Source organism: Notechis scutatus, chromosome 2, assembly GCF_049901735.1.
Source record: "Notechis scutatus isolate UNSWTSFEM ecotype Mainland chromosome 2, rNotScu1.2, whole genome shotgun sequence".
Taxonomy (NCBI): domain Eukaryota; kingdom Metazoa; phylum Chordata; class Lepidosauria; order Squamata; family Elapidae; genus Notechis; species Notechis scutatus.
This window is the reverse complement of record NC_142010.1, coordinates 44,524,837-44,653,733: the sequence shown is the minus strand read 5'-3', so window position 1 is coordinate 44,653,733 and position 128,897 is coordinate 44,524,837. Positions and strand designations below refer to the sequence as shown.

Below are 128,897 nucleotides of genomic sequence, written 5' to 3'. Positions count from 1 at the left end.
AAAATTAGAAATTGAAATCCTAGGTGTTTGTCTGAGCTAATCTATAGTTTCTGTCTTGCTCAGTCTTTCTGAATGGATTACCAAATCTATATTTCTGGGATGGCAGAAACGGGCTGGTTTCTGCCTCCCTTAAGGTCCCCCTCCCATTTCTCCTTTAGGGGAAATATTATATCCTGTCTTTTTGATATTCCCCAAAATATTTCATTCTTCTTGGGGGGAGGGGTTTCCCAAAATTCCAAGCTGCATTCTAGGGGATGAATTCCAGTGGTAAATGAATCTGAATCTAGCATGCACCTACTCAACCTGCAGGTTTGCTTCCAGTGCATCTGTTAGACTTAAGCACTGCTTCTGTTTTGAAGTTGCTTTGGATGCTGCAGTTAGGCTTAAAAAAACTCACACCACTTGAGTTCTCTTGTGAGAGGAGTGCCCCTGCCTGAGAAACCTAAAATATGCTACTCTTTCAGTGGAATTTTCCATTGTGGGTCCTTGGTAATCTCTGAGCTTGGTTCTTTTCTTGCAGATGTTTCATTATCCAACTAGATAATACTAGCACCAATGATAGTTGCATAATGAAACATCTGCAAGCAAACAGCTAAGCTCAGAGAGCACCAAGGATCACACGTTTCAATCCTGAGTTACACACAGTATATTCAGAAAGTATTTAGATCCCCTTCACTCTTTATCAATTTTGTTATGCTGCAGTTACTGAAATTCAGTTTTTCTTAAGTACCCCATAATGACAAGGTGAAAACAGAATTTTAGAAATGTCTGTAAATTTATTAAAAAGAAAAAAAAACTGAAATACCACATTGGCATAAGTATTCAGACCCTTCACTCAGTATAGTACTTTGGTAGCAATTACAGCCTTGAATCTTTCTGGGTATGACACAACAAGCTTTGCACATCTGGATTGGAGGATTTTCTGCCATTCTTCCTTGCAAATCCTCTCAAGCTCAGTCAGGTTGGATGACAACTATCAATAGACAGCCATTTTCAGATCCCTCCAAAGATGTTCAATAGGCCTCAAAATCAGGGTTCTCACTGGGCCACGCTCTACGACATCCACAGAATTGTCTTTAAGCCATTCCTGTGTTGTCTTGGCTATGTGCTTAGAATGTTGGAAAGTGAATCTTTGGCCCAGTCTGTGGTCCTCAGCACAGTGGAGCAGGTTTTCATTGAGAATATCCCTGTACTTTGTTCCATTCAGCTTTCCCTCAACCCTGACCAGTCTCCCAGCCCCTGTTGCTGAAAAATACCCCCTGCATGATGCTGCCACCACTGTGCTTCACTGTTGGGATGATATTGGCAGGTGATAAGCAATGCCTGGTTTCCTCCAGACATAATGTTTAGAATTGAGGCCAAAGAGTTCCATCTTGGTTTCATCAGACCAGAGAATCTTGTTTCTCACAGTCTGAGAGTTTTTCAGGTGCTTTTTTGCAAACTCCAAGTGGGCTTTCCTGGATTTTGCCCTCAGGAGAGACTTCTGTCTAACCACTCTGCCATAAAGCCCAGATTGGTGGAGAACTGCAGTGATGGTTGTCCTTCTAGAACTCTGTCTCATCTCCACACAGGATCTCTGGAATTCAGTCAGGTTCTTGGTCACCTTTCTTACTAAGGCCCTTCTCCCCTGATTGCTTAGTTTGACCAGGCGACCAGCTCTTGGAAGAGTCTTGGTTGTGCCAATCTTCTTCCATTTGGGAATTATGGAGGCCACTCTGCTCTTAGGAACCTTCAGTGCAGCAGAAATTTTATTGTAGCCTTCCCCAGATCTATGCCTTGCAATAATCCTGTCTCTGAGCTCTGCAGGCAATTCCTTTGACTTCATGGCTTTTGCTCTGCTACAGTAGGCATTGTCAGCTGTGAAGCCTTCTATAGAGAGGTGTGACCCTTTCCAAATCATGTCCAACAATTTAATTTACCACAGATGGATTCCAATCAAGGTGTAGAAACATGTCAGCAACGATAAAGAGAAACGGGAGGCTCCGGAGATAAAATGTTGTTGCAAAGAGTCTGAATAGTTATGCCAATGTGATATTTCAATTTTTTCTTTTTAATACATTTACAGACATTTCTAAAATTCTGTTTTCATGTCGTCATTATGGGGTACTGAGTGTAGATTAATGGAAAAAATGAATTTCAACAACTACAGAGTCAGGCTACAGCAGACCAAAATTAACAAAAGTGAAGGGGGGAACTGGATACTTTCTGAGTGCACTGTATATTCTCTATTAATTTTCCATTGATTATACTTGTAGAGAAACTTCTTTGAAAATACTGATACGGTCACGACTCCAATGAAAAACGGACTGGAGCCGAGACAGTTGAGATGTGATACGACCCTAGTCTTTTACTTACCTTACATTAATTGTGTTACAATGTTGGCGTTATGATAAAAATTCCTCAAATGACTGACATCGACTTCCTGACAAGAAGTGGTGCAATAATGATGATTCATGGCTGGATGTCAAGGGGGTGGTGTTGTAATAATGGTGCGGGGAAAATGGGGGATGGGGTGAATTGTCATGGGGGTGCATGGACTCATCTAACGGGAAAGGTGCAGTTACCGCGTTTCTTTAATTTAAGATGTCAGATGTTAGGCAGCGAAGGCGGCCGGAAGGTGGTTATCGTAATTATGTTATTATCCAAGGAATAACATGTATAAATACAGCTCTGGGTTGCAACGAAAACCAGAGCTGACTTTAAACATAATTTGATCGCTGTTACCTGTTGTTGTGGTGTGGGAGATGAATAAAAACTTCACTGAAGCTACATGAGTGAGTTGGTATCTTATTGTTCACCCCCTCAATATCGGACGAACAGCTGACAGATACAGTTAGGATGAAATGGTAAGAGGCGCAATTTGTTGGTGAAGTGCAATCGTGATTTTTCTTGAAGCAGAAAAATAAAAATAGTAGAGTCATAGATAACTGGCTTAAAATGGCAATACACCTGCCTACACCTTCCTAGATTATTTCTCAAAAGCTAGAATTATTGCATCAAAACCAGCATTTGTCATTTTCCTTCTTTAGAAGCTCCTGCATTATTAAAACTTCAACAGCCAGTTGTCTTTCCACGACCTTGCTTTATTATCGTTGGTGGCATTGCAAACTATGTGTCCTACTTTATAAATAGGTATATTTTAATTTATTTTAAGATTACTTATTTTAATTGTGTTGCACCAAAGCTTTATTCTCATTCTGAAATCCTATGGGACCACAACACAGTTTCTTCCGGAAGCAAGGAAACAATCTGTTCTTGGCAAAAGAAAGAAAATTGTCAAGATGCAGTATCTTTAATATAACAGTTGGATAGGGCCATTCTTACAAGATTATCTAGCAGTGATCAGGTCCTTCAATTTTGTCTCCTTTGAGGTTAATTATTAGGCTTTTAAAATGTTCTAGTTATAAATAGATCAGATCTTTCAGATGGTTTCTTTTTGATATAATTGCCTTGGTTCTGTAAGTTCCGTGTGAAATGCAGCCCATTAGAAAAGACTGCAGAGGTATTCAAGGACATGGGAGCAACTTGTGGGGTCCATTTTGGATTTACAAAGAAAATTGACAATCTCTTCCTCCTTATCTATGCTTTAAAATTAGGCTGATGAAGTGGTACCTATGTACCTTCCTTCTGTTCAATCATGTCCAATTCTCAGAGATTAGAAAAGTTCGTGCAATTTTCTTGGTAACATTTTTTCAGAATTAGCTTGCTATTGCCTGCTTCCTAGGGCTAAAAGAATCACTGGCTCAAGTCATCTAGCTGAATTTGTATCTAAGGCGGGACTAGAACTCATAATCTCCCAGTTTCTAGCTTGATGCCTTAACTGCTATGTTAAACTGGTTCTCAATCTTATGATTAGGAATATATATAACTTCCAAGAATGGCCTGAAACAAAAACAAAAAGTGCTTTGGAAATGACACTTGGAGGGAAAGATGAGTCTGTTATTTTAACATTATGGCTGGATCTATGGAAGATAAGGTTCAATCACATCTATACCTAATAGCAATAGTGCTTAGACTTATATACCACTTCACAGTGCTTTATAGCCCTCTCTAAGTGGTTTACAGAGTCAGCGTATTGCCCTCAACAATCTGGGTGCTCATTTTACCCACCTCAGAAGGATGGAAGGCTGAGTCAACCTTGTTCCTGGTGAGATTCGAACTGCCAAATTGCAGGCAGCTGGCAGGCAGCAGAAGTAGCCTGCAGTACTGCACTCTAACCACTGCACCACTGTGGCTCATTGGTGGCAGTGGGCTGGGGACTTAGATATTGAAGTTATCAAAAGTTGATATAGAAGTTTTATTCTACCAGGCCTCAGCTCCCAGATTGTCATTGCCAGTCATTGTTGTACCCTTGCATGTTCCCAGCAGAAAATATTGCAGTCTCATCATGCTCACTTTTCCAAAACTTTTCAGCCTTATGACTTTTCCATCTTGGCAGTCAACAAGAAGGCATGCTGAGTTTGTTCAACTGAAAGTATTGTAGAAATAATATGTCGGTGTTTGTGGCAAGTCTTATTTCCTATCTTGGAAGTCCCTTATTTACAAAAATCATGAAATGATAAAACAATAATTTGCATTAGACAGTTTTAAACACAAATTGCTAAGAACATGTGCAGTCCTGTGTCTTTGGGCTAATTATGTCGATGAAATGAGGAATTCCCTGATCTGTGACCTCAGTCAGATTATAGTCAGCACATTCCTGCTGGGGCCAAAGGAACAATTTTCTGAGTAAACGAGTTTGGATATGGCTGCAGTGCCAAATTTCTCACTACAATATGGGGATACAGTAATGAGTTCAGTTCAGTTTCTTATTAGAGTCACTGATCAGCAGGACAGACACTGCAATATAACAAATAACAAACACCTTAGTCAAACAGCAGGCATGATGATGAGCTAGATCCTTCACTGAAGGTCTTCAAGCAAAAGATGGGCAACCAATGGTTTGTTCTGAATCTCTGCACCAAAAGGGGTGAAACTCGATGCCTAAATAATTCATTTCACTTTTACAGCTCTGGAATCCCGTGAAATCTTAACAGGTAATCTTTGACTTACAATAGTTCATTTAGTGACCTTTCAAAGTTAGAACATCACTGAAAAAGGATCACTGAATTTTTTTTCATCACTTACAACCATTGCAGCATCCTCATGGCCATGAGGTCAAAATTCAGACCATTGGCAACCAACTCATATTTATGATGATTGCAGTGTCCTGGGGTCATGTGATCCCCTTTTGCGACCTTCTGACAAGCAAAATGAGTGCGGAAGCCAGACTGATTTAACAACCAAGTTACTAATTTAACAACTGCAGTGATTCACTTTAACAACTGTGGCAAGAAAGGTCATAAAATGGGGCAAAACTCACTCAACAAATGTCTCATTTAGCAACATAATTTTGGGCTCAATTGTGGTCATAAGTCAAGGACTACCTGTATATGCTTTACAGTCCAGGTAAGCATCTTCCTTGTTGGTTGCTTAAGTGGCTTTGTTCTCCTATAGACATTTGTGAAATCAAACTAGTGTCTTCAGGAAAAAAAGAAACTTCACATACAGTATATGAATGGACAGGCACTGGATTCTGCCCAAACCAGGGTTCACTTCAAAAGATTTATCTTCATTTGAAAGAAGATCTTGGTTTATTAGGAACAATGGAAAGCAGCACTATGAATAAATGACTGAAATTAGACTGGAATTGCTATAAACTGGAATTAATTTAGTATGAAATCACTTATTAATCTTTGATTTATTCAATATTATTTAGATAATTAAAAGCCTGTTTAAGAATACCTTAACTGCTAGATTTCGGTATTATATAGAAATAAAGTAAAATGCTCCTCTGGAATGCTGTGGCATTTGCTGTAACCCAACTAAGTTTACTTGTGCATATTTTTTTTATTCTTTGCATATTTACTTAAACAAATCTCATAGGACAAACTTGGTGACTAGAAAAAAGGCTGTTTCACTGTAAGCAAATAAACTGGCTGAGAATAGTAAACCAGGAAACGTATCATACTGCAAGGCTGACTACATCTATAGAGCTCTGTGAGATTTTACTTAAGCACATAACATTACCATTGTTCATGCCACCTAGGAATTTTAGTGAATTGAAGTTCAATGCATCTGGGAAACACCAGGCTGGAGAAGAATGGTATCTCACCATTCATCACTAAGTATGAATAAATTCCATTAACCATGAAGATGACTGAGTTCTAAACAGCTATGATCAGTATGATATGATTGATATGTGAACCTCATTAAGTAGGTCCTTGCTTAGACGCATATCTAAGTTTGTGTTTGGGTTGTAGCTTGGCTTGACATACATTGAGGTGTTTTGATGAAAAGAGCAGTAAGCAGTTATCACAACAAAGCATTTAGACAGGCAGACTACAGAACATCTTTTTATCAATATCCAAACTCCACCATTATGAAAGCTTTGGCTGAAAATTCTTTAGGATTCCATCAGCCACACATCACCCTAACATTCCAGGTTTCAGAGTCACTTTGTAGCCACATCTAGATGGCCACATCTAAATGCATTGGATGAACTATGGATTTAACAACAATCTCCCATGGACTCCCTTGTTATCAGTCCCTTTGTATTTGTTCCTCTCTTACATAGCAACAAGAAACAATCTTGATTTAATTTGAATGGTAAATTCCAAATTTAAAGAAAGTGATAGTAAGTTTACTAGATTTGATGGATATCTTTATTGCAAAATGTGTCTTCTTTTAAGGCAAAGCTAGCCGGGAGGAGAAAAACAGGACAAGTTTCTTAATTGTTCAACAAGGAGGCAAATTATGCTGAACCAATGTAGCAAATATCTATTGGTTAAAATTGAAATTTTCAAAAAAAGGTTTAAGAAGAAAGATCTGTTTGCCTTTTGGGGATGCCTGGCTTAACATGTCAATGGACTGAAAAGTGTTCATTGATTTATCCTTGTAGGCTAGCATGTTTTGCTGCCTCTCATCATTAGATTTTTGGGATAACCATGGCATGGCTAGTTAGTCGATTGAGTCCTTCTTGAGAAAGGTCCTCATTACTGGCTTGGGTGGATTGCCAAGCTGGACATGAAATATGGAAAACATGTCAACTCTTTTAGGCAGGAATTGGAATGATCCCTGATAGTCCTTATATCCAATGCAGTTCTAGATATTCTGGAGAATTGTCAGGACTGGTGCAGGTGATTGCAAACTTGGATTCTCCTGGAAATGACTTCTTTATCATCAGTACCTGGATTGAATTGTTCCAGTATTATAGCTTGCTGACAATATTTTATTGTAGTTGCAGGGACAGTTAGAAGCAGGGTGGTGCTATGAGACACAATGGGGGAAAATTAGGCAGCTCACAAAAAAGGCTGTGGCAGAGACAAAATAGCATTCATAACAGCATAATCTTAGAACCTCTCCAAGATTGATGCCTGTAAGTCATGGCCTGACAATCCTTCATTTTTGTTGAGATATGTCAGTCTGCAGCTCCAATCATTCAGAAAGTCAGAGTAAGGTTAACCCCAAAATATGTGCTGAGTTGAGCTTCCAAAGGGATTGGCAGGGCCCAGACAGTTTACTTCTCAACTTGTAGCAAGTGAGAAAGAAGGAAATTCAGTTTTTTATTGCTTCTTCTTTTAGTATGACAGATTCCTTTTGGGATGGTATTGTAATTTCTCATTATAATATGACTGATAATTTAAAACTTTCTGCTTTTCTATTCCATGGTACAGAAGACAAGGCAAGGCCTTAGAATTGTATTTGCTAAGAATTGGAAAAATGAAAAAATACCCATGCAGGAGGAAATTATTAAGAAAATCATGGACTGTGCTGAAAAGACATTGTAAATTGACATTTGAAATTAGAGAACAAGAGGATAAACAATTTTATATGATATGGGATTTATTTTATCAATGGTTAGATAAAAAAGACATGGTAAAGAAATAGATTAGTAAGCCTTACAATAAAAGTTAATAGATTGATATAGAATACAATATAAAATATATAACCATTGGATGAATGTATAAGATTAAATCATAATGAAAATTAGAATATCTCGTATGAAATGATGGAAAAATAGTTTAGTCAAATGAATGTTTAATAATTGATATTATATAAGCACAAGCTAGATTGAATGAATTTATATAACTTATGAGTAATGGTAAAAAAAGGATATCACAAAAGATTGTAACCAACTGACACACTGTATGTATATAACTGAAAGAGGGTTTTATGTTTTTATGTTTTGTTTGTATGTTTATTGTAAAAAATAAAAACTTTGTTTTTTTTTTAAAAAAAGAGAAGACAAGGCAAGGCCAGAGGCAAGTACAATATATAATTAATATAATATAATTTTGAGCCCAATCAATAAAATATGTGTTCAGTTCATTTTATCACTCATAAAATGAGTATCATTTTATATTACTGACTATTTCTTATATATCAGTCTATTCCTTTTTTCTTTGCTATTATACTGCTTAACTGCCCAACGACCACAGTTAGTGTGAAAGTGTTAACAGCAATAAGGTAATAAAAAAATAAGCAATGAGACTCATGCCTGGAAAAAAAAAGAATTTGTTATTATGTATAGGAAAGACCATAATTCAGGTTTCCAGGCCAGCCTCTTAGAGGAGAATATTTCACAAATATAGCAATTACATTGTGAAAAGCTTTGACTTTTTATTGCAAGTCATCTGAGGCAGCATCTGGAAAAATGGACCTGGATAGAAACCAGTGGTGGGATTCAAAATTTTTTACTACCAGTTCTGTGGGCATGGCTTATTTGGTGGGCATGGCTTGGTGGTCATGTGACTGGGTGGGCATGGCTTGGTGGTCATGTGACTGGGTGGGCATGGCCAACTCACATCAAAGGGTGCTTCGCCTGGCCCCTCCCCTCCCAGCCATTCCTTGTCACACCCAACCTCAAAGTATCTATAGTTCTGTAAAAATGTTGTTCACCTTTTTTGACTTTATTATTTATGTACTATAGATGTATTTTCATGGACCACTGAAAGGAGGAAATGGCTCACATACTTCTTTATTTATTATTACTATTCCCTTCAATACAAAACATCACATACCAGGAAGAGTATATTAAGCTGGACTTATGCAACCTGATGTACAAAATAAACACACACATATTTATGGTCTGGACTAGACATTGAATGCATGTAAATCCATGAAAAATATGTGGTAGCCCTGGGCAAAAAAAGGCAGTAAAATCACTCTAGGTGTAGGGACAGTGTAAAATATTAATACATGATAGATAATGGAACAATTAAAAATAATAGCACAGAGTTTTTCTCTCTTTCTCTACCTTCCTATTTCTTTTTCTTTTTGTTTCTTTCTCTCTCTCTCTCTCCCCCCCTCTCCCCCCCTCTCACACACACACACCCCTCTGTTCATCCAGGCCCAAGAAGCGGGTGAATAAGTGGGGGGAGGGACTTCTAGGTTTCTAGGAAGAGGCACCCCTGGAATCTGCTCTACTCTCCAACACAGATTGCTGATCAATTGTTCATCAGTGTTTAGGTGTCAAGAGTGGCTCCTAATTGCAAATAGGATCTCTTTGCAAATTCTATTTTAAGGCGATAAGAAAAGATCTGATGGATCAGATGAAGGTCAGTCTAAAATTCACAGGGAGCACACAAATCCCTCTGGTTCTCCCTGATCGGTCAGGCGAGGCCAAACAGGCGATTCCCTCTCCCCCCCTGCACAAAGGATGGAGGGGAAGCAGCTCCTCGGAGGACGGGGCTTTCATCATGAGGGGGAGGACGGGGCTTATTGAACTGTTATCTGGATCTCTTCTGCCACGTGACCTATGGAGACAACCTTTTGCCTTATTGCAAGGATAAGAGTTTCTACAAATGCTTCAAGAGCTTCCAACCCCAATCAGCTTGCACGTTAAGTGGCAGAGAGGTCTGAGGGCACCATCTTCCCTAAAGAATTGCTCCACTGAAATGGAATGAAGCTGCACAAAAGAAGCCTGCAGAAAGCTTGGATAATTCTGCTCTTTCAAACATTTTTCCCTTGGAGCAATTCCAAACAGGCTGTCCTTCAAAAGCAACTATAAACAAACCAGTCTGGGACGAACTGAATGAACCCGCTCCAGTCAGCAGCGGGGCGGCAGGATAAGGAAGAATTCAGGTGGCACCCCACCATCCTCTCTCTCTCTCTCTCTCTCTCTCTCTCTCTGTCTCTGTCTCTGTCTCTGTCTCTGTCTCTGTCTCTCTCTCACACACACTCTTCCTATTTTTCTTTCTTTTCTTTCTCTCTTTCTTTCTGATCTTTCTTTTTCTTTCTCTCCCTTCCTCTCTTCCTCTCCCTCTCTCCCTCCCTCCCTCTCTCTCATACATCTGGTCTGGGAAGAACTGAATAAACTCACGAGCAGCTCCAGCCAGCAGCGAGGCAGCAGGATAAAGAAGAAATCACACTCTCCCAAAGACCTCTGCCGCTCCACTCCAGCACCCCCCCTCTCACACACACCACTCTCTTCCTATTTTTCTTCATTTCTTTCTCTCTTTCTTTTTCTTTCTCTCCCTTCCTCCCCCCCTCTCTCTCACACACACACCTGGTCTGACTGGGATGGCACGAGAAGGCAGAAAGCGAGCGGTGGGGCAACAGCTGGACTCGCTTTGTTTATTTCGTTTCCCAGCAGTTACGGTGGCAGCGGTGCTGGCGATATTCCGAGAAGGGGTGGGCTGATGTACCGGGGCTGCTGCTGCTGCATGTGTGCACCTCTGCTGCCCCCTCAGCCTCAGCGCAGTAGAGATGCCCCTCAAGGGCTGCACGTCCACCTGCTGGCCAGGCTGGGATGTAAGCAGCACAACCCCTGGGAGGAGGCAGAAAGTGGCCAGCGCATGCAGCCACCATGGCCGGTCACTTTGTTCATTTTGTGCCCTGGGAGAAGGCAAAAAGAGCGGCTACAGGTGCAGCGGCACTGCTACAGGAGACAGCCCCGGGAGTCCCCCCTCCCTCCCTTTTGGAGCACCTCTTACCATGGACAGATATTGGGACAGATATTCTTCCCACGTGGAGTCAGCCCCGCCTCCCCAGAAGAGCAGCAAAAAGCCTGCTTGGGTGGGGAGGAAGGAAAACCCCGGTCTGCCTGTTCTGGCTGGTAGCTCTGCTCTCCTTGCTATTCCAGGTTCCGGCACACTGGCCAGCTCAGACACCGGGCATTTGATGCCCCACCAACAAACGCTGCCCTGCCAGCTCCTGCCACCACTGAGAGCAGTTCTTGCCTGTCTCTCGCTGCTGTTCTTTTGGGGAGGTACAGATGCACATGTGAACTACCACTGCCCTCTTACCTGCAGTGGTGGCAGGCTGGCCGGTGCACCTGAACAGAAGTGCCGGCACACAGGTCCACCTCATTGAGCCTGCTGCACTGGAGGGACTTTCCCATGTGCCTTCTCCTTGCAGAAAGTCCCGGCCTCACGTGTGCATGTGAGGTCCCCGGACTTCCTGCTAGGAGACGGTGCATGGCCTACCAGCTCAGTTCTGGCTAGCAAAGAGGCATCAACTGGGAGATTTCTTGCACCAAAAAAGTAAGAGGCAGCAGCTGCTGGTGGGGAATCCAGCGGCTCTCAGCCCTGGCTTGCCTTCCCTGGCAGCCAGCCGCTGGAGGAAGGTAAGGTCGCGGCCACAGACGATGAAAGAGGCAGTCATAGGGGACGAAGCAAGGAGATTAAGGGCCAGGCCAGGGCCTCTGAAGGAGGGGAATATAGGTGATGCATCGTGCCTAAAGGAGAGCAGGTGGCAAGTGGGCGGCAGCTCCGGGGCAAGGCTGGAGCTGGGGAATCATGCATTCCCTGACCCAGCTGAGGCAGCTGGCAGTTCCAGGGCCTCAGGGAATAGCATGCATCCCTGGGGCCCCAGTCCCCAACCCAAGGCAAAGGCTCAGTGGGGGGCATGCATTGCTTACCTTTGGTGAGCTAAGTCGACCGGGCATCAACAAGGCAACTGGTGAGGCGATTAGCTGGGCCACGTGGCGGGGATGGATGGGGTGAGCATCAAACAGCCAGAAAAGATGATCGAGCATCCGGAAGAGGTGAGAGACCATCAGCCGACCGTACCGGTTCAGGGGCATGGCCAGCCAGAAGTCGCTACTGGCTCCGCGACCCACGCCAAATTCTTGCTACCAGATTGCCAGAGCCAGTGCGAACCGACTGAATGCCACCTCTGATGGAAACTTTGAGCAGATAGATAAGGAAAAAAAATATAGTCCATCTTCTATTTGTTCTCAAAGCAGAGAAATACAAATGTTAGATTATCTCATAAATCCACTAAGGAGCAAAAAAGAACAGATTAATCAGCAGATGTGGACACAAATACGAGCAGCTGTAGTGACAATGTGAAAAACCATTTTGAGGAGTTTGGTGGCATATTACTCTTTCATATTAAGAAAGGTCTAAATGTTTTTAATCCATTCTGAACCAACCTTCTCTTGTGTAATGAACATTTTTGAGCTTTAAATCCTTTTAATTCAATGGCATATTTGTTATCTCTGGATTCAAAAGAGCCAATTGTCTAGCACCTATCCCTGCTCTGACACTTGGAAAAACAGCAACTAAGGCAAAGTGGGAGTACCTATCTTGAATGACTTGAGATATTTCTCTTTTTCTTGCCAGGCATTTCTATTTGCAGTACATTTTTATGTTCTTGGGGTGACCTGCTTTCTTCCATGGCTTCTTTTACATTCCAAAAAAGAAAATGGTTTTGTTAGGAATCTGTCCACCAATTAATTGGGTTGGCAATATATAAACCAACAATGTATGTTTTGTAGCTTTAAGACAAAATCACTGTATTGATTTGTACTGTGTTCCAATTGGTTGATTGTATTGCAGATTGCCATAAGAGGGAGCTAGAGATCATGGACATGCTGTCTTTCTGACATTCTCTCTGACATTCTGTCTCTCTGACATTCTGTCTATCTGACATTATGTTGCTATCTAAGGTTATCTATTGTATTTGTGCTGTGCTTATACTTTGATAATTTTGTTTACTGAAAATGATAAAGGAAACCGGTAAGAAGACTTTGTAATTGGATATTCTTTGGACTGTAAAACGTATATGACCTGGATCGTTTATTGGATTGTGCTATTTCTTAAAGTTAACTTTAACTCAATTCAGTGTATCTGTGTGTGGCTGAATAATTATTCATAACTACTCTCATAAACATTTCCATGTGCATATCCTTGTTACTCAAGGGTTATTCTGTACATATCATAACAGGTTTCACAGAATAAGTCATACTTTGTTCTGATTAAATGCAGTGAATCTAGCTTTTTGGCAGGACAAGAACTAGTTTCTATTGGAATCAAAGCAGTTAGAGAAGGGAAGCTTCAAAGAGAGCTGAGAACACTTAGTTTTAATGCTGTAAGTGGTTCTGATATCAGTTTGATATTTATTTTGTTGTGTTAACAAAGTTGTTTTAATAGTGAAAATACTGAGTTTGCAATAGTGTTAGGTGCTATCCTCAGTTGGAGGAACAAAGTAGATTAGACAATTGAATGTGAATACACTGTTCAACAGAATGGGACTTCAAATAATTTACTTTTCTCTTACCTCTCCTATTTGCTTAATGCCATTGCCATTTCAGTCAAATAAGCTTTTATTCAATAAATGGCAAACAACTGCTGATATATAGAGAGAAATGATGATTTATGAACTAAATTCATCCAGGGCTTGTCAATAAATAGAAGAGTAAGTAGAATCATGACTGCACATTAGATGACAAATCAATTTGTTCAATATTTCATTCAATTGTATGGAAAACAGGCACTAGGTTCAGAAAAGACAGCACAGAATTTTGACAACACACATACCATAAAATATTGAGACCCTCTTCTGTTGTGTCATTTGGTTTTGAAACATCATTTCCCTAGAGATTAGATTAAGAGAATAACAGAATAACAGAGTTGGAAGTGACCAGTTGGAAGCCTTTTAATCCAGCCTCCTGTTCAAGCAAGAGACCCTATACTATTCTAGACAAATAGGTGGCCAATATCTTCTTGAACAGATTAATTGTTCTCATTGTCAGAAAATTGCTCCTTATTTCTACATTGGATCTTTCTTTGATAACCTTCCTTCTTCTTGCCTTGCCTTGCCCTCAGGTGCTTAGATGAGTAGGTCAACCCTCTTCTCCGTGACAGCCCCTCAAATAATGGAAGACTTCTATCACCCCTAGTCCTTCTGCTACACCTAATCTTTCTTTTCGTTAGACTAGACATGCTTAGTTCCCACAATCATTCATTGTACAATTTAGCCTCCAATCACCTAATCATCTTTGTTGCTCTTCTCTGCACTTTTTTGTATCATGGTGACTTGACTTGACTTTTTGTAAGGCCTTGGAGATTTGCTTATGTCACTAGACATGGGGTTTCAAAAGTACAGCAGAACCCATGGGATTACTTGTTGATGGTTGTTTGTAATTGTATCTCAGTTGGGCTCTGGCTGTGAAATTAGTGGTGCTAATTGCTATAAAAACTGTGCCTGATGAGAAAGACAGGTGCTGAAAAGACAGGACCTATGTCTCTCTCTGTTTGTACATATGTGCAACCTTTGTGTGCATATAAAACATGCACATTTATACATATAAATGCAGATATAAATGTGTGCTTTTATATTTATATTCTTTGTCCTGTCAGTTTCCTCCTCCTGATGATGTTCATTCCAGTTTTTAGAACAATAGTTGTTCATAGCAAAATGTTAATAAGTACAAGGGCTTTGTAGAATTTCCTGCAGGTTTATTTAAAAAGTTACTGAATGGACTTTTCAAAGGCTTTCTAACTGATTGATTTGTGTGCCATTTTATGGCTCGATGAAAGTAGTGTTACTTTCTTATGAAACAGTGGGGCTGTGCCACACTTTAGGTTTGATCTCCAAAAGATGATCCTGAGAAAAAGCACAGCTGTTGCCAGAGACATCTGCAGACTCTGACTTGTTCTCCCCTCCATTAGCTTTTATTTTGGGGTCAGTCAAGATCCCCAAAACCAGCTTCAATGCCCACCTCTTAGATTTTCACAATAGCTTCTATTCTATATCCTTATCAGTAAACCACACACAAAAACCCCTTCTTGATTAGAGTAGCACATATTCTAGAGATCAGTTTTTATATTTGTGTACTGTACATTTGGTAAGAATATTTATCTATTGTTTTTATTCTGTAAGAAATATATTTTTGGGTTTTTTCCCATTATAGTTCCATAGCTTTGCAATTCAAGCCACCTGGAATGCCTTTTGAAACAACCTGAAGGTAAATTTCCATCTACAACACAAACACTGAGGCAGGTGAATGCAGAGAAAAGTAGCAAAACAAAACACTCAAAATAAAATCAGTAATCTACAGTGCAACATGTTTTTGGGAATTTCTATTCCTTTCTATTTGAAAAGATTCTGCTTCAATGTGCCTATAGTGTTTTCCATTCTATGCATGCAGCTTTTCAGCAAATATAGATAATACATTTTCTGCACATGTTCTTTTTAAATAAAAACCTTAAAATTATTTTTGCCTGAAAAATTCAGATGGTAAGATCTTACACAAACAAGATTAGCTTAAAATAAAATCCCTAGAGGACACAGGGACAGAAACTAGTTGGAACCATTTTAAAATTTCATTATTATAAAACAAATTTATCATACATATAACCAGATTAGCTACATCTTACTTTGAAGATTTCTAAGGGATTACCCCCCCCCCAAATATGCATATTTAAGTTAAAGATTCCATGCATAGCCCTACTGCATTGTTTTATCTATATCTCTTTTCTATTCAAACTTTGCATTCAAGGCAGCTTTCAAACATTTTAAAATACAAAAGATAAAACAAACAAGTGCAAATAATAGTTTACTTTTTGTCATCTTCTCATCATTCTCACCTTCTCATCTTTCCTACTACCTACTCCTATTGTTATCTTATGATTTTATCGCTTGCTGTTTGTTTCTTATGAGTATGATTATATCTTATGATTTATGATCCATGAGTTATCACTTTGTTGTTTGTATGTACACTGAAAGCTTCTGCACCGGAAACAAATTCCTTGTGTGTCCAATAACACTTGGCCATTAAAGAATTATATTCTATTTTATTTGGAAACTGTCCATTAGAGGGGACTAAGGACAAAGAACAAGTCCGATGCTAGTTAATATTGGCATTAGTGTCTGATATCAACAGTCAGGTGAATAGCTGAGCTTTTTTTGTTTGTTTTCTTATGTTCTTTTCTTATTGCTATTAACCATTTGGAATTCTTAAGATGGATGGCAATGTAAGCCTTTGAAATAGATAAATGAATAAGTTAATGACTGATTATTTCTGCCTTCAGTTTGCTTATAGGCTTCCTGCCTGCCTGCCTGGCTCTGTCTATCTGTGTATCTGCCCCCCACTCACCCACACACTCAGCTTGCAAAAATATAGCTTGATGTTTATTTATGAAACATCAGCAAACTACATGAAATTTAATTGACAAAAATAGAGCTGAAGGCATGCAAAAGCCAGGAAAGATTAAGAGAAAAAGAACAGGCAAAAATGCATATGATATCTATCTATCTATCTATCTATCTATCTATCTATCTATCTATCTATCTATCTATCTATCTATCTATCATCTATCTTTATTACCATAGACAGTCCCATAGGAATGGACTGTGGTTGTTTTATTTTCAACTCATGTATGTGCAACATTTTTAAAAAATGGTGCAATTTGGTGATTATATGCAATGTATCCAACTCTCCACTGATTCAGCTCTTGACTTCTGAATAATATCGCCTTCAAATGGAAATATACATATATAAAAAGTTAACTTGGTTTGGAAACATTTCTATGGCTTCTGTGGGTTTTGTTTCCTATTTTCTGGTTTCACATTGCCACCCAGTGGTCCAAATATCATGAGCAGAAGGTAATTTTAGTCATCCCTTCAGAAAACATTTTACCTTCCATAAGGAACATGTTCTAGAAGAAGGCGCTCCTTCTGCCCCCTTCTTAACTCTGACCAGCCTTCCTGAATTAATCTAGATTCTTGAAGGTCTAAAGGGCAACTGTGCATGTTTTTTTTTTTTTTTGTAAAAGGCATATTGCAGAGGTCCCCAGTTTTTTTTAAGTGGCAAATTTTGAGAGCATGTTAAGCACATACTCCCTTAAATTGCTTGCCACTGAGGCATCACACACACGCACACACACACAAACACACACACACGCTTCATTCCATCCATTAAAACATAATCTGCTGGCATTCTCCATGTTCTCCTTTAGGGTATTTCTTTTATCAGCCTTTACCTTCTACCTGTGCAAGTGGACTTTGCAATAAATTCCCAGCCTATAGCCACTCATATTTTACTTTCTAGGAATATTTCTGTAATCTAACAGGAGCTCAGAGGAAGTGTTAGAAGTGCAAATGGTGCTTTGATTTGTTGCTTTGATTTACAGCATGTAAGCTTCCCATTTATTTTGAAAAAAATTGCAGATTGGTAACTTCATATTTTTACAAAAAAAGGTAAAAGAAAGTCCTTAAATCAAGCTTGTTTTCAGGATGTTTTTCAATTTTCCAGTGTGTTGAAGTCCCTGGTGGATCAATACTGTGTGGCTTCTGCAAAATAAATTCAGGTGTGATGGTGAATCTGCAAGGTGTGAAGGAAAATCCTCATAAGTGTTATATTAAGACTCAGACTTTGTTGTGTCAATTAGATTTAAGCCAGCTATTTTCAAATAAATCTCATTGATTTCAATGAGCTGATGAAAGTGACTTTTTTCTTCACCATCAAACAAAACATGCATATTGGATGTCACATGAGACCACAAACATCATAACATAAAATATAAAATCATACATTGCAATGTCCTACCTGTCAATGCTTCAACCATAACAATACAAGAGAAAATAATAGATACAAACTCAAGGTTAATCGCACCAAATTTGATTGCAGGAAATACGACTTCAGCAACAGAGTGGTCAATGTCTGGAATACTCTACCTGACTCTGTGGTTTCTTCTCCAAACCCCAAAAACTTTAACCTTAGACTGTCTACTATTGACCTCACCCCTTTCCTAAGAGGTCTGTAGGGGGCATACATAAGCGCACCAACGTGCCTACCGTGCCTGTCCTATTGTTTCTTTTCTTTTTTTTCTTATATGTATCCATGTATTTATAACTATGTTTTTACTTATACCTATTATCTTGTAAGCAATTGACAAACCAAATAAATAAATAAATTAAAACATTGGGCCACATACAGTATGAGAAAATTGGAAACACAAGATTGGGTGACATAGGAAAAATTCTGCAAGATTTGAGCAGTTTAGACAAGAATGAAAGACTCTTTGGTAGAGCAAAATGTTCTTAATCCTTGGTAGTATTTTACAACTCTATAATGTTTCTGTTTTTGTTACTGTAAAGAACTTTATTATACTAACAAGTGAATGTGAGGTGAAGACAAATGACTAGGAGTCCAGGATTTCTTGCAGACTGCTCCAGTTTCAGGAGTCATTAAAAGTCTAAATTTAAGTTTAATAAATTATTACATTTTGCATGCAAAATAGAGAGTTGAATTCAAAAAGTCTTTTGTCAGGTACCTTTTTTTTCAAATTTTCTCCTGCCTCATTCATTCCTATTCTAATGCAGTTCATGTCTCTGATCTCAAAATGTTAATCCGAGATATACCTATCTAGTCTCTGGAGGAAAGGCCACCAAGAAATGTTAAGACTGTATAAAACAGGAAGTGGAAAAGACAAGCCATCCCAGAAAAAGGCAATGGCAAATCACTTCTGTATTGTCATGGAGAAGGCTACCAAAATGTGTTTGTAAAGCCACAATGTTTCAAAATTGTTGGGTGGAATGGATATTTGCATCTATCTATTTAATAAAAAAGAGTGTGCAATGCAACAATCACCTTAACAGTTCTTGAAATAATATTATCTTCTTTACTTCCTGTCTTTTGTGGCGCAAAGTACCCCTGTTCTTTGTGTGAGAAAAACCCCCGAAAACACCCCCAATTCCAAACAGAAAATATATTATTAAATTGAGGATGGGTGAACTTTGCTCCAGAATGTATAGAGTTGCTGCCGGTTAAGAAAAACTTTGTGCAATACAGAATTACACAATCATGACGTGCTGTTGAAAAACTACAGGAGGAAAGACCATTTCAAGCAGTGTGTAGCAATAAAGTAGAAAGCTGAGTCCTTCCCGATTTCCTTTGGATAAATCTACTTCCTTAGTCTTGGAGAGAGGCTTTTTAGAAGCAAGGATGTTTTTTTCCTCTCCTTTGACCTAGCCCATCCCTAGTAAACAGCGATGGAGAAAGACCTGCTTATCGGGTAAGCTGTTTTTAAAGTAGTTTTGTTTAAGTCAGGTATATCAGCATGATTTCTATCAACCTCTGTCTTTATCTTTGTTTCTATCTTTGTAGCATTTATGTAGTAGTATAAATAAGTAGTAGATATAGAATAAGATGGAAACAGAGACTTGAAATAATATAGATTAGGAATTCTTCTTCTTCTTTTTCTTCAGCGTTTGTCTCGCGCTCTGGCGAGGTCCGCTAATGTCCTTGAGTATTGCTTCCACGCCTCTCTGTCTGCCACGTATGTCGGGTCTGCCTTCGCGATCTCTAGGTCGGCCTTGATCGTGTCCATCCAGCGTTGCTTAGGTCTACCACGCGGTCTCGCTCCTCCGACAGTCACCTTCATCGCAGATTTGATGATGGATTCTTCCTTGGCGCGACTCACATGGCCGAACCATTGTAGCCGGGACTGCCTCATGACCGTGGGGATGGGCAAATATAGATTAGGAATAATAGAAAGTTTTAGAAAGTTTTAAATTGAAATTACATAGTACATTTTATATCCCCGCCCCCATATCAGGAATTAATGCCAGTCATCAGCTGGGTGTGCTTTTGTTCTTATTAGAACAATGCAGCTATGTTTACTATTTCAGTGTCCTTTTTTACCATATGAACCTCAAAAGTATTTTCATAAAATAATTCCCGTAGAACATATCATTCCTACAGAAGTAAATAATTTTGCTGATCTAATTTTCAAGCTTTAATTTCATGTCTGTAATTAAATTCAGACTTTGAAAAGGAGACTGGACTATATCCCAGAAAAAGAAGATAGATTTTTATTTTCATGTGTAGCTGCCCTTCTGCAATAGCTGCATAGTCTCACCAACATGTTTCCTTTTTATGCCTGATTGGCCTAAACACAGTCTCAACAACTGCTTTTTAAAAAAGCCTCTTCACTAGAGGCCATGAGTGCATTCCTCCAAAAGCATACAATAACTTGCAGGATATGGACCATATATTTTTGCAGTGTATATGCACAGGCTGATATAAAGAGATTGCCTTCAGTGTATGAAGACTGAATTGACTCTACTTGAGAACTTTCAGTGATTTGAATAAACAATAGTACGCAGTTCTGTGCTTTAAACAATTGTTGGCTTCTTTTACTATGGAAAAACTTTTACTATGGAAAAACCCATGTTTCCTTATTTGTTTACCAGAGGAATCCATTGTCAAAGTAAAGGGACCTCCCAAATATATAATCAGTCTAGCCATCTCTTCGCTTTAGAAAAGATCAAGTTGCTACTTTTGATCATGATTTTTTTTTTAACTTCTTGTTTTTCAAGACAAATAGCCCATGGCATTCTTTCTTTTTCTTCTTCCAGAGACAAAAGCTGTGTGAGCTATGGAAGTGATAGTCTTCTCTCCCCAAAGTCTGCACAAGGTATGGCAACACAATAGCAGCTAGTTTTAAACTGGGGATTCAAATAATAAAATATTAAATTCCTTGATATTATATTAATATTATTATTAAATTCAAGTCAAGGAAGCCGGAAGACCAGAATCGATGTGATTCAATTTTTTTTACTACCAGTTCTGTCGGCATGGCTTGGTGGATGTGGCAGGGGAAGGATACTGTAAAATCTTCAGTCAGAGGTGGTATTTGCCGGTTCTCCAAACTACTCAAAATTTCCGCTACCGGTTCTCCGGAACTGGTCAGAACCTGCTGAATACCTCCTCTGACCAGAATCAGTGGTGGGAGTTCATTTTTTTTTTACTACTGGTTCTGTGGGCATGGCTTTGTGTGCGTGGCTTTGTGGCCATGGCAGAGAAAGATACTGCAAAATCTCAATTCCTTCCCCACTCCGGGGGAAGGATACTGTAAAATTTCCATTCCCTCCCCACGCCACTAACCTGCTTTCCAGCTCCGTTCTCCTGTTCAGGGCAACAAAAGACCCAGCCAATCAGCTGGGTCTTGGGAGACAGAGACTAGATGGGGGCAGGGCCAGTCAGAGGTAGTATTTTCCGGTTCTCTGAACTACTCAAAGAACTGGTCAGAACCTGCTGAATATCACCTCTGACCAGAATACTTAGATTGCTGGCTGCTTGTTTGGTTCTGTCCAGTTCAGACAGAGGAGGAAGTAGTGATGGTTAAGTATGAAGACGGTGACTTCAGTAAGAAAGATCCATTATTGCAGATACCTTGCAGATACACCAAAGATGGTAGGAACATACAGGAAGTGAAATTCTTTTAGATACAATTTGGTCTCTAATTGTTAAGAGTTATTTTGTTAAAACTGGCATCCTGGACTGGATTCAGAATCCGAAAAGATAAGCTAGTGTAGTTTAATGCAGTGGTCCCCAACCTTTTTTGTACCAGGGACCAGTTTCAAGCAGAAACACTTTTTCAAGGACCGGCGGGGGGAGATTCTATTTTCCATTCCCAAAACTTTATGTTTGCCCTACAACTAGCATTAAAGACACCTGACTGCAGTCTCTCTAGTTCTAGGTCTTGCCCAGCTGTGTAGCTACAAAATTTCATGCAGATGTTTCTCTTATCTCTGTTTGGTGAAAACAGGAATTGAATGAGGAGCATTTAGTCAGTGTGTTTTCCCTAGGAAGCTCCTGTAGTCCTTGTTTAGGGATCATTCAGAGCTACAATGGACCTCTAACATCCAGCCCAGGAAGAAATTGCTTCAAAGAAGCCGGGGTGGTGGTGGCTTTTCCTGTCACCGCACCTCCTCCGAGCGCCCGTTCACCCCACCCGCCCGCCCGCGTGCGGTTCAATCCAGTGCTCCGTTCTGCCTGCCTGCCTGCCTGCCTGCGTTTCTGGTTGTTTGGGAGCAGCTTGGCTGATAAAAGAGGCAAATAGTTATTATTCTCAGCCAAAGCTGCTCGAATCAACCAGAAAGCGAAGGCAGGCAGGCAGGCAGAATGGAGCAGTGGATTGAACATGGCGCGGCGTGGCAGGGGTGGGGTGAATGGGCGCTTCGAGGAGCTGCGGTGACAGGAAAAAGCCACCCACCCGGCTTCTTTGAAGCAGTTTCTTCCTGGGCTGGTGGAGCGAGAGAGCGACTGAGAGAGGAACGAGGCGGGAGAAACCGAAGCCGCTGAGCCAGAGGCAGGACAGGCTTTGGTCGCTTCCTCCCTCCCCTTCTTTCATTTGTGTCCTTGATCCCTGATCCCAGCAGCATTCACCGAAGGCGAAGAAAGCCGCCATTTTTAAAAATTTTATTTTCTTTGCGGCCCGGTACAGAGTGCTCCACAGACTGGTACCGGTCCACGGCCCAGTGGTTGGGGACCCCTGGTTTAATGATATCACCCAGTTTCTGCCAGTCCTCTTGCTACAGCAGTTTGTACTGATCGAAGATTCTGAATTATCTCCAGGGACACCCACATGTAATGTATTTCAATCATTTATACAAGAAGTTACCAGGGCATGGATGCTGCCAGGCCCTATCAATGTAAGGGTGTACCTGGTGTACTAAATTAAGCTAGTAAAAAGGTATTTCAGAAGACTCTTGTGTCTCCAGTGTCGAAATTGGATCTAGAACATCTTGATCTTACAAGAGAGCACAGTCCCATCCAGAACAGATTAAATACTGCTCAGTTGACAGGTAAACTATTCATAACAACACTTCTGTCTTTTCTGGACTGTCTCAGTCTTGTCTGGACTAAGCTTCAATTTGGCCTTCCACTTCCATAGCCAGGTCCTGATTCAGCAATGCATGACCTGGGTTTGATGAAAAGCAAAGGTAGTGCTGGTGTCATCAGCAACTTGCTAAGATGTTGCTCTAGCATTATGAATTTTCAGTAGTTTCATAGAGAACACAGAACATAGAATAATAGAGTTGGAAGGGACCTTGGAGGTCTTTTAGTCCAACCCCCTGCTCGAGCAAGAGACCTTATACCATTTCAGATAAATGGTTGTCCGGTCTCTTTTTGAAAGCCTCCAGTGAACACCCACAATTTCCAAAGGCAAGCTATTCTGTTGGTTGATTGCTTTCACTACTAGGAAATTTCTCCTTAGGTCTAGATTGTTTGTCTCCTTGGTTAATTTCTATCCACTGTTTCTTGCTTGTCTTTTGGTGCTTTGGAAAATAGTTTGATTCCTTCATCTTTGTAGGGGCTCCTCAAATATTGGAAGACTGCTATCCTGTCTCCCCTAGTCCTTCTTTTCATTAGACTAGACATACCCAATTCCTGTAACAGTTCTGATGTTTTAGCCTCCAGCTCCCTAATCATTCTTATGGCTCTTCTCAGCATTCTTTCTAGAGTCTCAGAGAAGCCTCTTCTCTGAGATATTGAACAATAGCGATAATAAAGGGAAAACGTGCAATTCCATACAGAATAACAATCAAGTGAGAATATCCCAGCATCACTTTCTGAAGATTGCCACCTAGCTGAGAGAAGTATCACAAACTAATTGTTTTGTTTGCACCTAATTTGGATAACTTCTCCAGAAGCTACTATTATTGATAGTTTTGAAAACTGCTAAGACATTCAGAAGAGTGAATAAGTTTATAGTCCCCTATTTCTCTCCTGGCAATGTCATCCAACAAAGTGACCAAGACAATGTCAGTGCAAATACCAGTCCTAGAACCTAAATGAAATGCATCCAGGAAATCTGTTTCCATCTGATTAGCCATTGCACACTTGCCCAGGAGAGGAATGTTAACTTTTGATGTAAAATTAATTAGATCTTCTAGATCCGATGATTTTTTTCCTCAGAAAAGGACTCATTAGAGCATGGTATCAAACTCGCGGCGTCACATTGTTATCACTTGAAGTTTCATGGTGTTTTTCCCTTTCGTGGAGCTGAGTGGGTGTGGTCTGTGCATGATGCATCCAGCCCATGGGCCGCCAGTTTGACACCCCTCTTAGAACATCCTTTAATAAATATAGAACTATTAATGTAGAGGCAAATGCATAGTTTCCTGGATCCAACTGAACACCCTTTTTGGCTAGATGTAATAAGCAGTGGTGGAAATAACTGAACATCTTATTCAATCAACAGGCTTAAACCTAAGTATTAAGTTACCACCTTTTTTGATATCTTTGTACCCAATCCAATATCCAATAGGCCCTATGTCACTGTAAAACTAGACTCCAGAGCCTCCTGACATAATGCTACTTAATGTCAGTGGCCAAAAAAATTGAAGCATTTTCTCCATTCTCTTTAGAAACAGAAATAAAAGAGGGAAAACTGTGAGGGTCTTTTTTAGATCAACAGCCATAAAGAACAACAAGAAGAAGTCATATGTTAACCCATGACTAGGGCCAGCACATACTTTCATGGCAGATTTATCGTGAGATTTATCAGCCAAAATAATAATAAAGTCAGCTTCCCTTGCACTCATTTTATAATTGTTATCTATCCCATACAGTGAAGGCTATAGTAAAATTAAGAAATGTGGGAAACAGAAGTCTTGATATTGTATTAAACAAATACTATGAAATAATCCAGTACAGAAATTAATGGAAAATTCCGTGTTTACCTGTAACTTTTAAAACTAATTACAGATATTCTTTGCATCTTTCTAAATATCTTAATAGTTCATATTTAAGTAAATATATAGTAGCCTTTTTGAAAGTCAAATTAAATGTATTGCTATCAAATATGCTCTATGGTAGATTTTTTTTTAAAAAAATCCCCATTTCTGAAAGATTTTGTCCCTGTAATGGTATTGATCTAGAAACAATAGGATATATTTTATTATATTGTATATTATAATGTATTATATTATAAATCTTCATCAAGATGTTATTGGGCCTACAGTATTTTAAAATCAAATCCAGGAGAGATACTTCAGAATACATTCAGATTTGATCTACAGATGATAATCCTGAAATTTCAGATGCAACAGCCCTATTTTTAACAATGGCTATAAAAGCAAGATTTTTTTTTTGTAGCACATCAATAATTTGAGGTTTTGAATGTTTCATGTAACATTTATAAAATATGTTATTTCTAAACTGTTTTATTTAATGCCAAATTTTAGATTATATTTTTAGTTAGATATTTGGGCCTTTTTTGATTATAAATAAATAATCCTTGAATTATACCATCTGAAGAAGATCCTTATATCAACAGGTACATTCTGGCAACTGATTAGTTAAACAGTCCTAAATCATAGGAATTGCATTTTGAGAAGATTGATACTTAATTGATCCTTAATTGTTTAAGAAAAAGTATCAATGGAACTAATGTGTGTGAATAATTTTGCTACTCATCTAGTCCTAATTGATAAGCCACCTCAGTAATAATTTATTTCTAACTGTTTGCTCTAACCCTAAGGATAATATCATGACATTAGTTTTATTCTTGGAGATCAATGGAGAGAGATATTTTATGTCCCTCTGTGTCTTTGATTTACCTCCAAAGATGCTATTTGGGGAGATAATTTCCATCCACAATTGTGAGTGCTTGAAATATTGTCCTGCTGTTATTATCCTAATATAGCAGGCTCCAGAATTCAGACTTACCTTATTTTCAAGCAAGAGATAACCTTACTTTTTAAAATTTGGCTTATTTGAAATTGCTTAGACTTGTGTAGCAATTTAGAAAATTCCTTCTTTTTTCTCCAACATGGATGATCAAACTAATTTAATTGCTAGGCATCTTTTTCTTTATATAACTATAAAAAGTGAAATAAACTCCAATTTCCTGAAGTATTGATGTACAACTGTTAGTTCAAAACTAAAGGTGAGAGATTTCAAACATCTCTCCTGTTGTAAATTGAGTACATTATATTCTTATAACAGAAAAATCTTGTAATATCTTTTGTCTGCTTCAGCTGAACTAGAATAAATTGCATGTGTGAAACTCCCACAGAATCTAAAAACTGTTTATGGGGAAGCAATAATATTTTTCTTACATTTTTACAATATGAAAAGATTATAAAGTCAAATCAACCTTTAATGTCAGAGTACAAGATATGTACAATGAGATTGGCTGAGTCTCCAAATGAAGACAGTAATGGTGGTTCTTGCCAATATAAACAAATGAATATACCACATAGCAAAACCCACATAAAGGAAGACTTGTATCTTATGTACAGAAAAACATGTATATAGGAAAGACAAAATGTCCATTGTTTTAGCTCTACATGAAGAGGCATCTGTTTCAGAATAAATAAGGAAGTTTCCTGTAACTCTAAGATAAGGAAACTTCTATTTTAGCAGACTATGAAAAGAAGGAAGGATTGCATAGGAGGAAGAATTTATGATGATAGAGCATTTGCAACTTTTGATTGAATAAACATATTTCTTTTAACTCTCCACTGATCATATGGTGATTTTAATTAAATTCTCAGCTTGGAAATGAATAGAGAAAAAAAATAAAGGTTTGATCCTTCTGACAATGAGATAAAATCTTTTAACGATATCTCTGTACAAGAGCCTCGGTATTATATCTCACAGAACAACATTCTTACTTTGTTGCACAATACACTATAAACAGTTGCAGGTTTGTTCCTCTTGGTCAGACTTATCCTCTACTACAACTACAATGTGTAACTTCACATATATAATTGAAGAAACTTTCAGAAAGTTTCTCTACTACAGTCCTCTTATGCAAATGTTGCAACTTCCAATGTTGAGAAAAGGTGGTGGCATTAGGTTTACATATTTGCTGTTCCCCTGACCTTTCAAAACACTTTGATTGTAGCAACAGCAAATTTACTCATGTTATTTGAGCTTCAGACTCCTTTACATGCAGAGTATATGTGGAATATTCCATACACCATAGAGGGTACTTAAAATGCTTAGAATACAGCAGGCATGCTAGGTATGTGAGAAGAGAGTTTCGATTCAAACTTCTTTTGCTTATGAATTGCTTAGAGCTAAGTTCAGGAGTGGCATTTAGTGGTCAGAATGCTGCTAGGTTAGTCATACAAAAAGGAAAGTCAGACAAAATAAAAATGGAAAGTTCCTCTGGGAATTAAAACTAAGAAAGTAGAAGAACTACTACTATTATTTACACCGTGATTCTCCTTATAGCAATGACCCACCATAACATCCAAAACAGGGTGTTGCATATTTGATGTGATGGAATATGTCGTTCATGAGATGCCCTAAAATGAGATGAAATGAGTTGTTTTCCATAGCCTAATTGGAAGATTAGTTATGTGAGTATCATAGTTTGCAGAATGGCATGGCTATTTTTTTTCTGCACTTCTGGAAGTTTGGAAGGATTTGAATGAAATAAAGATGGTATCTATCGGCTTATTCTTTTCATGTGTTATTCAGAAATTTTTGATGTCTTGAATTGGTGCTGGAGCTGGTAAAACTCGGAATACTAGATTATGCTTTAATTCAGTTAAGATGGAGGATATTCCTGTTGGAAAGAGAAAGGATTCTGAATTTGGGACTGAACATGTTTTAGGTAAGGACCAGGCTTCAGTCCTGCATAGGGGTAGCTAAGTCCAGGTTCTATTGGTATATTTGCTATGTCCATTCTTGAAAGAAATAGCCTTGACTAGGGCAATACCTGTTATATACCTGCTGAATAATCACAATTCTCTCTATTTGGGGCTACCTTAAAAGTACTTTTGGAAATTTCAACTGTTCAGAATGTTGTAACAGAATTTTAGTATATGCTTGGTTATGGGATCATGCTACATCTATCTGAAATATTTCACTGATTGTTCGTTTATTTCCTAGAACATTCCATGTATCAGTAATAACTTTCAGACCTCTAAATTGCTTGTGTTCAGGATATATAATCCGTTGTCTTATTCCATAGTTGCTCATCAAGAACAAGTGGGAAGGCTTTTACTTGTGTTTCTTTCTATAACATCTTTCTCTGTTGTAGAGACATCTAGTCTTTCATCTCTTTTTGAAGGAGCTTCTGCACCTCCTTATGAACTGATGAATAATGGATCTATACATAAAAAACAAGGTTCAGGAAAGAATGGTAAGTAAATTTTTTACACACTTGACTCACCCCTTAAATCAACTCTACTAATTATCCTTTCTTTTTATTCTTTTCTTCTTCCTTTTTTAACAACAACAACAGCAACAATTGTTCTATTTCTATTTGTAGGTCTTTGTATTTTGAAAGAATAGGAGAAGATAACAAAATATGATATTGTGGCCTCCTCCTCCTCCTCGTAGCTATGAATTAGGGAGGTTTGTGCCTGTGCAACCAGTATCTTCTGGACTTAAAATATGTTTCAGCCCCATTTTGCCTGAATAATGATTCCTGCATATTTCTATTATGGTTAGCTTCCTGGCTGCCTATAATTCTAGGATTGTCAATCATCATACCATTGCTATTAGCTACAATTGCTTCAGTATATCTGGAGGACAAACACACATTACCTATTTTTGCAAGATTCAATTCCTGCAGTGGCTTAAACCACTTATATTATCTTGGAATGGATGTAAAAGAAAAGAAGAAAATTTCCTGTGTTACTTATTATTATTTTACTTCTTCTTGCATTGCAGGAAACAACTCTGTGTCTGGTTTACTTGATCAACAGCCACCTCAACATCTAAGTGATTCGAAGTATGATATTATTAGACTAACTTTGTTCTGCTGTTTTACTCAGGATGACTAACCATAGTAGTATTGATAAAAACACTGAAAAATATCTTGAACTTATTCCTACACATATCTCCTCTTCACATGCATGGTTCCAAGAAACAAGATACAATGTTTATTCCAATCCCTCTGATCTCATTATTTCAAAATGCATCATATGCCAATGCAATTCTTTCCTTCACTGTTTTTTTAGTTCATTGTTTACCTGCAGTAAAGTGTGTATGTGTGTGTGTGTCTACGACACAAAGTAGTTACATGACTCCTCAGCCTTGTTTTGCTGTTATCTATCCTTGTTCAGTGTTTATATACTTTTCTTTTAAGGCCTAAAATTAATCAAATCAATTAAAACCCCATTTCCTTCATTTCTCATAGTAGTGCTAGAAGAGATGCTTCATAATAGTACTCAACCACTTCAACCACTTCTTGGCCTAGAACTCATCTATACAGCTTGGTTTTCCACTCCATGTTGTCATCAGGGGTGGGATTCTCCCGGTGTAAAAACCGGTTCTGTAATTGTGCGCTTTGTGTACTTTGTGCGCTGTGTGCGCGTGCACAGCTATTGCAATTACTTACCTTCAATGTTACTTCAGGGAAGTAAGTAACACAACTGAGGCACGGCAATCTGCTCTGCTGTGTGAATCAGCTGAGTAGATATAGGTGAGTACACCGCAGGAGCAGGTGGGTTGGCCCACATGATCGTTGGATTGAACCGGTTCGGATCACTGTAGCTAGGTGTTCACCCGAACTGGTCCGAACCAGGAGAATCCCACCCCTGGTTGTCATGCCATCAGCATGGAGACAATCTCTTTACTTCAACTGTGCTACCAAGACTATGCACTGATTTTTTCATGATAGAATGAATGTAACAGAATCACCTGAACTGCCTTGAAAGAAAAATAATGATCCATTGAACCATTTTCAATACGGCCAGAAAAAATCCTCTTTGCATTTGGAATCCAGTGTTGTCCAATCTGGGATAGGTGTTCTGCATGGAATATAACATACATATCAAACCACTGCCCCTAAATCCCCAACCTAGAAGGTCTGGGGTATGTGTCACTCTGTTCACAACACCAGAGATTCTCTTTTTTTTGTAATTATATGTCAGAACAAATAAGTGCCTAGAAAATGGTAACCGCTCTAGATTTTCTATATTGATCCCTTTTCTTTATTTGCTACTATTTGCTATATCTAGTTTTGATACCAATTAAGCTTAAAAAAAAATAGAAACTTTATATTTGGTTTTCCCTAGCTAACAGAATCTTCATCTTAAACCCCTGTAGTTAATTCCAGTGCTCCTTTTAATTTTATTTAAAAACACACACACTTCAGGACTTGATTTTAATTCTGAAGTTAATGTTATTAACTAGTTGGGGCTCTGTCCCTTACAGTCTCTTTTTGTAAGTCCCCTACAAATGAGGATACTTTTATACATGTTAGGCAAAGCTTATATAGAAAGGATTATCCTTTGAGTAATAGAATATGTGAAATCTATTGGACAAATGTAGTCCTAGTTCTGGGCAATTCAGAAGCATCTCAACACTGATCTCACCAAACACGATGCCCACATATGTACACACACACACACACACACCATTTCTAAACTGCCTATCTCCCTCAAAGAGGGACCCTTGTATGGTATACAATAAAATATTATAAAATAAAGTAAAATAAAATTTACCTAAGTTGTAAGTATACCAGATATCCTAGGCATTTATGCAGGATGCATAGGGTATAAATGTTTATATTGCATTCCTTTAAATTTTGTTTTCATTAAAGCACCTGTAATTTTGTTGCTTTGAAAGAAAAGTAAGTAATGTAAGCCTCCACAACTGAGGCACCTATACCAAAAGACTGGGTGACGAGGATTTGTTAAGAGAAATATTATTCTTTTTATTATTCTAAAGAAACAATGGTACTCTTTCCTGAATAAGAGGGCAAGCATTTTATTTCTGAAACTAAGATGCCCGATCTCTTAGTTTTCAACTAAGAGTTGAAAAGAGTCTGGTCTCAATAAAGGAGAATATTTGTAGCTCAGGTTGAAATGCAGAGTCCTTGGTGTTCTCTGAGTTTGGTTGTTTTCTTGCAGATATTTCCTTACCCAAACTAGGTAACATCATCAGTGGTAGGCTGATAACATTACCTCATTTGGGTAATGAAAACATCTGCAAGAAAGCAACCAAGTTCAGAGAATTCCAAGGACCCTTCACAGTCTAGTCTAGTCTGCTTAGTTTAGAAGATGGAAGCACTGTAAGCAGGCATCCTAAAATTATTTTAGTGAACAGTAGATTAGTGTGGATTACAGGAATTACTTCTTCAGATACTATGATCCTGGCTGCTGACTACACATACCATAGAGTAAACCCAATTGTTCTTTCAATACAATTCCATCCAGTTCACAGGAAATATATTGAGGAAAATAGGAATGTTTGGAGAATAGTAGCTATGGCTTCATTATATGAAATAACACATCAAGATATAAAGTTTTATAATAATTATTTCAAACCCAAATGAAGTAATGTATTGTCTATTTTTTTTTCCTCAGTGGCCTCCTCACTTCTGAACAAGAGATTAAAGATGCATTTCTCCAGTACGCAGCAACGAAGTTTTGCTATAGGACTGCCCCTGCAAAGCATTTAAAAGTCCAGAAGCTAACTCCTCTCAACACATTCAGAGTATGTACCATAGTTGTACCTAGAGAACCGGACATTACTTGAGAACTGAACTGAACTGTGGAAAGTCTGGCCTGAGCTTTAGCAAAGCGGCTCTTAGGCTGTCTCCAGTAAAGGTGCTAAATATCTAGATTCCCCAACATCACTTCTTGTTATAATTATTAGCACTTATGAAATATTATTCAAAAATATAAGTACACCTTCAGCTGAGAACCAACAATGAACTTTAGAGAGAAGGGTCAGCATCAAAAATCTATTTATCCTTTAGGATGTTTTCATCTTAGCAATGAACATTTGGGGTAACTGTGTGTAAGATTTTACCACGCACATGTATACAAGTTTGCTAGTGTTATTAATTTCCAATTAAGTAAATGTTTTAAGAAGATTTATATATAAAAAAGAGCGACCAGGACTGACAAGCCTAAACATCTATTCTGGAATTTTCCCATCTTAATACTAAACAAGTGTGCATATAAATATAGATAATATAGGTGTAAATATAGATATTGCAATGATATACCAAAGAGGAAAAAATGAGAGACATGTTCAAGTACAAAACAACATGTGCAAATAAAAAAGAATAAACATAATGATAAAAAATAAAATATGATTTGAAATGGATATATAATAGCAACTCAGTTGTCCATAATGAAAATGTATATCGAGAATCAATTTATAGGCAGAGAATGGATAAAGATATGTCATCAATTTTGTTGTATTCCATGATCAATACATTTCAAGGTTTTGATAAAACAATAAATTCCATGTTTTCAAAATTGTATGAACATCTTTAAATGCTATATAATGCCTCTTCCCCAAATCACATTGAAAACATTTTGAGGCAACTATAGAACAGACCCAAATTATATGTCCTCATTTACTTGGAAGCATTTACTTGGAAGCAGCCTGGCAGGACCACCTGAATTCAAATGCATATTTTCATACATTTGTTTGGCTACAGTGCAAATCCAGAGACAGATGCAGCTTCTTTAAGGAGGCTCTAAGAAGTGTGGTACCATTGGGCTTTGGATTCAATATGTACATATTCCTGTAATCAACTTGTCATGGTATCCTCTAGATTAGGGGTGTCCCACCTTGGCAACTTTAAGACTTGTGGAGTTCAACTTCCAGAATTCCCCAGGCAGCCATTGGATTCTGGGAGTTGTGGTTCACAGTTTTAAAGTTGCCAAGGTTGAACATCCCTGCTTTACATTATGTATTCCTTGAATGGTCTCATCCAAGGGCATCTATTGATTTAAGAATCCAAAATCAATATCTGTAAACAAGTTGACCTCACACTTCTAACAATTTAATTGTGCAGGAAAAGTTATTTCATGGTGAATGGAAGTAGTTTACACTTACTGGAATAATTAAAAACAAAGCAGCAATAGCTTCATTTCAAATCATTGGGGATGGGTTTTAGAAGTTGGCTGAGATTTCCACACCAGAAGCCAATTTGCTTTCCAAGGATGGCCATTTCTCTTCAAAGAATTAAGACTTCTGTTTCAAGTTAATGGATTATTTGCTGTTTTCTGTTCTCAGTATCGGTTAGAGACTTTCACTGAAAGTAGAGACACACACTTGGCTAGTGAATGCTATTATGGTGAGTAATGGGGGAATGAGGGGAAATTTCCAGAATGATCCCTTTGCAAGAGATCACCACTTTGAACTTTTCAAGATACTAATCCAAATAGTCATACTATTGGTTACACTCTAATATTTACATTTAATGGAACCAGGGCAAAGCACAGGTAGTCCTCAACTTACAATCATTTGTTTAGTGACCCTTCAAAGTTACAATGGTTTTGAAAAAAAGTCACTTATGATTGTTTTTTACATGACCATTGCAGCATCTCTGTGGTCACATGATCAAATTTTGGATGCTTGCCAACTGGCATGTATTTATGATGGTTACAGTGTTCTGGGGTAATTTGATAACTTTTTGCAAACTTCTAACAAGAAAAGTCAATGGGGAAGCCAAATTCACTTAACAACTGTATTACTAAGTTAACAACAACAGAGATTCATTTAACAATTGTGGCAAGAAAGGTTGTAAAATGCGGCAAAGTTCACTTAACAATTGACTCACTTAGCAACAGATTGTTGCTCAGTTTTTGGGCTCAGTTTTGGTTATAAATCAAGGACTACCTTTAGTAGATGAGCCCAAAACATTCTCTCTGTCTCTCTGTCTCTCTCTGTCTCTCTTTCTCTCTCTCTCTCTCTCTCCCTCTCTCTCTGTCTCTCTCTGCATGTAAAAAATTAGTAGGATTATTCATTGTGCATTAATATTTTCTCCCATCATATTAAAATTTATTTTTTAGAAGGGGCTTCTGACATCAAGCTAAGGCTTTAAGGCACTCCAGTTGGTACAGGCTGAGTTAAAAAGTTGGACTGGAATTAGAGCAAGCCTGTTTCAGCTATCAAGATCACAGGCCGACTTTCTTTTCATACCCAACTTAATTGAAGAATTGACTTATTTATCGTGAAGAGGTCTTGAGAGTGAAAAATAGAAAAAGAAAAATGCAGTTTAGGAAAACTGCCACAGTTTTTAGGCATTTTCCAACTGACAAACAATATACAATTTTACTTTCATTTCTATCAGCAGAGTTGTTAGTTTCTGAGTAATTACAGACATGTACATACTTTAAAGGAGAATATTAGCAGCTCAGGGTTCAAAAGGAAGGGTCCTTAGTGGCCTCTGAGCTTGGTTATTTTCAGTGCTAGTCCTTATAATCAGGGGTGGGATCTGACAGGTGTAACTACCGGTTCGGTAATTTTACATCATACTCCAAATATCCTGAAGTTCTTGAAGGGATCCTGGGAACATTTACTTTATTTATGTTTATATATCAAATTTAGAGACTGCTCATCTCCCTCATAGAGTGACTTTGGACCAGTGGTTCCCAAAGTGGGTGGTACCGCCCCCTGGCAGGGTGGGATACCTTAGGGGGGCAGTAAGAGGCAAGGGGGCCGGCAGGGGGCACTAAGAGGTGACAGGGGCGCTGGAGGTGGGCCCCTCGCAGGGCACAATTCAGGGGTGAGATTTTACCAGTTTGCAAGAACTGTTGTTTCTGTTTCAGTAGGTTGAAGAACCGGCAAAAAGGGCCCCTGGCTGGCCCTGCCCACTCCTCCATTTTCTGCTGTCAGTCCTTATTGCGCATGCATGACATTGCGCACATGCGCAACAATCGCTGACAGCCACGCCCGCCCGGTCACATGACCAGCAGGACACGCCCACCCAGTCACATGACCAGCAGGCCATGCCCTCAAATTAGGCCATGTCCACAGAAATTTGAATCCCGTCCCTGGGTGGGGGGCACTGAGGATGAGTTTGTAGCACCAAGGGGGCGGTGGACTGAAAAAGTTTGGAAACCACTGCTCTGGACAGTGTTTTTTTTAAATGTGTTTTTAAAAATTGCTACATTACTCATACATGGTATATTGTTCAATGTTTCTTTTAAAAATATCTGTACTGCTTAATGGAACACTATTAAAACAGTATATATCACCAGTTGTAGCTATGTGTTTGTCTACTTTGAGGCCAAGATACATAAAGGAATGCAATTCACAATCATGCTGTATTGTCATTTAGTTTCTGATTGACTGAGGAGAGTTGTGTGTGTGTCTTCCAGGTGGATTTGTGGACTCAGCTGATGTTGCATCCCCGCCCACCCCCTGGGAAATCTCCGTGGATCCACCTCCCTTGTTTACAGACTGTGAAATGCATATCCCAATGCCCCACTCATACTCCCTGGGGGTAAAACGAATATTTTTTTACTCTTCTTAGAGTTACAGGTTTATGCTGCTTTTCTAAAGAGTTACAGGTTTATGCTGCTTTTCTAAAGAAAAGGCAACCATGTCAGATTTGTGAATACATCGTCCATCAGAACAATGTTTTTTTTTTCAAACATGGCAACTTAAATCTAACTAATAGTAAATCCTAGTAAATTCCGAGTAAAGTAAGCAGCTACAGGTTCTAAATGTTGACTTTTGAACTCTTGTACAAATTGTAAAATGAATCATATGAACCATATAACATTTCATTGCTATTAATAGCCTTGAGGGATTCAATTAGTATGTAATGCCTGGGATTTTAAGTAGAAATTGTGATTTTTCTGTAGGAAAATTAATACTCAGTTCAAGGGACAATTGCTTTCTGCAATCAATTTGGGAGATTTTTTTACATTTGTAGAGATATCCACAAGACTCCCATAGAGCATTTGATACTTGGAAATACATAGTTTGGAGGAAGCCTAAGGCATGATAAAATGGATTAACCATATGGATGTCAAAGAAAAAAAATATGGAAAGGAATCTGTTGTCTTCTTGCTGAGGTCTATTGTTATTTTAAGAAAAATTATAAAAATTGATTCTTGGGCATATTAATTCTCAAGTCAAGTAGGATTATCCTGTCAACAGAGTCTTTGTAATGATTTCCTTACATGTCTTTTGCTTTGCTTTCAGAATTGTCAGAACTGCAGAGGGCATGGTGCAACTACATGCCAATCATGTAAAGGAAAAGGCACAGTAAGTCAGCACAAGAAACATTACAATATTCCTGTCAGGTATCAGTGCTTCCTTTTGTGTAGAAATTGTGAGTAGAAGGAATACATGTGTCAGGTTTCCAAGTGATGCAAGGTACTCCATGCAATCTATATATACAGTATATATATCTGATTAACAAACATTTTGGATAATTTCCTTGCTGATAGTAGGCCTGGATATGCAACAAAATGAGCTTGTTTGGAAAATAAATCCACAACTGTCCAAATGACTGTATTCCCCCACTCTCAGATAAATCTACTCTAAAATCCATTCCTATCTTTTCCCATAGTCGGGATTATGTTGTGAGATCCGGAATAATATCAGGTTTCTAAGTGATAAAATCCATTTAAAAAGAAATGAGTAAAGTCCATCTTCCAAAACAAATTCTTGTATTTAGGTAAGCATCAAATTGGCAAAGTCTGTTGTATTCCGGATCTGACATAAACCAGAATTACACTACATAATATTGGAAAGTAGAAACAGCCTCCAAAGGTCACATTCCCCAATAGTAGTAAATTAACGTTGCCTGGTGTCATCAATCTCCACCTCCAGGTCTCGGCAGGGACCCCTTCTGTTCCCATGGGAAGGAAAAGTCACTTAGCCAAACAATCCTCACTATCTAACCACTCCTCCTACCTTAGGAATGTGGTGAGCCCGAAACCCTCCCCCCTGTAACCAACAAAGAGAAAGAAAAGGAATATATGATTAAGATATAGGGCTAAATAAAATTTGGGGCTTGACAACATGACCATCCTAAACCCAGGAAAATAGGTGATACAAATACAGATGGTCCTCGACTTATGACCAGAATTATTCCCCAAATTTCCATTGTTAAGTCATTAAGTTGTTAAGTGAGTTTTGCCCCATTTTATGACCTTTCTTGCCACAGTTTTTAAGTGAAGCACTGCAATTATTAAGAGGGTTGTTGAGTGAATCTGGCCTCCCCATTGACTTTACTTGTCAGAAGATCTCAAATGACACATGTGGGATACTGTAACCATCAAAAATACATGCCAGTCGCCAGGTTGCTAAGCATCTGAATTTTGTTCACGTGAACGCTGCAGTAGTCATAAGTGTGAAAAATAGTTGTGTTACTTTTTCAGTGCTGTTGTAACTTTGAATGGTCACTAAATACATGGTTTGTATGTCAAGGACTACCTGTAACCAGGCAATTTGACTCTGTTTGGATGGTTGTGTTTCAGCTTCAAGAGACCTGGTCTTTCATTCATGGAGGGGAGGGGCAAACTGCAGTATGTATTCCATATCTGTAGGAAATAAAAAAAACTTTTTGCAAATTTGGCTGTTAACTTTAGATCAAATGCAAATCATGAAGGATTTTAAAGGTGATAGCCAGCACCTTGTAATGAGTTACAGTGATCAGACAGTATTTTCTTGAAAAAATAGAAGACAACCTGAAATACAGATAAATCTGAAAGAGGTGGATAATGATTTAATTGTTTGTGGCTATAATATTGGTTTACAAAGGAAAATTTGAGAGCAAAATCAAGAAAATTTAGGAAAACATATATTCTAATGAAAATATCTAAAATCAAAATGAGTAAATTTATTGTAAAAAGACAATGCAATTTTCATATATTTCACATATATTTGAAAGACTGTCCTAATGGCACTATTTATATGGTAAATAACCCAAAGTAAAGGACTAAAGAGAGTTTCTGAAAAATAAATGTAAAGGATAGGTTTCTGATTAAAAGACTGTCCTTTATAATAAAAGATGCATGTGCACTGAATTGTAAAACCAGCTTATCTCTCAAAGCAGAGCATTGTTCCCTGTTGAGCTGAGAGGTTGGCTTCTTGGCTACCTTTCTGAGAAGCCCTAAAATACTCATTTCAAAACAGCTTTTCTTTTTGGTATTCTTGATACTGATTTGAATGTCACTGGTCTTATCTCAGGGTTGATAACTTTTATTGTAGACCACCAAAAATAATGTAGAACTTAGCCGCTTGTGGTTGATGATGTCATTGTTCTCATAAAAATAAATTTAAATTATACTGTGTTTCTTCAAATATAGAAAAAGTGTTCAGCTTGTAATCAGACTGGGTTCAATTCATCTGACTACAGTTCCTGCTCATGGTGTTCAGGCACAGGAAACAAGCGGTAAGCTTTCTTCAATCCAAACTTCATTTCTATTCTTATAATAGTTTTTACTGTAAGTTTTTATTGGGTTGTCATACCTCATCTAGGTCCTTCAGAAAAGATAAGGGTGTATAGATATAGATAGATATGGGTATAGGGTATGAATATAGGTATAAGGGACAAGGTGGCTCAATGGCTAAGACGCTGAGCTTTTCGATCAGAAAGGTTGGCAGTTTGATGGTTCAAATTCCTAGCACTGCATCACAGAGTGGGCTCCCTTTACTCGTCCCAGCTTCTGCCAGCCTAGCAGTTCTAAAACATGTAAAAATGCAAGTAGAATAATAGGGACCACAGCATTCTGTGCACCTTCAGCATTTAGACATGGTCACGGAGATGTCTTCGGACAGTGCTGGCTCTTCGGCTTTGTAATGGAGATGAGCACCACATATGTGCAAGTGGAACCGTTATCTATAGATATAGATAGAGAGATAGAGAGAGAACAAATGAAAATATGCAACATCATCAAGAGAGTAAAAGAATTGAAACTGAAATGGAAATGAGCTGGTCATAGAGCAAGAACTGATAGTAGGTGGACCCAGGCAGTCATAAAATGGATCCCACTTGATGAAAAGCATCCACAAAAGAGACCTACTATAACAAGATGTGGTGATGACATCAGCAAGTATTGTGGACACAATTAGCAAAAGAAAGCTCAGGACCGTATTGCTTGGAAATATGTGGGAGAGGCCCTTATCCTGCAGTTGATAGACGATGACTAAAAGGATGAGAATGAGATATAGATATATAAATATATATGATCTACATTGTCTAACATTCAGGATTTCTCCTCATTCACTGTCCCCATGAAAATAGATCACTTGCAGTAATATTCCTTCAATGAAATGTGAATCTAATCAGTGGACTAGGAAGAATAGTATCTTTCTTTTCCTCCTTCTGTTCAATGATGTTTGATTCTTAGAGATTGCCAGGGCAAATCCCTTCATGATTTTCGGCATGGTTTTTGAGAAGTGTCTTGCCATTGCCTCTTTCCTAGAATAGGCCCTGATCACAAGCAGATCAAATGGCCTTTGAACCTTTGCTGCTGTTGCTGTATTACTTTGGTTTGGGAAAATGGAATGATTATATCATTTTCTAGTGAAAATGATTCACAAGAGGGCTAACTTTCACCTGGGGAATTTGCTAAACCAATATGGCAGCTGCATGAGGAAATAGACAGCAGGAGTTGAAATCAAACCATCTGTAGGCATTTTTTTTTAAAAAGGCTCATTTAAAAGCCACAGATGGAAAAAGCTTTAAATTTAGCAGAAAATAGTTCTTTCTGATCCAGAAGTATAGATAACACAAAATTTTACAAACAGGAGTGGCCATTGTATGAACCCAGCATATGTGCCATATTTATCAGGTTCTTTGGCAGCTATCTAAAATAGAAAGTGTTTCCTTCTTATTAAAGAATTATTTTTGATAGGATGATTGAAAAAAGTTATAGGGTTACAAGAATTTAAATAACTGAATTAACTCTCATTTACAACTCATAAGTCCTGATTAGAGATTTTCATTTTATTTCTAATAGAAAATAAGCCGAGTCTTTACATTTATAACAAAAAGGTATAATGTTCATAGTTTTGTTAGTAATGCTAAGCTTTAGTTATTTCTTATATTTTGCAGTATTTTTAAGTTATCTTCTACATCTACCAGTATTTACCACACTTTATATTTTACATTGTATCTTTTCTCTTCTATATAGCCATATTATTTAATGATATTAGATGTTTGTGATAGTGATAGATAGAGAACAATACCTTTAATTTTGGCACTTTTATATTCTAAATTGATGTAATTACTGATGGCAAATTTAGTTTTGCATTGATCTAGACCAAGGGTCTTCAAACATCGCAAGTTTAAGACTTGTGGACTTCAACTCCCAGGAATTCCTGAACTAACATGACTGGAAGAGGAATTCTGGGAGTTGAAGTCCACAAGTCTTAAAGCTGTCAAGTTTGAAGACCCCTGATCTAGACTACTCTGTAAGTGAAATAAAATTATGGTGATGATGAGAAAGTTGATGATAAATAAGTTACTGTTTACCAAGAGAGGAAAACTTACAATATCATAGGGTCTAATTCAAACATTGATCTCTCTTTCACAGTTGCTTCAGTTGCCGTGGCAATGGGCGGCACATGTGTTACCGTTGCGATTGGAAAGGCATATTGCTATATCATACTGAACTTTCAATCACATGGTAAGATATAAAGCAAAAGAAAAAATGTCTCTTTGGTCATCTGGAGGAAAAAGTACATCTAAGAAGGCCTATAAGGCCATATGTCTCTTCTTTGTCCTAATAATATATTCCCCAATATGACCAACCCCATCATGGATACTTGGGTGCATAAGATTTTGGATTACACATATTTTGCCAGAGTGGATAAGCAAAACTATTTCATAAGCTCTTATATATGTATTTTCTCCCTTCATCTAAGTGTTATTTATTTGAAAATTATTAAGATTAAATCACAAAGCTTCTGATCTCTGGGCTACACGGGGGGGCATGATAAGTGTCTTCCAATAATTGAGGGGCTGTCATAGAGAAAAGGGGACTTACTTATTTTCCAAAGCAACTGAGGGCAGACAAGAAGTAATGGATGAATGCTTGTTAATGAGAGATCCAACCTAGAAATAAGGAAACATTTTCTGAACAATTAATCAGAAGAATAGTTTGCCTCCAGGAATTGTGGGTGCTTCATCACTGGAAGTTTTCAAAAATAGATCGGACAACCATGTGACTGGGATGATATAAGGTCTCCTGCCTTGACCAGAGGGTTGGACTAGAAGACCTTTGAAGTCCCTTCCAGCCCTATGATTCTATGTTCTAATAAACCATTTTTTTATTTAATACAGAGTACTTTGCACATGTAATTTGCTACTAGGAAAGATCCCAATTTATTTATGACTTGGAATAAGGCCAGGGGTGGGATTCTACCTGGTCAGACCGATTCTATAGAACTGGTTGTTACGATTCTGCACAGTTCGGAGAACTGGCAAATCACGCCACTGGCTGGCCCCTCCCCTCCCCATCCCGCCCACTCACTTCTTAACTGGCATGCACGCCATCCAACTTGTCTGTAAGTTGCTATTTTAACCTTTTTTCCTGACCATCAGCTGTGCCGACTATTAGCTGTGCCAGGAGATTTAGATTAGCTAGAAAGCAGGAAATCATTGGATTTCTTGGATTTCTAGCTAATCTAGAAGCAGAGCTGAACCTTTCCTTAGGACTGAAGCTTCTATTTTTTTAGTGGAGATTCAGGTAGCAGATTGCAGAATTATAGATCTCTGAGTGAATCTGTGATTCTGGGAGCAACTCAATCTGCCTGCCTGCTTTGCCTGATTTTGGGTAAAAGTGCTCTTTTTTATAAAAAAAAATCAATATTTACATACATGGTGTGTTGTGAGTTAATTTTGTGAGTTTGCTTGCTAACAAATTTTATGTGACAGACTCAGGCAGCAGATTGCAGAATGGTAGATCTCTGAGTGAATCTGTGATTCTGGGAGCCACTCAATCTGCCTGCCTGCTTTGCTTGCTTTTGCTCTTTTTTTTTATAAAAAAATCAATATTTACATAAATATTTACAATATTTACTTACAAGCCATGCCCAGCCAGTCAGATGACCACCAAGCCACACCCACAAATTAGGCCATGCCCACAGAACCAGTTGTTAAGAAATTTGAATCCCACTCCTGAGTAAGGCCACTTTAAAACAAATCAAATTATAATGTTAGGATTTCTGTTTAGTGTTCTTTTTGTAAAAAATATCTAAGATAGACTTTGTAGCTTAGCTCTATATGCTCTGATATTTTAGTATCCCTCCTTGAATATGCCTCAGTTGAATTTGGAATATCAATTTTTTCTACATTTACTGACTTTTAATCATTGGAAGAAAAATATATTTAGGTAGTTAACCAAATGTATTGTGAAATGGATTCAAAATGCAAGCTGAGTATTTGTTTACTAAATATTATTTACCTAGACATAATCCCCTTGCCCTACTTTTAAATTAATTGAGATTTACTGCTGGTAATTGAATTAAGGGATTACAGCCCAAGAGTGCACTTCTGTCAGACACTTATCTGCAATATGTCTCTATAAAATCTAGAAGATATACATGAGATTAAAGTTGTATCTTATCTTGTCAAACTTATTAACATGTACTCAGTCAATTTCACCTTTACATTGACATCCTAACGAGCAAATATATTTTTTTATCCTTCATAGGAAGAACAATATTTTAGAATACACAGCAGACAACAAATCTGAACTTCCAGTTCACCATCTGCAGGAAGTAACTGGAAGAAAAATACTTAGTGATGAATATAACTTGGTAAGATATATACTGCCACAAATATGTATGCAAAGATTAAAGGTGGTCTTTATCCAGCAACCACAATTGAGACTAGCAAGTCAGTTGTTAAGGAAAGTGATTGTTATTGTCAGGGTAGTGATTTAAGAACTGACCAGCTGCTTTGATGATGCAATGATGCACTGAGGTAATGATGGGAATGAGTCAGCAAGGTTTTTTGGGGGGTTGTTATCCCTTTAAGAGCCTGTATAATAATAAGAGGCCCTGTTAGGGCATCTCTCTCTCTTGTCATGTGTTCTTCCCTGCTGTAATTTACTGAGTGTTTGACTTCTGCCTATAGTACGTGTATGCATAGTATATATTCTTTTGTAGATAAAACCACTATTTCTTACAAACCTCTGCTTGCTATTATTGCTCCTGGGTTCTCTCACATAGTAAAGCTGTGCACATTCTGACAATTATGTGAAACTGCAACAGTGCTTATGCTCTTATTTCAGTTTTCTTTTGCCTTAAAGACCTGCAAAGGTCATAAATGTGAGAATAGGTCCTAAAATTATTTTTCACCACTGTAATGTGAGGATTGGTTGTAAAGTGATTTTTTTTCACCATTCAACTGCAAAGAGTCACTCCAGGTGCTCACTAAACAGGGTAGTTGCTAAATGAAGACTAACTGTATTTATAAAAGAATACTGGAAGTTAGACCACTGTAGAATGGTAGAACAGAGTGCTAGAGTGCTCTTATTGGTCATTCAACCCTTTGTTCAGCTCAAAAATCTATTAAAGCACCCCAAAAGGGATCGCTCTATCCCATTATAGAGTTTCCCCACACATATGTATAATAGCAAGTCCCCTAGCTCAGCATTCCCAACTCTGACTGGAGTAGACTCCAATGTTTCAGAGATAATTTTTCTAGTCTGGTTGGAAGATGTTGACAATTACATCTGGAAACTTTTGCATGCTCCTGGCCAAAAGCATAGTTTAATTTTGCACACAATGATTTAGACCAGTGTTTCTCAACCTTGGCAGTTTTAAGCTGTATGGACTTCAACTGCCAGAATTCCTCAGCCAACATATGTAAAGGTGCCAAGATTAATAAACACTGATTTAGACTACTCATGTCCTCTGTACAAAAAGATAAGACAACCACAGCTACATTTTTAAATTTTTTTAGTGATGGATGTATGCTTTTTTGGTATACAATTCCAACTATTTATTGAGAGAAAGTTGACAGTTTTATGAAGTCACGTTGTACAATAGGTCAGTCCAAAGTGCTAAATAATCTAACAAAAAAGAGTATTTTCTGGCCTTTATCTGCATACCAGGTACATCCCATAATTGAGTTCCCAGAATCATCCATTAAAGACTATTCAAGGACAAGCATTGCTCAGCACAAAATGATGTTTGCTACAGGTGAGCATCGAATCTTGAAACAGGTGAGTGCCAAAGAGAACAACTGTATTTTAAAAATGAAACGTTATTTTCATTTTTATTCATTATTTTCATGTTCACTTTATTTAAAATCCTTCTTGACTTATTAAGCAGCTCTTTTGTTTTTCCTTCCAATCAGTTTTGAAAACATTTGTACGAGAGGATATTTCAAATTGATGAAGAATTTATCTTAGATTTATCTAAAAATTTATCTTAGGTTATTCTGAGTTAGATTACTCTTCCTTTTCCTTTTGCAGGATATTTTGCAATCAGATTGATTTTTTTTTCATTTATCAAAGTGTAGTTTTCTTATCCTTTTTTGTTTTTAACTTCTGCAAAATAATAATAAAGCAAAATCTTACTTTAATAGACCATTAAGAAATAGAGTACTTTAGCCCCCAAATATCCTACCTTTATATTATCTATATCAATTTATGTCATTTTATATCACTTGCATAAAGTACTGATGCAATGACACAAATTACTGCAAATTACATAAATAACAGCATTTGTTTACTTAATAATAAGACACATATAATGGAAAGTGATGGAAATAATGCAGGCTTAGTGAACTATTCAGTTTACTTCATATACAGTGTGTTTAGTCTTTATTTCAGGAGATGTCTGGATGCAAATTTTGTCCATTATATCTAAAATCTGGTAACTCTAACCTTGATCCTTTATAAAAAGATTTCCTTGTCCACCAATAAATAAATCAATAAAAATAAAAATAAATAATGTATCATCACCAATATTTTATTCAGGAGGCTTAAGAGCCAAACTAACTTTTGAGGCAAAAGATTTCCTCTTTAAAAACAAAAACAAAAAATAAAACTTATTTCCATAAAACTTTGATGGGGAATTGGGAGACTTCATCTTTTTCTCATGGCACTTAGATAATACAGAAATAATATTTAGTTATTATTTAAGCTCTTTGCTTCAAGTGTAAAGGACACACTTTTAATGCTAAACATCAAGAAATTATTTCTACAATAAAGGAGAGTAGCTCAGAATTGATATGAGGGGTCCTTGGTGCTCTCTGAGCTTGGTTGTTTTCTAGCAAATGCTTGATTACCCAAACTAGATAACATCATTAATGTATCATTGATTTTTATTTTAAATATATTTAAAAGTCACAATCTACAAGTTGGCTTGAATTTTTGTGTGAAAGTTGTTTTCAACTGAAAATATCCCAAAATGTAAATTTTCAAATGTTCTTTGAATTCTTTGCGTCACAGTTTCTAGTGGTATGACCTAAAGATTGTTAAAAAGGGTAAAATAAAAGCATACTATTTTTCCTAAGTAATGTCACATTAATTTCTCAATTGTTTTTATACTATAGAGACATTTGATATAAACACATTTCCCCACCTCCCCCCAAAATAGGCATGCTTGTTCCAATATTTTTGGCAGAGTTAATATACATACTTGTGAATCATGTATGGAAATTTGTTGTTCTTTCTTATTTTTGCCTTTATTAAACAACAAGCAAAAAGGAAAGGAGGGGACCAATGAGAATTAAAAAACAAAAGAAACTAAAGTGTTCCACCAGCATGTTTTTCTGAGATAATATTTCAAGTGATGTATGTTGCAAAGATTACAAACTGACAATGATTCTAAATTTATAATACTTGCATCCATGAATATAAAAGAGCTGCCTGGTTAGGGAACTGACACAACTGATTTCTATCACATGGAAGCAAAATTGGAGGTTGTAGAAATATTCTCTGTCTAGGAATTAGGGATTGTATTCTACCACCCTTCTTTCCACAGGCTTGCAAAAGGTTCCCTTGTAATGTGGGAATGATTTCAGCCTGCATTATTTATTGAAAACATTTATATAATTGCCCATCTTATATCAAACTGTGGGTGGCTCCCCATCAACAGTTAAACCAACATCTGTAATAAAATAAAATATCTATGAAACCCATAACCATTGAAAACTGGCATCAAGCTTCCAGATGTGAAGAAGTGGATGGTCAAGGTAGGAAGGGGCCTTGCTGAGATACTTTTTGAAGAACCCCTGAGGAGCACCTTGAGGTTTTCTATTCCATTTTCCATCTTAAAAAAACAAAAACAAAAACTGGGCTACAAATGGCTTGTTTGTAAGGATTGGCCTCCTCTTCCTTTTCTGTCAGGTTCCCAAAACAAAGAAAGCCACATTGTGAGTCTTCTATACAGATTTGTTTATTATTCCTCACCTATAGACAGATATCTTGCCAAACAAAAGCAGGCTACTTGTACCATCAAACATATCCTGGGAACTATTAGGCAGGAACCATCTTCACCCTCTTTCTTTCACACAAGCTATCTAAACAGCATTGTCTTTTGCTCCTCTGGAATGCACTCCTTTCGCCTGGACAACATTTCATCACACATTTCCACCCTCAATTTTGAGAGTGGAATCTCAGTAGATCTTATGCAATGGCATAAAAATGATGCTGGGATTAACACAGAGCTTGCAAATCATTAGTTCCCTTCCTCCTCTTCCTCCAGCTAGTTATAGGAGGCTAAGGGAATGAAATGGCCTATACCTCACCATGCACATCAGATTCCAATTGTTTTGTGTGTGTTTCCTAAGGAAAAGGAAATATGCAGAGCACAGCACTCATAAACTGGGCTCATACTTTACTGCTTTTTTATTTCAAGGTATTCTAAACAAGCAATGTCCTCTCAAGTTGATGTTCCAAAGAAAACAAGATGAGTTACAGACAGGTGTCATATGTGCATCAGAATACCAGATTGATTGTTTTGACAAAAATTGTCTGCAAACATAAACTCTTTTGATTTTCTCTTAAGAGGAACATTAAAGAGACTCACCTAAATGCCTGTACTGAATGGAAAAAGTATAAGCACTTGGAAAGGAATTCCATAACTTTTAAGCCCCTGTTGGGAAGGGCCTGCCTTTTGCATATCAACCGTAGACAGTCTTAATTGCCAATCTTAACTCTAGTACCTAAATTGTAAAGTTCACATTTGAAGAGGATATAAATGATATCAGAAATATATAACTCTTTTCTCTTTCTTTTTGCAGAGACAAACGGTTGAGCTGGTGCCACTCACAAAAGTTAAATATGAATGGAAAGGCAAACTTTACTCCTTTTATGTCTTTGGCAATGAGAATAAAGTCTACAGCAAAGACTACCCTGCAAAATGCTACTGCTCAATCTTGTGAAAAATAACCAGTTTAGTGCAGTCCCTTATCAAACTACATAGCTGTTCCCTGCTTTTAATCTCTACAGCATCTCTCTGGATTATTTTTGTGCAGGGACTATGCAGAAAAGGATGTTACTATTTGCTCCATCCAGAGGAATCTCTGCATTGTTTTCTCTGTTCAGAAGAATGTGTGGCTAATCCATTAATCAGATGAAAAGTGAAGGAAACTACTAAGTCTAATGTACCTTGAAATAGCATATTTGTATATTTTGCAGTTCAAATATTTAGATACTTTTCATGAGCCCCATTCAGTTGTTTTTCTACCCAGGACATTCACTGGAGAAGTTGTGTATTCCAATGATGGCTGCTTATCAGTGTTGTGTGTAGGAGGCAAGCTTTACCACTAATAGCTATATAGGCAAACTTCTACATCAGTCAGCATGGTGAGGTCTGCATCTCAGAAATCAATGCACATACCATAATATGTACTGTATATCTTTTAAAAAAATAGGGCAATTGAATGTTATATTAGCCTTTCCTAATCTGGTCCCTCCAGATATATAGGATTGTACTTCTATACTCTGCAGGCTGTATGGCCTTTCCTTTCCCCTCTTTCCAATTGTATTGTAAATTTAAAATCTGAAGTTGATAATCCCTGTATTTTATTAAATGTTCTACTTTTTCAAGATCCCGACTTACCATAAAAAGTCTGCAAAGCTAAGTCGTGCTTAAGGAATTATTTTCTTACGACAGTGCTTTCAGTGTGCAATCATGTCAAAAATCTTCTCTGTATGTTTTCTCTGTTTAAGGCAAAATAGTATTTCAGTCGCAGTAGTCTAAAACTAAACAAACTATAAATCACAAAAACCTCTCTATGTCAACAGCAGCTCAGTGAAGAGCTGTGATTTATATCAGAACATTTATTATGGTAAAGCAAACATTTGCCACTTTTTATTTGTTAGCTCCCATTTATCCCATGAATAAAGTTTTCAGCACTGTTTTGATAAAGTGTGGCATCTTGTTTCTTACTTTTTAAAAATATTATTTTCTGGTTATTTTTATTTATGCTTTATTATTTTATGGTGCAATAATAGTGTTTTTCCCAAATGTTGCTCCTTTTCAAAAGTAGATAAATAAAAGACAATGTTATCAGAAAGTAACAGGCTGCTTTGTTTTGTTCTATTTATACAGCACTGTTAGAACAAGTTTAAGGATGTGACCTTAATTGCCTAATCAGGTTTTCAAATGAGAAAAAAAACACTATGATGACGGTATTAATTCCAGAAAATCATTTGCAGATGGTACCACTTTAAAAGTATTTTGTGAGTGAGATGAGTGGTGTCCAAATTTGATACAGAAATAATTCAATAAAATAAATACACTCTTTAAATATCCAGTGCATTGTAGTGTTTAAAAGTACTTGGGTAAACTCTGGTTTAAGTCTTCATTCTACCATTAAGCTCACTGGATATCTTTATCTCAATGTTTAATTTGGTGTACATAGCCTCCTCCCACTCCCCAGTTTAAAATATTCTTTATTCTTAATATTAAAAAAGACAGAATATTTTCCTAAAGGAGAAATGGAGAAAAATCTTTAAAAAGGTAGAAACAGTCTTCCTGCTATAGGAAGCAGCATCCAGCAGATGCCCAAAGTCTTTAGAGATGAATATTTTGTGCCCATTAAGAAATCCAGGCCAGCCTATTGATAAACAAGACGCCTTCAGCCCAGCTTCCCCAGAAGGGATTAAAAGTAGAAAAAGAAAGATTCCTAAAATCTACATTCCCCACCCAAATTCTAAGGACAGGATATCACCTTTAGGACATAATAGGATTAAGCCACCACCATTAGAACAGCAAAAGGTAGAAGGCTCACTACATTGTACAACCCCCAATGTAGTGCATCTCAAACACAAAACCCCAGAAACTTATAAAAATTCATCCACTCACTCAGCCATTTTATCAGCTACCCCAGAAACCTTGCTGCTGTCACTGAAATTCCTGGAAATTGAATAAACCTTCTTTGCTTGCAGTTAGTCCACCTCCATTTTATTTCCAGCGCCTTTCTCTTGGCTTGGAACTGAACCGGATTTTAATTCCTACATTGGTCACTGGATAATGCTGTTGTAGAACTAATACTCATGTAATTTGTATTCACATACACAGTAAGTTTAAAAAAAGAGAAGAAAAAATAGATCAAGCCAAGTATTTCATAAGGAATATGGAACCTCTGTGTAAACATTTCTATCAGATACATTGCAAAAATTTGGGAAGATGATGGTGATAGCAAGGGATAATATTTGATCAGTTGTGGGGTTTTTTTGTTGTTTCATGTAATATGTAGCCATTTATATTTTTCAGAGATTTTGTAATTTCCCCCCTACTTAACAAGTACAGGTACCGTATTTGCCGGCGTATAAGATGACTTTTTTGCCCTGAAAAACATGCCTCCAATTGGGGGGGTCGTCTTATATGCCGGGTCGTCTTATACGCCGGCAAATAGTAATTGGGAAGCACTGCGGCTGCCCGCGGCTGAGGCACTTTTACACACCGTGGAAACGAATCCCGTGAAGCCGAAAGGAGCAGCCAGCCTTCTCCCAGGTCCCAAGGAAACGAGGCTCGCACCGCCCGAGCTCCGCTGAGGTATCCGGCTGGGGCTGTCAGGAGTTGTTACGCTGGCGCGGCTCCAGTCCCGCGTTGCCTCGGGAAGGGAAAGGCAAAACCAGGAGCCGCTGCTGCCATTGCAAAGCGCCGCCGCGGCTCTTCCTTTTTGCCTTTCCCTTCCCGAGGCAATGCGGGACTGGAGCCGCGCGGAGCCGCGCCAGCGGTAACAACTCCTGACAGCCCCAGCCGGATACCTCAGCGGAGCCCGGGCAGTGCGAGCCTCATTTCCTTGGGAGCTGGGAGAAGGCTGGCTGCTCCTTTCGGCTTCACGGATTCGCTTCCACGGTGCGCAAAAGTGCCTCAAAAAAAAGTGCAAAAGTGGAAGGCGTGCGGAAGAGGGGCGAGTATATAACAAACTATATTTTGAGTGGAAATGTTGGGGGGTCGTCTTATACGCCGGGTCGTCTTATACGCCGGCATATACGGTAGTTCTCAATTTATAACCACTTGTTTAGCAATTATTTGAAGTTACAACAGCACTGAAAAAAGCGACTTATAATTATTTTTGTCCTGCTTATAACCATTGCAGTATCCCCACTCTCGTGTATTTTCAATGTTTGCAGCATCCTGGAATCATGTGATCATCACGTGTGTTCTTCCCTGCTTGCTTCAGACAAGTAAAGTCAATGGGGGAAGCCAGATTCATTTAACAACCATGTTATTCACTGAACTGCTGTGATTCACTTAACAATGGTGGCAAAAAAAGCTTGTAAATTGGATACAACTCACTACATTTGCCTTGATTAGCAAAAGAAATTCTGGCCTCAATATTGGTCATAAGTCAAGGATTACTTGCATTTGGCAATTATTGCTACTTCTTTTCGTAGTAAGCAACATACAGTGAAATAATATTTCATGGCATCTGTAGTTTTTTTATGGTATCTGACAGTCATATATATTTGATGGTAATGTGGGAAATTCAGATGTATTATTTATGTTAAAGCATTTATATTCCTCCTTTCATGTCAAGTTTTCACAATTGCAATAATCTATTACAATTTCTCATAAGTAACATGAAAGAACAATTTGTGGCACTTGCCTGACATTTACAAGTAACATTTTAACAGCATTTGAGACACAATAATAAAATGTAGATAATTTGACAAAGAAGGCATAAATAACTGGAGCAGAATTGGAGACGTTAGGGTTTTTTAGTTTTTGAAAGAGGCAAATTCATCATAAAAATTACATAGTTTTGCTCCATTTTCCAATATTTCTTGTCACATTGTTAAGTGAATCACTGCAGTTAAATTAGTAACATGGTTGTTAAGTAAATCTGGTTTTCCCAATAACTTCGTTTGCCCGAAGGTTGCATAAGGGGATCAGATAACTCTGGGACACTTCATAACTGTCATAAATGTGAATCAGTTGTCAAAAGCATCTGAAATGTGAAAAATGGTCATAAGTCACTTTTTTCAGTGCCATTATAACTTCAAATGGTCACTTAGCAAACTGTTGTAATTCGAAGACTATTTGGAAGAATGCAGAAATGCCGTTTGTTGTGGATTATTATTTTGATGGTTCATCTAATATATTATTTTGATTGGATGGTTCATCTAATAGATAACACTAAACTGTGTTTATAATTCTATGTACTTATTATAATGGTGCAAAGATTACATTGGGAATTTTAGTTTGGAGATTTGCTAAAATGTTATTCAAAGGAATCTTGGAACTTTAGTATCACTTTAACGAATTACTTTTGCTCATTTGAAAAATATGTTAATAAAAATGAAGTGATGAATTCACTTATTTAGATGCTTGGAATAATTGATCTAAATCAAACTTTTTAAACTGTTTGAATCTGAACAATATTTCAGATCAGAATAATTTGATGTTGCAAGTGTAATTTGATTGAGAGTGGTTAGGGTAGTGGTTAAAAGACATGTAGCTCTTCTACAATGTTAAATAGGTGTTCCCCCCCCCCAAAGTGAGTTTAATAAATATTTTAACAATCTCTAAAAGGGTATTAAAAGAATAGCACCAAATACAAATTCATTTGTAAATAACTGCAAAAGGGAACTGCAAATCAGTAGTAGGTATGGAGCAGCAGCATTAACTTTCAAAAACATGCAAAGAAAAAAGATAGATAATTAAGTACTAGCAAGATTACTTGGCCTTGCTATAAAACTTGCCTTACTTAATGGATGTCCCCTGTTCGCTATCTTTTTAATTACTTTATTCCTTTCAGAAATCTTAGACACTAACATTTTCTTGACAATTGATGGCAACATGCATGTTCATTGTTCCACCATATGCCCAGTAAAAGAGGTGTATAGTTGCAAGTTGTTTTTTTAAGTAGTATTAAGTAGGGAAAAAAAAGATGTGTGCTTTTTCTTTAGTCATCTGAAACTTCCAGCTTCACATTTGGGAGATTCCCTTTTATTTTTGTTTTGGGGAAATTTTATAACAGGAAATAGGTAATTTAGCTGTCTAGAGGCTTAACACATTCCTTTGCATCTTTAAGGAGAAATGAAAAATTATGCTGTCAAAGTCAACAATTGGGATTTGAAGAGTTGGCAGGGCTTCATTCTCTCTGTAGATGACTGACCTCTGGTAGTAGGTTCACCAGGTGTTTTCCAATGGCCAGTCTTTCCAGCGTTTTTTGGTCTATTTCTAATTATGCTAAGTCATCACTGGTTTTATTCTTTCAGCATACTTTAGAGGATAGATTTTTTGGTGTTGGTGATTTGTTGTTGCATTTAGCTGGATGTTAGCATCTACTGTAGAGTTCCAAGGAGATTGAGTAGCCATATAAGTGGAGTAAATAAATAAATATATTGACCCTTACTGAAAACTCATTTGGTATACAGGTAGTCCTCATTTAATTATTGCAAGTGGGACCAGCAACTTGATCATTATGTATGACTGTAACTTTGTCGCTTGTATCCTTACTTGTATCCTTATATTGACTGTTTCCTAGTATGATTGATTGCTTAATGTACTCTATGACTCTTATTAAGTGTCGTACCTGATGATTCTTGACTCTTGATGAATGTATTTTTTCTTTTATGTACACTGAAAGCATTTGCACCAAGACAAATTCCTTGTATGTCCAATCACACTTGGCCAAAAAAGAATTACATTTTTATTATTATGATTAAGCAAAACTTAGTGAAAAAGCAACTGTGCTAATAATCTTATTTCAGCTTTCTTTTGTGTTATAGACCTGTTTTATAGATCTTTTATAGACCTGTAAATGTGAGAATTGGTCATAAAATTATTTTTTTCCATCTAAGTTGTAACTGCAAACAGTTGCTAAACAGTGCAGTTGCCAGATTAAGGACTACCCGTAGTGTCTAAAATGCTGAGATAGAAAATGATCATAAGCTCAAGTCTTCCCTTGGCCATGAAAGATGGCTGGGTGATATTGAGTTAGTCATTTTGTTCCCATCAACTTACAGGGTTGTCGAGGTGGAGAAAATGGGAAGCATGGGCATGAAGTATGTTCACAGCCTTCAGTCTGGCATAAAGTAAAAGTGGGCTACAAATTGGGTTGGAGGTTAGGAAACCTGTATTCAAGACTTGAGTGCTGCTGTATGGAGGGGTGAGTTCCCGACATCCAGTGCCCTGATGAGGACATGAAAGGAGCCCCAATGGGCATCTCCTGAGCAATGATGATATTAGTGGCTAATTCTTTCAACCTGGAAGTGCTTTAAATCAGGGGTGTCAAACTCATGATGCCACATTGCCATCATGTGATGTATTGCAACTTCCCCCCCTTTACTAAACCAGGAGTGGGTGTGGCCAGTGTGTGATGTACCCAGCCCATGGGCTGTGAGTTTTACACTCCTCCCTTGAATGGTGCCTCCAACATAAACAGGATGGGAGTCCATCCACTGAGTATGCTGAATCCATTAATTTGAGTCTGAATGACAAGTTTAAAAACATTACCTCGACTGAGATGAAATAAACCAATCAACCAATCAATGCAACTGTTCGATATTTGCTAAGGTTTATTTCATCTCCTTAGTGGATGGATTGACTTTGATTGCACAATGCCCTTTATAATGTTCCTTGAAAAAGTAGCACTTGAACTTATGTTTTTGGTGATTTTCCATTGCCACAGTATTAAAAGGGATTCAATGAATGATGTGCAAATCATGTGAATGCATAATTCCAAAGTCTGCTAATTTTTCATAATGTTTTCCTCCCCTACAGATATCAATCACAACCCTGGTAGCAGGGTACCTACAAAAAAGATAAACAGTAAGATGAAGCATGGTGTCAAATTGTCCCCCTAAGAGTACAGTATAAGTCATACATATGGATGATGACAAATAATAAGGGGTGCATTAATGAAAGCATTACTGCTAGGAGGACCAGATGCTATTATTTACTGAAATGCTGTTGGGATGCAGGAAGCCACTCTGATTATTCAGATGCAATTTCAACATGAGAAACTGCAGCAAACCTGGCAATGAAATTACAGCTATTGACAAAGTTAAGGTTATGATTTCCCTTCATTTTGCACATTTTGGTGGTTTGAACAATTTACTGACTCTTATAATAATAAAGAAACTTATTTCTTAATTTTTATCAGATAAATCTGGCCTTCTAAAAGACAAAACAACAAAAAACAATGACACCAATACATAATTAGATTTACTTAGATTTCCTTTTGTCTTTTCTCCTCTTCTCTCTCTGTAATTAATCTCTGTTTTCTCCTATATTTAACTGTTTTTCCTTTGCCTTGCATAAAATTGATTATCCCAAAACAGGAGAATATGATGGGGTATATAATGTGTGGATGTGTGGATTAAGGAAGAGAAAAACTTCAATTCATGAGTTGATAGTGATATTGTCAATGGATAATCAGAGGGTATGAGAAGAAGAGAGCCTCTGGAGGAGAGAAGATTCAAGGTTTCCTTATTATTATAGAGTTTATTTTTATTTGATTTGATTTGATATGTCAATCGCTTACAAGATAATAGGTATAAGTATATACATAGTTATGAATACATGAAATGGGTACATATAAGAAAAATAAAAGAAACAATAGGACAGGGACGGTAGGCACGTTGGTGCGCTTATGCACGCCCCCCACAGACCTCTTAGGAAAGGGGTGAGGTCAATAGTAGAAAGTCTAAGGTTAAAGTTTTTGGGGTTTGGGAAAGAAACTACAGAGTCAGGTAGAATATTCCAGACATTGACCACTCTGTTGCTGAAGTCGTATTTCCTGCAATCAAGTTTGGTGCTGTTAACCTTGAGTTTGTATCTATTGTGTGCTCTTGTGTTGTTATGGTTGAAGCTGAGGTATTCATTGACAGGTAAGTCATTGCAATGTATGATTTTTATATGCCATGCTTAGATCAGACCGAAGACGGCGTAATTCAAGGTTTTCTAAGTCTAGAATTTCAAGTCTGGTGGCATAAGGTATTCTACAATGAGTAGAGGAGTGGAGAACTCTTCTTGTGAAATATTTCTGGACTTTCTCAATTGTGCTTATATCAGATACGTAATGTGGGTTCCAGACTGATGAGCTGTATTTGAGTATTGGTCTAGCAAATGTTTTGTATGCTCTAGTTAGTAGTGTGATATTACCAGAGAAAAAGCTATGCACGATTAGGTTAACAACTTTTGATGCCTTTTTGGCTATGTAGTTACAGTGGGCTCTAGCACTTAGATCATTAGAGATGAGTATTCCAAGGTCCTTTACAGAGCTTGGATCATTAAGTTCTTCTATGAGGGAGATGGGTGGATTCTAAATACAATAAATAAATATATTGAAGATCATGAAGCATGTACAGAAATGCTAAGAAAGCATTGGAAATGGTATGGAAAGGTATGGAAATGGAGTTAGGCTAGACCAAAATATTTATACAGAAGAGGGAGTAATATATTGATAAGGACGGAAACTAAAAAAAGTGCACAATGTCAAGAGTGAAGGCATGATAAATAAACCCACTGCTTAAAGATTTTAACTGAAGAAAGAGTTTTGAATGTTCAGTCAGATAACCGGAAGAACAAGAACATGAATATAGAAACCTTATTTATGGAATATGGAAACCTTTTTATGCCTTAGGGCATAAAATGAATGATTATTAGGAAGTTTCCTAGAGGTAGTGAAAATTTTCACTCATTAGAGAGTTGTGGTGGCAGATGAGGAAGAATTCAAAGAGGTGAAAATGCCATTAGATAGGATCATAAGTGAACCTGGAGAATAAAAAGTTGAGATGGCATGAGTAAATATCAGGAATTAGAAACTAAAAGCAAAAGAAAACTAAAACTACCTGGAGAGCGAAAACGGGATGAAGATAGTTACCCTATGAAAAGATGGGTGGTCAATAAATTTTACAAACAACTAAATGAGATAAAGATATTTCTTGAGGCTGGGGTAGTGTGTGTTTTAAAGAAGAATCAGAGACAGAAAGAACTATATGAATTTGCTGGAAACCTCATGATGGAGAGAAATGGAAAGGAATTTAAGGATATAAATTGACAGTTCAAATGAGGACTGTGGAGTAGTTAGGAGAAAAGTAAAGAAGTAGGAATAGATGTAAAAAGAAGAGTGAAAAAGTGAGTGAGCAGAGGGAAAGTTGACCTTAGCAAAGTATTTAAATGTATGAGTATCAAAGGTAGACACTAGGCACTGAAGCTTTCTTAAGACTACATAAATCAAAATGATACAATCCTGCTATTTAATCTTGTAGATCAGGAAACTGATGTTGCCAAAATGATACATGTTTAATGACATTATCACAAATCCTACAATTATATTCTTGCCTGTGTCTGTTGCAAATAGATAGTGACATTTGCATGATAATGTCATTTCACATCTTTTATCATGCTGTCCTTTGCTCCTGTTGTCCCCAATCAGGTAGAAAACATGAATTTATATGAAGTCAATGCTTTTGCTTATTTTTAGACCTAGATGAGCAAATGATGTACTGAATGATGCAAGGAGCCAATGCTGGAGACTTAAAAGTCAAATTTATCAAGACTTGAAGGGAATCAATTGTTGGTGGTAAGTGAAGAATTTGGAAAGCAAACAGAAATAAAAAGAAGAGGGGAAAAAAGACAGTGTTTCAGAAAAAAAAATCAGTAGATCAATGATCTGAAAATCATAGAAAGAGCAGAAGGCAAAACTTATTCCATGATGGGCATGTGTGATATAGAAGGAGACACAGGGGATTTCACTACAGAGTCAGCAACAAAAGTGAAAAAGAAATCAAGGTCAAGACATTGCCCAGGGCTCTATATGTGTCAGTGTGGTATGGAAAATATAATATCTAGCAAGACCTTGAACTTCTCCTTTCAAACAAACCCATCTTCTGATGATGGCAAAATAAAAGGAAGTCAGAAGTTCAATAGAGAGAGAGTGTGTGTTCTCCCCTCCTCTCCCCTCCAGCTGATACAAATGAGATTGTTGCTTTCTTTTGTAAAGTGAAAGTGTGCCAGTGAATTGAGGAGCAAATCAGAATGGAAAAGTCTCCACTGAACTGAACTGAGCTGCTGAAGAGCAAAGTGATAGCTGGAGAGGAAGGAGAAGAGCAGCCCAACCAAGCTTGCCTGCATCTGCAAAGATCATGTCTAGTAATATCAGTGAGAGATGCCAATAATTAGAGATCTGTGCAGAAAGTTAAGGAGTTGTCATGTCACCTACTAAAAAGACCCCAACAGAAAAAGAAATGATCTAGAGAAGATTTAAAAAATTCTCAGGAATGGATTTTAGAGATCGTGAAACTTACCCATATTCTGAATATTCCTATTAGCTTAAGTGCAGAATGAAAATTGATTTTCCTTTTTCTATGAACTCTGTGCTCTCATTATATGTTAGATTGATTGTGTGTCCGTTTGTGGTCCGTGAAGGCAGTCTTTTCTTCCCTGGTGAGCGCTCTCTTGATATATTGCAGTTTCATTCCCATAGTACTGAAATTAATAGGAATTAGGCGTTTTTAAGCCCAAGAAATAGGGGGCATTAAACAGATAGGTCTACCTTGAATGGAATACAAGTTTGGGGAACGTAGTACATTTTGCTTATGCAACAGTGATTTTTTCCCCTAAAAGTTTTCTGTAAATTTGAATAGAAGTAAAACACAGAGATTAAAGTCAATGTCCTATGTAGAGGATGACAGGATGTCTTTCCAAGTAGTGATCAGTGCAACTCTTACTCGCATTGCAGAGCTGAGACTTCATTTCCGTAGTGACTGATGATTAATCACCAGCTTCCAAATTGTTTTATTCGCTGGGAGTGGTTGCAAGAGCTGGCCTGGGATTTTGAACTGCTGCTAACACAGAACTTTTTGTAAACAATACAAGTCCAAACAGTTGCAGTGGGACTTTGCCTTGCTTTTATTCCTTTTTCTGCTGCATTATGAGAATGGATCAAGAGCACCATGGAGACAAAGACAGTAAGTAAACAAGAAAGGAGTACCTCAGAAAACAGAATTTTCTATACTGTTTTAACCAATGACTTACAATTCGTGTTTTAGGATGCTGATTGAGCCCTGAGCTACAATGTGTACTTTGTGATTCAGTTTTAGACTGTGGTGGAAATTTGGCTCATACTGAAGCATGGCCCTGCAAAACTGCAGGACGGATCATAATATTTGCTGAAAGTCCAGTGCAAAATTCCTTTAGACTCTTTTGGTTTTTATTTGTAATCTGAGATCATTCTTAGGTTGCATTTTCTGCTAGTCTTAGCGATCAGAAAGCTTAGTGATCATTTATTATCTAACTCTAACTCATAAGGAAAATGTGCACATAACAGCTGGGTTATAAAAAGCTGGCTATGCAGCACTAAGCTATTGGAAGGCATTGGATTCATAAGCATTTTGTAAAAAAAAAAACAGCCAGGTAATTATTTGTAAGCACATTCAAAGATGGACAGCTTAATTTTAAAGGTAATACATTTATCTGGTTCAGAGATTTTTGCTCCCAGATATTTGCATATAAAATCTTGTTGCCAATAAATGAACACTTCATATTTTAAAAAACAAAATTAAGATGTAAAGTTGATATTAATTTCTATCCCACCAGAGATTTCCATATTCAATTTTAACCATAGTGAGATTTAGGTTGAAGCCCTTTTTTTGTACGCTGTAACTGAGATTTTGTTTGGAAAGAAAACAATTTTTTTTGGCATCAAAAGTAGTACAAAATGCTTCAGTCTGTTCCATTTATAATTGACTAGAGAAATCAAGTGATGCAGCTTAGGCTACTTAAATATCTCTATCCACAGAAAAGAACATATATGCCAGCAAATCATAATTATTGGAGACATTCATCTTCTTTCATTTTGGTTTATACTCCTTGACTGTTACAATGGTAAAGATTCCTCTTCATAAAGCCTGAAAGAAATGGAAATGTAATTGATCCTATCCAACTCTACTGAATTTTTGAACGCTGTTTTTTTTTCTTTATTTATACAATCTAAGTCTGAGATCTTCAAACTTTAGGGGGCCAGTGAGTATCTTAGAACTTTGAGAATGTATTTTGAGCATTCCCATAAAATGGCTGCTGTGAGAGGGTTCCCCATTCATCAAATGAATTCAGTGATAGATATGACTATACAAATGCTCATTTTCCAAAAGGCAATATGATAAAGTTGAAATTTGCCCAAGTACAAAGCAGGGAGATCTGGCCCCAAAAGCTTGAAACCTACAGTTTGAACCCACTAGTTTTAGTTCCAATGCCTATTTTGCATTGGAAGCTGTAACTTATTGAAATAAAACAGCTAGTAAGACAGTGGTGGGATTCAATTTATTTTACTACCAGTTCTGTGGGTGTGGCTTGGTGGGCGTGGCAGGGGAAGGATACTGTAAAATTTCCAGCCAGAGGTGGTATTTGCCAGTTCTCCAAACTACTCAAAATTTCCACTACCTGTTCTCCAGAACTGATCAGAACCTGCCGAATACAACCTCTGTAGTAAGACCCTACTCTACAGGTTTCAAGAATCAATGGCTTGCAACTTACCAACATTGTCCAGTTGCTCCTTCACCAGAATGGACAGGACAATGCTTTTCAAGGGCAGAAACAGACAATACCACCCACTTTAATTTCCCACTCACCTTTAAAGTGACCTCAGGATATGTTTTTCTGCTCCATTCCCACAGTAGTCTGTTTTCTGCAGCTTTCACGTGTAAATTAACTTGATTTACAAATCAAGTAACTTCCCAATGTACAGTACAACTTTTTCTTTCAGATGTGGGTTCTTTAACTCCAATAGACAATGTTAGTTAGGTCCATTTCCCCTTGTTTAATAGATGTTTCTTGTAGTTTTTAAATAGCTATACAAAAGAGCTGCCTGTTACTGCCTGAATTTTCTTCTTCCCACAAAGAAGTCGGAATTGATAGCTCACCAATCATACTGCCCTTATTTGATCTCTGTGGTATCAATAGGCTGCATAGAAATTGACATATGTTAATGCACACCAAGTTGAGGTTCTGCTTATAGTGACAGATCATTTACACAGATTTCTCCAGCTTTCCAGAAATTGCAATAGATGGGAACTTTAGAAATTGCAATCCAACATATTTACTGGGTATTTTGCAGGGGTAGGATGCTACCGGTTCTGCTCTGTAGAACTGGTAGCTCTGAAGAGCAGCAGACACAGAACCGGTTCTGTGTCTGCTGCTGTTTGGCCCACCCGCCTACCCGGGCTCTTACCTGACATTTATTTCCTGCTTTTTCAACCTCAGCTGCTTTGCGTGGCAAAACGTAAGTACCGAACCAGTAGTGACACTGGTTGAATCCCACCCCTGGTATTTGTTGAAAGAAATCTGGGAAGGTGCCCTTCCTTCCCTTTATGTCAGGCTCCAAAAACCAAGAAAGACATGCAGAGTCTCAGTAGTTACCTTTATTGTTCTTCGTGTATAGACAACATTTACTAGACTAAAGCAACTACTCACATTATTAAAGATATACGCTGACAACTTATAAGGAGGAGCTACTCTGACCTTCTTTTTCCCAACCAAACTATCTAAATATCAGTTTCTTATTCCCCTACAATGTAGGGAATCCAAACTTCATTCCACCATACTATGTACATTAATTTGCTATATACCACCAAGAAAGCAACAAGAGATTGTTATGTGAGGAATGCTTCAGGTAGCGTGTAGGACAACCCTGCTCAACATGTGCCACATCACTTCTATAACAAGCAATATATGTCATGTGATTTGGATGAGGCCTCAATGGAGCAAACTAACATTTTTATCAAGATGTGGATTAGAAATCACACATTTTTTTAAACACACATTTAGTCCCCAAGTGGTTAGCAGTTATAATAATACAAGACAAACAAGCACACTGCTTCCTTAATAGTTCTCTTAAGCTTTTTAAAGAGCAATTCATTCAGCCATAGACAAGTATAACTAGCGCCAAAGACCACAAAATGTCACAACATTTATTATGATGCAAGTATGTGAGAGGTGAAGATGCTCATCTACCACTCAGAAGATTTAGAGTTCAATCCTAGGCAGCAACAAATGTTTATCCGGGCGCAAAGAGAAAATATCTGCTGTGAACTCTGTGTAGGAATCAGGAAGGGCATAAGGCCAGTAAATGCTCAGCACCACTCAGTCTCCCTGATCCTACCCCAAACCAAAGGGATTATAGGGTTGTAACAAGAAAAAAAAAGTGAGAAGCGGTATTTGTATTGTGACGTACCAAAGCATATAGCATTTCTTTACCCTCCCCCCAGTGCTGCAATACTGATAATGATTCAATGTAAATATGCTATAGATGTGCAAATATCTCCAGTTTCAGTGGCAGCTGATATTTGAGCAGAAAAAGATGAATTCAATATTTTGTTTAAACCATTCTTTTTATTCAACAATTAACTTACACACAAATTCAATGTGGCTATAAAATAGTCATTATAAAATCTCTTCAGACTGATTTAAAACTTCAGTTTGATGTTTGTACATGCCGTAGATAATGTTAATTAAGAAGGGAAGGGTCTCTGTGTGTGACTCAAGCCATTCCAAAAATAATTTCTCTAATAAAGAACAAAGTTATAAATAGTTCTGTTTGGAACATATGCTTTCCAGAGTAGACTTGTTGCTATAGCAATCCAGCTGGGAAAATACAATACTATGTTGAAATCCAGCCAGAGAATATTCTTGTGTCCTTGTGTTTATTTCTATAATGTATAAAGTTGCAGCTTTGACTACTCTCATTTGAAATCAAGAGACCACTTCTGGTCTTTTGGGGAGAAATGAATAGAAACAATAAAGATTTTTTGGAGTCACTATAATTATGGAATTAACTCATTTAGATATTCATCCATATCGTAAAATAACAATTGTGAAAAATTAGCTGTTCTTTGTGATTAGGAGTGACTAGTCAAAATGTCAACCTAGAACTAAGGAGAAATTTCCTGACAGTTAGAACAATTCACCAGTGGAACGACTTGCCTCCAGAAACTTGGATCGTCCAACACTGGAGGTTTTTAAGAAGAGATTGGACAACCATTTGCCTGAAATGGTATAAGGTTTCCTGCTTGATCAGGGGATTCAACTAGAAGACCTGTAAGGTCCCTTCCAATTCTGTATTCTGTCAGCCTTGAATACTGACAGAATATAATATTGAAGGAAAGAATGAGTCTCCAGGCTTTATTCAGAACGGTGAAAGTTGTGAGTATTCCCCCCCCACACAAAAAAAAACTCACATAGGAGAACATCTCCATTTATAAAAGGACTGCTGTGGAAAGTGTGGATAGTTGTAGATGGTCATTTTCCAGAGGGAAACTGTTCAGACCAAACAAAAATAATTTGTGGATAAATCTAAGGACAAAGCAGAAGTAACATCTCCCATTCAAAAACACACCTGTCCCAATTCAGGAAAAACCATTCAGGAAAAAAAGAATAATGTGGTCCAACAGTATTCTTGGAAATAAAGGTGAGGTTGTAAGTTATCATTGTACAGTAGGCTAGCATACTGGTTATTTTCTTAAAATATCTTAAATAAATCACATAAGAAGTCTGAAGACGCACAAATAAGTACGAAGAGTAGTATCTATGAGCATACTATGCACAGCAACTTGAGGAACTCAGAATGAAAATCTCAAGTTATTAAATAACCCTTATTTTAATTAATACTTAATTAAATATACTTAATTAAACATAGACCTCACATGGTACATTTTAATTTTCCCATAATTTATGATTGTTGCCAGATATACCTGCACATTGCTTATATAACTAATAAAATCCCATCATTCCTCATGGTGTAATGAGTTGCAATTCATTTATTTTATTTTACAGACATAAATAATAACACTCATTAATATTCTTACACTAGCTGTACAACATATAGCATATTACCATATTTTATACTTTAATGAATTCAGGGAAATGTAAATGCAAGTCGCTATATTTGTAGGTCACATGAATTTAGTGGCTAAATTTCCAATTCCCACAGGTGATACAGATTAGCAGATTTGGAAGGGACCTTGTCCAACCCCCCCCCCCCCCCTGCCAAGCAGGAGACTACATCATTTCTGAGAAATGGCAGTCCAATTTCTTCTTGAAGGCTTCCAGTGATGAAGCTATTCCTACCTATATTACAGAAATATATAGTTTTTAGTTCTGGTACAGGTTATCCTCAATTTACAACTACACTTGGGGCCAGAATTTCCATCATAAGTCCAGCAGTCAGAATTCAAGGCATTGTCAATTTTATGATCATTTTTACCACATTCACAAAGTGAATCACTGTAATCTTTAAGTGAATAATATAGTTATTAAGTAAATGAAGCGTTGAACAAATCCAGCTTCCCTGGCAGATGGGTATTTTTTTTGCCAGAATGAGCATAAAAGGTCACGAATTGTGATGACACGACTGCAGGACACCGCAATCAGTCGTAAATGTGAGTCAGTTGCCAAGTGCCCAGAGTGTGATCCCTTGACACAATAGTCATAAGTGTGAATGTAGCTCATAAACACTTTTTCCAAGGCTATTGTAACTTTGCACCATTGTTAAATAAATGGTTATAAGTTGAGGACTACTTATACCTGATGTTGAATTGAACAAGATAAACCCACGCAGGAAATGCTGGCTGGGAAAAGTCTGTAAGTGGAAATCCATACATCTTAAAGTTGTTGAGGTTGACAAACACTCCGCTAACTTGCAGGTCTATTTTGTTTTTCATTTGAATATAAAATATATATTCATATTTATAAAAGTATAAAATGATTACTTAGAAGACAGATCAATTAACTGCACCATCCCTTGAATCTAACGCTGGTATACTGTAAACAGCAGGCAAGGAATGAAAGCTACATCTGAGTTAACCAAAATATTTTTAAGTGCAGGTGTTAAGCAACAGGAGCAAAATTGTAGCTATTTGCCAATCTGCTGCAATTTACCCCAGATATTTTTGCCTCTGAGATTTTTGCTTCTAAGTTCTCATCTTCTCATTCATGGGGCACTTTTGGGAGGGGAGGTAGGGACAAAATGATAACAGGCTACCTTTCCTGTAAACATCCAGTATTTCAAGCATATTGTCTGCAGTTCCAGCAAGAAACATAAGCTATGTCAGCACACCGTTTTGTTTTGTTTTTCTTCCTGCCAAATCCCCAAGCTACTATTACACTCTTGTTATTTTAAAAATGTGCTTGTTGTTGAAGGGGGGGGGAGATGTCTCAGGGGAGAAATAAAAACGTGCCCATCTGTTAATAAAAAAATGTTACAAACTTTTCCTCCCAGACTGGTGGGTTTGGTCATTTATTGAATAGCCGGAGGAAGAAAAGGCAGGTACACTGATTTAAGGATCCATACATTTGCCTTATTCTATAATGTTCATATCACAGAAGCAATTTTTACCTGTGCAAGGCAAATGTTTCACCACTGCTTTCATTTATTTCATCTGATATGTAGGCAATTATATGTTATTCTATAGAGTAGATGCCCTCTGCTAGAAGCTGAACTCATGTATCTTTGCACTTTAGATAATTATTTGCAATTAATTCATTCAGCACAACATCAGGTGATCAGCATCTAATGCAGTGGTGGGATTCAATTTTTTTTACTACTGGTTCTGTGGGCGTGGCTTGGTGGGCGTGGCAGGGGAAGGAGACTGTAAAATCTCCAGTCAGAGGTGGAATTTGCCAGTTCTCCAAACTACTCAAAATTTCTGCTACCGGTTCTCCAGAACTGGTCAGAACCTGCTGAATACCACCTCTGATCTACCGTGTTTCTCACAAAATAAGGCCGGGCCTTATTTTTTTTTGACCCCCGAAAAAATGGCTAGGCCGTCTTTTTTGGGATCACTTAATTCCCCCCCCCCTTGCATCCTCAGGTGGGCGGGCAGCAACGGCTTGGATGTTGACCTCGGCGTTGGTGGGGCACTTCATTTCAGGAGACCTTCCACCACCGTTGCTTTCCCTTCTCCCTTGCTGCCGTGGCATTTAGAGCAATGCCGTGGCATTTGGCGCAGCCACATGCGGCCAGCTAGGGCTCCTCCCTGCAACCAGAGCCCGGCGGAGACAGGTGCTCCTGTCGCCGCCTTCCCTTTGCCTTCGAAGGTAAAGCCAATTCTTTTAAAAACGACGCCCTACTACAACAAAGACTCCCCTGCCCAAGAGGGCAGCCCAACCCCATGTGGGAAGGCAAATCTCCTGGAGCCACAGCGCAGGATCGGCCCACCTCGGGAGAAGCACCCAGCCGCCATCCCTGCCTGGCGCCGGGCAGAGCGTGAAGAGCTTTGTCTGGGGTGCCCAGCGCAGCTGACAGGCGGGCTCTCCTGCCCGGCAGCGGAGCTCTCACCAAGGCAGCGAGCGCCTCCCCACCGGACCCTCCGCTCATCCCGCCAGGGCCGCGCCAGATCTGTGTGGGCTGGGCAGAGCCAGGAAAGTGAGATGCGGGTGTGCGCCCACCTGCCAAGCAAAAGAGCCGGGCCACCCTGAGCTTGGCTTCCTTCCCAAGTCCCTCCAGCGTGAACCCGAAGGGGCCACCAGGAGAGGCTGCCCGAGGCAGTGATAGCGCCCACCTGTCCATGGACAGGGAGGCGAGGTGATGGCAGCACTGCTTCCCTGGCTGGTGGAGGGAGCCCAAAGCCACCCGTCTTTTCCACCCCTCGCCCAGCCCGTCCCCATCCCCACGCATCTCCAAATGCACTGGTAGCTCTAAACGCTTCAGCGGAACAGGCATCGGGCAGAGGCGCTGAGTTGGCGGGGCTCAGCTCGGAGGAGGACACGGCGCAGTCATATGGGAGATATGCTTGGTGTGAATTATGAAATTTTATAGGGGTGGAAATTAAGTAAAATCTATATAGGTAGTCTCTACCTACAGACTGTCTTGTTTAGAAACCATTTGAAGTTACAACAGGTAAAAAAAAATAGTTTTGCAATAAAAACTACAAGTTCATTGTTTCTTATATTTCTTAAATGTTCAGGCTTATTCAGTCAAAGTTCTTGACCAACCATCAATTTGGTCAGAACTTTGGATCCAGTTCTGACTCTCTCCCCCCCACCCCCATCATGACTTTTCAGGAAAGAGATGAACCTATATCAACCTCAAGACTCTAATCTATTTATGGATTTTACTATAGAGTGTGAAAAGAATTTACAATAAAAGTTACTGCATATTTGCTTGTGTTAAGGAACAACAACAACAAAACTCCTTTGCCTGTATATTCAATTTAATTAAGAAACCCTTCATAAGAAATCTTCTGCAGTTTATTTATTTCTTCATATTCTTTTTCATGAGAAGAAAATAGAAAGATTATTTTTTGCTTTGCGAAGAATATATGAAAGCTTTTAGCAGAAAATTCTGTTCAGTCAAATTGATGAATTATGGCATCAAATGACTGTTTTGCTACTTTGTTAGCAGGAGGCATTTCCTATAACATCCATGGATATGTATTTTGTATGGATTTTTAAAAGGATACAAAATACTGCACTATAGTACTTGAAAACAAACACATTTTTCACACCCAAAAGAAGTTACTAAAAGTAGTTTATTTTTTTTTTAAACCATTCACGTTTGTTGAGGAAAAAGAATCAATAATTCATCAAAAGCTTCATTTCTTGTAACTCTCATTTGTTTGTAGAATTGTATTACAGATTGCTAAAAATCGATTTGACTAAATGCTGGCTGACATGTTTTTCTTTCCACACATGAACTGAATAATTTTACATTTACCTTGGAATATGAAGAAGTTTCAAAGGCAAAATGAATACATCATGCTATTGGGACAATCTTTCTAACTTTCAGTACTCCATTTTTGACATTGTATCTTTTACTGTAAACTTTCTGTCTTTCTTTCTCTCTCTCCCCCTCCATCTCCCATGTCTGTCTGTCTCTCTCTCTCTCTCTTTATCTCTATATTTATCTATCATCTATCACATTTTGAAACTACTCATCTCCCTCACGGACTCTAAATGGTGTACAATAAAATATTTAAACATAAAAACAGTATATAAAAGTTAGTTTTAAAAAGACAAGAATAATTAAAAACGTTAAAAAGTAATTAAAAGGCAAAGGGAGTGCTTTCAGGGCAATAACCAGCCCCACATGTTCCTCTATGCCAGAGGTGTCAAACTCAAGGTGTGCTGCTTAGATGTGCCCTGTGAGGCCACCCTGGAAACAGTGAAGGACTGGCTCTCAGTGCCTCTGCCAGCAAAAGCAGAGCTAGGGAGGGCTGCGGGTGGCCCTCCAGAGCTCCGTTTTTGCTAGCAGAGGGTTACAGGAGGCCGGCGCAGCCAAAAATGGCACTCAGGAGCCTGTTTTCACTGGCAGAGCACTCAGGCCACCACAGGCACCCCCGACATGAGTGATGATAGGCGGGCAGTGCCCACCCTGGCCACATCCACCCTGCTGCACCTGAAATCAAATACAACCCTGATGCAGCATTGAAATTGAGTTTGACACCGTGCTCTATGCTCTCTAAGCAAGGCCACTGCCTTATCTCACAGAGTGTGGGCAATGGCAGAGAAAGTCTCTTTCTGGTTCCTGCCAGTCAGAATCCTTTAATTGAGGGGTCTGCAACATATCTTCCCTGCCTGACCGAAAGGGATGGACAAATTTTAATGGGATAAAGATAGTTCCATAAGTAGTTTGGCCCCATATTTTGTATGTTATGCACAAAAATAAAATGGCTGGACTAAATATATCATGCACTGTTTACATTTAAAATAGCTACCCTGGAACTGGAATCAGAGCCTGAAAGTCCTTCATTGCCCCCTATGGATCTGTTTATGCCAATTGGTCTTAATACATGGACTTTTCGTGATCACGGTATGTATACATACTGCAATCCATTGAGCTTTACTGATTGTTGCAGTTGTATAACTACAGGAATACAAGTTCTTTATCAGGGCAGTGTTTCTTATCTTGTATTTTAATATACACATTTTTTTTTTAAAAAATAAACATTTCTGCAACATGTCAGACAATGAACTTTTGTCTGTGCAGAGAAACCCCAATAGTTCAATCTTGAATCCCTCTTAAATAGACTGCCTTATGTCTTTTAAAGAAGTTCAGGTAGTATCTTCAAAAAATATTTCCAAATTGAATTCCAAATTAGAAACATGGAAGTTCTCAAAATATCCTTGCTGAAATATAAGGAATTTGGGGAATTTAAAACAGTGATATTTCAGTGTTGATATGAGCCAAATGTAGTCCTTTCAAGCTCCTGATCTGCCCTGCATGATTATTCTTTTTGTTATGCATGATTACTTTCTACCAGAGACTAATTCTTTGTCCATATAAAGATATGGACAAAGAATTAGTCTTTGGTGGAGAATAATTGGCAGGGAGGGGGCTGCTATGAGTTCGCCCTGATTTGGGTGAACCAGTGGTTAATTTTATGGCCAGTTCAATGAACTGGCAAATCACACCCCTGGGTGGTCCTGCCCGCTCCACTCCTCTCCTCCCAGGATTCCCCATGTAGTCCATTTTGGATCCCAGGTAACTGCAGGGCCCTTGGGGAGGGTGAAAAATAGGCCTAATGGAGGCTCCGGAAGTCTGGAAAAGGCCCATTTTTGGCTTCCAGAGAGTCTCCAGAGCCCAGGGAGGCCGTTTTCGCCCTGCCGGAGGCTCAGGCAAAGTCTCCAGAGCCTTAGGAGGGCAAAAACAGCCCCTGACCATGGTGCAGGAGGTCGACTAGGCCACACCCACCACGGCCACACTCACCCAGCAACCGGGCAAAGAGCCAGTTGCTAAATTTTTTGAAGCCCACCCTGGTATTTGGTATTCTCTGAACTTGGTTGTTTGCTTGCAGACATTTATTGCCCAACTAAATAACATTATCAGAGCTAGCAAGTGTGGGGTTTGCTCCCTTTTGTATAGAGTAATTTGCCCTGCCAGGTTTGGTTGGGATGTGATTTTCTCTTTGATTGATTAGGGTATTGATTTCTGCTTGTTTGTTTGTCTGGTGTTAATCCTTCCTCCTCCCTCCCTCTCTCCCTCCCAAGGTCTTCAATGGCATTCACATCTGGCTTGTATTTAGAAACCCAAATTGGTTGTTGGGGGGGGCAGGGAGACACAAGACAAACAGTTCTTTAAAAAGGGGTCTTTTACTACCATGAGGTGCTTTACCAGCAATGGTTATTCCTGGATGACAAAGACCCAGACAATAGGAGACTCATTCTCATTTATTCTAATGAATTCTGTGCAGAGCTATTTGTAACTATAGCCTAGATCTCTAAATATATTTCACCTGAACTGGACAACAGCTAGGATCTTTTTGGCTAGTGATGTAGAAAAAGCAGCTTTAAAAACAACAACAATTTCTTCTGAACTATAGATGACACAATCCTGTTTAAGGCTGAAAGATATTTAAAGAAAATATAAAATAATAACAAATAACAGGAGACTAAATATTCTTAATGCAGTCTTTGTTCATAAATCGGGATTCCTGAGTTTAAAAACCATAGAAAATGAGTTTTCTTTTAAATATCAACTGGATTGGTCAAAGCAATACAATAACCAAGAAAAAAAATTGTTGTGCTCTATGAATAATGTGCTAATCATGCTCTATAAAATGCTGGAGAAGAAAATGTTGGAATTATAATAATATAGGCTATTTTGCTTGTGACCCTTTTAGTGGAAATCTGTAAAAAATAGAGAATGTCAATACTATCTATCTTAATTGTAGTTTATATATTTGTTTATAACATGATATCACTGAAACATAATAGAAACTGGTGTATTAAAGGAAGATTTTTAGATCTGAAGGAGTGCTGTGCAGTTGCAAATAATAGAATGGAAATAGAATAATAAACCAGTAAATCTGCTTCAAATAATAATCAAAACTTTTTACCTGAGGCATCACCATCAGTCTTGTAAAGCATAAAAAATTGCTCAGTTTCTCATTAAAACAGTATCTACATCTTTTTGTGTAGATTTACTTTTTGTAGTTTGGTTAGGATTAAAACCAAAATATAGAAATAGCATAAAATATTACCTTATCCATATGTTGTCCTATTCCATGAACATGTATTCTAGCTAATTCTCATAAAGAATGTTATTATTTTTAGTATGTATCAATTTATGAGTTGCTATTAGTAAAAAAAAGGGGGAAATATACTAATGAAAAATACAGCTGTTCTCAGGTCACTCCAAAGATTAATAGCATAGAACTATCAACCATGTAAATCTTCCTCAGGCATTTAGTTGGCAAATGACATATTACAGAATATATAACAGAGTTATGCTGAAGATACAGATTCAAACTGCAAATACTCTCCTGCTGATTATGTTTTATGTGTTTAATTTAGTTTCAATGGTTTTGCATATACTTTGCTTTTTTATTTGCATTTTGTTTACTGTTTTCTGTCACTATTTTAATTGTGTGATTTGACCAGAGTCACACATATAAGATGTGTGCAAATGGAACATATTAATGAATGAATAAATAGATAATAAATATGATTCAGAGACTGTATGGACACATTCACAGCTGGTAAGGACACCTCAAACATCATAAATCATCCATAGAGGTACCCCACAAGCACAGAAAGGGTGTCTGATTGAATATACCATCAGTGCTAAGGGTGATTTTTCTCTAGTATTCATCTTGTTTCCATCACTGTATGTATCTGTTCATCATTATTCATTCTTCCTTGAACCTTTCCATCTAGGCAGAAAGAAGTTATTTCCGCCTCCAGAGATGATGCAAAAACTTAGTGAAGAGAGGAGGAACCCTGTGTTGCTGGAGTGTAGGTAAGTCATTTCTGATTGCTTTTTCTTGTTGAAAATGCCCTTGCTCTGGTTCTAGTAGTTGGCCTAAGTTGCTTCCTTGCTCAATCTAGCAAAAGCTAAATTAAACCTGCAAATTCAATGAGCTGTCATCTCCAAGCAAGATGATAGAAGGCTTGACCAAGTTAAAAGTCTTGGCCTCATAGGAGTCTAGCAAATGCTGATAACAGTTCATTTCAGCATAAGTTTCCTCTCTATGCCATCCAGGCACCAGAGTGAACACTGAAAATCATTTGTCCTTTCCATCTATAGTTTATGTACAGGTAATCCTCAACTTGCAACAGTTTGTTTAATGACTGTTCAAAGTTACAAGAGCACTGGAAAAAAGGGGATTTATGAGCATTTTTTCCACACTTACAATAGATGCAGCATCCCCATGGTCACATGATCAAAATGTGGCTGCTTGGCAATTGACTCACATTTATGACGATTACGGTGTCCCAGGGTCCTGTGATCATCTTTTGCAACCTTCTGACAAGCAAAGTCAAATAGGGGAAACTAGTCACTTAACCACCGTGTTATTCATTTAACAATTGTAGGGATTCACTTAATAAATGTGGCAAGAAAAGTGATAAAATGGGGCAAAACTCACTTAACAAATCTCTCACTTTGTAACATAAATTTTGGGCTCAATTGTGGTCCTAAGTTGTGGATTACTTGTATTGAAATCAAATGGCTATGCTCAGGATTAGAAATTCTGGGATGCCATGCTTTCACAATGAAGTCTTCATTAGGGCAGCTAATGTTGAACCAGCATGTCAAAATCATGTTACTCCTAAAGTTTTTTTTTTTAAAAAAGCATGGCATTTGTTAATGAAACATGGCCAAAACCACTAGCCAATGTGGTTTTTCATAGATGATCCTTGTCCTCTGACATCGGAGCTGCAAGGCTTATGTCATCTGCTTCAATTTGGTCTGTTTCACTGGAGATGCCACAGACTGGATGCATACATGCTTTAGAATTGAAAGTGTGCTTGCTGTCTTGTTAATTCCCAGGTTCCCTAGAATGACAGATGACATGGCCAGGAGTGCACTGCTCAGTTTTGTCAATTCCAAATGTTGCTATGGCAACAGAGCTGCAGGCGAACTCCTCATACAGGAATTGAAGCCACAGACCTTCTACAGAGTAAGTATTTTGGGATAGATTACCAGGGAGGGAACAAAGCTAGGTGAGGGAAATCAATAGCCTTGCAGAAGTGAGACTTTTGCAAGTGTCAGAAACTAGAAAAAGGTGGTGTTCGTTCAGAAGTTTAACTCCTGAAGCCCCCATATGGGTAAACAAAATGCTTTAATGACCTCAGTAACATTTCCCCCCCAAAACCACATTGAAGATGGTAGATAGGGTGATCCATGAGTGAATTAAAACAAGGTCTCAAAAGATCCAAAATGAAAAAAAATAATTCTTTTTCTCAAATTAAGGATTCTAGAATTAACATTTGATGACAAGATGTGTTTCTCCCCAGTATCGACTGAAAACCTTTAATGAAACAAGAGTATGTGAATGGACATTTGAACCTTACACCAGTAAGTAAATGTTTAAAGAGTTCCATTTAATTCCAATTGAATTTTTATGAAGAGTTTTTGGCAGAAAAGTAATGAAATCTAACCTGTGCATACTTACTTGTAAACTATCATTTGTATCTAAACATACAAATCACCTCAGAACTCACAGTTTCCAAATACATATATGTTGTGGCCCCGATTCCCGAACCTATGCTGTCAGAGGAAGAGGACCTGGAAGATGAGGAGGAAGAACTGGGAATGCCTTCCTCCTCAGGACCTTCCTCTCTGGCAATGTCTTCCTCCCCAGGACCTTCCTCCCTGGTAATGCCTCAGGTTCCATCAGACAACAGAGAGGAACAGCCTTAGATTAATCAGGAGGAAGGCATGTCGGAGCAGCCCCTGACAGGGAGTAAAGAGGAAGAATGTTGGCTCGACCCAAAGCAGCGTCGCAGGGAGAAACGTGAGCAGCAATGTAGGAGGCATGGGAGGGTCAGAGAGTGAGCTGAGTCATTGAGCCACACCCCACAGGGGGTGTGTTTTCTCCTTAAACTTTGTACGGGACAAAGTTTAACCTTACTTCAGATTTTCTTTGTGGAGTGCCTTGTGATTTTCTGTGAGTAAAACTTTATTTGCTATCAGTTCGGACTTGGCAGGCAGGATGTGGTGGAATGCCAAGAATATTATCAGTTCCAAAGAATTAACTCTGTGAAGTCCGAGCCAGCTTGCCTGCCTGTGTTTGTGTGTGTGTGTACTCTTTCATATTTTCGGAAAGAGGAAAGGTGAGACAGAACACATATATGTCTGGAATTTTACATCAAATTTATCCAAATATGGTGTTTGAGACAAACCCTGAAAATCCTATCATGAACATCTTAGAGACAATATTCAATGATACAAGGAGATAATTCTCAGTGGCATGGAATTAGGAGAATGTATTGGTAAAACAGAAAGAAATCTCTAAATTTTCCATTAATAAATACCAAACAAATGGGAAACATTCAGTAGAATTGAAAAAAATTTTTTTGAATCAAAGTTATTTACTGTGTACATAATAGATGTGAATCATTGTCATAAAATATTATAAGATTGTATAGAATATATTTTGATTGTCCAGAAGCATGACACATCCATTCTAACACAGCACTCTAACACAGCATTCTAAGAAACCTCTAGTCTTGAGATAGAAAGGCTTTTTTTCTACAAATCTGTCTCTCCTCTCTACATTCCTGCATACTGATGGGAAAATTTCAACCCATGAGAGATATTCTAAAAAAAAAAAAAAATTATTATTTTAATAGACCTTTCCCAATGGTTTCAATGATTCAAAGAGATACAATAGTGAGAACATAAACTTTTGATAGGATCATCCTACCTGGTCAGATGAAAAGTGGAAGGGTAATTCACAATGGAAGTAAGGACAGGTAAGATTCTGAAGGCATGAGGGGAATCAGTCTGTGAGCAAGATTGATAGTCTCTAAATTTGATAATAAACAAACAAGCAAACAAATCCTTCTAGAAGATGAAATTTCAAAAACAAGCCCAAAAGAAGACATGGGCAAACCTCTTCAATTTTATTGAGAAAAAAATGTTTGGCTCTAAATGTCTAAGGAGATTCTCAGAAATTGTTTAGCTGCACTATTTAGTTGAATTTGGGGGCCAGTTGATGAAAACCTCCCAGGAGAGATGTTATCTTCTAATTCCTGGAGAACTAGACTATTTGTACAGTGTAAGGACTAAATTAATTTATGCACAAGAGAATGAGATAATAGATTTATTGAAAAAAGCATTGAAAAAAATGGTCCTTTTTATTTCAAAGAGATCAAGATTCAGAACAAATGATCAAGATAGATCAAGACAAAGGGCAAAAGCTTTGTGCAACAATAATAATGTATTTATTTATTTATTTATTTATTTGATTTGCCAATTGTTTACAAGATAATAAGTATAAGTGTATACATAGTTGTGAATACATGAAATGGGTACATATAAGAAAAATAAAAGAATAAGAGAAACAATAGGACAGGGACGGTAGGCACGATGGTGCGCTTATGCACGCCCCCTACAGACCTCTTAGGAAAGGGGTGAGGTCAATAGTAGACAGTCTAAGGTTAAAGTTTTTGGGGTTTGGGGAAGAGACTACAGAGTCGGGTAGAGTATTCCAGACATTGACCACTCTATTGCTGAAGTCGTATTTCCTGCAATCAAGTTTGGTGCGGTTTACTTTGAGTTTGTATCTATTGTGTGCTCTTGTGTTGTTATGGTTGAAGCTGAAGTATTCATTGACAGGTAGGACATTGCAATGTATGATTTTATATACCATGCTTAAGTCAGACCGAAGACGGCGTAATTCAAGGTTTTCTAGTTTTAGAATTTCAAGTCTGGTGGCATAAGGTATTCTACAATGAGTAGAAGAGTGGAGAACTCTTCTTGTGAAATATTTCTGGACTTTCTCAATTGTGCTAATATCAGATACGTAATGAGGGTTCCAGACTGATGAACTGTATTCGAGTATTGGTCTAGCAAATGTTTTGTATGCTCTGGTTAGTAGTGTGATATTACCAGAGAAAAAACTACGTAGGATTAGGTTAACAACTCTTAATGCCTTTTTGGCTATGTAGTTGCAGTGGTCTCTAGCACTTAGATCATTAGAGGTGAGTATTCCAAGGTCCTTTACAGAGCTTGGGTCATCAACAAGATCTTGACTATTCAGCTTGTATTTTATTTTCTGATTTTTTTTGCCAATATGTAGACAGAGCATTTATTTGTTGAGATTTGAAGTTGCCATTTGTTTGACCATTCAGATACATAGTCAAGATCTTTTTGTAGGGTAGCAGTATTGTCTGTGGTATTGAACAGCTTTACATCATCAGCGAAGAGAACGCAATTGCTCTTAATATGATCACAGAGGTCGTTTATGTAGAGTATGAAGAGAGTTGGTCCTAGAACACTGCCCTGGGGGACACCACTATTGACAGGTACTGGATTTGATAGGACGCTCCCAATTTTGACCATTTGTTGTCTGTTTGACAGGAATGCTTCTATCCAGTTATTCAGTTGTCCAGAGATACCATAGGATTTTATTTTTAGGAGTAGTTTGTCGTGTACCACTGAATCAAAGGCTTTACAGAAGTCTATGTAGATTGCGTCTATTGCTTTGCCCTGGTCGAGTTGTGTCGTCCATATGTTTTTGCAGTGTAAGAGTTGCAGATTACAGGATAGTTTTTTTCTGAAACCAAATTGTTTATTGGAGAGTAGGTTGTTTGTCTCTAAGTGGAGGATGATGGATTGGTTAATAATTGATTCCATGACTTTACAGGTGACACAGCATAAGGAAATTGGCCTGTAATTTTCAACTAGGCTTGGGTCTCCTTTTTTGAAGATGGGGATGACTGTGGCTTGTGAGTGAATGGAGTGTATAGTTACAACATCCCATAACAAAAGACAAGGAACAATATCTTAGTTACGATTGTCAACAAACAGATGAAATCAAAGGAAAATTCACATTTAATCTAAGACTACTAAAGAGTAATAATAAACACACCTTAACAGAAGTTCAAAGAGAAAACTATTATGAATCTTTATATAGATATATATATATAAGACAGTAGAGAGAAAATATATTCAGGAAATGACTCCACTATAATAAAACACCATGAACAAGTGAAATATCTGTTTAATTGTTTAAAGCTGCAGGAAAAGAAATGGACAGCAACTGCTTCCAATAGTGATTTGTCAACAAAATATGTTCTCTAGTGATTAAAAAGATTTGGAATGTATACCCATAGCAAATAAAGGAAATAGAAGAAAATGCTAACATTATTAAACCATTTTCACACACAAGTAAAGTGTAGCTTAAGATCTTACAAGAAAAGTTAAACCTTATGTGGAGAAGAAAACGCAAATGAACAGGCAAATTTAAGAAATGGTAAAAGGATACATCTTCAGATAGCTACTATAAGGTAGAAAATGAAGTGAGAAAAATAATATAGGACAATTTATCTTTGTATCTTTTCTTTTATGTATACAGAGAGCATTTTGCACCAAGACAAATTCCTTGTGTGTCCAATCACACTTGGCCAATAAAAAAAAATTCTATTGACTACAAGGCATTTGGTTATGTAGACAATCCATGTAGTATACAGTAAATCTAACGGGTATGCAAGTACTATTCTTTACTTGCACAAGAGTTATTCTGAGAATTGAGTTCAGTGAAATGCATGTTTAAAATAGGAAAAACAATGAGATATAGGTGCATATTGACCTCATTGTATAATTTTGTAATGGAAGATTGGGAAACAGGACTCCTGATATAAAGATCAATTGAATATTTGAACACTTTTGAAACTGGCAGTGCTCTTTAATTACATCTAGAGGGGCTGTTTCTCTGAAGTCTTCACTGTGTGTTGAAAAATGAAGTGGTGGTTAGATTAGAAATCATGGGTGTCAAACTCAATTGCGTCACATGATGTATCATGATGTTTTTTGCCTTTGTGGAGCCAGGGTGTGCGTGGCCTGCATGTGACACATCCGGCCCATGGGCCATCACTTTGACAGGCTTAGATTAGATATTAGTCACAACTAACTCTTTTCACTTGGCTAGGCAAGTCAGAGAGCAGTATGTCTTCCTTGAACAATACACTTTGCAGAGAGATGAGGGAACATTTTTATCTTAGAATTTTAATCAATCAAGGTTAATGCTCCATTACATTTCCCCTGTGCCTATAGTAGCAATCACTTTTTAATTTTTTTTATTCAAACCAGAAAAGCACTAGACAAAGCCAAAGTTACAGCAGCTCTATACCGTAAAAAAAGGAGATATTGGCAGTTTTAGTAGTTAAAATGGCCTGTTTTGAGTACAAGGACAATTGAATTTCAAGTTCTTCTTGGCCATTGTATGACTTTTGGTTGGTCACCTTTTCTTAACTCACTTTCTCATATAGTTGTGGTTGGTGCAAATAAAATAAGACAAGAGCTTCACGCCCTCTGCCTTGAGTTCTCAGATGAAAGATTATATAAATGAATGTATGTATGTATCTTGTTCACATATATACCACACAACTCCAATCAGAAGGCAGGGAGTTGTTTAGATAGCAGAAGAGCCAGCCAAATTAAAAAAATGCATCTAAATATTAAACATAATAAATTGTTTAAAATTAATATTTAACACAGTATAAACAATTTGTTTCTGCATATTATAGAAACATAGACCTGGAAGCAATCCTAGAGGTCATTTACTCCAGTTCCCTACAAATGTAGGGTCCACTAGAGCTTTTCTGACCAATAACCATCCTCCTCTGTTTGAAAATCCCTAGCAAAGGCAAAGTTATTTGTAAAGTGGCAGCACTTTTGTGTTCCTTCAGATGCTAAGAATTGTCCTTGGACACTTTGCACCTTGAGTCAACAACAACAACAAAAAGTTCTTAGCTACTTTAGGGGAGGAAAAACAGAGCCTTTCCATCAATTTGCTCTTGGCATAATACAAAAGAATTCTGAAAGTCTGAGATACAGATTTGCTTGAATTAATAATTTTGTTAAGGTCAAATGGGATAGTTTCTTCAGAAGAGTAAAAGCCTCCTGCTAAAGAAATTGGGGTAACCTATGGTGAAAATAGATGGTTTCCAAGGAGTGGATTGTGATCTAAACACTAGAGTTACTTCAAGGTGAGATGGGCAGGAAATCAATTAATGAATCAATCAATCAAACAAACAAACAAACAAACAAATAAAATTATGCATTACAAAGGTTTTAAACTTCCCTGATGGCTTTGTGATATGTTTTCATACGTGGGATGGCCATTGTAACAGAGAGAAAAAATAAACTTTCCTCCAGGATGAGAAATTCTTGCAATATCTGAAATAGTAAAAAAATTGGGAAGTCTTAGAAAGAATGATCTTACTTAATGATATTCTCCTCCCCCATAAAAAAACAACAACCCAAGTAAAACAGAGGTGGTATTCAGCAGGTTCTGACCAGTTCTGGAGAACCAGTAGTGGAAATTTTGAGTAACTTGGAGAACCGGTAGCATAAATTTTGAGTAGTTCGAAGAACTGGCAAATACCACTTCTGACTGGCCCTGCCCCCATCTATTCGCTCCCTCCCAAGTCCCAGCTGAATGGCTGAGTCTTCTTTTGTTGCCCTGCACAGGACAACGGATCTGGGAAGCAGGTTAGTGGAGTGGGGAGGGAATGGGCTTTTGCAGTAACCTTCCCCTGCCATGCCCACCAAGCAATGCCATGCCCACCAAGCCACACCTACAGAACCAGTAGTAAAAAATTTTTAATCCCACCACTGAAGTAAAAGGCAAAAAAAAAAAAAAAAAAAAACATACTGGGAACAAAACTTGAAAAACTTCTGCACACCTTGAATATAATACATGAATCCTGACTCCAGTGAAAAATCCATCAAATACAACACAGTAGTAACCCCCCTATAAGTAAGCATGTCTATAATCCATTCATCTTACAGATTTTACATAAAATTAACTTTGATAAATTATGAAGAATATGAAAGGTGAAATTATACTATGCTTACATTTTATGATTTTTAAGGAATATCTCAATAAAATTATGCTATAAACTTTTCTAACAGAGTTTAGAGATCTTGTGTTCACCATTGCAAAATAAAATAGTCTCTTTGCAGACCAGATTTTCTCATGTTCGGGCAAATTGTAAAATGCAGAACATTCACTTTAGACATTGCTGGAGCTCTATGTACTCCCTGGCAAGCAGGTGCTTTTTAAAATTATTATCCTATGATTGATCCAACAATGGTTTATTAACCTCTTTAGAAGCTTGTTAATCTGTTCACCTCTTTCATCTCCCAGTGAGCTTCTGCTCTGGCAAATGGTGCATATTGTTCTTGCTTTCCCATTTCCCTCCCACCCCCACAATTCTATAAAGCTTTACTTACATTTTTTCTATTTCCACCCCCGCAAACCTTTAAATAGCATCCTAGACATTTTGGAATGAAGCTACAAGGTTTCATGAATTCTACTTTACTTCTGTGAAGCTAAGGTATCAGGTTTTCCTTGCTATCAAGTTTCAATCTTTTTAGATAGAGTTTTTGGCCTGGATGGTTGAGTCTTGATTTACATATTGCAATCCATTTTGGGGAAAAACTCCTGCAGCTGGTGTGGCAAGAGTTAGTATAGCCCAACAAACTCTCTGACTCTCTGCCTAACTATTTTTTTTTTAAATTGACTGATGAAGTTATTTGGATGAATAATGAAACATCTCAGATTAACAAACTTTGATCCAGTTGCCAACATTTAACCTTTTCAGATATTTCAATTTCTAGAGAACAACAGAAAAAATAAAGGATCATCCATGTCTTCAAACATTCAGGAAAGCCAAGAAAAAGAATGAGGCCAGGCAGAAGGGAACAATCCCTAAAAGGCAGCAATTGTAAGACCTGCCAGTCAATAGGGCTTGTTTTGCCTCCCCCAATAGAAAGAGAAAGAAGCAGAAAATGATTCTAATCAAGGCCATTTTCTTCTGATTTTCAATTATCATCTGCAGACAAAATTTCATTCTCTGCTCCTCTTATTTTTGTAAAGTTTGGTCAGCTTCAGGGTTGACATTCATCTTGATGTCCAGTCTTTCTGAATGGATTACCAAATCTGCATTTCTAAAAATTTCCTCAGTTTCTGCTTGGGGCAGGGAAACTGGGGCTGGTTTCTGCCTCCCTTAAGATTTTTTTAAATTTTTCCTTTGGGGAAATATTTTATCCTGCCTTTTTAATATTTCCCAAAGCATTTCATTCTTCTAGGAGCGGGTGTGTCTTACAATTTATAAATCAAATTTCTATAGTTATGCATTTATGGATGTAATAGTATGAAGAAATCAAAGACATTAAAGTTCTCCAGTAGTTCTATGCATGAAAAAATTAGATTTAAAAATTAGATTACATAGTTATCATAATATTTTAGAAGGTCTAATAAAATAGGTAAAAACAGAGTGGAAAAACTAAATAAAACCATTCATAGGAAAGAGTCAGTTTGGCCTAGAGGCTAAAACCCAGGAGTCTGTGAGTTCCTGTCCCTCTTTAGCCATTAAAAATGACAGGGTGTCATTATTTCTGCGCCGAACTCACCTCACAGGCTTGTTGTGGGGAAAATAGGAGGAGGAAGATGTGTTGGATATGTTTGTCATCTGCAGTTATTTATAAAAGTAATAAAAGTGGGATATAAATCCATAAAAATAAAAGGAGTTCTTCAAGTCTCTTTATTGCTGTGTTTTCCCCATTTTTGCAGTCAAATACAATTTCCCACTGTAAAATGCCATTGATCTAAAGAAAATATTGCAGTATTTTCCAATGATAGACTCAGGAGCTAACAGAAGAAATATTTATTCAGTTTCTTCTGTTTCACCGATTTGTAAGTTTGGGAAAATATGGAAATCATACCAGTAGGAAGATTAATTACTACAATTTGTTATATATTTTGCCTAATTTCCTTAAAACCTTTAACCCAAATGAATATCTAAAAGGGATAGGAGAGACTGTGATATGTATAAGTTTGCCTGTAACTTCTGCTATACACCAAGAAAAGTCCTGATCAATAAAATGTAATTTTGTACAGTACAATGCCATCTATGAATTATTTCTACAGCCAATTCCAGATGACTCATTAAAATGGATGTGGAGAGAATTTTATGCCATGAAGGCTTTCAAGCTGATTCATCAAATTCAAATTATAATTTATCTTCCCATTTTTTAAAAAAGATTTTCAAGAAAGCCTGTCAATATTTGATGTAAAGAATGGTATAAAATTGGACTGGTTCCCTTGATTCTAAACAAAGTGGGAATAAACTATTTGTGAAATATTTTTAATGGTTGTAGTTGACATCACGCAATAAGCCTTAACTTGTCATCTTTGACTCCAGTTGGAACTTGTGATGAATTCTTTGTAACATATATTCAGCAGAGACAGGTTTTCCATCTCCAACCAATCTCTGGTCCTACCTGTTACCTGAAATCTTGTTCTGTCTCTCAGATGGACAAATTCCTTCATTTCTGTGCTATGTTGCTGATATACAGCAACACAGCACAGAAATGAGGGGATTTGTCCAACTTTTTGTTTCTGCCTTTATTTCTCATTTACTTCATCTCTTCTGTGGCTGATGGCAAGAGGCTGGCAAGTGGCTTGGAAGTGGGAGAAGGAGAAAAGCAATATACTGGTAAATGACAGCTGGCACAAATCATTTTGCTGCCCGAGACAGAGCAACAAATGAACTTTCTCCCTTTCCTACCTAGTCAACATGTGTTGTGCTCAAAGACAGGAAAATTCGAAGTAAGCTTTTCTGTCCATCATCAACAATAAATAAACATTCAGTCTTTGAGCTTAATAGTCCCGTTTTGTGTGTGTGTTGTTTTCAAGTCAGTGTTGACTGCTGGTGACTGACTGAACAAATCCCTGTAATTTTCTTCCAAGACTTCAGAAACGCCTTCTTTGTAGGGCTGAGAGAAAGTGACTGGCCCAGGTTACCAGCTGGTTTGATGCCCAAAGCAGGACTAGAACTCACAGCCTCCCAATTTCTAGCCCGATGCCTTAACTGCTACAGCAAGATGGCTCCCTCCTAGTCCCACATCCAGGATATAATGATGCAAGCTTACTGAATAGATTCTAAGATTTTGTTGCAATCCCAAATCTATATACTCTCAAGACAATAAAATGATGTAATAATGTAGTAAAATATAAATTCAGTGCTATGGATCAGCCACAATAGATATAAAAATTGATAGGAATGTCTGATGAGAATCAAAGATGCACTTTTAAAATATTAGTTTCATTGATCACAAAGGATTTAAAAGTGCTAAATCTTATGTTGAATTGTGGCATCTATTTGTTTTATCTTATCAGATGCTTCAGTGGATGGTCCACAAAATGGTGTATCTCCTCGACCTTGGGACATTAAAGTCCAAGTACCACAAATGTTTCAGGAAGACACAAAAAAGTTTCGTGTTCCCCATTCTTCTTTACTCAAGGTAATTTTATCAAAATAAACAACAAGCAAAACAATAAATAATAAGCCTGTTCTATTTAACAGCTCATCCTATATTTGAAGACCAATGTATTTCTCTTTATTAGTCTTCTCTGTATATTACTGGATCAATATCCGATCCTTTAATCATTTCTCATGGGATTTTATTTCCAGATCTTTCATGGATTTGATCAGTTGAGGGTTTCATATAATGTCCTTTAAAAACATAGAGAAGGTATGGACTAGATTACTAGTTACCATATTTGAAAATTGGGAAAGACTTGACAGGTGAATAAAAAGGCCAAATCTAGTTTAAACATCTGTCTATCTCTGCAGCAAACCATCATAATGTTGAATATGAGTCACTTTGAAGCAAAATGGGCAGCAAGCAAATATAATAAATAATAAATAAAATAAAATAATAAAATGCAATGCAATGATGATATGGTGCGAATTGCCTTAGTGATGCATTTCATCTTGTGGAGGTGTGTTGTTCCCCCTTGATGAAATGAAGGGTCTGGTGGAGTATTGTGTTGCTCTGCCTGAATGAAGGCCTGAAGGGGGACTGATCATGACTGGCCTTCTCATTTAACATTGATTTCAAAGCATGAATAGAATCTGCTATTAAGGAGAAAAATAAAATTTCCAATGCACTTCCCTAATTTTAAAGAGTCAATAAAATATGGCTCCTTAGCCCATTTTTTTTTTGCTGTATTATCAGAAACCCTGCTAGTCTTATGTAGCATGAAAGCCTTTTTAATTTATAATACAACAGATGCATGCTAACACTTGAATTAGGTAAGAATAACTGTCCTTGTCAGCCCAGCTTAATTCAGGAATCACCATACATGATAGTCTATTTTTTAGACTGATTTCATTTCTATTTCAGGAATGTCATAAATGCCATGGCCGGGGCCGATACAAATGTAGTGGATGCCATGGTGGAGGCAGGGTGAGTATTGATAGTGTATTTATTATTTTATATTCTTTGATGCTAAAAAATATTATTACGCATGCTTATTGCTCAACAGCATTGCTGAGCAACTTAATACTATTTAAAATAGGAAAGTTCATGTGTAGCTATTAAAACTCAGACTCCTGAGTTTGATGTGTGTGTGTGTGTGTGCAACACACACACACACACACACACACACATATATATATATATATTCGTAGATTTTCACACGTACAGGTATGCAGGTCTTGGCGTGTTCGGGTCTTTACAATCTTACACGGGAAAAGACCCAAACATGCCAAGTTTGTGTATGTGTGTGTGTGTGTGTGTGTGTATTTGTTTTCTTAAGTTTTCACGGGTATTGATATGTATGGTATTCAGCTTTGTTCGGGTATTTTCCTACATCATTATAGTTATGCTTTTAAAGTTGTAGCAACGTTTTGGCAGAATCTCATCTGCCATCATCAGGCTTGTGTACACAGATGAACTCAATATACAAGCCTGATGATGGCAGATGAGATTCTGCCGAAACATTGCTACAACTTTAAAAGCACAACTATAATGATGTGGGAAAATACCCGAACAAAGCTGAATACCACACACACACACACACACACACACACACATATGCATGCATACATACATACATACATACATACATACATACATACATACATACACCCAAATGGCATGAATCTCAAGTATATCAAAGCAAAGTGAAAAGTATTTATTAAGGTAGGTCAGATTTTTCTATAGAATACAGAAACAAATGATACATCCATTTGGTACATGTGATATGTCAGAAAGCAAGTGATCCAGAGGTGGTATTCAGTAGGTTCTGACCAGTTCTGGAGAACCGGTAGTGGACATTCTGAGTAGTTCGGAGAACTGGCAAATATCACCTCTGACTGGCCCTGCCCCCATCTATTCTCTGCCTCCAAGTCCCAGCTGATTGGCTGGGTGTTCTTTTGTTGCCCTGCACAGAAGAACGGAACTGGAAAGCAGGTTAGTGGGGTGGGGAGAAAATGGGGATTTTACAGTATCCTTCCCCTGGAGTGGGGCGGGAATGGAGATTTTGCAGTATCCTTCTCTTGCCACACCACCAAGCCACACCACACCCACCAAGCCACACCAAGCCACACCCACAGAACCAATAGTAAAAATGTTTGAACCCCATCACTGAAGTGATCAAACAAATTGATTACATGTGAGAATTGAACAATAGGAAACATTGATATTAGATAGCATTCCATGAGTGGCAAATGTATGGATTACATTATTGTCTTTAGCAGCTGGGTTTGTATCTTTTAGTCTTGCAAGTACATTTAAGGACTTTCAGAATATGTTTTCTATTGTTTAATTGCTGAAAAAGCAAGTTCTCATATACCAAAAGAAATTGTCTTGGCTTAGAAGAAAAATGTGCTTTCCTAAAGTTAGAAAAGAGGCCCAGATTGCCATGTTAAAAAAAAATATCACCTTTTTAATGCTAATAATGAAGCCTAAAATTCCAGGTAACCATTCTGTTTTCTGTGAACTCAAATTAATTTCATTTCTTTATACAATGTTTCACATAGTAAAACACCACATAAGGAAAAAATAGACCTAGCTCAAAACTAGAAGTATCATTCTGAATATTTTTGCCTGAAAAGAATTAGAGGCTGAGCTAAAAGAATTTCAGCCCAAATCAAATAAAAGCATGTCTTAACTATGTTGTTATTCCAAGGTTTTTTTTTTTCATCCTAATGTTATCTTAGCTATTTTGTGTTCTCATAGATGAGGTGTGTCGTATGTAATGGAGCCAAGAAAACCAAACATTTAAAATATCAGAAACGGTGTCAGGTGTGCTCAGGTACCGGTCGCAAAAGGTAAGGACTTTAAGAAAATTATAATGATGAATAATAACAATGATAATAACAATGGTGACTGCCCTCTTTTTATACATATGTTCATATACATGACTCCATCATACTATTGCCTTTCAGTGTTAGCAATATTATACAAAATGAATAACTATAGAAAGAAATGCTAAGTAAAATCAATTGAAGAAAAGGAAGAAAAGACAAAAAGAAAAAGGAGAAGGAAAGAAAAGCAGGCAAAATCCACAGGTGAAACTCAAAAAATTAGAATATCGTGCAAAAGTTCATTTATTTCAGTAATGCAACTTAAATGGTGAAACTAATATATGAGAAAGACTCATTACATGCAAAGCAAGATAGTTCAAGCCATGATTTGTCATAATTGTGATGATTATGGCTTACAGCTCATGAAAACCCCAAATCCACAATCTCAGAAAATTAGAATATTACATGCAATCAATAAAACAAGGATTGTACATAGAACAATATCGGACCTCTGAAAAGTATAAGCATGCATATGCACTCAATACCTGATTTGGGCCCCTTTTGCAGCAATTACTGCTTCAGTGCGGTGTGGCATGGAAGCTATCAGCTTGTGGTACTTCTGAGGTGTTATGGATGACCAGGATGCTTCAATAGCGGCCTTCAGCTCTTCTGCATTGTTCGATCTCATGTCTCTCATCTTTCTCTTGGCAATGCCCCATAGATTCTCTATGGGGTTCAGGTCAGGTGAGTGTGCTGGCCAATCAAGCACAGTAATCCCATGGTCATGGTTTTGGTGCTTTTGGCAGTGTGGGCAGGTGCCAAGTCCTGCTGGAAAATGAAGTCAGCATCTCCATATAGCTCATCTGCGGAAGGAAGCATGAAGTGCTCTAAAATCTCCTGGTAGATGGCTGTGTCAACCCTGGACTTAATGAAGCACAGTGGACCAACACCAGCAGATGACATGGCTCCCCAAATAAACACAGACTGTGGAAACTTCACACTGGACTTCAAGCATTTGGCAGTGTATGCCTCTCCATTCTTCCTCTAGACTCTGGGTCCTTGGTTTCCAAATGAGATGCAAAAGTTACTCTCATCAGAAAAGAGGACTTTGGACCACTGAGCAACAGACCACTTCTGTTTTTCTTTAGCCCAGGTAAGATGCTTCTGACGTTGTTTGTTGTTCAGGAGCAGCTTGACAAGAGGAATACGACATTTGAAGCCCATGTCCAGGATCTGCCTGTGTGTGGTGGCTCTTGATGCACTGACTCCAGCCTCAATCCACTCCTTGTGAAAGTCCCCAACACTTTTGAATGGCTCTCCAGGCTGCGGTCATCCCTGCTGCTTGTGCACCTTTTTCTTCCACATTTTCCCCTTCCACATAACTTTCCACATAACTGTGCTTTGATACAACACTTTGGGAACATCCAACTTCTTTTGCAATTACCTTTTGAGGCTTTCCTCCTTATGGAGAGTGTCAGTGATGGTTTTCTGCACAACTGTCAGGTCAGCAGTCTTTCCCATGATTGTGATTCCTACTGAACCAGACTGAGTGGCCATTTAAAGGCTCAGGAACCCTTTGCAGGTGTTATGGCAGAATTAGCTGATTAGAGTGGGACACTTTGAGCCTAGAATATTGACCCTTTTCACAATATTCTAATTTTCTGAGATTGTGGATTTGGGGTTTTCATGAGCTGTAAGCCATAATCATCTCAATTATGACACATCACGGCTTGAACTATCTTGCTTTGCATGTAATGAGTCTATCTGATATATTAGTTTCACCTTTTAAGTTGCATTACTGAAATAAATGAACTTTTGCACGATATTCTAGTTTTTCGAGTTTCACTTATAGTTTAGACTATTATTCATTATATTGCTCCACTGCTTTCTATCCCTCTTAACTATCATTGCTTCCAAAGCATCCATATACAGCTATTTGTTCTTTAAAATTCTCACTCTTGTCTTCTTGAGGATCTGATCAACTCATCCGGTCTCAGTTTCCTTTTGTCAACGTCTTTCTCTTGATCCATTTGTATATTTACTGATAAAGGGGGATACTTGTAGGTCATGGTTAAAATGAGAAGTCCTTGGAGCTGTCTGGGTTTGGTTGTTTTCTTGCCATTGTTTCTTGAAATGTCTGCAAGAAAACAACCAAGCTCAGAGAGCGCCAAGGACCTCTTGTTTGTATATTTGTTTTGCAATTCAATTTTCATTTGCCTTCTCTATGGACAGATTTCCAGCTTCTGTCAGCAAAGGCCAGTCACACTACTTTCTGAGCAGGGACAGATTTTTTGGTTGTCCTTCCATTTTGAGCCTATTGTAAACACACCCCAGCTATGATTCAAAACTTCTGTTTTCCAACTCAAATAATATTAAATATATATGAATCTTGTGGTTGATTCAGTCATAGACTTTAAGTCAATTCACAATTGTACACCCAAGTACCATTCAAACCTTATAGCTTCCAGTGAACACCTCACTAAGTGAAGCATATTCCTCTTGCTTTGTTAAGGGAGTGGACCAAATGACAAAGGAACAGTCCTTAAGAACTGATGGATCAATAGCCACAGGAGTTAGCCAATGAAGTTTGCTGGATTCTGAAGCCCTGGAGCTCCTGCTAACTTATCCAGAGCCCTCCTCTCCTTCCCCAGAGAAGCTCTTTCCATCAAGCCCTATCAACCACACTGGTGGAACTCTTGAACTGGATCACTTGGAGCCAGCAGAGCGCAAACAATGGACCTTCATTTAAATCCCCCCCACAGCTAATCAAAGTATCTTCCATGCCAGACAAGGTGTCTCCATTAATATCCCCCACACAATTTCCCCAGAGCCACATCAGACAGCTGGCAGGGAGAAATAAGGAGGGAGGATAGAGAGACCAAGTCTTTAAGGAGTTTTTCAGTCCTTTCTTGATCAGAGTCAGCTGCGTGTATTGCTCTTATTTCAGCGTGTTCAAAACCTACAGTTTTTACAGGTTTTACAATGAGTGTCCCCAGCGGATCAGATAACAGCAGCAATAAATCAAAGCAAAGTTATAAGTAATCAGATTGCCCAAATCCTCTCTCTGAATTACAACAAATAGTCAAAATTGGGAGCGTCCTATCAAATTCTGTACCTGTCAACAGTGGTGTCCCCCAAGGCAGTGTTCTAGGACCAACTCTTTTCATACTGTACTGTACTGTAACGACCTCTGTGATCATATTAAGAGCAACTGTGTTCTCTTCGCTGATGATGAAAAGCTATTCAACACCACAGACAATACTGCTACCCTTCAAAAAGACCTTGACTATGTATCAGAATGGTCAAACAAATGGCAACTTCAAATCTCAACAAATAAGTGCTCTGTCCTACATATTGGCAAAAAAAAATTCAGAAAATAAAATACAGGCTGAATAGTCAAGCTGATGATCCAAACTCTGTCAAGGATCTTGGAGTACTCATCTCAAATGATCTAAGTGCTAGAGCCCACTGTAACTACATAGCCAAAAAGGCGTTAAGATTTGTTAACCTAATCTTACGTAGCTTTTTCTCTGGTAATATTACAGTAATAACTAGAGTATACAAAACATTTGCTAGACCAATACTCGAATACAGCTCATCAGTCTGGAACCCACATTACATATTTGATATTAACACAATTGAGAAAGTCCAAAAATATTTCACAAGAAGAGTTCTCCACTCCTCTACTTGTTGCAGAATACCTTATGCCACCAGTCTTGACATTCTAGACCTAGAAAACCTAGAACTACGCCACCGATTGGTCTGATCTAAGTATAGTATATAAAATTATACATTGCAATGTCCTACCTGTCAATGAATACTTCAGCTTCAGCCATAACAATACAAGAGCACACAATAGATACAAACTCAAGGTAAACTGCACCAAACTTGATTGCAGGAAATACGACTTCAGCAACAGAGTGGTCAATCTCTGGAATACTCTACCTGACTGGTTTTTTTCCCCAAGCCCCAAAAACTTTAACCCTAGACTGTCTACTATTGACCTCACCCCTTTCCTAAGTGGTCTGTAGGGGGCGTGCATAAGCGCATCAACGTGCCTATCGTCCCTGTCCTATTGTTTCTTTTATTTTTTTATTTTTCTTATATATATCCATGTATTCATAACTATGTCTTTACTTATACCTATTATCTTGTAAGCAATTGACAAAAATAAATAAATAAATAAAAATAAATAAAAATAAATAAAGTATTTCAGAAGGGACCCTCCCTAGTTTTCTGGAGAATAAAAAAAGAGGAGGGGAGATGTACTTGATTGATGACAGCCTTGTGCTGCATTGCAGACAAGAAGCACCTCCAAATGAGGTAATCCTACTTCATCACATTAACAGAATCCTGCAAGACTGAAAATATTTCTCCTGTCCTTTCTTTTTAATCACCAGAAAACTTGGGTGTGTGTGTGTGTCCTATTTCAGCTTGCCATGCTTTCCCTCACCTGAAGACTGAGCTGTCACTTATCTGACCCATGTCTAGATGGAATGTCTTCTTCTATTTCCCAAGGTCATTCCCACATCTCATTACTGACAAGAAGCAACAGACTGTTGCCCATAGACTAAAGGGAGCTCCAGTTCTGCCTCAATTCCAATCAAAATAAATCTAGACTGGAATATCTAAGTTTGGCTTAAGAAACACTGGATCTTTTTGAAAGAATTGGCTGCAGTTCAGGATGCTGTATAACCTCTAAAATACACTTCTTCCATACTGCTCTCAGGGTTCATTCACCCATTCATTCTTGATCCAATCATCTCATCTTATATGGTATTACCAGACTCGCTTTAGTGCATTCCACATACTTTTATGTTTCTTGTGATGTACACAGCTTTCATTTCCACATAAGAAAGGAACACGGTTATTATCTGAATTAAAAAATTGGAGATTATTTCTGGCAATAGAGAAATGCATATCTTTATACCTGAGGTTATACTTTAAAGTAATATTACTTCATTGCCCATTGTCCCTTTCCTGGAATAGAAGATATGTGCATAAGCATCTTGTTTGTTTCCCTCCTTTTCTTTGTAACTGCTTTTCAAGGATTTTTCATTACCTGAGTGCAGTAGCCATCAAGTAGCTGGGAGGAAGAGCAATATGACAGATTTAGATCCACTAAAACAGTAATGGAGATGTTTTCTTACAGGCCAGACTGTAGAGGTGGACTATTGATAACATAGATGGCTTTTCACTGGGATTAGAAATAAATTATTCTGAAAGTTTTGAAATGTTCATAAAACATTCTTCCTACTTCCCACGTAGGAAGAAAGTTCTTCCAAAGTACATTTTCAGAAAACATACTCCAAAACAATAAACTGCAACAAAACAATGGCTGATGTCTTGTAAAGTGTCATCAAGTATTCAAATGAGATTAGGTTTTCTTCTAAAAGTGCATTGCGGGAAGCATCATTATTGCTCATATACTATCTAGGCTTTTGTCAGAAAGTTTCAACCTCATATATTTCATAAGAGATCAGAGAAAAGAAAACTCACAACACTGAGGCAAAAAAAAAAAAAAATCTTGTCTCTTCCATTACTTGGAACCTAACACTGACATCAACACCAGAAGGGGAGTCAACCATGAAAGAAGTATATTACCTCAGTCTCTGAGGAAAATCCAGAAATACTGATGGGTTACAAATGTTTGTCATATGTTATATGCAAGGTTGAGGATATTAGTGGCATTAGTGGTAATATTAGTCATATTAGTGGTAGAAGCTTTCTTCAGTATCATTTTCCCTAGAATGTAAATCAAAACATCCAAATAAAATAGGGAGTCCAGTAGACCCATTCTCTTAACATTTTTTTTCTTCCAAGTGGTTTCCTGCAAATGAATGGTCTGCTTTTTTTTTCAAATCAACCCAGTGTTGATCCCATGGTTGTGACTGGATTAACCAACCAGTTTGTCACCAAAGCCCGATTTCAGGGGCTGAGTGAGCCTGACTAGCCCAAAGTCACTCACTGGCCTTCATGTCTAAGGAGAGATTAGAACTCATAACCTCCTGGTTTCTAGCCTGGTGTCTTTAACCACTACTCCCTACATTTATATTGGCAAGTGAAACAGAGGAGGAGGAAGGTAACTCTGTTGAGCCTAGTAGAATTCCCATGCATGTACAGGTAGAGAAGACAATTATTCTTATTGAGAAAAATGAGAAGAAAATAGCTAAGAAAAGACATAGAAACATCAGTTCTCTGCAAAATGCTATTACTTTTTTCTTCTTTTTTTACTAGCCGACTCCTGTCCCTAATAGCTGACTCCATAAAATACAAGGATTTGAATTATTATTTTTCCAGTGCAAATAGTAGAACTCAATAAGAAATGCATATAACTTCGTAAATCATAGGAGGAGAGATCAAGATATCATGCTCAATCATAATTACCTTGTACAGAGAGAGCCAAATCTCAGCATGATATATTAAACTTTTTTTCCTACTGATTTTAGGTTTCCCACTTTTCTACCAATATTTGTCTTTAGCTGATATCTATTTACATAAGCTTATATGCAGCTCACAAATTGTTACCTTTTAGTTTTTCCAGCTGCTAAAATATGTAGTTTGCCATGATCTTTAGGGAATGCAAAATACCTCTCTGTTCTTCCAAAGTATTTTATAAGACTCCATTAAGCATAAAATAACAAAGAACAAATAAACCAGGCAATAATTTGAAAATGGGGATCTTTGGGGACTAACAGTTTCTTAAAATGGTTTAATAAATCAGTAGGTAATTGCTGCTGATCTGTATCAGACTAATGCTATATAAATTTACCAACCAAAAACATATGCCATCTGCAACTGTTACAGAGAGGATAATACATTTCTTGAAAGGGTCACCTAATCTTCCACCATTGAATCTAGAAATAGCCACGTTGTGCAGATGTTCATGCTAATTTCCTGGGCTACCATCTTTGTTTTCAAATGATGTTGGTATTAGTGGGATAAATCACAGAGTTTAGTCAATTAGCTGTTGAGTCAGAGTTAATTAAGAAGCCAGCCAGATTTTATCTCTTTAGTTTCTAAACTTTTATCTTAGTAGTCGGAATGATAATGTCACACAGTGGACCCATATCAGCCATGCTGCATTTAATTCTCCCTCTCCTTCAACATTTCTCAAAATTCCAGAGTTAATAAATTTTTAGAAACCATGATAATGTCAGATTTTACAAACATACACAGAACAGCTTGGGCAACATGATGCATTTGATAGGTTATTCAGATCAAATGATCTGCAAAGGATAACACATTTGGAGGTGAAGCTAATTAAGAGAAGACTGGTCCATATTACTACTACTACTACGACTATGACTACTAACAACAACAACAACAACAATAATAATAACAACAACAACAACAACAACAACAACAACAATAATAATAATTCTCCTCCTTCTATCTTCCTCTTCCTCCTCCTCCTCTAATGGATTGTCTCTTTAAATGCCAAAAGATGGGTGGGGAACATGATCTTTTTCCCCTTTTATCTTTCAGGATTAAATTAAATGCTTATTCCACTGATGCAATTATTCACTGATGTAAATTAGACTTGAAAGATACTACAAAATAAATAATACACAAATTGTCCTGACTAATATAAATACCAATTGTTCCAATTAAGCATCTACTCTCACCAAAGTCTGGTTGATTTGAAATATCGTATCCCACTTCATGTCAAATCTCTGCATTTTTAGTTTTTTCCTTCTGGTTTTCCTAGATATCTATTAAATATTTAAATCAAATAGTATTTTACTTTCGCTGGAATTTGCTAACAATAGAAGTCACAATTTTTAAGCACATGTCTGTTTGTATGTATATAGAGATTTTTTTTTTTAAAAAAGATATTTTATCTTTAGTTTTATCTTTAGTATTTAATATAAGCCAAAAAATAAACAGTTTCCATTTTTATATCTAAAAGGTGCAACACTTGTTCTGGAAGAGGCAACAAAACCTGTTCCACCTGCCAAGGGGTGAAAAAGTTGCTACATTTCATCCAGTTGATAATAACTTGGTATGTAATCCTGTTGGTGATGTTATGTTGATGTTAGCATGAAATATCGATTGCTGCCATTGCTAAAGCCTCTTCAAAGAGCCCAACCTATGTGGTGAATGTTCAATTTCACATCCTTTTCTTCTTTTCATTCATTTTTGTCCTTACTACTTTAAATAATCTTTTTCACTGTTCAAGTATACTGGGCATTAGCCCTCTTTCCCAGTGCTCAGCCTGATATTTCATTGGCTGTCCTGTTGATATATTTGGTGCCTCACAAAAAGATGGGATAAGGCAAATATTGATTTTTTTAAAATGAAACTTAGAATATTTTGGTAGCCATAGGACTATTCAGATAGTTGAAGGGAGACTATTCTGAAGTTGGAGGGAGAGATTTATTTGCTTTGAGACTTATTGAGAAATAAACCCTTTATTACTTGATTAAAACACCACAAGACAAATATTTAATTGTAATAAATTACATGATTTCTGACAAGACAATCGTTGCCTTTATTCAAAATGCCATACTTGTTTGTCAGTTCTTTAGCAGGATAATAACCAAGAGGTTTTGTATTTAGAAGCATCTGGGTAGAATCAGTTTGTATTTTTAAAATTAAATTAGAATGTCAGATTATTTGTTTTGAATAATGTTAAGAGCTGTAGTGGCACAGTGGTTAGAATGCAGTATTGTAGGCTACTTCTGCTGACTACTGGCTACCAGCAGTCTGGCACTTTAAGTCTCACCAGCTCAAGGTGAAATGAAGACCCAGATTGTTGGGGTCTTTCTATCTCAGACTCTCCCTTCCTCCTTCACTGGCTCACTCTTTAGATTTTAAGACAATCTCACCTTTCATTTGTAAATTCTGCATACTTTCCAACCATTCCTTCCATCTTATTTCTAATAGGAAAAAAACCCTATTGATCAGAAAACAAAATTACTTACACCAAGGACGTTTACACAAAAAGGACCCTTCTTGTTAATGAAGAACTTGAACGACTCTTTCTTTCACTTTCACTTGCTTATCCTTTTTAGTTCCTCTGAATCTTGTTTTGACTGTGGGCTTTCATTATGAACTAGCTTATCTTAACTGACCTCTCTTTTCACTGTTGTGCTACTCTCCTCTTAACTTGTCTTTCAAAAACTGATTACTTTCCTCCCTGTCCAGTTATCCATTTAACGCACAGCAAACTATTAATACATCCATCTTTTAAAACTGCGGTGTTGTGCCTTATCTCTATGTATGTATGATTTTGCATCAGGGATTCCTAAACTTTTGTCATCACTCTTTCTTTTACTGTCTTCCTAAGGTACACCTCCCCTAAAAACCCAACACAAACACAAATGAACAATGAAAAGAATACAATTAACATTTGGGAAAGGTGGTTCTATTGTGACGATGTAACTGTGAAGTTCTTCATCCTCCCTGGTACACCTTACAGTTTGGGAAACCCCATATTAAATTCCCCCCCTCCTCCTCCTTCCCCTTCTCTAATCCTTTTTTATCTTCCAGGAAAAACAATGTATATGAATTCATTTCTGAACAACAACTAAGCTTTCCAAGAGATCTTCTCAGTAATGCTATGGGGGAAAATGTACTTAAAGATGAAAATACTTTGGTAAGTACAATAATACTTTCTTAAGGCAAAGTTCCTGATGCCTTCAGATCCTTATTGTCTTTCTAATCATCATGATCATCACCACTACCGTCACCACCCTCACTACCAGTAGCAGTAAAAAAAAAGGCAACTAGAAACAACATGATTTAATGTTATAATTCATTTATTACCTCATGTAACTTTATCTAGCATTGATATATTAAACATAATTGGGCGTTCATTGGGATTTCAATTATATTCTTAAATTGGGTTCATATATTAGCTAATTAATTACTAGAATGGTATTTCCAAACCTCTAGTTTCTGAAGCTATAATCCAGTCCAATGGAAAGGGACCACTTCAGAGAAAATGGCCTACTTCAGCTATTTGCTCCTGCTTTTTGTTACAAGGTTCAACCATCTTTATAAGTTTTTGATTAGTATTTAATACATTTGATCTTGGTCTGTAGGTGGTAGTCATGCCACTCTCATAGTTTGGCATCTCATAAACGTTTGCACAATATTTTTTATTTTGTTGAATTGATATGCCTGTTCTATTTGTCAAAAAAGCTAAATCTAAAAAAAAATGTAATGATGACATTATATATTAAGATATAAGCACCAGAAGCATGATGCATGTACAATTTCTACATTGGTGCCTCAAGAGGAACAGATGATGACTCAGAATTTTTCTTATTATGATTAACAGTTCCAGAATTACAAAGTAAATATATCATGTCCTGCAGTTTCATATTTATCATAGGCATATTACATATCTTGAGATAATTCTTATTTTAAGCAATTGGAGTAGGGAGACACACTTAAGCGCTGCAGCTCCTAGTATTCTGCTTCTTATAGCAATAGCACTTGGACTTATATACCACTTCACAGTGCTTTACAGCCCTCTTACAGAGTCAGCATATTGCCCCCAACAATCTGGGTCCTCATTTTACCAACCTTGGAAGGATGGAAGGCTGAGTCAACCTTGAGCTGGTGAGACTCAAACTACTGAACTACTGGCAGCCAACAGTCAGCAGAAGTAGCCTGCAGTACTGAATTCTAACCACTGTGCCACCGCAGCTCATAGCTTTAGGGATTGAGCAATCTTCCTGTTAACAGGGACAGGTGAACTTGTTATGTACAATGCCTGAAGTAATGCCATTACTCATGTTCCTGGTCTGCTAATAAAAACAATGGATGAGTGGACATGGTCAGAAAGGAGAGAAGGGAAACTTAAAAAAACCAGCAGCAACTCAGAGGAATAGAACATATAGTTTTTGAAGTTTTTATTTTTATTTTTCAGGTATATCCTCTTGTTGATTTCCCTAATGCTGAGATCTCACTGGCTTCACAAAGAGCTATTGCAGAACATCATGGCCCACTCACCAGCACATCTCGCATCCTATGGCAGGTATATCAAAGTAGGCCTTTTGAAACTTGAATTCTACCCAAACTTTAACCTTATCACATATGAGAAATTTGAAAATCACAACACTATGTTAGAAATAACAAGCAAGCTGTTTGTGATACCATGTTTCCCTGAAAATAAGACTGTGTCTTATTTATTTTTTTTGCTACCCAAAAAGGCACCAGGTATTATTTTTGGGGGATATATCCACTGACTCACCTCACTTACACGTGTCACCCCAGCCTCCTTTTTGCTGTCAGAGGTCTTCAGGAATTTATTTTTCTGCAGCTGGCAAGGCTTTCCTGAAGCCCTCTGCAGCCGATAACAGAGCTCTGGATCAAGCTGGAGCTCTCTTATCAGCTGCGGAGGCCTTCAGAAAAGCCTTGCCAGCTGCAGAAGAAATGGGCCGGCAAGGCAGGTATGCGAGGCCTGACTGCAACTGTCAAAGGTAAGTAATAGGGCAGCTCCACCCCTCTATCCCCACCCTAACTTAATTTTTACCTGTGCACCTTGGAGTGGGTGGGGTATTAATTAGGGCTTATTTTTTTGGGGGGGGGGGTAGGGCTTATGTGAGGCACACATATAAAAATCAAGCTAGGTTTTAAAAATCAGGCTAGGTCGTATTTTCGTGGAAACACAATATTTCAGTTTATCTGCTGTGTGTTTGTAAGGAAGAAATGCACAATTCCTATTGCAGGAGCTGAGGATGAGGCAAATTGGGAGATCTTAATGTTTGTTTGTTTTACTTATAAGTAGCTAATTTAAGAAATGGTGTTGGCAGATGAGGAACATAACCTTTTTTTATCTACATACTTTTCCAAGAGAAATATTTCCCCAGTCTGGTTTCTGTGGAAGATTGTAAATATTTTCCCCCATTTTAAAAATCTGGGTGGTTTATGTGTATCAAAAACATAATAAAAATAATACCAATAAACATTAATCAATTGCAAGAATGGCTCAAATGGAATATAATTTGAAACCATAATTGCAATCATCAAATGCAGTGACAGCTAAAATGAAAGATACTTAAAACCTACTCACTTCATCACACAATGATTGAGGCTGGAAACTTGCTGAATTTTGGCACACACATCTCACTAAAGCAGGTGACTTTAACACTGACTTCCTGAATAAGCCACAGTTGGGTTGTTTATGGGACACATCAAGCCTTTTCCCATGAAAAGGCATCTTCAGACTTTGCAAAAGGTACAGTAAGGCGGCATAGCAGTTTTGAAGGCTAGATATATTCGAAATAAAGATAATGTATTAGAAATTATTAGAAAGGCTAGATATATTATTAGAAATTATTAGAAAGGCTAGATATATTAGAAATAAAGATAATGTTGGAAATTAATCTTCCATAAGTCCTTTGGAAAAGGCCATGTTTTTGTCTTAGATTAGATTAATAAAAAAATCATATGGAGCTGGAAATTTAGCAGGAGAAACCAGATCAAGAGAACTGTACATGTTGCAGTCTACATTTATGCACCAGATGGCAGAGTGGCTACATGATCAGAAAGCTTTTTCTCCCTCCTAAGGGACTCACCCACAATATTGCTCTTAAAACCTTTCTTGCCAAACATTTTAACTGAACACTTGTTTAAAAATATACGCTTTCTGTTTTAAAATGTCTCTCATACACAACTGCATTGAAAGTGGTTTTCATCCATATTATCTTAGTGTATAATCAATTATATCATAGTTGCCAGGAATCTGAACACGAATACTATATCTTCTGCTACATAAAGAGATGACTTATCAGCCTATCAGAAGATTCAGAATTAATATGGAATAAAATCAGAAATGTGGTGAATATATATTAAATTAGATGGAGTTATTTTAGAAATCTTATCAGTTAAAGAATTAGTCACATATTACGGTTCAAAAAATTTAATTCTTTTTGGCACAGAGAGGCTACATAGTTGCATTTTATTTTGTGATAGGATTTGCATATTTTTTTGTAATTATTATGTTACTATTGCTTTTATATCTCTTCCTCTGAGCTTAATGTAGTGTGCACATAGGTCTCTTCATTTTATACCCCCACAACAGAGGCAGTTGGACTGATAGAGTGTGATTGGTACTGTGTCCCCTTGTGAGCTCTGCATTATCCTAATTACCCTACCTGCTGTTTTTAATTTCTCTATTGTATTATTTCTTTTTAAAATATATTTTATTAAAAGTTTGTTTTCTTAATGTAAAATAGAAATAAAAACAATGGAAAGAGGATAGCGGAGATAAAGTGAAGAGAAACAGAATTGGTTACAGTGTTTTCAGGTCATATGATTGTCTTTTGCTACCTTCTGACAAGCAAAGTCAATGGGGAAGCCAGATTTACTTAACAATCATGTTACTAACTTAATTACTGTACTTAACAGTGAAGGCAAGATTGGGTGTAAAATGGGGCAAAACTCACTTGACAACAGTCTTGCTTAGCAGTGGAAATTTGGGGATTGATTATAATTGTAAGTTGAGGATTACCTGTAACCCAAAACTATTTACATTCTTGTCCCTAATTAATGCGGGCAGCTTTGCCATCTCTGCCAGTTCCATCATCTTTTCAATCCATTCCTCCATTATGGGATTTAACACTTCTTTTCATGTCTTCATATAGAATTCTTATAGCTGTCGACATCAAATCAAATCAAACATTTATTGTCAATGCACAACATATGTACAATGAAATTGAAAGGAGCCTCCCTTGGTGCAGCCTCCCCTTCCCCCTAAAAACACAAAATACATCTCAATAACTCAATAAATTAAAGAAATAGAATCCCTAAACCATATAAGTAATAACTAACACACATTCTCATATACCTATATGTATGTAACATTATTATTATATTACACTGGTATGAACATGTTGCATGTTGCGCTGGCCCTGCAAGTCTATCATATTAAACCTAATTGTGGTGTTATGTTGCATTCAGAAGCCTGACGGCCCAGGGATAAAAGCTACTTTTCAGCCTATTTGTTCGGCTGGCTATGCTTTTATATCTCCTGCCTTATGGTAGGAGAGTAAAAAAGTGCTGACCAGGGTGTGAATCATCCCTGAGAATTTTCCTCACTCTGCTGAGGCAGCGGGTCCTGGGGATTTCGTCGAGCTGTATCAGGGGACAGCCCATAATTTTTTGTGCTGTGATCATCATCCTCTGTAATGTGATCATCATCACATTATCCTCATCCTCTGTGATCATCATCCTCTGTGCTGTGATCATCATCCTCTGCCTTTTTGTCCATGGCTGTCAAGCCAGCATACCATACAATATACATTGACATGTATATCAATGACGTTCCATTGTTTTTTCTCCCATTTTTTTTATCCAATAGTCCTAGAAGAAAACTTTCTGGTTTCCATTGTTAGTCCATTTTTAAATCTTCTGATTTAAACCATGAATCTATGCAAAATATTTCTTTACCTTATCCCATGCCCACCACGAGTGATTAAAAAATACCCTCCTTATGCTTGCATTGCAACAAACATTCAAAACACCTTTATATATCTTTGATAATTTATATAGGGTAAATACCAGTGGTATATCATTTTATAGAAATTCACCTTAAGCTTATAATTCAACATGAATTTCTGTCCTTTAGTCCACATATTTTCCCATTGCTCTAACATTATATTAAAATCAATTTTCCTATAATTTCTTCATTATATTCTCAAGTCTCAGCAGATGATGACACTTGGTTGATCTTATTCTGACTCAGTAGCTAAGCAGGTTTAAATCCTAGAAGAGAAAACTGGGAGGTTGAAAAATATACATTATATATGTATGACCAATGAAAATATAAGAGAGTGACTGCTAGAAAAGACCGATGTTCAGGTGTTTGGCCATAGAGAGAAAATGAATGAAGATCAAATTGCAAAACAAATATATGAAGGAAGAGTGAGTAGTAAGAGGAAATGGGAGACTGGAGCAGTCATAGTTGAGCAGAGATCCTAAAATATGATCCTATAAAAAGGGAACAGCATATGGACATGGTGGAAGCAAGGATGGGTTGCAAGGATAGAAAGTTATTGAAAAATATAATTAATGGATTTATTTTCTTAATGCCATGCCTTTCAATTAGTAATAGCGTAGTGCTTTATAGTGCTCTCTGGGCAGTTTACAATGTAAGCATTATTTGCCTATTGACCCCAAAAATCTAGGTCCTCATTTTATAGACCTCAGAAGGATGAAAGGCTGAGTCAACCTCGAATCGAATCAGGAGTGAATTCCTGCTGTGGGCAGTTTGCCTGCAATATGCAGTTTAACCACTACACAACCAGGGCCAATTTCTCTGACTTACCTTTTGCCTTTTTTTTCTGTGCTGACCATTTGCTTAGTATGTATTATAGAGGCAAACAACTTTTGAGCAATTTCAAAAAAAAATGCATGGATGTGTCAATAACAGTACCAGAAATAAATCTGGAGCTAAAGAAGATTTTATTTTTATTTGTGCTGTAGCAGTTTAGATTTGAAAAGAAGATCCTTTCATATAACACAAATAGAAGTTATTTACTAGTTCAAACAAGGCTGGTATATTTACACATTGCTTCTGTGATCCCTAGCCACAATTTATGCACTTCCATCTTTCTTGATTCTGTCTTTCACACAGGCCAGTCTTCATACTTACTCAGGAGGAGACATGAGTGAGTAGCAAGATATTAGCTGCAATAATCAATTATTGTTAAACCAGTGATGGGATTCAATATTTTTTTACTACCGGTTCTGTGGACGTGGCTTGGTGGGTGTGGCAGGGGAAGGATACTGTAAAATCTCCAGTCAGAGGTGGTATTTGCCGGTTCTCCGAACTACTCAAAATTTCTGCTACAGGTTCTCTAGAACTGGTCAGAACCTGCTGAATACCATCTCTGTGTTAAACGTTTAGAAACCTACCAAAGCCTCCGTGTGAATATAATAGTTAAAGGGTGTGATAAGTAGGGACCCTTTTGTATTTATTGTCCCTTTTTCAAGAGGAGGATTGATGGAAGGTACTAAAGATTAGAGAAGCTTTGAGGAACAGCAAAGAGGATAATCCTTTGTGACTGGAAAGAAAGTCAATCTCCTGCTTTTAAGAAATGGATTAGGCTATGGGTTCATTATATAGTTTTGAAAAAATCTTTGTGCTCTGAAACTGAAAATGAGTTGACACATTATGTTATATGATCCAGATTACAGTCAATGTTTGGATGAATTGCATATAGGTATGTATATTTATAATATGAGGGGCGGTTTGATGGTTTCAATGGTTAAGACACTGGGCTTGCCAGCTGGAAAGCCAACAGTCCAGGTTCAAGACCTGAGCACTGCACAATGGGGAGACCTCCCATTATTCTCCCTAGCTCCAGCCAACCTACCAGTTTGAAAGCATGCAAATGTGAGTAGATAAATAGGTACCACTTTCGTGGGAAGGTAACAATGTATCATGTTTTGCTGTATGCTCTGCACTGAGGTATGATGTCATGACCGCAAAAACATCTTCAGACAGCACTGACTCAATGGCCTAAAAATAGAAATGAGCACCATCCCGTAAATTAGACTGTGACTATAGTGAATTAACATACTCAGGGACTCTTTTACTTTTACCTTTACTTATCATATGGATCATTTTTGGTGTTGATATTTATTGTGTCTTTAACATTAGGAATGTTTCCTAAGATAATTATATAAAGAGCAAAAATATATTTTTACTGTATATGTAGGTTTTTTCTTTTTAACAATAACAATAACAACAATAATAATATTAATAATAATAATGATAATGATAATAATAATAATAATAATGCAAATCCATGTGAAAAAAATTATGGTTGGCAGTCTTATGGAAAGACCTTTCTATAGGCCACAAGATTACTTAGTTTTCCTTAGAAAGTTCTGATCCAACATCCCAAGAATCAAAGATTATATAGATTTCTCATCCCAGGGACCTGTAGTTTTTTTGATGGTGTTAAGTTCTACTTTACCTTTAAGGATTGAGGAGTAGGGCTGCAAGATATTTTCATTCTAGTCATATTAAATTTTAGCTGATATGAAGCAATTCATGCTGGAAATGGAAATATATCAAAAAGGAAAATAAACTTTTCTTAATGCAGTCAAAATACATTATTGCTATTGTTACTTCTGTCCTGGTGATATACCAGAAAAAGGAGAATATAGAAATCCCATACCACTGGTAAAGCCTGGACTGATTATGCCAAAATTCCACAATTGCACTTTCATTATTTAGGGAAATTTGAAGCTGCAGTTAGGATATGGATATGTGTTCTCCATTCTGCTTCTATAACTCTGGCATTTTCAGGTTGAATTGCAAATAAAGCCAGGAAGTGGTTATGGTGACACAACTGAAGCTATTTGTACACGTGGATGAGATTGACATGTAAATCAAAGAGGTTTCTGTTGTACTACTGCTACTACCATCCTGCCTTTTTTGAACACTTCCATTGGTGCCAATGCAAATAAGATGCATTTGAGGGAAAATCTGAATGTCAAAAACTCCACTTGTCACCCTTATTTGGGAAGAAACCTCTGTAAAACTCTGTAATCTTACTTTAGGATACACAGCCAAAGGATCTGGTTTATCCTTAAAGTAGGGTTCTCCAAATGTGGCAACTTTTAAGACTTGTAGACTTCACCTCCCAGAATTCCCCAGCCAGTGTGAGGAAAACTGAGAACTGAAGTCCACAAGCCCTAAAGTTGCCAAGTTTGAAAAGGATTCCTGCACTTGGAAATGCTTTTTGTGTTTTCTTTAAAGTTGCTAGGACTCACGGCAGAAGGAGGCTACTATGGATGACACCAGCTAGCACTGATGGTACTAGCAGAATATCTCTGAAATTACAGCATACTGAATCATTTTTATTCCTTCACTTTGCTTTCACTGAGCTTGTTTTTCACTTAATGGAAAGGGTTTGCTCACATCAAGGAAAGGATAAATAAAAGCAAGCAGCTTTAAAAGTGTCTCTGACACCAGCCTTTTCAAGTGAGAAGTACTCTTCCTCTTAAGAAATGTATTTTCTCTGTCTGTTGGGGAAGTATATAAAGGTGAAAAAGAACAAAACCAAATAAAGTGTTTTCTAAGCAGAAAATTGAACCAAAGGGAATATGTATCCTTTATTTCCCCATCTCTCTCAACCCTTGCCACTCTCTCTTGTAAACATCACTTGCCTTTTTTTTTCTTCCTGAACATGAAGTCAGGGTGCAAATGGTTTTGCTTCTAATACAGGAAAGTTTAGAATGAGTATTGGAGGGATATTAGACCAATGGGAAAGTGGATAAGTCATGAAATTAAGGGCACATTACTGCCCTTTCCCCAGAGATTGACTAGAAGACCATGGAACCTGGACAGAAAGGTTAGAACTGGAGGAATAGCAGAAAAGTGAGCAGGACACACTTTTAAAACATTTTAAACACACACATATTAAAACTACTTGAGAGAGCCAAGACTTCTTGTGTACAGCTAGGTCTGTTCCTGGCTTGTTGCTCCTGCTCCTATAAGAGGCTGTCCTGGTTGAAGAGATGAACCTGAACACACTTGCATTACAAGTCAGTAGCATTCTGGTCATTGGAGGGGAAATACATTAACATGCAATCAAGGTAGCACAGCAACTCTATCCTAGTAGTACTCAGCAAGGAAAGTGAACTGGGGACTAAATTGTTCTATGTGAAGAGAAATCCACATCTCTACTTTTGAGCAGGTAACTCTTTTCTGGGACGTAGGTCATCAGATTGCCAGAATTCCTTGCTTCAAAATGTTTCAGGTCAACTCTAAATCTTTCTTGCGGGTGTCAAACTGGCAGCCCATGCCCTGGATGTGTCATGGCCATGTGCACCCCAGCTCTGTGAATGGGAAAAACATCACAAAATGTCACGTGATGGCAATGCAAGGCAGCAAGTTTGACACCCGTGATCTATCTATAATAAGAATTCATCCATCCATGACAGGAAAATGTCCCATATATAACTGAGACTCGGTTGGGTAAGGACAGTGATCTCATCCCATCTGAAATCTGTCTTGTACCAACCTCTGACCAGAGAAAAGGGGTGGCATTGATCTCTACATGGGGAGTGTGATACCTGAAGAGTATCCAGAAACTGCAGTTAAAATGCATAGTTCTGGAAGCTCCTAAGACTGTATACATAACATTATTACTGTGCAAGTTGCATTGGTTACAGTTTGCTTCTGGGTACAGTTCAAGGTGTTCATTGTTAATTTTAGAGCCCTACATGGCATGGGTCCAGGGTATCTGAGAAAAGCTGTCTTTTCATAATAGCAATAGCACTTGAATTTATATACTGCTTTACAGCGGTTTACAGCTCTCTCTAAGCAGCTTACAGAGTCAGCCTATTGGCCCCAACAATTTGGGTCCTCATTTTATCCAACTCAGAAAGATGGAAAGCTGAGTCAACTTTGAGTCCAGTGAGATTTGAACTGCCCAATTGCAGTCAGCCGGCAGTCAGCAGAAGTAGCCTGCAGTACCGCACCCTAACCACTGTGCCACCGTGGTGTATGTAATGGGACACACTCACCCCACTCACGCAAGTGGAAAGAAGCCCGCTATGGATCCCATCTGCTATGGAATTGAATCAGGTGGGGATCAAGGGGAAGAGCCTTTTCTGCTATGGCCCCATCCCTGTGAAACATCCTACTGTCAGAAATGAAGATTTCCCCCTCCTTTTTGGCCTTTCGGAAGGGTGTTAAAAGCTGGATTGCTGGTTGGTCTAGGGCTGCTCACCACTGGAAGTGGCTGATGAGGTAAGAAGACCTCATCCTGTCTTGTCCATCTCTTAGTTCTCTTAGTTTCAATTTTAATACTGTTTTTACTTATACTTTAATCCTTGCAGTTTTAATGTTTTGATTATATTTTTTACTTATTTTATAACTTCTGATTCAACGAGGGTCACTTTGTAGGGTAGATGGGCAGTATAAAAATTTAATAAATGCATAAATAAAATAAATAAATCTCTCATAGGTTCTGAGATACTGAGATATGAATACCTATGTGGTAGGTTGAAGTTATGTGGAAGCTATGGTAGAATTTGTCTGAGTTGTGTAATGATAAAGATGTCAGTAGCTTGGGAGAGAGTTACATTTTCCCTCTACCAGAACATCTGGCATTTAAGGGTGGCATGAGGAGAATCAGGCAATCATAACGATTAGGCACTTAAACAATGGCAGTCAATTGTTCGACTATTTTTTTACATTTATCCTTCTTGCTTCTTTTATCCATGTGAATAAGACAATTATGTAGTAAAGACACAAGTACATTGCAAAATATCTGCCTTCTGTAAGGCATGTTTCTTTTATGCACAAATATCACATCATATGGTAGAAAAATGGAAATCCTCCTGCTGAACTTATAAAAATATATTTTGTATTAGCACAGATTATGTATGTAATGTAGATAATATTGCCCATCTCATATAGCATCCAGCCCAATCAAACAATGGTTTTTTGGAGGGTGGGGGGTGGGATAGACATATTGATTGTAATAGCTGTTTATTTGCTGAAGGACTCAACCAATTTTCTATGTGTCACACAAGCAACACTTTTATGTGGTATTTTATATTGTGTGGAAGGGGTGTCAAATTCATGCATGGAACACATTCAATAATTTTCTCATTTTAAAGGGACAGTTATTAAATATTTCTAGTTTTGACCTGTGCTTCAATAACCCAGGAAACTAAAACATATGATATGCATTTTATAAACTTTACTGAGTCTTTTATATGAAGGATTTAGAAGTCAGAGTCCACAAATCTACATTTGATTTTCTTTTTATCTTGTAAATGGCACATTTAGTAGATACTTTGCCAAACCCCTTAATAGAAAGATCCTGATACATTTATTGTATGCATACAAGATACAGTGCCTCCCCAAATTATGTCCAGTATATAAAAGGTAATGGCAATAATTTCACAGTCCACAGCCCTCTTGTTTCTTACTATATATTTTCTCTACATATGGAAAATAATACAGAGAAAGAGAGAGAAAATACAGAACACATCTCTTTCATTTCTGGATTCTATTGTGACACACAGTAGATTTCATTGTTTAAAGCATGCACACAACTCTAGAGTCCACATTAGTGTGCCAGAAAGCTCAACTAAAATAATATTCATGAGATGCTAATTGTGCATGCTGAAAGTATGCATATATTTTAATAAAACAAGAGATGGATTGCCAGTAGATAGAGCAGAGTGTAGACCTCAGCATGATTATTATATCTGATGACAATGATATTTTCTTTTCTTTTCTCAGAGACAAACCATAGAGCTAATTCCTGTGACTGAAGTCCATTATCGATATGCTGCAAAGTCCTATACTTATTACATCTACGGAACAGAGAACAAAGTGTATGCCCTGGACTATCCAGAAAGATACTGTTGTGGCTGCACTATAATCTGACAGTGAAATTCTGTGCAAGTATTCTTTATATAAAACAAGGTACTTTTATGTCTAGAGTGGGATGATATGGTTTCCTTGCTTACTGTTGTGATAAGCAGAATAATCTTTGTTATCCTACTCCTCCAGATAAGAAAGCTGAAAGCATGGTAATAAAATTTCCTAAATCCTATTTCTACTTTTGTTTAAACAACACATATCTAAACAACATATATCCAATATATTTAGATATATATTAATATATAGATGAATATTAAATATATGAGAAAATATATATTTTCTGGAAAAATAGCACATTGGAGCACAAACTATGTATCTATTTTCTAAATCTACTGTGTTGTAGAGTAATCACTATTAAATCTATGGGAGTAAAGACTTAAGCAGATGTATGAGACGATGAAAACAGGAATAATTCTAGAAACCTCTAGAAAAGGAAGTTATTATATATGGGTTGATGCCATTTTCTTTAAAATTTGGATTGTTTTGCATTTGATTTTGGTTAAGTGAGAGATAATGAAATTCAGTTCCTCCCCTTTAGTTATCAAGAAACAGTTGCACGTACATTGTATATATAGAGAAAAAAATATGTAGCATGAATCTAGTTTTTCTAAGGCAGGGATGTCAAACTTGCGTCATCACGGCGTCATCACATGATATATAGGGACTTTTCCCCTTTCACTAAATTAGGCGGGGGCAGGACCAGCCCGTGATTCATCTGGCCCACGGGCCACAAGTTTGACACCCTTGTTCTAAGGCATAGTAATGTACTAAATTACAAGCTTGAGATAAAATACTTGTATTTTAGTAGAATATGTTGTACTGAGTATATAATATATTTTTGTAGGGAAAACACAACAATATAATAAAACCACCCTTTATTTTGCTATAAACCTATTTCATCAGGATTAGGCAGAAAGGAAGCATCCTAAGATTTATCTGTATATAAATTTCAAACTGACAGGCAGAGTAGACAGGTAGTTGAGGACTTCATAGTATATCTTACAGCCAATGTATTTTCCAGAGATCAATAAAACATTGATCCTAAATTCATTCATAAATATGTTTGTCTATGATGTTTCTTTAGAAAAAACATGACTAATTATGAGACATAATATTCTCCCCTCAAAAAAAATTGAAAGAAAAATAGAAAAAGAAAAAAATCTGATGTGAGTCCCAATCCCAACTATGTCAGGTTTCCATATTCTCAGAGTAATTATTTTCACATATCACTGCAGAATTGCTAGCTGGAGTGGTGCAGTGGCCTAGAGGTGGAGCTGTCGCCTCACAATCAGGAGGCTGTGAGTTGGATCCTAGGTAGCCGCAGATATTTCTCTCTCTGGACACAATGAGTAAAATATCAGCTGCGAATTCTGCATTGGTGACAGGAAGGGCATCCGGCCAGTAAACACTCAGCCTCCATTAGTTGCACTGACTCCACCCTGATGCAAGGGATTGCAGGATCATTAAAAGACAATTTTATTTATTTATTCGCAGAATTGCTAGGTCATATTTAGAAGTGAATGAATCTGCAGTACCCCGCCTTGCTCACTTATGATTTCAGGCCAATGACAGAAAGGAGATGAATAAATGAATGCTTGGGGTTCACTGCTTTTTATGTAAACTAATAAGAAACTCAATTTGAGAATGCTGATCCAGTGCATGAGACCAAGAGGGAATATCCACAGGCTTGAGGGATCTCATTAAACTAAAATAATTAAGAGACTGAAGGCCTCAGTGGAGCTTCAAAAAACAGGAAGTGGAGGACTGGAATGGATAAAAAGGCAGAATGATGCTTTGTTACAACTCCCACTAGTTTCTTTTACAGCTTCTAAGTGAGCCATTGATGATTTTCCATATACTCTAGTCCCTGTTATTGCAGGATTCATGGTATTAACAATCATTTCAGGAAAAGCCTAGGAACACAGTCCCACTTTAATGATTTTCCACTAGAGGGAAGCAATGACATAAAAATCAGTCTGGCGTCACGACGATACGGCATGCGATCTTGGAGATCTGAGATCGCAGCCAATATCTTTGCTCCTGGATGGTCCAAGTGGATCTAAACCATCCCGAAGAGACGGTGAATGTAAAGAGCGCATCCTGTCGATCCCAGGGATACCGCAAAGTCCCTGGTAGATCCAGGAGAAGCTCTTTTTGCCAGTGGCAAAGAGGCAGCCATTAAAGCTGCTGAAGTTGGGACAGCTCCGAAACGAAAGAGAACGGAAAGAGAGAGTGTGCTGGTTTGGTGAGAACTTTTTCTTTATTTTAAGACTTGAAAGGACACCCTAAGGGAAAGAAAGAATCTGTAAAAGTTTTGACAGAAGTGATTAAGCGGTGATTTTAAACAGGAATGAATGTCAAAGTAATATTTTTTTCTTCTCATTGCTAGATTTTCTACACATGATCTTATATTTTGAAACTGGACTGGTTTTTTTTCCTCTTCTTTTTATATATTCTTCTCTCCTTTTTGATTTTATAATATTTTAAGCCAGAGACTCCCTTTTAGTTATTTTTTAAATATCTTTTTCTTTTTATTAATTCTTATTATATTTTGCTTGGAAAAGGAGGGGGAAAGTGAAAGCTAAAGAAACTTTGTAACACTGCCAACTAGAGGCTTGGAAATATTCTATTTTTCTTTTGACCAGACAAAGCTGAGAAAGAACTGAGACTTTGTTTCAAGGACATTGTCTGCTTGATAAGATAGAGGGAAGAGCACGGGAGAGTATTATTACAGGTGCTCTTCTGGGTTTCTATCAACAGCTGGAGTCTGGTGTTGAAGCTTCAGAAAAGAAAAGGTGATAAGTCTTTGGAGAAGAGAGTTACAACAAGAGCCTTGGATAATCAAACAAAGTGCAGTGTGCTCTTTTTATTCTTTTTAAGCTGTGCTACCCCTCTTCATCAGTTTATTTACTTTTTTTTCGCAATAGCTATTTGGATTTTTGGCTCTCTGGAACTTGTCTTTGTTTTTTTGTTTTTTCTTCTTGTCTTTGGAAGTTAAATTTCTACGTCTGCTTTTTATTTTAAAGGAAAAGCTTTAGTATTAATGCTTCCCTTCCTTTACTTTTTAAGGGAGTAGCCTTTTTCTTCTCTTTCCCTTCCTGGTATTTTTGTCTTTCCATCTACCTTCCATATTGGTTTTTTTTTCTTTTTCTTTTTTTTTGGTTTATTTTTAGGCATACTTATTATTATTATGGGAAACTATACACACAAGAGAATATTGATGAGGAAAGAGTTAAACAGTATTTACAGAATGCTAATTTACCCCAGATACCTAAAGAGATTGAAACAATGTTAGAAAGCAATATAATGATGATGGAGTTAACTGAAGCACTTGAGAAACAAACTAATGGAAAGGCACCAGGCCCAGATGGACTTCCGGCAGAATTTTACAAAACATTACAAGAATCATTGAATTTTCCATTGCTAGAAGTTATGAATGAAGTTATGTTAAAGAAGAGGATACCTAAATCATGGTCAGAAGCTTATATCACACTTGTTCCAAAAGAGGAGACCGATCCATTACAAATCAAGAACTATAGACCTATCTCCCTACTAAATGCAGATTATAAACTCTTTTCTTCAATATTGGCAGAAAGACTTTAAAAATATTTAAATAATTTTATCCATCCTGACCAAAATGGATTTCTGCCAAAGAGACAAATCAAAGACAATATGAGAGTAATCTTGGACACTTTGGAATACTATGAGGCACATCCCGAAAAACAAATGCCTTTGATATTTCTAGATGCACAGAAGGCATTTGATAATGTGAATTGGCGATTCATGTTATTACTGCTGGAACAGATGGGCTTTGCTAGAAAATTTATTCAAGCAATAGAAGCTATATATCATAAGCAGATGGCAAAGGTAATGATAGAGGGAGAACTGACAGAATCTATCGATATAAGAAAAGGAACAAGACAAGGGTGCCCACGATCACCTCTGTTGTTTGTGTTAACTTTGGAAGTGCTAAACAGAAATATTAGAGATGAAAAGAATATAAAAGGGATGAAAATTAAAAAGGAAGAATTTAAGTTACAAGCATTTGCAGATGATCTGGTTTTTATCTTAGAAGACCCACTAAAAACAGCATCAAAATTGATAGAAAAGATAGAGACATATGGAAAGGTGGCTGGTTTGAAAATAAATAAAGATAAGACAAAGATCTTGACAAAGAATATGCTATCAAGACAAAAGGAAGAATTGGCAGACCTATTGAAAATTCAGGTCACGAATAAGATCAAGTACTTGGGCATACACTTAACAGCAAGATGCAGTACACTAAAAGAGAATAATTATATCAAACTTAAACAGCAGATAGCACTAGATTTGGCAAAATGGGAAATTTAAAACTGTCATTAATAGGGAGAATATCAACAATCAAGATGAATATATTACCCAGAATTTTATATTTGTTTCAAACAATTCCAATTAGGCTTGGAAAAAACTACTTTGAAGATTTAAATAAAATTGTGTTGAAATATATATGGCAAGGTAAGAAAGCGAGAGTAAAGTTAAAACTTTTGCAAGATGCTAGAATAAGAGGAGGATTTGGTTTGCCTAATTGGGAGTTGTATTACCAAGCTACAAATTTGATGTGGGTTAAGGAATGGATAACATTAAGAAATACTAGATTGTTGACATTAGAAGGACATGACCTGTTGTTGGGGTAGCATGTTTTTTTATGGTATAAAGGAACTAAAACACAGGGGTATTTTAGAAGATATTATATACGGGAGTCTCTGTGGTTAAACTGGGAGAAGATTAAAAGACAATGTTATTTGAAAATTCCAGTCTGGCTATCAACTATTGAAGCATTTTCTTATCCTATAATATACAAAAAGGAACAAACAGTTAGATATGGTGAAATATTGAATGAAAAGGGTGAACTTAAATCTATACAAAAACTAGAGGAACAAGGTATAAAGATGAATTGGTTTTCATATGCGCAAATACATTCAAGGTATGATAAAGATTCTAAAACAGAAGGTTTCTATGATAAACTGACTGACTTAGATAAGATTTTGACAGGTACTGATGAAAAGGTGATTAAAAAATTGTTTGGATATTTATTAGAAATTAAACTAGAAGAAGAACAAGTTAAAGAAACTATGATTGCTTGGGGGAAGAATTTTGGATATGGGATTGATCTAGAGAAATGGCAAAAATTGTGGTCTCAAAATTATAAAATGTCAATGTCAACAGCATATAAAGAAAATTTTGCATAGTTTTGTAATATTTTGCATAGTTTACTCAAAAGTAAATTCCACTGAATAAACTTTGCCCTAAAGTTAGCACATAGAACTGCAATCATAATTACTTTTCAGTTTAACTACAGGTCATTTGATTTTTGTATTTTGTGCTGTGCCTATTGGATAGCTTCATACAAATGCTAACCTAGGATAACAAATATAATTCTTCTACTGGGACACCATATGATTGTGTGTGTAAACAAATAATTATATTGAAGGTTTGGCTCATACAGTATACTAAACAATGGCCGACATTCATAGCATGTAAGCTGTTAATTACCCAATTTCATTTTAGCCTAGTTGGTTGTTTATCATTTATCATTTATCTATCATTTCAACCACCATAGTCACCCATTTGTATATGTCCCTGCCCAGCTAATATAGGATAAAAACCAGTATAACAATTAAAATGAAATTCCTACAGTGATACAATTCCACTTCATAGATCCTTGCTGGTGGTTCCTCTAATGGCCAAGCCTAATTTCTGTGAAAAACAACAACAACAAGTTCTTCATGGCTTTCTTTAAGGCAGGAAATATTGAGGCTGTGGATCTCTGGGGGAAGGTTGTTCCAGAAGATTGTGTGAACCTAGTCCCAGAATCTGATTTGTACATTTTATTCAGGAGTTCCTAACCAACAGTAATATTCTTATGCATGGTGCTAGGAATTGATTCTCTCTCTCTCTCTTTCCCTCTCCCTCTCCCTCCCTCCCTCCCTCCCTCTCTCTCTTTCACACACACACACACACAATTTATTTTAGAAGATGGTTATAAAGATGATATAGTACAGGGGTCTTCAAACTTGACAGTCATGTTAGCTCAGGAATTCTGGGAGTTAAAGTCCACAAGTCTTAAACTTGCCAAGTTTGAAGTCCCTTGATATAGTATCTGGACTTTAAAGATATGCATGCTGATTTCTAGATAGAACATCAGTATGTAATTATATAGCAACAGTACTTAGACTTATATATCACTTCATCGTCCTTTTACAGCCCTCTCTAAATTTGTTTACAGAGTCAGCATATTGCCCCCAACAGTCTGGGTCCTCATTTTACTGTCCTTGGAAGGATGGAAGGCTGAGTCAACCTTAACCGGTCAGGATCGAATTGCTGGCAGTTGGCAGACTTAGCTTGCAATATTGCATTCTAGCCATTGTGCCACCACGGATCTTATAGATAGAATTGTTATTTTGCAAGATCAATGTCTTTTTTTCCAAGGAACTCTGAAGTGCATCTAGAGTGAGTCTCAGAAGTGAGAGGATCTTCTGGATGATAACCTGTGGAATCACTGCTAGCCATATTTATATATATAGTACAATACAGTATAATACAGGACCTGGCAACCTGAGAAGCTCCAAGAATAATTGGGCTTCTATCCCAAAGATATCACCTTTGGTGATATGGGCTGGGTTGACAACAGCTAGAAAGTCACAGGTTAACCACCTACATTATATTATTTTCAGAAGATTGCTTCTCAGATGTAATATTCCTATTTGGAGGCTTTCCCATTGTACAGTATTATTGTGAAATATCTTTTAAAACTTCTAAAATGTGATTTTAGGCAATAAAGATGATACATTCATTATTGTGACTGATATTGTAGTGCATGGTATCCTGCTGTCTGCGATGAAAGTGCCTTTACTGGCAAAAGACAAGAAACCAATAACTAATCTCTGGGTGGTTTTGACAGGATTAGAGAAAAGAAATTTCCACTCTGCCTCTCTCTTCAAAAGTGAGCAGCAAAAAAGGGCTAAGAACCTACCAATATTTTTTTAAACATCTTTCTTGGAAAAGGCAGATGATTTTTATTTTTGTTGAATAACAATAAGCAGAGTCTCCCTTGAACTGATACATTAAAATGCAGAAAGCGGGGGAAAATCTTATTCCTTTTCTTAATTCCTGGAACATTAAAAATTCTAAAATATTTTCAAACTGCCCATATGCCTACATGAACAAACAGCATTTTTTTTTGTAGTTTTTAGGCTAAAGAGTCAATAAAAAGAATTTTATCCCACCTCATTCCTACAGTATAAATTAACTGCATGTAGAGGGAAGGTGAATAACATGAAAAGAGAAACATTTCTCTTTGTCTTATACAGGTATTATTTGGCACTCAGCAGGAGTGTTGTGGTGTGTGTGTATGTGTGTGTGTGTGTGTTTCTAAACTTCATAAACTGAATTGGAAAACCTTAACTGAGGGATACACAAGGAGAGAACAAACCTAAAATTAAGGAGAAATTTCCTGACAGTTACAACACTTAATTGATGGAACAATTAATCAGTGGAATGACTTGCCTCCAGATCTTATGGGTGCTCCAATACTGGGGATTTTAAAGAAGAGATTGGACAACCATTTGTCTGAAATTGTATAGGGTATAGGGCTTCCTGTCTGAGCAGGGGTTTGGATTAGAAGACCTTCAAGGTCCCTTTCAACTCTGTTATTCTTTATTCATGTATTGAAAAAGAATCTCTCTTTCTCTCTCCCCCCCTCTCCCTTTCTCTCCCTTTTCCTCTCTCTACACCATCATCATCAAACCATGTAGCTGTAATGTTAGACTGTTGAACTTGTAGGATTTTATCCTAGCAATACAAATGGATAAAAGACCCTCACATCAACATGCAGAAAAATCCTGCAGCTTCTGAGATGAAGTGACAAATGTAAATTAAATGCATCTTGTGTGTTGGTCTACTCATTGAGCTCTGAAATTCTTCACATACTGACCTCCTGACTTAGCTCCTTTTTGCGGGGGAAAAAATGCCATGAATTGGATGTTTTCTTAGCTTTCCAAAGCATAGTGATTTCCCTCTTAGTCCCAATTGTCCAGTAAATAGATACATTTAAGGAATTTTTGCATTAAAAATGTAGTCTACCCTGTCTGAAGAGTGCCTTTATTATCTCAATCAAAGATCTCATTTTAGGACATGCCTGCAGTCCTAAAATGCCATATTGCCATATTTGTCCTTTTCCTTTTGGAGTTACACATTTTCTTCCTGGTAGAATAAAAAAAACATGCTTACATCATCTTCAGAGCATCTGATTGAAAAACTAAGTCAATCTTTGGCATCTTGTCTAACCCACCATTTATTGACATGACAGGTCAAATTGCCCAACTGAGTCAAGTGTCATATGCCTATCAAAAACCCAACCAGATGCTGACTTAATAAAATCAAATTGCTTCTTTATATATTGTTGTTATTATTACTGTTATACCCATTATCATTTTAGATTTCACAAAGTAAAAAGGAAGAGCTTTTTGAAGAAAATTATATCACTAAACATTGTTTCCTAATATGCCCTATTTTCCTTTCTCCTAGCTGTGTATCTTTTCAAGCTAAGCAACCAGAATAATATTTAAAGAACATGTGCAAGAATTCATTTAAGCTTGCTGTTTTATAAGCCTTTTAAAAATACTGTTTCTTCTTCCCTTCCATTAATCTGAGATAATTTTAAGTAATTATTTTTTATGTCATATGTTTATAATACAGGAAAAAAAATAGTTTCACATCTAATAGCAGTAATTTTATGCAGCATGTGCTTTAAAACCAAGGACAGTACTGTATCAATATCAGAATTTAGTTTCATTCAGAACCCAATTTTTGTATTATTTTCAGGCAGAAGAATAAGCTATTATTCAGGTAATGTTTTCAAATTTACGGTATGTACAAAATGCAGTAAGCTATCATACCTTTATGGTCTCAGCCTAGGCAGCATCTAATAAAAAAGGAATGACAGTTAGAGAGAAATGGATTGCTTATTAAGATTCTTATTAATACAGGAAGAGGTAAAACCTAAGTCGAGAGAATAACTGACTGCAGAGGGATATAGCTTACAGTGGTTTGCATATGCACAGTTAAGAGAAAGCTTTAGTATAGACAAAATGGTGATTGGAATTAATCAAGAATTTAAAAATTAGTTAAGTGCAAACGATGAATGTATAATTGCAAAAATGTATAAGCTTTTATTAAATGTATAAGCTTTCATGAAACTGAAGAACAAGTTAAGAATTGTATGATAATTAGTGTGTAATAAGTGTATGATAATACAATATGTATGATAAAAATGTGAGTAAATGGGTTGAAATTCATACTGCTTTATAATTTAAGAATGAATTTGTATAAAATAATGTACTTTTGTTATATGACACTGGAAAAACTATCAAAGATGTATAATCAATGTTGGAAATGTGCAACCCATGAAGAAACATGTCTATGGAGATTCCAATTAAACTAGGGAAAGAATACTTTGAGGACTTAAATAAAATAATATTGAAATATATTTGGCAAGGAAAGAAGACAGGAATTAAACATAAGTTATTACAGGATGCTAGAATGAGGAGATGGTTTGGACTACCCAATTGGGAATTATATTACCAGGCTGTAACACTGATGTGGGTGAAAGAATGGATTATTTGAGAAATGTTAGATTGTTAACACTGGAAGGCCATTGGGGTGGCATGCTTTTTTATGGTATAAAGAAAGTAAAGCACATGGGTATTTTAAGAGACATTATATTTGGGATACCTTGCTATCAACTTGGGAGAAAATAAGGAAACAACATTATTTGAAAATATCAGTCTGGTTATCAACAATAGAGGCATTTGCATATCCAATTATTTTTAAAATGGAGCACGTTGTTAGATATAGTGAGATTTTAAATGAAAAGGGTGAAAAACAAAGCAAGAATTAGATTAGCAAGGGATAAATATGAATTGGTATTCATATGTGCAAATACATTCTAAATATGATAAAGATAAGATAGAAGGAAAGAATTTATTGAATTAGATAAAATTTTAACAGGTACTAAAGAGAGGATGATTAAAAATACAGCTATTTACTAGGAGTGAAAAACCAAAGCAAGAAAAACCAAAACTACACACATAGACTGGGTGAAACCAGGCTCAATAGCAGTAGCTGTGAGAGGGATCTGGGAGTCTTAGTGGAGAACCAGTTAAATATGAGCCAGCAGTGTGCAGCAGCCGCCAAAAAAGCTAATGCGATCCTAAGTTGTATTAACAGAGGGATACAATCAAGATCAAGGGAAGTACTAATACCACTCTATAAATCCTTAGTAAAACCACACCTAGAGTACTGCATCCAGTTTTGCTCACCACATTATAAAAAAGATGTTGAGACTCTAGAAAAAGTACAGAGAAGAGCAACCAGGATGATTAGGGGACTGGAGACTAAAACATACAATGCAGGAACTGGGCTTGGCTAGTCTAGTAAAGAGAAGGACCAGGGGAGACATGATAGAGGTCTTCCAATATTTGAGGGGCTGCCACAGGGAGGAAGGGGAATTTTCTAAAGCACCTGTAGGCCAGAAAAGGAATGATGGATGGAAACTGAACAAGGAGAGATTTAACCTGGAAATAAGGAGAAGCTTTCTGACAGTGAGAACAATCAACCAATGGAACAGCTTGCCCTCAGAAGTTGTGGGAGTGCCATCAGTTGAGACTTTCAAGAAGAGATTGGACTGCCATTTGTCAGAAATGGTGTAGGGTCTCCCACTTGAGCGGGGGGTTGGACTAGATGACCTACGAGGTCCCTTCCAACTTTGATTATCTGTTTATCTGAAAATGGAAGAAGAACAAATTAAAGAAACAATGATTGCATGGGGAAAAACTTTGGATATGGGATAGATTTAGAAAAATGGCAGAAATTATGGACTAATAATTATAAATTAATAATGTCAACAGCATATAAAGAAAACATGTATAAGATGTTTTACAGGTGGCACTTCCCCCCAGCAAGATTAGCAAAGATGTTCAAGGACAAATCGGCGAAGTGTTGGAAATGTCATCAGATACCTGGATCATATTACCATATGTGGTGGACATGTGTGGAAGCTAAAAGATATTGGACTAAAATACATGCACAGTTAGAAAAAATGACAAAACAACATATAGACTTAAAACCGGAAATATTCTTGTTGGGAATCTTACCCGAAGGCTATAACAAAGAACTGACATATCTGATTATAAATGTTTTAACTGCAGCTAGCATTGTATTTGCCCAAAATTGGAAAAATGAAAAAATTCTGAGGGAGGAGGATATGATTAAAAAAATAATGGAATGTGCAGACATGAGTAGATTAACATTAGCAATTAGAGAGCAAGAAGAAAAAGAATACTATAAGATATGGGATTTATTTTACCAATGGTTAGACAGAAAAGTAGGAAATTGAAGTATAATATAGTAGTAATGATGTGCTGTAATTGATTATTTCTGAAACAGTTATAAATATGAACAAAAATTATTAAGAAGTGAGGTTTGTTCTAAAGGATAATATGGATTTGAAATTAAAAGTCTAATGATGGTGTAATAATAATATAATATTTTATGGACAGTTAATTAATGTAATATGAATGTAAAACTAAGAGGAAAGGACCATAAACATTGTGCACAATACATATGTACCAACCGACAAACTGTATAAATGAAATAAGGTTTTATTTGTTATGTTTGTTGTAAAAAATAAAAACACTTTTTCATATGAAAAAGAAACATGTCTATGAAGATGTCTATGGAGATTCTCAGTCATCCAAAGGACAATCATGTCTGTAAGGAGTTTAAATCCTTCCATTCCCCACCATCCAGTCAGAGCTGAAGAAGATTCTTAACAGATAATCAGAGTTGGAAGGGACCTTATAGGTCATCTAGTCCAACCCCCCACCCAAGCGGGAGACCCTACACCATTTCTGACAAATGGCAGTCCAATCTCTTCTTGAAAGTTTCAAGTGATGGCACTCCCACAACTTCCAAGGGCAAGCTGTTCCATTGGTTGATTGTTCTTGCTGTCAGAAAGTTTCTCCTTATTTTCAGGTTAAATCTCTCCTTGTTCAGTTTCTATCCATTATTCCTTGTCTGGCCTACAGGCGCGTTAGAAAATAGCTTGACCCCTTCCTCTCTGTGGTAGCCCCTCAAATATTGGAAGCCTGCTATCATGTCTCCTCTGGTCCTTCTCTTCACTACTCTAGCCAAGCCCAGTTCCTGTTCTTCACATGCCTTAGTCTCTAGTCCCGTAATCATCCTGGTTGCTCTTCTCTGTACTTTTTATAGAGTTTCAATATCTTTTTTATAATGTGGTGCCCAAAACTGGATGCAGTACTCTAGGTGTGGTCTTACTAAGGCTTTATAGAGTGGTATTAGTACTTCCCTTGATATTGACTGTATTCCTCTGTTTATACAATTTAGGATTGCATTAGCTTTTTTGGCTGCTGCTGCACACTGCTGGCTCATATTTAGCTGGTTGTCCACTAAGACTCCAAGATCCCTCTCACAGTTACTGCTATTGAGCCTGGTTTCACCCAGTCTATACATGTACTTTTGGTTTTTCTTGCCTAAGTGTAGGACTTTACTTTTCTCTACATTGAATTTCTTGAATGAGAAGCGAAATGTCTTTCAACGAAAAAACAGAAAGTCCAGTTGCCTCTTGAAAAAAGCATCTTTGGGACATGAAGAAACATTTTACCCTGCATGGTGGACTTGTAAAAAAGCTATAAAATTCTGGATGCAAATGTATACAGTACAATGATAAAAAAAGTCTTAAAGATTAATGTTGAAATAAACACCAGACTTTTCTTATTGGGACTTATGGATAACCAATTAGAAAAAAACCCATAGAAGATTGTTTTATATGTAGTAACTCTGGTCAGACTATTATATAAATAACAATAGGGGAATGGTGGAAATCCACAACAGATGAATGGGCTGACAAGATTAGACAGAACAATTAATCAATGAAACAACTGGCCTCCAGAAGTTGTGAATGCTCCAACACTGGAAGTTTTTAAAAAGATGTTGGATAACCATTCGTCTGAGTGGTGTAGGGTTTCCTGCCTAGGCAGGGGGTTGGACTAGAAGACTTCCAAGGTCCCTTCCAACTCTGTTACTCTATTCCATTCTAAGATGTTGGAACTGTAAGCAATGGCAAAACTGATTTTTGTGATCAAGGCAGAAACAAGTACTTTTTAAAAAAGACTGGATACCTTTTACAGACTGTTTGCTGTAAAATAGAGGAAAGTGAAGTGATAATGTATGGATTTGATAATTGAAAAAGGATTAAACAAGGGGTTGAATGAATTTTTGTAAAGAAGGAAATTGTGACTTGTGTTCTCTAAGTTTATTTTTCTTTTTTCTATTTCTTTTTCATTGCTGTTTGTTTCCTGCACTTTTTCCTGTACTCTTTATTTCTTATTTATCTGTTTTGTCATTTTAGATTTGTCTTTTATTTTTGTCTTTAAAAAAAAATATTATAAGCTATCAATCACATTTTGGTCTGTCTCACTAATAAGCAGCCAAGCACCCAAGAATTTGTATTACAGAGTAGGGTAAAATACATTTCTTTGTCCAATCTTATCATGTTGCTTCTTCCTTTTCCAAGTCCAGCTTTACTAGCTAAAAGGAGAAATGGGCTTACAATTACTGATGAACACAATATATTGCTTTTTGCTCTTGGATGTTCCTTTCTGTAACATTTGCCCACCCCATAGGGAAAAAAGCCAATGATAACTTCAATATACCAACAATTAGATGTAGATTTAATTGTCTCTTATATTGGAACAGGTAATTGTAATGTTAAGTGTCGGAACTAAATTTTAATGCTAAGATAATGTTAAGGATCTATGTAAGCATATGTCCCTGACATGTATGTGTTTGTATGCAGATCTTTCATTCTGCTGCAACATGTGGATGTGATTAAGGGTGCATTCCCAGCCTGGTATGTTAGACCTCATGTATACTTGGAAATAAAACAGGCAGTTATTCTCTATAAAAGGAAAGAAGGTTTTTTTTGTGGTATTAAGAGAATGAACTGGAAAGTTCCTTTCCCCTCCTTTCTCAGAGCCAAACAAAAAGAAGCCAGACCAGGTTTTTCAAAAAAAATATTTTGGTGCCTTGATCTTACATAATGTTTTTTAGTCTGCTCATACGCCAAATTCTGTTTGAATTTTGTTCATTCACTGAGCAGTAAATAAAAAGGTAGCTCAAATCCTATTAAGGCTTGGACATTTTCCTTTAACAATACTGATAGGTTGGCATGGTAAATAGTCACTGCTCAGATATGATGTTTGGGTAACTTTATATTATTCCTTTTATGTTGTCCATGAGTAAAAGAGGGGATTTTTTTTTATACTCCCAAATCCCTGACTTGTTTGTACAAAACAAGAACAAATTTAAAAGCAAGCAAACAAAAACCGTCAAGTCTTTTGTAAGGGAATTCCTACGGGAAAGATCTACTTAAGAATCCTAGCTGTGAAAAGAAGATTAGTCCACAGATTTATTCTTCAGGTTAATATGATAATGTATATAAACACAAGGATGGATGGACAGCCCTTCCATGAACAAGAAGAAGTAAAAAAAAAAAAAAAAACACCCCAAAGCATCATTTTGTTCACTGTAACTGTGTAAATCAGGGTTTCCCAACCTTGGCAACTTTAAGACGCATTCAATTCCCAGAATTCACCAGCCAGCCAATGTTGGGAAACCTTGGTGTTAATCAAAGTCACCTCTTTTAAAATGTGTTTTGTAGTAGACGTAGAAAAAATATGAAGCAGAGCATTGATCACACAGTCCCAGCTGCTGCCTTAACCTTTTTGACCACCCAGTCAGGGAGACACCTTTGCAGCTTCTTCCCCTTTCCAAGTCAAATTGAACATGTCACCTGTGGAGATTGCTGCTTCATTGACATCAGCAGTTCCCCTTGTAATGGGGAGCAGCTGCTTCTTGCTCTTGTAAAATATGCTCAGAAAGGCTTTGAACCTCTATGTTGAGTTGTGGTGGCACAGTGGTTAGAGTGCGGTACTGCAGGCTACTTCTGCTGGCTGCCAGCAGCCTGAAATTTGGCAGTTCAAATCTCTCCAGACTCAAGGTTGACTCTGCCTTCCATCCTTCTGAGGTCAGTAATATGAGGACACAAATTGTTGGGAGCAATAGGCTGAGTCTGTAAACCACAGGGCTGCAAAAGCACTGTAAAGTGGTATATAAGCAGTGGTGGGATTCAAAGTAATTTAACAATCTGTTTTCTGCCCTAATGATTTCTTCCAACAACCAGTTCACCAAACTGCTCAGAAACTTAACTACCAGTTCTCCTGAAGTGGTGCAAACTGGCTGAATCCCACCACTGTATATAAGTCTAAGTGCTATTGCTGTATGTGCAAGTCTTCCTAGGTTACATTTCTCTGATCAACAAACAGATTCTACTCTTACATTTTCAGAAGCAACAAATGAATGTTGTACCCATCCTGGCTAAAGACCTGAAGATTCACATTTGAATACATATGTAATCAATACACTATACTGCTATCTGCTGTTATTGGAAGCATTTTATTATTTTGATTATGTGACATCAAATTGCTTTCAGTACAGGTAGCCCTCAAGTTATGACCACAACTGAGCCCAAAATGTATGTTGTTGAGTGAGGATTTGTTAAGTGAGTTTTGCCCCATTTTACAACCTTTCTTGCTACAGTTGTTATAAGTGAACTGCTGCAGTTAGATAAGTTAGCAACCCGGTTGTTAAGTGAATCTGGCTTCCCCATTGACTTTGCTTGTCAGAAGTTTGCAAAAGGGGAACATATGACCCTGGGATGCTGCAACGGTCATAAGTATTTGCCAAGCATTTGAATTTGAACAGTTGCCAAGCATTTGAATTTTGATCATGTGACCATGGGGTCACATGGCAATGGTTGTGAGTGTGACAAATGGACAAAAGTCATTTTTTTCAGTGCCATTGTAATTTTGAATGGAACTGTTGTAAGTTGAGGACTACCTGTATTTAGTGAGCACATAGACTGATTACATGACAACCTGTCCTAACTTGGTCCTTCAGATCTTAAAATAGCATATTCAATTGCCACTGTAACTGACTTTCTTCATCTTGCTGCTACTTATTGTCCATGGTTTTCTCAGGAGCTGAAGTTCGAAAGTGCCAATACTCTTATCCTGCTTCTTCAAAGTCCAGCTTTGTTTCCATAGACTGCCACAGGGAAAACCAAGGCTTGTATGATTCTGATCTTATTGGATTATATAATCTCTATTCTTTATTGCAATGAAATCAAATGGCCTGGGTTTCATTTATTTATGATGGCAGGATTTAGAACTTTACTTCCTTAGACCAAGTTCAGCTATCAAAATATTCATTTTAGTTTTTTCTCCAATTGAAAGAGATTTCTCTGTGCATGGAACCAGCTAATCTGTTAAAAAAAAAAAAAGGAAAGCAGAGCTTTAGGGTGTTCTGATAAATAAAAAGAAACTCTCCCCCACCTCCCATTTCATCTGCTGATTCAAAGGGCAGGGGTAAATGTGATTTAAAGAAGCAGGCAGGGAAACTATATTTTGAATGTTTTATGTAAATATACTTATGTATGTTATTTATTCATTTTTTGTTCGTATTTTATTTTTATCAATTTTCTATTGTTTCCTAGCACAGTTAACATTTTCTGTGATATAAGTTACTAGTGGAAATTAGGCTCTTATTTGTTAAGAGATGGTGTCATGCCTCTGTTGGAATCTGATTCAGAGGGGGAGGCCGAGCAGCTGACAGGGAGTGGGAGTGTGGTTCCGTTCGCTGTGGAAGAAACTGGGAAAGGACAAAGACTGGCTGGGCAGAGCAGGGGAGAGGTAGAGCAAGGGAGAGGTAGAGCAAGGGAGAGGGAATTCAGAGGAAGACCCAGGCCCACCCCCTCTTCATCCTAGGGCATGCAGGGAATGGAGAAGGGAGCAACGTGAGTTGCATGGCTTATGGGGAAGGAAAGGGCCCTGATTCCCTTCATTAGTTGCAGCTGGGAACACAGTGTTTAAAAAGGGAAGCTGCGCACAGCAAAGTTGTTGGGAATAAATTGTGAATTATCTGGTATCGTAGAGGCTTATCTGGGTTCCTGGCATCTTCCCAACTGTGTGTGTGTTTTGCTGGGCTTTCAAGTGTGCAATTCCTTCTCCTGCCCTATCAAGTTAATTACTGCAGTGTGGTTTGTGTGGATTTTTATTTACAGTTTGTATGTACTTTGTTTTTGGACTGAATTTCCTCCACTTAAAGACTGTCCTTAGGAGAGTTTTTTCTCCAACCAAAAGTAACCTGGACATTGGGGGCAAAGTTGGAGGTATTAAAAGGACATTTCTTGCTTATTTAACTGTGTTGCCTTTGTGCCATGCCCCTGGTCATCACAGATTGTATGGAAGACAAGTAGTTTTACAAAGTGTTATAAAATATTGCTGGTGTGAAGAAGGCAAAATCTAGAAGAAGGCGAAGTGTTTTTTATTAGGGCTACCTAAATATGGGATGGAGCATAATACTGCTTCTGCTTTTAACACAACTACCTAATAGGTTAATACATCTACCTAACATGTAAGCAGCCCAGGTTCAAATCCCAGAAAGGGTATGGCTAGTTGATGAGAGCTAAATAGTTTGAAATAGATCTATACTAGTCTCCCTTTATTTCTTTGTTGGTAAATATAAATTTAACACTAGAAGAAGGCACTTATCAGCATCATTGCATTCTACTTAAAAATGGTACTGACATGGTATAGGTTTTGTTGCATATATCTCTGCATTGTTAATATTTTCCAACTGTTGGTAATGTGCTGAACAAGCCTGAGGGCAGATAAACATTCCCTTGTTCCCCCAAGTCAAGTTGGACTTTGAGCAGCACAAAGAGAATAAAAAAGGTGGAAAAACCAGGAAAATGATGAAAGGAGATGGGAAATGGATGGGTTCCAAGAAATATAGAAGGATGGAAATGCTGTGGAGAAGAAACAAAAGTACAAGAAGCTAGAATCTACACCATAATATTGTGCTATGTCTACCTAAAACACTAGAAGATTATTCCCCTCACAATAATTTCTCTTCAAAGTAGGGATCCTTGTCTTAGATTCAGTGAGAACAAGCTGATAAAAGCAGATGATGGCTTCATCTTTCTCAAAAGGAATATTTTAAAAACTTGTATTGGTATGTACAGTATTAGGATCATACCTATCAATTATTTTATAGGTCTTGTGTTGTTTTAGATATTGTGACAAGAAATTAAAAGAAATCAAGATAGATTATGGGCTAATCCAGAGAATGATAGGACTGTACAGAGTACTCCTGTCTATCCCCTCAAATAAAAGAAATTATATCCCTTTCTAAACTTCAGCTCAATATTTTGGTGAGAAGATACTCCACATTTGCAGATGTGCCATTGACTCAGCTGTGGTTTGCTATTTTGTCTTTATCTCTGAGATTCTGTCTCCTCTTTCCTCCTTATTACATTTCAACTGCCATTATCTTTCAACCAGCCTTGACTACTGTATAGGATAAGCACCGTGGAAGTTGAAATCCTTGGGGAACATCTTGGGAAGTGAAGGCTGCCTTAGCCTACATTGATGTTTAAGCTATCCACTTAAATCTTATAAAGGAGAAGATAATGTGGAGGTATACACAAGTCTGAAAGTGTCTTGCCTAGTGGTGAAAAGGAGACTTTTCTTTCCACAGAAGGTAGCGAGCAATCATCTCTTGATTTCTTCATTACCAAGAAAGAAAATCTTGTGGATGAGACTCAAAGAGTGGGATCTTTGCAGTAATACTTTATTTGGAAGCTTTGGCCCAATGCCATTTTCCAGCTTGCTGGTTACTCTTCAATTGAATTGGATTTCTATCTTTGAGTTGTAAGCAAATTAGCACTTTGGAGATTAGCCATACCTGAACCTCAAACCTGAAGAAAGCCCTACGATGCCAACAATATTTGTGCTGTAAATTCAGGTGAGCATTCTTGGCTCATGAGGACAAGGGGTAACTGGCTATTTTTGGACATACGTTTAGATGTCACTATTGTACAAATGGCACAAATTACATATCATGATTTAACCGATGTAACTTGCATGGTTTGAGCTAGTGATCTCTGAATAGTGAAATGAATGAATGTTCTTTCTGCGCCAACTCAGAAAGCTCAAACTGCCCAAGGAACTGCTGATACAATTCTACAGAGGAATTATTGAGTCTGTCATCTGCACCTATATAACTGTCTGGTTTGGCTCTGCAGAAAAAAACAATTGCTATCAACCTGCCTTCCATTGAGGACCTGTATACTGCAAGAGTCAAAAAGAAGGCTGTAAAAATATCTTACAGACCCCTCACATCCTGGACACAAATTGTTTCAACTTCTACCCTCAAAACGATGCACACCAGAACAACTAGACACAACACTGTCAAATTATTTACTAAGACTGTATTACTATTCTTCTTCTCATCCTTCCTATTACCTATGTCCTCCCACTTATGACTATGTTGCTTGTATCTTTACAATTTATATTGTTTTTATTTGTTTCCTAGTATGATTTGATTGCTTATTAATAACCTATGACTATCACTAAGTGTTGTATCTTATGATTCTTGATGAATATATATTTTTTCTTTTTCTTTTTTTGTACACTGAGATGCTCCAAAGACAAATTCCTTGTGTGTCCAATCACACTTGGCCAATAAAGAATTCTATACTATTCTTCTGTCCTAACACAGCTGTGTCTGGGAAAAGCAGCAGAATCACATGTAAACTTTTTTTTTTTTGCATGGTTTCTGCTTGTATTATATGGCAGATCAATTTTCTTAAAAGCAACCATTAATTTTCTTAAAAACAACAGTTAGTCATAGTATTAAATGGCAGGAAGCACACAAACTCTCCTCTGTCTCTGCAAGGGTGGGGACAGCTGGCATATTATGGCAACACACATGTGTCAATACTTTTTGTCTCATAATTGCCTTCCTCCATGTGTGCGCCATTAGGTATCAGATTGTTTGGACATACTCCATTTCGATTGACTGGGACCACCATGTCTTTTCTTAAAACAAAAACCCTTGTCTCCTTTTCTTTTAAATTCAGAACAGTACAATAACAATCTCCAGATGTCTTGAGAAAAGGCAAGTGCACTGGGTCATTTAATGTCCCCCACCTTGCACTTGAATGAATTAAAAGGAAATATCCCAGCGGAAGACAGCAAACATTAACCCGATGTCTCTTCTAGTGCCATAAAACCTGGCAATAATTTTGACAGCCTGCCTCTGAAAGTGCTGCAAGAGAAGTAATGCATGGGAACTGTCATAATATGAGACTGAAGGAATCTAAATGATTTCATTCCATAGTTGTATAAGGAGTGTTGCCTGTTTCAGAGATATAGAGCCATTAATACACGTTCATCAAGCTTTTGTTAATTATGAATTCCCCGCTCTATCTCATCATTAATAAGTAGTTAGTCCCTAAACTTCAAAATTCTCCATTGCTACTACACCCTACATTTCTTTAAATGAGTGGTGATGTTGAAGTGGTGAGTGGTCAAATGCTATTGCCTTTTCTTCAACTGGATAAAATATTAAATGGGGGTGCAGGAAATAAAATCCCCTTCAAAGTAAGCTTCTGGTGACTAGATAACTCTTCCTTGCCACTGTTTTATTTTTCCTGGGATGTTTTTCAACCTCAAGTCTAGCCTGCAGCCTTGGGGCTTCCTAGTGATCTTATATCGCACTACTAGCCAACTTAGTTTTTTTAAGATATCCCAAGGTGAAACATGTGGCAGCATAAGGGAAGGGCTTCTTAATGAATGAATGTCAGCAGTATCCTAATGAAAATCTAATCTCTCTTGCTATTTTTTTAAAGCAATATTCTTTTTGATATGTTTTACTTATCAAATCTTGCTTCACCTCAAGATGCTACAAAAACCCAATCCAGAACATTCCTCTCATGAAAATATTTGGAGATACCTAAAACAATGAAAAAGATCCCAAACAATTATGACCTCAGTTTCAATGCCCAGTGTATTTAACATCTGATATTGAAAGTGAAACATTGGTTGTAAAAGGTTAGGCATTTGATGAAATGTACACCGGTTTCTATTTCTAGAGTTCATGTTTCTTTCCTTAAAAAAAAAAAAAAGAAACAAAATGCAAGTTTCTCCTTGTTATTTGTAAATGTCTAGTCAGGGGGGAAAATTCCTCAGAGATTATGCTTGTCTTTTTACATTTGTTTCTAGCTTTTGGTTATCAGCAAAGTGTAATGGCAGACAAAGTGATATATTGAATGTAGGGATAATCTTTTCTGCCATAGAATGACAGAACCATTAGAGATTGTAAAATGAAGTCACTCCAGGGAGAATATCACTATTGCTTCCATTTTTTCATCTCTTTCTCTCTCCCATGAGTTCATTTCTTCATGGATAGTTCTGATCTCAATCAGATGTTTTTCCCCCTTAAACATAAACACATCAGGAAATGTTGGCCACCCTAATCAAAGGTAGGTGGAATATAGGCCAAAAAAATTAAGAACAGGTACTCCTCAACTTAAAACCATTTGTTTAGCTACTGTTGAAGTTAGAATGGCACTGAAAACAAAACGACTTACAACCACCCCTCAGATTTATGACCATTGCAGCACCCCTACAGTCATGTCATCAAAATTTGGATTCTTGGCAACTCAGATCATGTGACTGTCATTTGTAGACTTCTCAGATGTCTTCCAATAATGGGATAGGCTGGATTTGCACAGCTGTCAAACTCATGGCCAGCAGGCTGGATGCCTCACACGCTGACCATGCCCACACCCAGTTTAGCAAAGGGGAAAAAAAGTCATGATATGTCACGTGATGCCACTGGTTTGACAACCCTTGCTTAACGACTGCATGACTCACTTAACAACTGCAGTGATTTGTTTAACAACCATGGCAGAAAAGGGTTCTAAAGTAGGGTGTGACTCACTTAATAACCTTAAGTTGTTTTGCTTAGCAACATAAATTCTGGTCTCAATTGTAGTTGTAAATTGAAGATTATTAAGCAGAAAATTGCTGTTGGTTGAACTTTGCTACTTTAAATGGGTCTCAATAGATAAGCCAAGTGGATATTCCATTGTTAGTGCTAGATTTTGCATAGTGTGTCATAATATAAATATATAGTCTAGCTCAAATCCCAATTAGTGTATGATGGGTAGAACCTCTGGACAATAATCTGAAGGGTTATTTTCAGTTGGAAGAGATAACTTTAGTCAATGGAGAAAATCAATCTGGGTATATGAAGATAAGTAGTAAGATCACCAGCTTACTTCATGAATATATAAAAGAAAACAATAGCAATGGGATTTGATTATGCAAATACTTCTTA

General features: G+C 37.3%; 2 protein-coding genes across 5 annotated transcripts; both read left to right on the top strand.

Moving 5' to 3' along the window:
* Window positions 1–19,077: 19,077 nt before the first annotated feature.
* Window positions 19,078–48,073, top strand: LOC113419427 (protein SSUH2 homolog). Of its 3 annotated transcripts, none has more exons than XM_026678795.2 (13): window positions 19,078–19,286; window positions 20,632–20,690; window positions 28,062–28,163; window positions 28,697–28,757; window positions 31,339–31,468; window positions 33,008–33,068; window positions 35,098–35,222; window positions 35,930–35,992; window positions 38,044–38,129; window positions 40,276–40,368; window positions 42,397–42,502; window positions 43,804–43,914; window positions 46,944–48,073. In XM_026678795.2, exons 1-13 carry the CDS (start codon window positions 19,264–19,266, stop codon window positions 47,082–47,084), a joined length of 1,161 nt encoding a protein of 386 aa, XP_026534580.1. In that variant the 5' UTR covers window positions 19,078–19,263; the 3' UTR covers window positions 47,085–48,073. The 3 variants fall into 3 exon arrangements, with proteins under 3 accessions (XP_026534580.1, XP_087810746.1, XP_087810745.1); XM_087954620.1 differs by having other exon boundaries at window positions 19,130–19,286; window positions 28,092–28,163; XM_087954619.1 differs by lacking the exons at window positions 19,078–19,286; window positions 20,632–20,690 and adding exons at window positions 27,287–27,375; window positions 27,497–27,632.
* A 9,829-nt stretch (window positions 48,074–57,902) lies between these two features.
* LOC113418111 (protein SSUH2 homolog) lies at window positions 57,903–107,678 on the top strand. Of its 2 annotated transcripts, XM_026676815.2 has the most exons (12): window positions 57,903–58,080; window positions 67,815–67,913; window positions 70,760–70,841; window positions 71,874–72,003; window positions 72,341–72,401; window positions 82,240–82,364; window positions 83,250–83,312; window positions 85,089–85,180; window positions 93,069–93,161; window positions 94,652–94,757; window positions 96,039–96,146; window positions 106,389–107,678. In XM_026676815.2, the coding sequence occupies exons 1-12, from the start codon at window positions 58,044–58,046 to the stop codon at window positions 106,533–106,535; spliced, it is 1,143 nt and encodes a 380-aa protein (XP_026532600.1). In that variant the 5' UTR covers window positions 57,903–58,043; the 3' UTR covers window positions 106,536–107,678. The 2 variants fall into 2 exon arrangements, with proteins under 2 accessions (XP_026532600.1, XP_026532610.1); XM_026676825.2 differs by lacking the exon at window positions 67,815–67,913 and having other exon boundaries at window positions 57,929–58,080.
* The last annotated feature ends 21,219 nt before the right edge of the window (window positions 107,679–128,897 follow it).

Excerpts from the sequence above, each read along its gene's own strand:
- LOC113419427 (XM_026678795.2), top strand. The coding sequence starts at position 19,264 with ATGGAGAAAGACCTGCTTATCGG. Across the intron at positions 20,691-28,061 it reads CTCCCCAAAGTCTGCACAAG|AGACATCTAGTCTTTCATCT; the intron begins GTATGGCAACAC and ends TCTCTGTTGTAG. Across the intron at positions 28,164-28,696 it reads ACAAGGTTCAGGAAAGAATG|GAAACAACTCTGTGTCTGGT; the intron begins GTAAGTAAATTT and ends CTTGCATTGCAG.
- LOC113418111 (XM_026676815.2), top strand. The coding sequence starts at position 58,044 with ATGAGAATGGATCAAGAGCACCATGGAGACAAAGACA. Across the intron at positions 93,162-94,651 it reads ATCCAGTTGATAATAACTTG|GAAAAACAATGTATATGAAT; the intron begins GTATGTAATCCT and ends TTTATCTTCCAG. Across the intron at positions 96,147-106,388 it reads CATCTCGCATCCTATGGCAG|AGACAAACCATAGAGCTAAT; the intron begins GTATATCAAAGT and ends TTCTTTTCTCAG.